At 37.2% G+C, this 124,288-nt stretch overlaps 1 pseudogene; it reads right to left on the bottom strand.

Annotated features, from left to right (window-relative positions):
* Window positions 1–4,536: 4,536 nt before the first annotated feature.
* LOC109257995 (eukaryotic translation initiation factor 3 subunit E-like) lies at window positions 4,537–103,463 on the bottom strand (annotated as a pseudogene).
* Window positions 103,464–124,288: the final 20,825 nt, after the last annotated feature.

The raw sequence follows: 124,288 nt of genomic DNA, 5'->3' as shown, positions 1-124,288 counted from the left end.
AATCACCTTATTTTTATAACAATGTAGAATAAATCTTGATTGCTGGTGAAGAATTTCAAAGGAGAAGGACCAGCAGGTAACAACTTTATAAGAGCTTTAGAGAGCATAGTTTATTTGAGAGAATGTCTAGTTGATTTGGGTGGCTAGATCACAGGTTACAAGAAGGCTGGGAGTAGAGAGGAGGATTATGGCAGAAAATATGTGTGGCTAATTCTTTCCTGTGTTGCCTTAAGTCTATATATCACAAGATATTACATTCCGTTAAGTTCTACAACATTTCCATTAAAAATACAATCTGAATCCTAAGAGGAAAATAGTGACTACCAGAAACATAAGATTCTCGGAAGGCTCAGCAAACTGTATGCTAAATTGCAGACAGACATGTTAGTTTCCTTTGAATCAGTAATTTAAATCTTTCCCCTTATTTTTCCATCTAATTTTCAGTAGGTCACTCTCAAGTCAAAATTTAATTTTATGTGGTTGAAGTGGTAAAGCCAAAATGAAATTGCATGCTGTAGGGGGAAAACTTTAACCTACTTTTAATAGCCCCTTTGAAAGATACTTTGAAGACATGACTTACTCTCATAGTATGTTGACTATCTGAAGAATGAATTATTATATCCTTGTCAAATTTTAAATAGCATGCTGTTAAAAATATTAGTCACACAGGGGGCTGTTTGACAGTAATGTCACAGAAAAGCTCTGGTCTATACGCACAGGCAGAGTCTGCAACTTAATATCATGGTTCCATGGAGCTCTGTCTTCCACGGGCGGGCATCCATGGAGGGGTGGGGGTGGGAACCCGCTTCAGATTTCCTTGGAACATTGGCAGGATTCTGCCAACTGATGCATTTTGCTTGCTGTTCCAGCCAGCTGAGAGGGCCTGTGTCTTTCTCCCTTCCGTCCATTCCTGGCAGAGCTTAGACGAGAGCCTAAAAGAAATGGAAAAAGCTATCATTTCAAGCGAGGAAGAGTTTTTTTTTTTTTTTTTCTTAATACATCCAAGAAATGTGAGTTGAGATCTAGACTAGGGGTTATAAAGAAAATGATCCAAAGAATTTCTTTTAAAAGATAGGTTTCTTTTTTTTTTTTTTAAGCCTAAAAAAATAAGATTAGAAACTGGCTTGGATAAGCCCAACTGTGATTAAAAAAATAAATTCTTTATAGTTAAGTCAAGAATTTTTCCCCTTTTTGTTCTTTGACTTTTCCTGCAGGGAAAGGGGCAATCTTTACCTAATCAGAGCAAAGCAAGAATTACTGAGGCAGCGGAAGCATCATGCAGGTGAAGGTCAGGCCAATTTTCCCCAAGTAATGCTGTTTTATCACTCATCGAACAAAGATTGGGGCCTTTCTTGCCTTGATCCTTTGTGCCTTTCCCTATTACTTTAACAGATCTGAACAAACCAGAGGCCCTTCATCCAAAAGTTCCATTTAGCTACATTTATTTCAAAACCTCCAAATTTCACGTTTCAATATTAGAGCAACTTAAGGATGATACAAAATCCACGTGTCAGGCAGGAAGGCAAAGTTACCTAGAAACAGAATTGACACGGGACACGGTGATTGTTTTCATTGGTCCTTTGCCGTTTACTGCTGGCTGCATGTCAGCTCCATTAATTCAGGCACCTTTTGGTTTCAAAGATTTCTGTCTTCTGTGTGTCTACAAGACACGAACGTTGTTGGTGAAACATTGAATTACAAATTGAATGATGTTACTCTTGGCAACCCGGATAGGGGTCAGGCGGAGAAGCCAAGACTATAAAACAAACACTCACCCTAGGGATGTGTGGTGTCCTAAATAAATGTATTCTGCAGTTGCCTCTGAGTAACTGCTACAGAACTGTTAACACTCCTGGTCACATGCTGGTCACGTGCTGGTCACATGCTATGCCCCTTTACCCTCATTAGTAGATGTGGTGTTTTCACAGGGGGCATCAAGATGAGGACATGGGAAGAATGTCATTATGCAAAGACGAAATTAGGAATTAGTTTAATGTTTTTTTTTTAATCATCTCATTTTAAAAAGATAGCATTTTGATTTAAACGTAGCCCCGTGGCTCTTCTTCTTCATCCTTCGAACTTTGACTCTGTTTTCCCAAATCTAAGGGATTTTAGGTAATCCTGGCTTGTTTATCCAGTCCTCTCCCTATTTTTCTCCTTTCATTGATCTTTCTTTTTCTCATATCTTTACATGCCAATTACTTCTCCCTCCTTTTTTTTTTTTTCTCCCTTCCTTTGCAGGAGCCCAGCTAAGGGGATGGTTGCTTTCAAGTTGAGGGATCCATCTGGATACTTTTCCCCCTCCCAAAGTGGCTTAAAGTACCTTTTTAAAGCTAAAAATGTCACAGCCTCACAGGAATACTGAAAATGTTACTTTGAGGGTACTCCAATGAATCTCTAAATACTAGTGATCTGAATTCTTTACAGATGAACAGACTAGAGACCCTGAGATTAACATTCATATTTAATCTTAAATACTTTTTAGTCATTAGGAAAGATCCAGAATTACTTGGTGGCATTTTACCAGCAAGTTAGTTCCTACTGCTCTCTCTCTCTCTCTCGCTCTCGCTCTCACTCTCTCTCTCTCTCTCTGGAAAGAAAAAAGAATTTAAAAGACCCCCAGTTTTTCCCTGATTTGGGGATATATACTTTCTACCACCCATTTCAAATCATGAACTTTCACAATATATTTGCTTCCCATTCTCCAGAGTTTCATTTATCTTCAAACGGAACAATTTCAAACCACAAGTTTTTTTTTTTTTTTTCTAATTATCATTAAAAGAATTCAGTGACTTCTATCACAAACATGGCTAAAATAAAAATGCTTACTTGGTAGGTTTTTAGTTGATTCAAGGGGTTTTCAGAAACCAATAATGTATGATTCTCTGGCACAGTGAGCAACATGACTTTTTTTTTTTTATCCGCTCACCCGATGTTTGTATGCTCAGTTAACCAGCCCTTGCATGCTCTGTCTGTTCTAAGGGTTGTGGAAATTTAAATACAGTAAATGCTCTATGACAGTGCTGATGTCGTGGAGCCAATTCATTTCCTTGAGTACAAGATCAGTTCACAATTACTGCGGGGCAGTCCATACAGGGCCTCTTAGTTGGCCATTAATTAGGCAATAGGACATGACAGGCAGTATATTTCTGGGCCATTAAACATATCTCTTGAGAGATTTTTTTAAAGCAGGAGGCTAAAGGTCAAGTGACTTCAACCACTTGAGAAGTTCACTGCCAGGACTTTTTTATGACTACCAGAAAATTTAAATAGGAATTATTGAAACTAAGACAAACATGAGGATTTTTTTAGCGTATACTTAGGAAATGAGGCCAAAACAAAACTTTAAGAAATGAGTTTATACAATGCCGTGTATTGTACTATGGTTTCCCATACATCATGTCATTTAATTTTCCCAATGACCTTGTGATGTGTCCATTATCTCTATTATACTGCTGAGGCATGTGAGGCTCAGAGCAATTTTATGGCTAAAATGCTCTGTGTTATGTTTTGGAATTCTGAAATTAAATATTATTGGATTATAAACTCTTGAATTATCCAGTCTTAAAGCATTGTTCTCCCCAAACCAAACTCCACCTTCTTTTGATGAGAGCAAAGATCTTTTTAGAAAACATGGCTATCCCATGGGCTAGTAGAAAACCACTTCTTTAGACTTCAAGGCTCCTTTTAGTGAGTCTTGCAAAAATTAATAACAGAGTTTATTAAATAACTATTAATCCAATAAGTCAAAGAATAAATATAATGGTAGACATGTTAGGCAAACCATCTGGAAGAAATTTTTGAGCTTCACTGGGCAATATTTGAAATGTGTCTAGAAACTGACCCACCATGCTGAGATTCTTTCTTGATAACATCATCCTATTCAAGTACCTTATTTCATTTCCCCTGGCCCAGACATTTGTCCACATCTGTCTCCTAGGTGTCACTCTCAACTCCACTCTTGCTGTATGTATAGACACATTCTATTGATTTCTTATTGTGAAATGAACGTGGTCAGCTCTCTTTTGGGGTCAATTGTTTAATTTTCCCTAAGTTATTCCTGACCCCTCACTCAGCACTCGGTATGCCTTGAACTTAGCCACTCAAGTCTAGCAAACTCTCTTGACTTTTTCCTACTCTACTGATTCTCACCTTTACCTGATTGTTGTTTTCAGTAGAGATACCCAGATAAGCAGGTACCTGATTTCATTTTTTATCCCAAGTGCGTATCATGGTATCAGATATAAATGCTCAATAATTGTTTTCTTTGCTAAATTGATGAATGAATTATTTTACAGATTTAAAATTTTCAAACCATAACTAAATATTAATCAGGACAGAATGTTATTTAATATCTGATTTGATTTTTTTTTTTATCCAGGATTTTTTTTTATAGCTTCCCAAACTCACTTTCACTTAAAAAACAAACAAAAGAAACAGCTTATTTTATTCAAATTTCCCCAAATGCATACTCAATATATTGTTTCTAAATGTATATCACCCTTTATATAATGGTTTTATTATTTCTTCTTTATTTTTATAGTTTTTTCATCTTGTCTTTATATAGTTCTTCAGCAGAAGCCAGAGTCCTATGTTGCCTAGTTAGGAGCCTCTGACCTACTATTCTGATTAAGTTTCTTCTCAATATTTTTGACCAACATCTGCCTTCTAAATGAAAGGCTTTTGGTCATTTCAATCACTCACTGATAGGGTGAGACTACATTGTTACCCATAACCATATGACCTAATTTAGAATCAGTCTCGGCATCCAAACTTGCATTTCTAATCAAATTTACAATCCGCCTTTGAGCTTCTTCTGGAGTCATGGTCAGTTTGCCTGTCAACATGTTAATGCCGATACACACTAGTGGATGTGAAAAAAAGTCTTAAATACGAAGAGATGAGCATTTTCAATGAAATCCTCCAGACAAGCCACCAAGAAGTCATTCACAAGTACTGAATCACATTCCCTCAGCTTTTTCTGAGCCCCATCAAAGTGGTAGTTAACATATAAGCATTCAACAAATTCTGTAATTGGGTCTGTGTCTGTATATGTGTACGACTCCTGCTGAATGACTTTAATCAGATCTTTTAGCACCTGCTGGCATTTTTGAACATTCTTGTTTGTTATGACAACTGTAGTCAAATATGTGGACAAATGGTCTGAACTGCATTAAGATAGTGTGACTGGTAAAGGAAGCGATCGATCATGTTATCACACCTTTTGGGGTGGTCGAAGGCAACAAATAAAGACCAGTGGATGAGCCATGTTCATTACTGAGGAGACCAAAATTAAGATCTCACAAAATTATCAATGATCTCTTTTAAGCATGTAAGACCTTCCATAGCCGCATCCCAATTCTGCATTAAGATTTCAGAGGCCAGTTTTCTGCCATAATGAACTCAAAGCATTTCTGTGTTTGCTGGAACCAATACTCTAAAGAAGTAAAGATGTTCTGCTGCTCCAGAGTAATTCCCACATGCATTTGGATTCTGCATGTTTAGAATGTATCTGAATATTCTTGCCATGCTTGTCCATCAGTTGGTCAAGCAGCATTTGACCATCTCTGGTTGATGGCATTTGCCTTGTAGTTTCTGGATCTTCCAACATCTTCAAAATCGGTTTAGTTTCTCCCTGAAGCTGTTTCAGCTGTGCAACAACTGTGGTCCTTTTTTTCTGTCAAAGCATGTGGAATATCATCAGAAGAAAGATTTTTGTGTACATCCATAGCAAAGTCTGTCATGTTGGTAACATTAAGAAGATCCTATTTCCTTTGTAATAATTCTTTTTCATTATTTATCTCTCCCATGGACAGAAACTTGAGCAACAGAAAGACTAGATGTGGATCCAAAAAGTGTGCAATGCAAGTAGTCAAGTTGTACTCTGCCCTCTTGCCAAGGAAAAAGCCACTTTCACTTTTAATACACCCAGAGCATTAAATATATTTTCTTTGCCTTCATGAGAAGTTTCTTCTGTCAGCTTCCATGACGCACCACTCACCTCATTTTTCTTCTGTCGAATGACTTCATTCATTCATTTATTCATGTTTATTGGGGATCGGCTATGCGTCTTCTACTTTTTATGTTATCAAGATTCTACTTTTATCAGGATTCAGTAGCTTTATGCTTGGTTAAAATTGTTTCCAGATTCTGACCCTACATTATTGCTCAGTCTGTTTTCAAAATTGTACGATTTTGTTGTGTGTATGTGTGAGTGTATGTGTGTGTGTGTGTGTGTGTGTGTATGTGTACCTCTGGATATACTCCAGGTCAGAATTTAGTGAGTCAAAAGTTGTTATGCAAAAGACATTTCAAACCAAAAGAATGTCCTTTGGTCACCCTCTTGGTCAAACTCGTAAGAAATCCACATGGTTTTCTTTTGTCTCCACTGGCTAAAATCAGAGGAAATCCCTGTACATTTTTTTTTTTCATTTAAATCTAGGCCAGTTCTATTAAACAACAAACAAGGCTTTCTTGAGTTTTCAAGAGGGGGTTGCAACATTGAAGGGAAGGGAATAGCTATTGCCATAGGATATGAGCTTGTGAAGATGTGTGCAACCTTGCAGGTGCTGACAGCCTTCCTGTGGAACCGAGAGGGGTGCTTGCCTGAGAGAGGAGCCAGCCTAAAGAGAAGACCCCATGAGAGGTAGGGAAAAGCAGGCTGACTTCTGATGTCATCCTTCAAACTTCTGGATCCAGTAATAAAACTCATGAAAACCAACAACCATTCTTTCTACATCTTTTCTTTAAATCAGTTGGGCGTTTAAATTTTGTTTCATTTTTTTTTTGTCATTTGAAGCCAGTATAATAAAGATAAGATTCATAAAATTCTGGGTGTAGGGGCTCCTGGGTGGCTCAGTCAGTTAAGCGTATGACTTCAGCCCAGGTCATGATCTCACAGTTTGTGAGTTCAAGCCCCATGTCAGGCTCTGTGCTGACAGCTCAGAGCCAAGAGCCTGTTTCAGATTCTGTGTCTCCCTCTCTCTCTGCCCCTTCCACGCTCACACTTTGTCTATCTCTCTCTCTCAAAAATAAACATTGAAAAATTAAAAAAAAAATAAATTACTTTTCCAAAGTCTATTACTTGAAATATTGACCCAGTGGTCAGGTTTATTCTGTAAGAAAGAAATCCTGTTTTTGCAAGGACTGTTCATATGTTGGGTCACTCATATTTTAGACTCTCTGCCCAAATTTGCAATTATTTCCATTCCAGTAGGTCCCAGAGAAGTACAAATAACGAAACTGGTGAGGAAGGAAGTATTTTCAAAATTCAGTATTATTCTGAATAATGATGTTGTCAGGAGAGTGATATAAATGATCACAAATATGCGGAACCAAATAAGGCTAGCTCTCCATATATAAATTTATGGTAGAAGCAGATTTCTAACCATTTCCTCAGAGTTCTTTCATAAGGTGGATTAGATAGAATGTTTACCACATGACTTTTTCATGGTTTCACTGGTAAGGAAGATTTTCAGCCGTCAAGTTATGGTGTCATGTAAAAAATTTACTCAACGAAGTCTTCTTGTGGAAATCTCAAGCAAAATAGTCTTTACTGAGGAACTGTTTGAGTGCTACTTCCTGTTGAAATGGAGTTCCGTGGAAAGCATGCATTTTGAGGTCCATCATTGAGGCCAAACTTCAAGGTGTATTTTGTTCATCTTTTCTAGGCATCTGACGTCTGCACAAATATTAAGCTTTTATCCTTAGAATGCTTTTTCAGGTCATTTCCAGGAAGACCTGATCTGCTATATTACTGCAGATGGCTGTCTCTAATACACCAATAGTTATTAAAGGCTCAAATCACGGGTTCTTAGATTTCCTCCACATTTTTTCCTTTTTTTATTTGTAAGAGGCTTCTATAGGAATTACTGTACATGCACAAAAAGGCCCCATTTAGAAAATAGTTTGTGAATCCCCATTCTGTACAGTAATGGTCCATATAACTGTATTAAGTCAGCACCTTTAATAGGCAGAGTGCCTTTTTAGTTTGTGAGAAATCTGCCCCTGCTGAGATTTGAACCAGGTACCCTTGGATCTAAAAGCATGTGCTTTACTCTTTAGATAAAGTGAAATCTTCTTAAAAGTGGGGGGAGGGGGAGGGGGAGAGAGATGGGAGTTCTCTTTGACTTTGGAGCCATTTCTTTGACAATTTTATTTTTCTTTCTGAGTTACTTTCTCAGTCTCTTCCCTCCATCCTTTGTTTTATCTGTTCTGGGGTCTTTTTTTTATTTGATCATTTGGCTGGTGTTGACCTTTAAAAATATGAATATGACCCTCTGAATCTAAGACCCACATTTAATACCTAATGAAAGCAATGTTGTTAAACCAAATAATCTTATACATGCCGGGTCTTAGACTTGGGCTACAGAATCTCTAATATTCTCCCACCTCTAAGAATTCGTGAGTGTAAGTTATTTGTGTCAAGTTAAAAATGGAAACTTTTTTTTCCCCTGTGGAAGAAAAATGATCATGTGGTCCTTTGAATTTGCTACTTTCTGTGTATTGCCTGATGGTGGTCATTTTACCAACAAGGCTTCTGGAATCCTCTTCTTACAAATATATTTTAGTAGTAAAAGAAAAGTTTGATTTTCTATATTTCCTAAGTTTCATTATATATGCAATTAGCCAAAGTCTAGTGTCATGTAACATTCCTTCATCCCTTGCAAATCTCATCATATTCAATAAGGTTTCATGAGAGCATTATAGATACTTGTGAGCTCTGAGAAGATGAGCTTGTTTTATTCTCAAAACAAAATTGTGTTCCAAGTGCTTTTTAAAGTAAAATAGAGTGCGGGGATTTCTAATAAAGAGATCAGATGGGATAATAGGCTGTAATAAAGTAACCGAAGTGATGTTTCCTCTTCCTTTGTCATAGCAGAGTTCCACTTAGATTACCATAGCCACAGGAAACCAAGGTTTAGATTCTTAGTTGCCATTGTTGCATCATTAAACACTTCTTAAATGCTCACAAAATGCCAGGTGCTTTATGGAACATATAAAGACTAGGTCTTGCATAGTTTATTCAAGGATGACATTGGACACATTGTAATTACTCCCACTGGAGCCATATGTATAACAAAAAAGGATTTGGGTACAAGAAGGAAAATTTAGCAAGGCATATTTTCTTTTTGTTGCCATGCCAGCCCTAACCGCTCACTCATAACTCTCTGAGGTCAAACTGGCAACAATCCAGATCTGGATTTGGTAATTTATTCAAGGTCAGAATATGGTAAAATTTGTTATTTAATAGGATCTTGGAAAAAAAAACAGTGAAACTTGCGTGGATTCTTTCTTGGATAGTCATCTGCAGTCCAGCCCTAAATTCTTGGATCACCTTGTATTTGTCCTAGAATAAAGTCCCAAGCAATAGCTAGGACCTTGATGTTCAAAGTTGACCCAAAATCAGGCTGAGCCCATTGGAAAGTTTTGTATTAGAGATTAGTACCATTTCTAGTACATTAGATTGGGAGACAAAATATAAAAAGAAATGTTTAATTACCCAGAGTCTTTTTAGTGTCAGACCTAGTTGACTACACAACACATATAAGAATGACAAATGGTCAGAGAAGTGCTTGCAATATAAAAATCACTCAATGAATATTTGCGAAAGAAAGGAATTTCTAAGAATTGTGGTAAGAAAATATCAGTCATGATCCCTTGCCACAAGAAAACGAAATTAAAGTTTGTAAACCAGTTAGATTGGTAATTGTGAGGTGCGGGATCTAAATTTCTAGTTTTCCGACCTCACCTTTTACATGCTATTAAATGTCAAAAATAATTTTTTCTTTCAGGGTCAACGTGGACATCATTAAGTTTTAGGGGCAATAAGAAGGTTCCACTTAACACCACCCCCCGTCCCCCACCACCAAGTGATTTCTTCCCTCTCAACTGTTTTCTAAAAGCAAAAAAAAAAAAAAAAAAAAAAAAACGGAGCGAGTTCACAATTTCAGTAATAAAAGATTTCAATGCTTTATTTCACTAATTGGAAAAGTTAAGATGAAAAGGTTTGCCAGAAAGTTTTCTTTCTTGTTTCTCTGGGACCTGGATATTAGAAAGTAGGAGGGCACTGGATACCTAAAGGAAATAAAATAAATATCATGGAAATGTTTTAAGACTATAGAAAGGAAACATTAAATTTTACACTTCTTGCTTCTGCTTGAAAAAGAAGATGTAAAAGTTGTGTATGGCTATTTCAAACAATCATGAGCACTCCAGTTAAGAATTCTGTCATTTTTTATATGAGTGCATTTGCCTCTTTTGTAGCATATCAAGGAGCACAATTTTCTCCAGGCAGTGGTTACTATTTCCCCAAATATGACTAATGTGATCAATACCTTTTTTCCCCCACCTTAAATTCTTTATTAAGGAAGCATAATTATCAGTAAACGTGGTCTATGGAAAGATACGGAGATGTGAAATTGCACTTAAAGGTGTATGAATGATTGCCTTCCACTGTATATTCCTTTGATTAATCGGCCTGTCATCACCTGCAGTGTAACTAGCACCTTGAAAGAGGGAGAATCCACAGGGTGCAGCCAGAATTCAACTCTGCCTTCCTTCTCCCTACTCCTTCCACTCCCTGCCATCGTCACCTTAATCTTTCAAACCTCTTCTCCAGCCTTGTTCTTCTCTGCTCCATGGATGAAATTTCAAGCAGGTAACATTACTTTCCCTGGACGTCCTTAGGTAGTAAGTCCTATAGTCAGTTTGGGTAAAATCAAGGACTCACAGGTATTATGAAAAGGTCCCATTCATGGTAACATTAAATATGGCATGAATTTCACATAAAATCAAAGTTCTTTCTCCTTTCCAGCTTGGTATTGCTTTAGGCATAGGGCAAGAAGAGGAAGAACATGGCCGGCTCCATCTTTGTTACTTATCCCTAACACCTCCCTCCTGTATCTGCTCCCCTTGCTAGCTGAGGTTTCTAACCCTTCTTACAGATGGAGTGAGGAAAAGGAGAAGCTAGACATAGTAAAGATCTTATTTGACAATATTAACTTAATCCAATGATGTTGTTCTTAGGAAGGACACCCTAGATTCCTAATTCTGATTCTCCCAGAGCGTAATTTTATGGATTATTTCGAGAATACCTTGTTGAGATGCTCTGGTTGCAATGATCTCATATGATGAGGTTTCCATTTGGCTAGCTGCTAACAACTGCCATCCTCAGAGCGTGGGCGGTGCATGGCACACAGGCTCTCACCGAAGAGGCTCTGCTGTCATGCCAGGCATCTCACTTGGGAAAGTCCTTTTCAGGCTGGCTTGAGTCTGACTCCCTTTCACATGGTCCACATTTGGCCCATGGGAAACTTGTGCCTTTGTTTCTGCCAAATGAAGACGGAAATTGCCATTTCTCTCAATGTCATCATTTGTCTTTGCTCACCAGCTGCACAGATATTTCCAGTCATAGGCTTTAGCTTTTTACTCTCCCATGTGCAGGTCAAATGCCATCTGATACAAGAAGACACATTGTTAGCTCTATGAAAGTGGTCCCTTCTATCCCGATCCCTTCTTTATGGGCAAGAGAAAATTCAATAATTTTCCCCAGAGAAATTCTTTCTCCAGAAACAGTCATTTTTCTTGGCCTCTCCAACCTGTAAATATCCTCAAGGACAGTGTTAAATTCAGAGTTAGAAGATGGGTTCTTCATCACCTTCTTTTGTAGGTCTTGCGTGGTCTAGTCCCCCATTCTGGAGTTCTCAGCACACATAATGTTTATTCTCTACGTCTGGGGTCTCAGCTAGAGCTAAGAAAGAAAGATTTTTACTTTAACATCCTTTTCTGATGGTTGGTAATTAACTTGCCCTTCTTTTCTTACTGGAGACATCCATCTACTACAAAACTGTAGCTCCTGCCTCTCTGAGCTTAGAAACATCTAGGGGAAAGGACGAGGCCAATTAGGTGAGGAAATGTTACCAAATATACTCCACCTCCATTTATTCATATTTATAGATGAAGACTCTCCTCCATTGAGATGATATTAAACCACATTATTTGTTCTTCATCCAATTTCACATAAATTCATAGACAAAGACCATGCCCATCTCCAGCCCTGGGTTTCTGTGTCTGATCTTTGCCCAGGCAGAGGTCATGCCTTGTGTCTGGCCTAAGTGTGAGTACAAAATACACAACAGTATATTGCCATATATTCTTAATCTCTAACTAAACCATATACTGTGGGACAGTAGTGGTGCCTCACTTCTCCTTTTGGTTAATTTAACCCAATTGGAACTTTGTTTGTTATCTCTTCTGCTTCCACCAGGGAACATTAGTTGTACAATAATTAATTGCTACAAATTCATACCTTAATCCATTCAACAATCCTTTAATTTCATTTCTGAGGAATGTTAGTGACTCATAGATAAATAAAAAGAAATAACACAACTACAAAAATTTAATGTAGTATATAACCTATAGAGTGTTTTTAATATATTCAAGGGAAAATGCTGTGAATATTAAAAGGAAAGAGATTCACCTTAGTTGAGAGTGGTGAGACCCTAGGGAGGACTTCTGAGAAGGAATTTTATTTCATTGGGGCCTTGAAAACAAAGCAGCAGATTGCAATGGATGTGTTATGCAGGATTGAGAAAACAGCATGGATACAGTTAAAATATTGGGGCCTGTTTTCAGTAAAATCTTCTCATTGTATGTCATATACAAAGGGAAAAATCTAAAAAGGAAGACTTCTGCCAGACTTGGGAGAACCATAAATGTCAACATCAGAGAGACTGGACTTTATGCAATCAGGAGAGTGTATGAAGGATGGTGTTGAAATTTCTGAGGAAGAGAATTAATTGGGGCAGCCATTTAAAAAGGTTAAATTGGTAGCAGAAAAAAACCTAATAAGCAGAATGCCTGGAAATGGAAAACAGAAAGTGAACATGAATTTATGACAAGGATCTAATCAAGAAGCAATGGATTCATGAATGAGGGAGTATGGTGGGAAGGAACGAGGGAATATGGGAGCTCTGTCCGTGGTAGAATGAACAAGACCTGACTACTGACTGGACGTGAGATTAGAAAAGAAGAGTAGTCAGTATGACTTCAGGGTTTATAGTATGACCTATAGTAATCAGTATGACTTCAGGGCTTAATTTCCAGAGGTGCAATTAAGCAAAATTCAGGAGAAAACCTTCCAGTACAAGAAACAATTGATAACAGGGGCACCTGGCTGGCTCATTCAGAAGAAGAGAATGCGACTCTTGATCTCGGGGTTGTGGGTTTGAGCCCCATGTTTTGTTTTGTTTTGTTTTTTAATTTTAGTTGGTAGCGTACAGTGCAATATAGGTTTCAGGAGTAGAATTCTGTGATTCATCCCTTTACATACAACACTCAGTGCTTATCACAAGTGCCCTCTTTAATGCCAATCACCCATTTAGCCCATCCCTTGCCCACCTCTCTCCATCAATGCTCAGTTTGTTCTCTATCAAGAATCTTTTGTGGTTTGGGGAGCCTGGGAGGCTCAGTCGGTTGGGCGTCCGACTTCGGCTCAAGTCATGATCTCACGGTCCATGAGTTCGAGCCCCGCGTCGGGCTCTGTGCTGACCACTCAAAGCCTAGAGCCTGTTTCAGATTCTGTGTCTCCCTCTCTCTCTGACCCTCTCCCATTCATGCTCTGTCTCTCTCTGTCTCAAAAATAAACAAACATTAAAAAATTTTTTTTAAAAAAATAATCTTTTGTGGTTTGTTTCCCTCTCTTTTCTTTCCCCCCTCCTTCCCATATGTTCCTCTGTTTTGTTTCATAGGTTCCACATATGAGTGAAATCATATGGTGTCTTTCTCTGACTGACTTATCTCACTTAGCATACTATCTTCTAGCTCCATCCACATTGTTGCAAATAGCAAGATTTCATTCTTTTTGATGGCTGAATAAAACTCCATCTTTTTTTATCCATTCATTAGTTGATGGCTATTTGTTGAGCCCCATGTTGGGTGTAGAGGTTACTTAAAAAAAGAACTGATGACATAAAGTCAAGTGTTATATGACTTTCAGAGAGGAGAGCAATCAGATGTTGGAATAGTTGAAGAAAGACTTCATTGGAAGCTTTGAAAATTGAACAAGAATTCCTAGTGAAAATGTGAGATAAAATGAAGAAGTGCATGAAGGACTCTGGCTCCTTCCAATTTGTCATTAGGTTTTCTAATAAAAATGTGTTATAACAGATTAGATAGTACCCAAGTTGATCAAGGATAGAAATAATAGATTTAGATTCACTTAAGATGATATTTAAGGTAGCTCAGTCTTGGAAGGAACAGACTCTTTTAATCTCATTTTTTTCTTCTTCAATTTATTTTTTAAGTTAACAAACAGTAAGTTTCACTATTTTTGGTGAACAGTTCTAAGAGAATTGAAACATTCAGAAAGTCAGGTAGCCACCACTAAAATCAATATATGGAACGTTTTCATTTATTCCAAAATATGTTCTCTTGCTGTCCCTTTGTAGCCAGCCCCTTCCCCTACATTTAACCCTTTTGCCACCACAGATCTGTTCTCTTTCCCTACAGTTTTTCCTTTTCCAGAAAGTTGTTGTAGGGAACACAATTTTAAGACGGCATTTAACCCTGACCATAACAACTCCCATAATTATGCTACATGATATGGGTGGGTCTAACATAATCACATAGGTTCTTTAAAAGCAGAGAATTTTTGCCAGCTGATAACAGAAAAGGAATCAGAGATTTGAAGCAGAGATTCGAAGCCTCCTCTGATAAAGATGGCCATATGGACAGAACCTGAACATGGCCCCTAGAAGTTGAAAGCAATCCCTGACGGACAGGCAGCAGGGAAATAAGCACCCGAGTACTACAATCATTAGGACTTGAATTCTGCCAACAATTTGAATGAGCTTGGAAGTTGCTTCTTCCCTTGAACCTCTAGGTAAGAGCCCAGCCCAACTGATACCTTGAGTATCAGCCTGATCTGACTGCTGATATACAGAAGCGTGACCTAATAAAGGGAGTCTGTTTTAAGCTGCTGAGTTTGTGGTAATTTGTTATGCAGAGATAGAAACTTAATTGTCATGTAAATGAAATAATAGAAGGTGTAGCCTTTTACAACTGGCTTCTTTCATTCAACATGTTGCATTTGAGACTCATTCATTTTGTTATAGGGATCACTGAGTTCCACTGAATGGATTATCTCAATTTGTTTATCCATTTGCAACCTGGAGGACATTCGGGTTGCTTCTAGTTTTTGAGGATCTGAGAAAGTTTGCTCCAATCATTAACACACAGGTTTTGTGTGAAAATATGTTTTCGTTTCTCTTGTGTAGCTATCTACGAATGGGATCTCTGCATTGCATCAGAAATATATGTTAAAATTTTTAGCAACAAACTTTTCTGAAATGGTTGTTCCATTTGCCTTTCAACCAGCAATATGTAGGAGTCCCAGTAGGTATTGAGGTATTTAGCCATGCTAATAGGTGTATAGGAATATATCATTTTGAATGTGATTTTAAATACTTTTACCACAAACATTAGAGGTTCTGCACAAATTATCATTTTAATAAAATTGTGATGCAAATATAATAAGGTCTTAGCATCTTCAGTGCTAAGTCGCATTCTGAAAATATGTCATCGGTAAAGACCAAAGTTTTTCAGAGAGTAGTTTTCCACTAAGAGACAGGGAAGTGACTTGACCTGAGATTATCAACATTTAGCGATATCAGCTACTATGTTCCAGGCATGATGCTAGCTGCTAGAGATAAAAGATGAGTAATACATGCCCCGCCCTCAAGAAGCCCATGCTATCTGAGGAAACAGACATATAATGTGTAATTATAATATAGTCTAGTAGTTGTCATGATTCATGTATTATTAGGTCAGTCCTACTAGGTCACAGGTGAGGGAGCAGTGAATTTCGCTTGAGGGAGCAGGCTAGTGAGGTGATAAATTTGGACTGTAGGTGTACAATGCCCGAGACTGAAGACTTATTAGCAGTCAATATTAGCAGTGAAGATTTACATGATTTACATGAAGATTTACAGTTGTGTGCAATTGGAGTCACTTTGAACAAAGTTTAAGAATTGAGAGATGTTTTCTCTCAAATTCTTTCAGATTTTTGGAATCTTCCCAAATAACTGTGTTGGATGTATAACTAAGGATACTATATAACATGATTTTGTGGATTCCCACAGGAGAGATTCTCATTCTCACAGATGCATGTTCATCTGGGCAAGTATGAAAAAATTCGGTGCTTTGGATTTTTGTTTGAGGGTCACCAGTAAACATATTAAACAGGATTTCTTGGCGGAATCTTTCTCACTTGGACGTTGTCTTTGTTTTGAAGTTAGTCAATCATTTATGCAGTGTGTGTGTGTGTGTGTGTGTGTGTGTGTGTGTATCAGTAAAACAGTTAGATGGGCATCATTAGACATAAGGCTTCACAAAGGCCAACCAGGCCAACCATGTGCTTCTAAGTGGCTACCTCTGCTAGTGATACGATCTTTGAATTTCATATTCAAGATTAATTTATCTAGCGGTGCTTGGGTGACTCAGTCGGTTGAGCGACTGACTCTTGATTTCAGCTCAGGTCATGATCCCAGGGTCATGAGATTGAGCTCCGCATCTGCTAGGCGTGGAGCTTGCTTAAGATTCTCTCTCTCTCTCTCTCTCTCTCTCTCTCTCTCTCTGCTCTTCTCCCCACTTGCACGTATGCTCTCTCTCTAAAATAAAAACTAAAAAAAGAATTAAAACAGAATAATTTACCTGTATTCTAACATGGATAGTACAGTGTATGTTAAAGGCAATAAAAGGGGCATTTGTAGTTCTGTTTTTCTAGTACAGCCAGTATCTCCCATATCCACGGCAGAAGCACATGTGGCAGGACTATACGTGTGAAGATAAACTGAGAGGAAACAAACTGGTGTCAAACAAATTAGGGATTGCACATAATTGAGTAAATGTAGGGTTAATGATCCAATCATTGTAAAATCGTTGTAAAAAACATTTCTCACACACGACGCCTGAGTTCTAAGGAAACCATTTGGACACTGTGAGTTTTATTTGATTTTACATTTCAGAAGAGTTTTCACTGAGGTAACATTTACTTTTGAGGTATGTAATCTAGGCTCAGCAGGTTGTAATGCTAGAGCCTTTGATGTTCGCCAAGTTTGTTTATGAAGTGTGTCAGAGAAGGCAATCCAATATCTTCCACAAAAATTCGGAAACAAACACAGGACCTGTTTTTCTATTCTATTCATAATAGTGTCCTTACTGCCCGAATGCGACCACAGATCTGTTAGAAATGGAAACAAGATTGTCTCTGTGCGCCAGAGAGAATGTGATTGGTGATATCAAAAGCCGGTGCATTTTAGATGATTGTAAAATGTGCTGTTACGGGTGCCATAGCCTCAAGCATCGCTAAAGCTGCCCGAAGCAACACATAGACACTGAGTCTACAGAATATGAGTGATTTGTGCGCATCGTCATATTTTGAAAACATTAAATATGTTTTCCTTTGTTTGTGTTTGACTTTTTGCAACCTGTCAGCTTGAGCTAGGGTTTGTGAGGGCTACTGAGACACCATATTGCAGATTTTGAGAGCTCTGCCTTTGATGGCTTGTAATAAACCACATAGGATATTCCCATTGGGGGGAAAGAAGTTGTAAACTGTCAGGGATATTACAATTTACATGATTTGGAGCTTGGGGATCTCTTGTTTAGATTTTTAACTCCAGCTAATCACAGATTTTTCTGTTTTGAAAACAGCGATTTGAATGTAAACCAACTCAAAAAAGCACAATAAGGCAATTTCAACAAGCTAATTAATTTCCTTAAAAAAGAAAGAAATTTCACATGTTCTGAATTTTTTTTTTTTTTGGAGGATGGCTCCAGAACATAAACTTCATTTACGGAATCATTCAACACCAGTTCTGCTGGTAAACAAACATAAGGTAGAACTCAAGTGCCTGTGTCTAAGGATAACATCTAACCAGGTAGCACTGTGAAAATATATTAACACTCATTCAGAAGAAGCAATTAGGAAGTGTCAGATAAAAACGCTAAAAATAAAAATAAATTAAAAGAAACACCTTTACTACAGACGGGAAAAGGATTTTCATTTTCATAAAACTATTAATTTAGAATTTTAAATGAAATATTTATCATCTCTCTTATGTTCAAAGCAGACAGAATAATAGCAGATCTCAAGCTTTGTTTAATTTGTTTTTCCTTCCAAACAAAAATATTCTTCTTGACTTTTCTACAAATGCCACCATCTTGTCAGAATTACTTTCAGAGGAAGACGTATGGTGAATAAACCAGATGCATAATCCATTTGGTATCTTGTAAAAGTAAATGCTACCTGTCTATAAATAAATATTCCTTGAATTTATATTAACAGAAGTAGAAATGTTTACTTGTGGACATTTAAAAAGAATATCTATTGATCTAATTTCAAAAAATCTTTGGGGGCACTTAGGTGGCTCAGTAGGTGAAGCGTCCAACTTCGGCTCAGGTCGCCATCTCAGGGTTCCTGAGTTCAAGCCCTGCATTGGGTTCCGTGATGACAATGCGGAGCCTGCTTGGGATTCCTTCTCTTTCCCCCTCTCTCTCTGCCACATCCCCGAGTACACTAGTGTGTGCATTCTCTCTCTCAAAATAAATAAATAAACTTAAAAAATGCCTATAAAAAATCTTTGTACATGTCTTTTGTTCAATTTATGAACAGGCTATATTGTGTTTAAACAAAGTGTTAGCCATCACTGTTGAGATGGGAAACCTTTTACTACTCATTAGTTTAACAAGTATTTTCAAGGACCAGAGTCAACCATTTTCCCCATCCCACTGTTACTCTTCCATTGAGCGCCGCCATCATTTCTCACCTGAGTCATTGCAGTAGGCTCTCAGTAGATCTCCCGGATTCTGCCCTTGTATTAGTGATCTCATGGCTCTTTTCTGTGTCAAATCTCCCGGTCATTTCCCATTGCACTAAGAGTAAAAGCCAAAGCCCTTGATTGGCCTCCAAGACTCTAAATTATCTGTTCCCATCTTCTACCCCCACTTTTCCTTTCTGATTGCTTCTCCCACCTCTTTCCCCCTGGCTCATGCTGTTTCAGATGCTTAACAAATTAAACCATTCCCAGAGAACTCCAGGTGAACTTCTGCTTCAGGATATTTGCCATTGCTGTTTCCTCTGCTTAGAAAGCTCTTCCCAGCTATCTACAAGACTCACTCTCTTGCTTCCTTCACGTTTTGACTCAAATGTCACTTTCTCAGTGAGGACTTCCTTGCCCATCCTGATAGTGGCACCTTCGCACTCCCCACAAATGTACACATCCCATCTGTCTTGCTCTGCTTGATTATTTATCTTCTTTAACGCTTAACCACTATCTAATAGACTATCTATTTTACTTATTAATCTTATGTATTGTGGGTGTCTCTCACTAGAATATAAAATTCATGAATATAAAATTCATTCATTGTTTTATTTATTTATTTATTTATTTATTTATTTATTTATTTATCCCTAGCATCTGGAACAGTTCCTGACACAAAATATGATACTCTGGGCAGGACGTATTGCAAGTATTAGGGTCCAAGAAGTGATAAGTTCCGCTCTCATGACAAGAACTTTCTAATAAGAAAAACAGATAATAAACAGGTAAATTAGATAGCATCAGATTAGGTATAGGTGCTACAAAGAATAAATATTGCCATTAGACAGCAAGGCTTTATTTCTCAAATGTGGTTAGTCGGCGTGTGGCTTTTAAAGAACATAAGATAGTTACTTACTATATACCTGGGGACACAACACTCACTAATATGAAGCAACACATAATAAAAGATGGCACTTCAGTAAGGAGATACAAACTACAATGTGAATCATAATAATCAGCACTGGTGAACGTGGAGGAGTGATGACTGGAAACCGTCTGAGCAAAGTGAGAATGAGCACTGTATGCAAAAAGAATAAGGAAGATTGATGACTGGGGTTTTGTAGTATGGAGAGGGGAGCTCAGGATGTAGAACGCTTGCTTTGAAGGCTGGACAAATGAGGTTAGGACCCATCTGCTGGAAACCACGGGAACCATGCTTGATTCTTCCATTTTCTTTCGTTTTTCTTTCCTTACCTTCAGTTTATCAACAAGGCATGTGAACTCTGCCTCCAAAATATATCCTGAAGCATCCACCATTCCAGCTACTACCTTACCCTGTTCACACTCCTTTCTTGCCTGGACTATGAGAATTCAAACCATTCTCTCTGTTTCCACTCTTTGACCCCCTGCATTCCATTTTCCATGCAAGGTGTGTTCAAAACATTTCAGTAACTTCATTTTGAACTTAGAATGAAATTCAAACTCCTTACCGTGTTCTAGAAGACCTGTGTAATCTAACATGACCACCTATCTTGTGCAAGAACTCCTCAGTCTCTCCATGCTCCAGTCATGTCTTCTTTATGTTCCTCATTTTCTAGATAGTATGTGGGGTTGATAGGCTTAGGACCTTAGCTTTTGATATGCTTAAATATTTTTCGCTATCTTCACATAGCTTTCTCCTTCTCATTATGTGAGATTTACCTTAAATATCAAGTCCACATGGAAGAACTCCCTGACCATCTTATCTAAGGGGTGCCTGTGTGGCTAGGTCGGTTGAGCATCCGACTTGGACTCAAGTCATGATCTCACAGGTCATGGGTTCAGGCCTGTGTCGGGCTCTGTGCTGACAGCTCGAGCCTGGAGCCCGCTTCAGATTCTGTGTTTCCCCCTCTCTCTCTCTCTGTCCTTTCCCTGCTCGAGCTCTCTCTCTCTCTCAAAAATAAATAAAAAAAAATTTTTTTTAATTTTTTTTTAACGTTTATTTTTTTTTGAGACAGAGAGAGACAGAGCCTGAATGGGGGAGGGGCAGAGAGAGAGGGAGACACAGAATCGGAAGCAGGCTCCAGGCTCTGAGCCATCAGCCCAGAGCCCGACGCGGGGCTCGAACTCACGGACTGCGAGATCGTGACCTGAGCTGAAGTCGGACGTTTAACCGACTGAGCCACCCAGGCGCCCCAAAATAAATAAAAATTTTAAAAAATTAAAAAAATATATCACCCCTTGGGTGTCAGGGGGGGCTCAGTTGGTTAACTGACTGACTTGGCTCAGGTCATAATCTCACAATTCATGAGTTCAAGCCCACATCTGACTTGCTGTCAGTGCAGAGCCTGCTTCAGATCCTCTTTCTCCCTCTGTCTTTGCTCCTCCCCCACTTGCACTCACTCTCTTGCTCTCTCAAAATAAATAAACATTTAAAAAATAAAATAAAAAATATCACCCCTATCATTCTCTATAACATTACTCATTTGCATTTTCTCCTTCCTTTTTAATCATTATGTGAAATACTTTATGTATTTGTTTACCTATTTATTATTTGTCTACCTCTACCAGGATGTAAGCTCTATGAGAACACAGATTCTGTTTGTCTTGTTCCTCGCCGTGTTTCTCGAGCCTAAAAACCATTTTTCTAGGCATTCCTGAGATGTAGAAGGTAGAAAATAAGTTCAATTGAATGAATGAAAATAATTAACCATTGAAACCTTTTAATCTATTTATATGAAATGGAAAAAAAGTGTATCAGAGTAGCCTAGCAGGAAGATCCTGAGTATCAGGACTGAAAATAAAGAGGGATTGACAGCTATGAGCTATTTCATAAAAGAAATCAATGGGGGCCCCTCACTGACAGCAGTCAGAGAATTGCAGTGAAATCAAAGGAGGATATATCAAAGATGATTCGTTCTGTAATCATCAGCAAATGAGTCAAAAATAATTTTTAGAAAGAGTCCAATGGCTAGATTATATAGTTAACACAGGATATTAATAATTAGCAAAGGGTGCTCTATGGTTGGGGAGAATTCTGTGTACAAATTTGTTCTTTTGTCGTTATCCTGGCATAGTTTTGCAATATTATTGTAGCTCTCATTATTGTGCATTTATTTGCAATTGTGGGCCCATAATGAGGTGTGAACTACTCCCCTGGAGTAAATTAGGCACTTTTGGAAAGTTCGCATCACATCTTTGAAGCCATCAGGGTGCTATTGGGTAAGCTGCTACACCCCCTGGCCCCACCCCATTTCCCCACACATGCTTTTCTCAGGATACTCTAGCCTCAAGGAAAACTCTTAATGAGGCTTGCCACTGTATTTCCCTTTCTTAGCTCCTTTGTATGAGAATACATTTTAGCCATAACATTTCCCTACCTCTGTTTTATCTGAACTAGTTTGGAGAATTGACTGATCAATATACCTCACAACAACGTTTCATTCTTAAAAATTGCTAAGACCCCCAGAGAACTTTTGTTTATATAGGTTTTATCTATCACTACTCACCAGATTAGAAATGGGAACTGTGTGCCTGCAAGAAAATGAGGATGGAAAATTAAATAATATTGCCATTAAAACAGTATTTCTCAAAAATAATTTTGACCTCTTAGGCTCCTTGAAGGGAGGTTGAAACCCTGAGGTCCCCAGACTACACTGGAGAGCCACTAGTATATAATAAGTAGCCTTTATATAGATCTACCTGGCCTGTCATCTTTCTTACATGACATAAAATCTTATACTCACAAAAGGACAGATTTTAGAGCTATTATTAATAACTCTCAATAAAAACTTTTTAGGTTTTGAAAAAAACTGACGTCTTTCATTGACTTCTGAAGTTTTCCACAATTCTAGGTTTGTGATCCATGGATGACAGTTTTATTTTTAAGAATCACATCTAAGGCCCATTTTGTTTAGTTCAAAACATGAAATAATTTGGCATATTTACCAGCAAAATTTATAATTTTTTTTTTTTTTTTTTTTTTTTGCTGAGACCACCATACTTTATGCTCTATTTTCAGAATCAAGTTGTATATTATGGTATACCAAAAATGCCAACTTACGACTTCTTCATAAATACAAAATAGCATTGTTAACGCCAAATGCAAAATTGGGAATTCAGGGGCTCCTTGGTGGCACATTCATTTGAGCGTTTGACTTCAGCTCAGGACATGATCTCACGGTTCGTGGATTTGAGCCCCGAGTCGGGTCTGTACTGACAGATCAGACCCTGGAGCCTGCTTGGGATTTTGTGTCTCCCACTCACTCTCCCCCTCCCCCGTTTGCACTTTGTCTCTGTCTCTGTTTCTCTCTCTCTCTCTCAAAAATAAGTAAACATAACTTTTTTTTAGATTGAGAATTCAATCAATTCAATTGAATATTCTTTAGAGAAAGTTTGAGGGCAAGAAGGACTAATTCTTTTAAGTTATAATATCTAAAAATTTTGTAGTGTTTTTTAGTTTACAATGCTCTCTTCACAATCATCATGTCTTTTAGTGTCTGCAACAATTCTGTGAGACTATGCGTTATTTTCTGTATCTTTGTTTTGCACAAGAAAAAAAAAGAAAAAGGTTTTGGGAGTGATGAATTTTCTATGGCTGCTGTAAGAAAATACCACAGACATAGTCACTTAAAACAACACAGATGTATTATTTTACAGTTCTGCATTTTAGAAATCTATTGTCATTGGATTAAAATCAAGGTATCAGCACGTCTGCATTCTTTCCTGGAGGCTCTAGAAGAGAATCCATTTTCTTGCTTTTTCCAGCTTCTTGAGATTTTACACATTTTTTAATTTCATGGCTTCTTTCCTCCATCTTTAAAACCAGCAACATGGGGCCAGTCCTTCACATACTGCCATCTCTCTCGGTTTGTCTTCTGATTCCCTTTTCAACTTTTAAAGACCCTTATGATGACACTGCACCCATCTGAATAATCCAGGATAGTCTTCCCACTTTAAGGTCATTTGATTAGCAAACTTAATTCCACTTAGTTCTCCTTTGCCATGTGTCCTCATATTTTCATAAGTTCCAAGGGTTAGGACATAGACATCTTTGGGGTAAGGGATCTTGTTCTGCCTATCACTTGGCCATTTACCAAGCTCACCAAGCTAGGAAGGGTGAGATTTGGACTCATATCTGGCCCGCTGACTTTATTGTTCTTACGAAGCAAACTGTTCTTGCTCTTGAAAGTCTTACCATGAAGGACAGCAGAACTGCAGAAGAAGGATTGATGGTAGAGAGAATTGGAGTATGAAATCTGAAGCCATCGTGAGGAATTTGGGGCCTTTAAGAAGAGTTGTATGTTGAAGGAAGAGTTGTTTTCTGAAGGAGACAAGAAATTAAACTTTCCTCATTTTTTCTCTATGCTTAAGAGTTTTGTCTTTACTGGTCTATACTCTTCATCTTCCTTTTATTTCCTTCAGTCATCATTACACGGAGATGACATATAACCACAATGTTGTCATGGTTTTATTTTTGAAAATATTTTTATATTCTTATTTTTAAATACATTGTTATAATACCTCTTGTTAACTTATATTTTCTTATTTTTTAAATTAAAAAAAAGTCTAAAACCAATTCTGCTCTAATTCTGTAACCCAATGTCTGCATTAGATGAGTAAACTTCTGTTTTTGGGTGTGAAAATGATTTTTATTTCTGTGAGTTGGCAAATTTTGATAGTAAAAAAGACCCAGCTATTACCTCCTTCTTTTATTTGATACAAATATATTACCTTGGAAATAAGGCACATTAAGCTAAATGATTAGGTCTGAATCTACTTCATCAATGAGTTATATGAGACACAGGGCAAATACATTTTGATAAAGGCAAGAAGACAAATGAAAAGACACAGGCCCTCAGACCATGAAAATAGTGAGGATCCTGGGAGACAACATAAGTACTGTGACAGTGGACAATTTCAGAAAATTACATAATCTTTCTGTGGCATGGTTTCCTCATCCATAAAACTGGGATTATGATACTGTCCTATTTTAAATGTTGTGAAAATTAAATGAGTTAATTTAGATAAAGTGCTCAGAACCTTACTTAGAGTTTTACATATATTAAATTTTCTTTTTCTTTTTTCTTTCTTTTTTTTTTTTTTTTTTTTAGGGAGAGAGCAAGAGAGCAGGGGAGAGGGGCAGATGGAAAGAGGGAGAGAATCTCAAGACGCCCCGTGCTCAACACATAGCCTGAGACAGGGCTTGATCCCACGACCCTGGGACTATGACCTGAGCCAAAATGAAGAGTTGGAGGCTCGAGCAACTGAGTGAGTCAATTTACTTAAATTTGCCCTTAAACTTACTTATTTTAACGTGTGCAACTATTATCATTATTTTTGCTATTTTTATTAGAGATACAGCCCTAGAAGAGAGTAAAAGGGTGAAAAGTAAAATGTTAAAAGAAAAACCACTCTTTGCCTAATTCACAATTTTCTCTATCATTGAGCAGGTTCAGACATTGAGACCCAAGATTTCTGTACTTTGTTAACATGAGACAAACCCCTTCTAAATTGTTTCTACTTTCTGTAGAGAAACATGCCTATAAATATATAGATCTCTAACCTAAATTTAAAAAGCTTTCTTTGGAACCTTGGGCCTCCTATAATCACTGTTTTCCTCCTTCTAACTTTTGATGCCAAAAAGCTCCATCCAGGGGATGGCTCTTACTTGCTTTGTGTCCTTGCCATGTATTCTCTTCTCAGTCTCCTAAAATCTAGCTTTGAAGGCCACCACATCAATATCAGTTATTTCATCACCATCAAACCCTTCTCGAAACGGTGCTGCATTCAGAAATATTGGCAGAATAAAAGCAATCCACAAAGAGGTAGGTTAGACCCTCTCAAGTTACTCAACCCAACTGGATCCTCAATATCCTTTTCTCTAAAATGGAAATAATCAAAAATAAACATCACTCACTTTAGTACGTATCACATAGTCTCTGTCAGTGAGTGGCTTTTATTGTATAGGTCACTTTATTGAAATAAGGGAATTGCAAAAGGCATGAAAATTAGTACGCTCATTTTGTACACCAGATTTGGAAAATGGTCAAGAATTGTGTAGTTTGATTTTTTTAAATGTTTATTTATTTATTTTTGAGGGTGGGGAGGGGCAGAGAGAGAAAGAGAGAGAATCCCAAGCAGGCTCCTCATGGTCAGCAAAAAGCCCGATGTGGGGCTCGAACTCACGCACTGTGAAATCATGACCTGAGATGAAATCAGGAGTCAGAAGCTTAACCAACTGAGCCACCCGGGTGCCCCAAGAATTTTGTGGGTTTAAAGGGGCAGGTGGAGTTAAATGGAAATTGTATCTGCTATTGTCACTTGCTGACAGACAGAAATACAAAATAAACGACATCATTGATCACAACGTACATGTCGCAGAAATTTTGTGAGTAATTTTGGTAATGATTATAGTATTAATTTTTGAAGTATCAATACTAAAACTGAAGTCCTACCTCTAATAATGTCGCTCGAGTTCTCCTTAAGTTGCTGTGTTAACACTTGCTGAAAAGATGAAAAACTTTGGAAAGCTGTTTAGCTGTAATAAAAAATACACTTTGAAAAGGATCTAGAATTCCCATAATTCTCTGTGCTCTTAATTTAAGAGAGGGTACTTGGGGTAGTTTTACAGAAAGTGTCAAGAAAAAGAAGGCACTTTTTGATTCGTATACGTCCTATAACTGGGAAAAAAAAATCTTTAAAAACAGGAGGGAAAAGAATATGTGACATGACATGGCTGCAAGATTTTACAAAAAGCCAGGTCAGGTGTCTCTAAGCCCCATTGGCTAGAAATTTATGCAAATCAAAAGCACAACCTTTATGTTTATTCCCATGGGAAAGTCCATCTTAAATCATGTGTACATTGAATGACGTGAGGTCTTCAGAAACACATCCCTTTCACAATATTAGACCACCCTGCATCTTTAAGTTCAAGTCTGGATTCAGTCCACTGCGCTGGTGGAGTGTTTAAACAATTTGTTTAAATAAATACTCCTTGTAAAGCTTGCATTTATAAACGGACGACTTATTTTTAAAACTACCTCTGATACGTCTTTCTAAATGAACAGAGAAATGTATCCTGCAGTGAAGAATCACATGTCCCCCTCTGCGAGCTCAGGGATGGTCTTCGGCTCTGTTCTCCTTGTCGAGCTGCAGGAAATTCCCTTACCTGTCGTTCACACGTCTGGCCTGTGTTAGAGAAGCGGTTTTGGCAGAATCCAACGGCTTGTCTGATACTTCTCAGGTATATATACGTGACAGGTCAGGGCCTTGATGTCCAGCTCAGCTGTGACACTTGTGAGACCAGGGACACTTCTTGTTTTCTAACAGAGCCTGCTAAGGGACTCCTCCTGCCCCCATCAATTCTCATGGTCTTGACCCCTAGAGACCTCCACCGGAGGTAGCAAACTCTATTTAGTGCTTCCTAGAGACACTGGGGATTTGAAAACATGCCCATGACACTACTGTCCACTTGTCTGTGGTCCTTAGCATTGTGTGGCTGCTCTGGGAATCCTCTGTTCATGGTGCCCAGAGTTAGCAGGGGTGGGGGCTCTGGGGACAGCCGAATAGGCATCCTCTGAAGTCACAGAGCCCATCAGAACCTGTACACGGCTAATTCACTCTGTCAGTGTATTTACTGATGAGGTCACTGCTCTGCCTAACATACATCTCGTCACTACGTTTGCAACAGTGACACAAAAACAACAAACAAAATAAAACAAGAAAAACCCGCCTGGACCATAATCTGCTCCTACTTTAAAAAAGAGCTACTACAATTCTTGAAAATTTGAAATGATGACTATTCCAAATGGAAGATACTTCTGCCAAATGCTACAGATAGAGTGTGTGAGAGAAAGGTTTTCTCAAATTGCACAGTCTGTATGCACAGTCTATATGTCCTTTTCTCAAGGCTGCCTATCTAACTGTTTAAATAAATGCTGGCTGGAGAGCTTATATGAATAAGAGCTTTATTATCTAAGCTGCTTATTTTACAAAGTCCATCTCTTCCATCAATCATATACCTTCTCCCCTGTTCTCCAACTCCTGCCACCAGGATTGTGAATCACATTTACAGACAGAAAACTGTAACAGTTGTGGTATGCTTATTTCTACATTTCGGTTTATCAGATTCATTTGAATCTACAAGTGAATGAAAACTATAGAAATGTGAAAAAACTTTTCTCTATACGAATTTATACACACTCTTAGAATTATACGTGTCTTCCTTATAACAACAAAGAAGCTATTTTCCCCCATATAATGCACAGAATATTTTAAGTTTACCGATTTATCTATTTTGAGAAAGAGAGACTGCCCGCACGAGTCAGCGTGAGGTGGGGTAGGGCAGAGAGAGAGAGGGAGAGAGAATTCCAAGCAGGCCCTGTTTAACCGATTGAGCCACACAGGCGGCCCCACAGAATAGTTTTTAAAACTGAAAGATTGGGGCGCCTGGGTGGCTCAGTCGGTTGAGCGTCTGACTTCGGCTCAGGTCATGATCTCGCAGTCCGTGAGTTTGAGCCCCGCATTGGGCTCTGTGCTGACAGCGTGGAGCCTGGAGCCTGCTTCGGATTCTGTGTCTCCCTCTCTCTCTGACCCTCTCCCATTCATGCTCTGTCTCTCTCTGTCTCAAAAATAAATAAACGTTACAAAAAAAAATTTAAAAAAATTAAAAAAACTGAAAGAGAACTTACTTTGTCCTACGAAACTTCTAAATAAGAACTGATTTATGACAACAACAGCTTAATGTCCTTCATATTATGAGTGATATTTAAATATGTAATAAACCCTAAGGGCATGGGTGTCAGTTGAACAGAGGGGGTAGTGACCAGTTGGAATTGTCCCTTATAAATAACTGTGATACCAGCTCTGATACAGGATGCTGGCTGCTCCTTATTGTGATTTACATGGCTCCTCTTTTCCTAGATGACAAACACAGAAAAGAAAGAGAATGACAGATAGTTTTTGCTTTCCCATCTACTCCCTGTTGGACAAAATGGGTTAGCTGTAAATTGGGACCTGCAATGCAACTGGAAAGATTCTTAAAGAATATCAATTTTAAATTAAATCAGCCGAGAAATGTTTCTTCAACTTCTTCCAGTGTATGAGACATCATTTATAAGTTATTGTGCTGGTGAGAACACAGTGACATACAAGACCAAGCTTGAAAAGTGCCAAATTGCACCAAGGAAATACTTTGTCCATAGAAATTCAGATTGTGACAGCCAGATATATTGGCTCAGTGTCCACCACCTGGATGAGTACCCCATTATTTCCCCCTGAAGGAGCAAATAACTGTGTTGATCATCTACAGTCTGTCCGGCACCGGCCAGGGGCATTTGACATACCTCACATTAACACTGCATCTTCTGTGAGTTTAGTTTCTAACGTCACCTTGTAGAGCCAAATATCAAAATTATGCCTGGAAATCTCTTACAATAACATCACCATGGAGATGGAAACTCCATCTCTTAATAAATCCAGAACGAACGCTCTTTTTTTTTTTCCCATCAGCTTTGGGACAGGATGTTCTTTCTTGCTTTAATTCATAGATTGAATAGTTAGCTTGCACCGAAACAGAAATGCTTATCTTAAAGCACTATAAAAATAACTCAAGATGGTAAGATGCTTACACCACAGGAGATGGATAGGACCTGAGACCAACTGAAGGAAGTGTGGATTGACACCGCTCAGCTAACGCTCACTCACACTGTCACATGAGTTCTTTGAATACGTAAGTAGTTGGAATCTCCTACATTTTTTTGCAAGTGCCTTTTCTCTTTCTTTTCCGTCCCACTTTTGAGACCCAAGAGTGGAAATTTGAATTTGTATTACTGCTAAGTGAATGTGTATATCCTATTACTCTACTGTATCCATAAGCTGTGCAACTATCCTGCAAGGTAGGGTAATTATTCTCATTTAAAAGATAAAACATTGAGGGGAGCCGAGATGGTTCAGTCAGTTAAGCATGTTGATTTTGACTCAGGTCATGATCTCATGGTTCCTATGGTCAAGTCCCATGTTGGGCTCTTGGGAGGGGAGGCTGCTTGGGATTCTCTCTCTCCCTGTCTCTCTGCCCCTCCTTACTTGCTCATACAAGCACATGCTCTCTCTCTCTCTCTCTCTCTCTCTCTCTCTCTCTCAAACTTTATAAAAAAAAAGATAAAACACTGAGGCTAGGAGAGGTTAAATGACACACTGCGGATCTTGCAGCTGGAAGAGCTGAGTTTGAAGGAACATTGCTCCGAAGGCACTACGTTCTCACCAATGCGGTGCGCAGAAACTTTGGAGCTAGTGCTGTGCTACTGTGTTATTTACAGAAGCTCCAACAGACCCCTTCTTTTTCAGACATCCTGACATCCTGTCCTTAAAGTCTATTTATGGACTAGACATACTGCTCAGGAATCTATCTGACCTATGGAGTGATAAATTTTTCAACTAGATGCAGGGTCTTAAAAAAAAAGAAAGAATGAAAAGTTGAATCTCAGATAATTCAGGCCCATAATAATTATGAATTTGAAATAAAGCATTAATGTAAAAACCATAGGTCTAAAGATTCTGTCTGCTATTGGTTCTCAGGGTTATCAGCTATTATGTTGAATCAAATGATATGCCATTTTTGCCATTTTTATGAATGAAAGTGTTGATTAGAAGCAATTTCATGTGGTTCAGTGTAAATTTATCAGCATGACTTTCATAGCAGAAAAAGGCCTTGAAATGACGTAAAGTATTTTCTGGTCACCTTAGGAAACACAGTCTTCTGGTGACTATTCTATCAACCTGACTTGCTTGTGTTTTGTGTTGTTTTGTTTTGTTTTGTTTTTGTTTTGTTTTCTCTCTCTCTTCAAAGCAATGATCAGAATCTGGACTTGTTTTGTCTTTTTGTTTTTTCTTCTTTATTTGCATATCCTCTGTTTCCTTTTCCACAGTAGAGTTTACTCTCATCACCTAGAAAAGTGCCTGGAACACAGGAAGCACTCAATAAACATTTGTTGAATGAAATAAACTTGATGGGTTGAAACATATGCCTAAAATGTTGAATTATTAGGTATATTTTCTATTTGGAGTGTTGCTATAAAACATACATTTCCAATTCCCCAATGTGCCTTTGAAAAAGATAAATTAATTCATTTTGTTAGTGATATTGCATTGCCTGTGGCCTGACTTCTCAGTGTGGCTACAATAGACTAATGATTGGGTAACAAGAGTTTATTTATCATAGAACCAATTTTTGCTACTGAACTGAAGTATAAATAATGGTATATCAGGATTTACATTATAAATACTGTTCTAGGGTTTGTTAGTTGGTCATAAAAATTCTCCCTAGGCTGAAACAGCTAGTGCATATACCACATATAATATATCAAAATAAGAGTGAAATGCTCCCTTTGTTAGGCAAAGAACAAACATTGCATACAAATTATTTTGGTACAGGGAGAGTGAAGCTATTGAAGAACCCCAGTTTCTTGATGACACGCACGATCTTGGAAAAATGATTAAAATAGGAGGAGATGAAGTGTATACCACACAGAAGAAATGGAGTGCTACTAGAATGTTCATTCAGAAGAGAAAATTAGATTTTTTTTGATAACATCAAGAGGCAAGAAGGTTTCATAACGGTGGCCAAAAACTGGGGGTACCAAAAAGAGTTGCCAAGAACTACACGTCAGGCTGCTGGTGGTAGTCCATCGTGCCAGCACTCTTGACGTTGAAGTGCAATCTGATCTCCTACAAGCATAAGAGATTGAGTTTTACAAACCTCCTGTATAAGTCATTACTTTTGGGGAAAATACAATTTGGCTACAAAATTCTCTCTCACGTCCAAAAAACTTACTCTGTAAAGCATAGTATTTTCGTCAATTGAGAATATTCAAAAATCCTTCCTCTCCTACATCCTCAGACCATGGAGGTGCCAAAATCAAGTGACTTCTCCAATGGGACTTCCCTGGCTAAATATGTCACCACTATAGGGCGTCTGGGGGGCTCAGTTGGCTAGGCATCCAACTTCGGCTCAGGTCATGATCTCGTGGTTCACAAGCTGGAGACCTGCCTCCAGCTCTGTGCTGACAGCTCAAAGTCTGGAGCCTGCTTCAGATTCTATGTGTCCCTCTCTCTCTGCCCCTTCTCTGCTCACACTCGTTCTCTCTCTCTCTTTCTCAAAAATAAATAAACATAAAAAAAGAAAGTTGTCACCATTACAGAACAACTTAGGGAGCAGCCTAAGGATGGAAGTCTACCCCGCAGCTTCTGGTTTTCTGGTAGCTAGGATAGGCAGATTTTGCAACAGCCAGCCACAGGAAATAATGGTGACTGCCTTGGAACCAATAAGCATTAAAAATCATTGTTCTGATGACTTACCTAAAATTCTTTAAACATTAAGAATTGTTGTTCTGGGGCGCCTGGGTGGCTCAGTCAGTTAAGCGGCCGACTTCGGCTCAGGTCATGATCTCGCGGTCCGTGAGTTCAAGCCCCGCGTCGGGCTCTGTGCTGACGGCTCAGAGCCTGGAGCCTGTTTCGGATTCTGTGTCTCCCTCTCTCTGACCCTCCCCAGTTCATGCTCTGTCTCTCTCTGTCTCAAAAATAAATAAACGTTAAAAAAAATTAAAAAAAAAAAAGAATTGTTGTTCTAATGACTTACCTAAAATATTTAAAATTTCCTCTGATGAGAGAAGCTCTTCAGAGATGTTATACATATAATTTTATCTGCCTAGATTGTTTGTCTCTCGATAACGGCCTACCTATCCTTTCGGAGTTCTGGTTGTATCTTATTTTCTCAGACAAATCTTCCCCACCAGCCCCTCAGCCCTTATCTTAACAGCCATAGCTATACACAGAGGCACACACACTCGGGCCTTCCTAGTACACATCCTCATAGCCCCTTCTACATTTCCCCCATAGCACCTTGATATGTGTGTGACCATTAGCTCTGTAAGGGCAGGCACATCTTTTCTGCTTTCTGCTGCATCCCCAGAATCTGGCAGACTACCTGGCACATAGTGGTTACTTAATAAATATTGCCGAATGCTTGACGCTTTGAAGTTGTTTTTCTTCGGTTCCTCTGTGTTTTCCTTTGAACTAGAGTTTATAATAGATACAGACGGTGCATTCCTTTGTGGGACTGCCCTGTTTTGTTTCCAGCCTCAACTGCACACTCCTGCCAAACCAACCATTTGTCATGTCTCGTCGATCGCTCCACAGCTGCCAACTGCAGCGGCTTCTCTGGGGTTGGCTCTCCGCTAACGTTCACGGCTGAGGCAAGTTTCTTTGGCGCCCAAGTTTTAGTTCTAGTCAATGAACATTTATTGAGCATCTGAAATTTGCCAGACACTGTATGAGGACCTTAGATTTAAAAATGAAGAAGATCGTGGGGCGCCCGGGTGGCTCTGTCGGTTAAGCGGGGGACTCTTGATCTCGGTTGGGGTCATGATCTCGCAGTTTCTGAGTTTGAGCCCTGCATGGGGCTCAGCACTGATGCTGCGGAGCCTGCTTGGGATTCTGTCTCTCTTTTTCTCTGACCCTCCCCTGCTTGTGCTCCCTCTCTCTCAAAATAAATAAAATTTTTTAAAAAATTGTAGAAAATCATTTTTACCTTTGAGGATCTTTGAGTCAAGGGTGAGGAGAGAAACACATTGATAGATCAATGCAGTGAAAGGTGCTAAATGTCACAGTTGGGGTCCTATAGGATTTAGCCTAAACGGAGGGAAAGGAGGTTTCCTCATTGCTGGGACTTGCTAACACTTATGGGTCCCTGGTACGTGTATATTCAGCGACTCTCTCACGAGAAGCAAGTGGTCTGTAGGTTGAATCATGAGAATATCAGATGCTGATAAAAATCCTTTTTTTTTAATTAAAAAAATTTTTAAATTTATTTTCAGAGAGTCAGAGACAACATGAGTGAGGGAGGGGCAGAGGTGGGGGGGGAGAGAGAGAGAGAGGGAGGGTGAAAGTCCCAAGCAGGCTCCCCACTGCCAGCACAGAGACCGATGTGGGACTTGAACTCACAAACTGTGAGAACATGATCTGAGTCAAAAAGAAGAGTCAGATGCTTAACTGACCGAGCCACCCAGGTGCCCCGCTGATACAAATTCTTAAATAACCACATAAAAATTTTGTCTGGGACAGAAACTTCATACATCTCACTCTTGGTGTGGGTTTCTTTTTAAATGCAGAGTTCCAAGCTCTAAACTCTAATCAGAGTTATTGCTTCAGGAGGTTTGTGTCTAAAAAAATTTTTTTAATGTTTACTTATTTTGGGGAGGGAGAGAGAGAGAGAGAGAGAGAGAGAGCTGACTGCAGAGAGCCTGATGTAGGGCTCGAACTCACAAACTGAGAGATCATGACCTGAGCCGAAACCAAGAGTCAGACGCTTAACCAACTGAACCATCTTCTCCCACCACCCCTCCCACACCCCCAGGAAATTTGTTTCTAATGAGTATTCAAGATATTTCTGATGCTGCAGGGCTACAGACCTAGCCCTTCCTTCACAAACGTCAACATCAGCCTTCTGGGTTGTAACAACTGCGTTTCACCTGGCAACCGTCTTCTCTTTTACCCTTTCCTCACTACCTTACAGAAAACTTATTTTCCCAGAAATCGTTCTCATTTTGAAGATATTCTCCCTTTAAACAACGGGAAGACATCATTATGTTTGGTGGGGAGGACAGCCTCCAAGCACAGATGTCCTTCCTCTATTGTTCCGGATAAAAGATGGAACTGCAAAGCCAACTGTAGGTGCCAGTGCATTGCATCCTGCTTCCTCACTTGTTAATGACCAATCTCTTTGAAACGCTCACACACAGTAGATTGGAGTTGTGAATGGCAATCCTAGGAAACAGTGATCACTGGTTTGGGGGCATTTATACCAGCATAAAGCAGCCCATTGTGGGAATCTGCCATTTCCATCAGGTTATGTGTTAGCTCTAATTGAGAAGCCTTCTGCTATTACCCCAGTTGGATATGGTCCTTTATTCCTCAGGGCTTTATTTATTTATTTTTGGCACTTCCTCTTATCTATTATACTTAATTCTTTCTTGAAATATATTCTGCTGGAAGATAGAATCTGAGCTCTGAAAGGGACCTTACCTTGTCTCTGAAAATACAGAGCAAGATCAAGTCAGGAATGTGAGCTAGAAACCACGGGTCCTGCCTGCCTGCCTCCGGCCAAATTATAACTAACTTTTTGTAGAGCACTTCATGCATTCAAAATGCATTTTTTTTTTACATATTATATTATTTAATTCTCATACTTCTGTGAGTTAGTTATTCATAAATATTTCACAGGTAGAAAAATAGGGCGCAGAAGTCAAATGACTGGCCAAAGATCACAGAGCAAGCAGAGGGGAAATAAAAAAAAATCAAAAGCAGACCTTCAACCGTTAAATTCTGTGATGTTCCTGTATCTTGTAAATGTACAGTGTCACCCCCTACAGCCTGTGTCAGTCCCCTGGAAACCAAAGGTTTTCTTCATCTTTACACCCGCACCCCCAATGACTCTTTCATCTGGCATAAGGGGAGTTTAATGTGTTTATTATTCGGTTGAACAGAATTTGTTTTTTGGGTAAGTGTCTGTTGAGTATTCATTTGTTTTCCTTAACAAAACATGTGTATTTTACTTTCCAAGCTGGCCTTCAAAGTTCAGAAGTAAGCAAATAACAGAAAAGCAAAGCAAACAAAACAACAAAAACGAACCAGCATTTCCTCCAAAAAAGAACGCAATGCCATTTAAGCTTCAGTTACACTTCTCGCTGCCCTGGGAGCAGCCACGCCAGGGCCCGAGGCCTCTGGCTGATCCAGGGCCCATTTTGAGTTCCCCCCATTGTTCCTGGCACCACGGCTCCTGTGTAGCAAGCAGGATATTCGACTTGACAAGGCTCTTTCTTTCTGGATCAGGGAGGGAGCAAGGTTCTTGTCAGTTTGAATCACGAGTCCACACTTGGCGGAGCCGACTGGACAGGCCCAGTGGGGGAAGGGGCCATGTGCGCGCCATCCGTGCGCGCGTCACGTGGGCCTCGCTCCCCATCTCGCAAATAACTCCACTGGCTTCAAGCTACCCTGCTCCGAGAGGGCCTGTTTACCATTTGGCCAGCTGATCCGCTTCTGAAGCTGAATCTCCTCGTTATCCAAGCAGCTAAAATTTTACTTTCAGGCTTCATCCCTCTACCGCGATTTTTCTCACAGCGGCAGCTGAGAATATCCAGTTCTGCAATTCTCAGGGTTTTACTGTTTTAAAACGCATTTCTAAGGATATATATATATATATATATATATATGCCTTTTTTGGAGTCCACGTCAAAAGGCTTTCAGAAGTCATCAAAAAAAAAAAAAAAAAAAAAATCCCCCAACTGAAAACTTAGTATATGTTGTTCTAAAAAATGTTTTGTCTTTATTATTATTTTTTGAAAAAACTGAGGTTTAGAAGAATAACATAGAATTAATGAAAGGTACAGTCTGGGAATTTTGATTGGGTAATGAAGAAAACAAAAGTGTTTACGTTATTTTATCTCTTTATCCCTAAAAGTTCGCACTTCAGTTGTGTTTGTTGGAAGAGGAAAGAAGAAAGTTTGATTGGTTGCGAATTCCCACACGTGTCTGAAAAATAAGGAATCTGGTTCCATGTTTCTTTACATGGACCTTGAGAACACTATTTTTGATTATCATATGAATGTGAAATTCTATCCTTTGCCGGGTTTTTTGTTTCCTAATAGCAAAATGGCAAGAAAGCCTTTTTTCTGAGCCCATGCAAACCACTCTTTACAATGTTTTTGTGGCAACAGAACCGGTCACTAGCTATTTGTGATTTAATTACAGAATTTTGTGATGCTGATTATCCAACCAACTTGCTAAATATGTCAACAAACCAGGTAATTAAGGGAAGGAAAAAGGAAAATGGCTGATAATGTTAAATTCAGTCAAAACAATTGTTCTGTGCTTTTTTGCATCCTTTTCAATAATGTTTTCTGCTGAAACTAAAACTCAAATAATAAAATCACACTTTGCGTAACAAACATGATTTTTTTTTGTCTAGTTTCCTGATCCTCAACGAAAATTTACCACACTTTTACAGGTATATCTGAAGCTGAACTTGCATTAAATTTTTTTCAACAGGTGATAATTATAAAAACATTGCTCTTAGGGACTTTTGGCCATGCTCTTTTTCACTTTTTCATTCCCTTGTTTTAGTTACGTTCGGCTTGTCCCCTTTGCCAGAAACTTATAGGGGCAATATACTATTATTATTCTATTACCAACTTAGCTACACTTTGGGTGTAGCTTTTTCTCATTGGGGTACCTTATGGGATTTCTCTGATGCACTAAATCATTACTGCCATAATTCACTGATAATTAGTTTTTGAGTATTTACTAACCTGGATGGTACCCAACAGGGCGCTCTGATACTGCTTCATTGTTTAGTTATCATTATAGTTCCAGCCCTAAAAGATTTTGTAGTCTAAAACCACTAATAGAACAGTCTAAACCCGTTAATATAGAGGTTAGTGATTGCTCATAAAATTGAGAAAAGAACTAAACAGATACGAATATGTAACTCATCACATAAATTTGGAGCTACATAGTATTTAGGATCAAGGTCAGATGAGAGCTGAGCCAACAGATAAAATCCAGACCAGTCAAGCAGAGATTAAAGTGCAAAGCAAAACAATGTAGAGAGCAGAATTTTTCCCCCATGGGGGTCTTCAGGATAGTGAGAATGTCTCCTGTTGTAAACAGATGTTCAGAGAAGTTGTTATGAAATTATTCAGAGTTGAGAAAGTGTCTGTGCCCACTAGATGGAGGAGGCTTTCATATTAATCCTGAAAAACAAGCATTGCTTAAAACCTCTGTTGCTCACTAACCTTGGAGTATGTAACTTGAGGATTAGAGTCTCACTCTCTCAGTTTTTGAGAGGAGATCGAGAAAGGGTACTTACTTTGCTACCGCTTGATACTACTGGAAATACGTTGGGTGACAGGAACCACCAACTTCCTAGGATGTTAGAGAAGCCCCTGAATGAGAGCAGTAGAGCCCAGCATTGGGTAGGGGAGTCAGTGATAGGGGAATGAGAGGAAGTCACAATTAGGAAAATCTCATTCTCCGATCCAGTTCATAGATTTCCCAAGTGCAAGTTGATGCAACACAAAAGTGAACGAAAATTTGTTTTGACTTGTCGTTTTGCTGTGTTTGTTTAGTTATGATATATAGCTGTGTATTCCATTAAAAATGTAAAAACAAATGTTGAAATAGTTCAGAGATGATCAGATGAACTATCTGCAGGAGAGACAATAAAGAGCATTCTAAAATGGAATATAAAATCATCTGTAAAAAGCTAGACTTTGAAACAACGGAGTACACTCACATGTGTTACGAGTTAGTGGTCTTGTGATTTTCAAATTATGCCACTGTACATAATAGAGCGTTGTTTGATAGACCTCACTAAGTGGCCTGGCACTAAACCAGATCTGTCATCTACAGGAGAAGAAGGCAATTCCAATTTCATCTAAATAAGCTCATATTAAAATAAGGAAAAACAAATGTGACACAGCTGCAGTAGTTTGGCCAAGTCAAAAATGCTTACAAATATTTTATGTCTGTAATATAAGACTGCTTACTAATGGGAGGATCTTATGTGTAAAGAGTGCCAGATTGCCTCTGATATAAGTTGGTAATAAAAACGCTATAGGGTTAGTATTTATGATCCCTGTAGGTTATAATAACATGCTTCCTGTGTTATTGCTTTAACAGACACTAAGAAAAAAAATCTATACAGTGTGGTCACTTTCCTTAAATAGCATGTATGACATGTGCACAATCAGCTAGGACATTGAATCAACATTTTATCAGAACTTGTTACACATCTTGTAAGCCACAGTTTATATAAACATGTGCCTTTTCTTTCCTGAAGAGAACGTCATGCGTGCTCTGGATCATGCTATGTTCCACTGACATACAAACAGGGAAGCATGCAAAATGAATAAATGTCATGTTTTAGTCAATACCTACAGTGTTCTTTAGTAGAAGGGGAAAAAGAATGTAGCTAAGTTAAAGCAATATAATAAATGATGAAGTTCTGGGGTTTGTTAATAAAGGCACCTTATTTATTATGCAAAGTCAAGGAATTTCCCCTGGGGAAAAGAAAATGTAACATAACTCCACTGATGTATTTGAAACAACAAAAAAAAATAGTCTCCTAAAGGGAATGGTGCAATTCCTATCACTTCAATCTGCTTGGCAACTACGAAATATGGGAATAACCTCAAGGAAAATAACCCAACCGTTCTGTAGATCATTAAGCAAAGGGGGGATTGTTGTGACATTTTGGTTTTGAAGTCAACAAAGGATTTAAGTGTGATTATTTAATGGATATTATGTTAAGAGACACGTATGTGGATGCTTGTAATGTCAATCCTGAAGTATGGAGATTACTCCTATCTCAGTTGAACACTGAGGTGTTCCTATAAGAGTGTCATCAACATTAAATTTGAATCCCCCCACCCTCAGACCAATCCCTGCCAACTCATTTACCTCTTGACTTTTAACTGGGGATATTTCTGGAGGATGAATCCCACAGAGTGGCTCTACTGAAGGTGATGTCAGGTTTTATTGCAAGCCTGGAAAGACACTTTTAGGCAGGCACGGTCATATGGCACCCCTTCAACCACATATAGGCTGACTATTCTACCTCTATGCTGGGCTGGCCCATCCACAAGTTTTCTTCTTGGGAAAATGTTCTGCAAGCATTTTTGATAGGAACAAATGGGACTTCTATCTACTCCATAGTTAGGGTGAGATTCAGCAATTAAATAGAAAGTGATATAGTTTGGAGTCAGATATGCAAAAATTGAGATTGTGTAGTAGGCAGGATTCCAAGATGGCCTCAAAGAGTCCTGGCCTTTCACATGCATAATATAGTCCTTTCCCTATTAGTGTGGGTGGGACTTGCGAATATCATGGGGTATTAATCCCATGATTCTATTATATTAAATGACAAAAGTGAAGTAATTTTACAGATGTGATTAGTTCTTAATTAGTTGATTTTGAATTAATCAAAAAAGGAATTATCCTGTGTGGGCTGAATTAATCAGGTGAGCCATTTCAAAAAAAGTCTAAAGGCAAGACACAAGGAGCAGCAACAGACTCTCTCCTGTTTGCCTTGAAGAAGCAAGTGCCAATGGCGTGGAAAGGGCCATGTGCCAGAGAAGGGAGCTTCAGTCCACACAGCTGCAAGAAACTGAATTCTTTTGTTTTTTAATTGTTTTGTTTTACATTTATTTATTTTTGAGAGACAGAGACAGAACGTGAGTAAGGGAGAGGCAGAGACAGAGAGAGACAGGATCCCAAGCAGGCTCCAGGCTCTGAGCTGTCAGCACAGAGCCCGACGCGGGGCTCGAACCCACGAGCTGTGAGATCATGACCTGAGCCGAAGTCGGACGCTTAACCGACTGAGCCACCCAGGGGCCCCAAGAAACTGAATTCTGCCTACAACCAGTGAGCTTGGAAGAGGACTCTGGGATAACACGAGATTATACCTCCCGTCAATACTCTGATGTAAATTTTGTGAGACCCTGAGCAAATTACCCAGCTAAACCGTGCTCAGACCCACAGAAATGGTAAAATAATGAATAGTGGGTGTGTGTTGTTTTAAGCGCCTAAGTTCGGGTACAGACTTCTTTGTTACACGGCCAATACCGATAGCCTACCATTCTCTTTGTCAGTGTTTAGCTGGTCTTGCTCCCAGGAAAATTTTTACTGAACTGATGTCCATATCCTTCAGTTCAGTGTGCTAAGGAGACAGAACTGTTGGAAAACCTCCTCCTTATAATAATAACTTAGTAACTTTTTTCTTCCACTCTAGTTTACACATCAAGAAATCTGGATTCCCTTAACTTTTATATGTAAAACACCTAACCTCCACATTCAAATAACATTCCTATAATACATATTTTCAGTTCTTAAGATGTTCCTTTCTGAATAGCTTCAGTTTTCCCACATATCCTGTGTTGACTTAAATGGATTTAAGATCCCATAAGGAACTTGCCACTGAGAGTGGAATAGAGGCGTGTGTCCTTGCCCTTGTACCTCATGCATCCTTGCATGCTATATATAGGAAAATATCTCATTTGTTTGGCCTTTTGTCTACTTGTTGATTTGTTACAATTTGTAATGCCAGCTGGAAATTGTTGATTCAATTTCAGTTTGGGTGTGCATTCCAACTCATGTGTCTTCTCTTTGTCATTGAAACCATTGCAGATGTTTCCCAATTTTAACTCTGTAGTTTATTTCAGATCCAGTAGAACCAGGCAGGTATTGATAGCTTGTCATTGTTTTCTGTTTTGCTTCATTTTGTTTTAATTGTGGTAAAAAACAAAACAAAACAAAACAAAACAAAACAATCTTAACCCTTCTAAGAGTACAGTTCACTGGTGCCACGTGTATTCACATTGTTGTGCAACCAATCTCTGGAACTTTGTCATTTTGCATAAATGAAATGCTACACCCATTAGACAACTGCCCATTTCCCAGTCCTCCCAGGCCCTAGCAACCACCATTCATTTTTATGTTTATATGAATTTGAATATTCTGAATACTTCATATAAATGGAGTCATATGGTATTTATCTTTGTCTTTTTGTGACTAGCTTATTTTGCTTAGCATAATGTCCTCAAATTTTATCCATTTATTGCTCAGAGTTCTATATTAGAGTTCTCCAGAGAAACAGAATCAATAGGAGATTATACATATATATGTGTATATACATATGTATATATACACATACACACACACATAGAGAGAGAGAGATAGAGAGAGAGATAGAGAGAGAGAGATGATATAGAGATAGAGATAGAGATAGAGATAGAGATAGAGATAGAGATAGAGATGAGATAGTGATAGAGATAGAGATTTTAAGGGATTATCTCATACAGTTATAGAGTCTGGAAGTCCAAAATCCACAGGAATGGCAAGCTAAAAGCCCCAGGGAAAAGTCAATGCTGTGGTTTACATCCATAGGTTGTCAGGCTAAAGACCCTTCAAAAGAGCTGTTGTTGTAGTTCATGTCCAAATGTCCTCTGCTAGTATTATTTTCTTTTTTAAAGCTGAATAACACTTCATTTTGTGCATATAACACATTTTGTTTATGCACTCATCTGTGGATGGATACTTGGAGTGTTTTCATCTCTTGGCTATTGTAAATAGTGCTGCTAGGAACCTAGGTGTGCAAATATCTCTTCAAGATTCTGCTCTCAATTCTTATGGGTATATGCACATAAGTGGAAGTGTTAAATCATACAATAGTTCTAATTTTAACTTTTTGAGGGACCATCATACTGTTTTTCATAGTGACTACACCATTTTCCATTCCCACCAACAGTGTGCCAAGATTTCCGATTTCTCCCCATCCTCATCAACACTTGTTATTCATTTGTTATTTTGTTTTGTTTTTGTTTTACCAGTAGCCATTCTCACAGGTGTGAGGTAATATTTTGTTCTAGCTCTGATTTGCATTTTTCTAATGATCAGTGATGTTGTGTATCTTTTCCTTTGCTTGTTGGCCACTTGTGTATCTCTTTGGAGAAACGTCTATTCAAGTTCTTTGTACATTTTCTCATTGGGTTATTTGTTGCTATTGTTGAGTTTTCGAAGTTCTTTGTATGGTATGGATATTGGCCCTTAGTAGATACATGACTTGCAAACATTTTGTCCTATTATGTAGGTTGCCTTTACACTGATTGGGTTCTTTTATATGCAGAAGTTTTTATGTTTGATGTGGTTCCATTAGTCTATTTTTTTGTTGTTGTTGTTCTTGCCTGTGCTTTGATGTCATATTAAAAAAAAAATACTTGCCAATCCAATGTAATGAAGGCTTTTTTCTGTGTTATTCTAGGAGTTTTATAGTTTTAGGTCTTCCATTTAAGTCTTTGATCTGGTTTGAGCTAATTTTTGTATATGATGTGAGCTCACAATCTGGCTTCATTCTTTTGCATGAGGATATCCAGTCTTCCTGATGCCATTTGTTGAAGAGACTGTTCTTTCTCTCAGTGGCACCCTTGTGGAAAATCATTTAACCATAAACGTGAGGGTTTATTTTTGGAATCTCTGTTCTATTTTATTGGCCTTTACGTCTGTCATTATGCCAGTATCATACTGTTTTGATTATTGTAGCTTTGTAATAAGTCTTGAAATCAGGAAGTATAAGATCTACAACTTTGTACCTCTTTTTCAAGATTTTCTTGGCTATTCGGTGTCTCTTGAGAATCCACATGAATTTTAAGATGGATTTTTCTGTTTCTTCAAAAATGTTATTGAGATTTTGATAGGGATTGCATTAAAACCGTAGATCACTTTGAGTGGTATTGACATCATAACATTACTAAATCTTTCAGGGGCTGTCTTTCCATTTCATTGTTTTCTGTAATTTCCTTAAGCAGCATTTCTTAATTTCCTTCAGTCTTCAGTGTACAAGTCTCTTACCTCCATGATTAAGTTTTTTCCTAAATATTTCTTCTTTCTTACGCTATTGTAAGTAAACTTGTTTTTTAAATTTCCTCTTTGAATCATTCATTGTTAACATATAGAAACACAACTGAATATTGTGTATTGATTTTGTATCCTGCAACTTTGCCAAATTCATTTATTATTAGTTCTAATGTGTATTTCTGTGGGATCTTTATAGGGTTTTCTACCCATGACATCATTTTGTCTTGAATAGAGATATTATTTTCTTTTTTTGATTTGGATGCTTTTTTTTTCTTGCCTAATTGCTCTAGATAGGACTTCCAGCATTATGTTGAATAGAAGTGACAAAAGCATACATCTTCCTCTTATTCCTGATCTTTTTTTGGGTTTAGTTCTTTTTTTTCTAGTTCTTTAAGTTATAAAATTAGGCTCTTGATTTGAAATCTTTCTTTTTTATTGTAAGCAATAACAACTATATATTGCTATTTTAGCACTGTTTTCACTGCATCCCATAGTTTGGAATGTCATATTTTTATTTTCATTTGTGTCAAAATATTTTCTAAGTTCTCTTGTGATTTCTTTTTTGACTCATTGGTTGTTTCAAAATGTCTTATTTCATTTCCACATATTTGTAGATTTTCCAGTTTTCCTTCTATTGATTTTTAGTCGTGTTCCATTTTGATCAGAAAAGATGCGTAGTGTGATTTCAATTTTATTAAATTTACTAAGACTTGTTTTGTAGCATAAAATGCACTCTGCCCTGGAGAATGTCCCCTGTATACTTGAGAAGAGTGTATATTTTGCTGTTGGTGGGTAGAGTTTTCTCTCTATGTCTGTTAGATCCAATTGGTGTAAGATGTTGCTCACGAGTTGATTTTCTCTCTGGTTATTTTGCTGTTGTTTTTTAATTGTGAAGTTTACTTCTGCACAATTTGTTTGATTACTTCTACTGTACAGTTTGTTTGATCTTTCTCTAATTCCCTAATTTGTTTCTAAGTAAGTTTTTTTTCTTTTATTTTTGGTGTTTGTGGGGGTGGATATGGGGGAAGGTATGGAGAGAGAAGAATAGCGTCACATAGACTGTTATAGAAACAAGAAAATGATTGGGCTATAGAATGGCAAACTCAGCAACTTCCTCCAGAGCTTTCTGAGTGGTTGACTCAAACATTCATCATCTGCCTAAAGCTATACATATTACTGTCTAAAGTAGGAGGGCAGATACCTGAGATTCCCAAATGAGTCCTGGGGCCAGAGAAATGGGGCAAGGATTCCATACAGCTTAAACCTTCTGTGAGGGATAAGTACTTTAGCACTTGCTGGACAATCTGCATACCTTAAAGCAGACCCTGCTCTGCTGCAGGTGCTCATTTCTCCCTCTGTGGACCCTCAACTTCTGCAATCATCGTTCCTTCATCAGACATTGTATTTATTGCCGTTGCGTAGATACCCTGATTTGGGTTAATGAAATGTAAAGAAGAAAGAAGAAGAAGAAGAAGAAGAAGAAGCATCAAGATATAAAAAGGGAAAACTAATTCAAGTGGAAGAGAATTAATATAAGAAAAAGAAAATATTAAAATAGTTATAATGGAGATTTTATTTATTTATTTTTAGGTACTCTGTATACCCTACCTGGGGCTGGAACTCACCACCCCAAGATGAAGCATCGCATGCTCTTCCTCCTGAGCCAGTCAGGTGGTCCTTCTCATGGAAATTTTAAATAATAGAATTCAAAAATCAGTAAAATAGGCAGCACTGGAGAAATTCCTGGAAGTTAGACTTAATTTTCCATGTGTCACTTTCCATCTTTCATTTATTAAGTTGATTTTCTTTTTTTTTTAATGTTTATTTATTTTTGAGAGAGAGAGAGGGACAAAGTGTGAGCAGGGGAGGGGCTGAGAGGGAGGGAGACACAGAATCTGAAGCAGGCTCCAGGTGCTGAACTGATAGCACAGAGCCCCACATGGGGCTCGAACTCACATTGGTAAGATCATGACCTGAGCCGAGGTCGGACGCTTAACCAACTGAGCCACCCAGGGGCCCGTATTAACCTGATTTTCCAAGCCAGTGATTTAGATTTCAAAGTGTGGTCCCTGGACCAGCAACAATAGTAGCAACTGAGAACTTGCTAGAAATGCAAAGTCTTGAGCCTCAATGTAGACCTACTGAATTAGAAGGTTTGGGTATGGAACCCAGAAATCTGTTTTACTGAACCCTGCAGGTGATTCTGAGGCATGCTAGAGTCTGAGACCCATGGCTTGACTACTTATTGGAATCATCTAAGGAATGTTAAGAGCTGCTGGTGACTGGCCGCTCCCCCAGGCAATTCTGACTTAATAGACTTGGGGTGCAGTTTGGGTTTCAGGAGTTTTAAAAGCTCCCCAGGTGATTCTCAGCTACAGAGGAGAACCAATGATCTATATCTACTGGGCTCAAACAATTAGATCCCTTTCCAGATCTGGTTAAAGCAGTGGTTTCCAAATACATCTGCTCGCTGGGCTCACTTGGTAAACTTCACCAATAACTGATGCAATGAAGCACCCCCAGAGACTGAGAATTAATTGGGATGTGGCCTGAGCCTGAAAAATACAAAAATCAGCTGATTCTGATGTGCAGACAAGTTTGGGAAAGAGTGGGTTAAAGACTCAATTCCCAGTTCTAAAAACTAAATTCCTAGCTTTAAAGTAGACACTAAATTTATGACCTTTATAAAAACTAATGATATATAATTATATATATGTATAACTGAAGTAAGAGTTAACTGCCTCTCAATATCCCTAAACAAAATGGAGATTAAAAAGAAAAAAAAAGGGTGATTCGTAGCCCAAGGTAAGGTAAAGGGAGCAGTGCTTCTCAACCTTGGCAACAGATTAAAATCTCATGGGAACTTTTAAAACTTCCAATACCTAGGCCTCACCTCACGCCAATTAAATCCAATTAAATCAAACCTCTGGGTGTAACTGGTATATCAGTATTGTTTAAATTAAATCAGAACGTTGCGGAGTAATCAAAGTTTCACTATTCCTTAAATCTCCTCCAAAAGGGGAACCCTGTTAGGGCACCTGGGTGGCTCAGTGGGTTAAGCGTCAGACATCGGCTCAGGTCATAATTTCAGTTTGAGCTCAAACCTTGCATCAGACTTGCTGCTGTCAGTGCAAAGCCTTCTTCGGATCCTCTGTTCCCCTCTCTCTGCTCTTCCCCTACTCTCTCAAAAAAACTAAAAACAAATACTAAACAAACAAACAATACGGGAATGCTTGAGGACTGTTGGTGGGAATGCAAACTGGTGCAGCCACTCTGAAAAACAGTATGGAGTTTCCTCAAAAAAGTTAAAAATAGAAATATCCCGTGACCCAGCAATTGCACTACCAGGCATTTACCCAAAGGATGAAAAATACTGATTTGAAAGGATACATGCATCCCAATGTTATAGCAATATTATCAACAATAGCCAAACTATGGAAAGAGGCAAAATATCCATCAACCGATGAATGGATGAAGAAGCGATACACACACACACACACACACACACACACACGCATGCACACAATGGAATATTACTCATCCATCAAAAAGAATAAAATCTTGCCATTTTCTATGACATTAATGGAACTAGAGTGTTTTATGCTAAGTGAAATAAGTCAGAGAAAGGTGAATATCATATGATATCACTTACATCTGGAATTTAAGAAGCAAAAAGGAGGAACATAGGGATGGCGAAAAAAAGAGAAGGAAGCAAACCATAGGAGACTCCTAACTATAGACAACAAACTGAGGGTTGCTGGAGGGGAGGTGAATGGGAAATGGGCTAAAGGCGTGATGGGCATTAAGGAGGGCACTTGTGTTGAGCACTGGGTGTTATATGTAAGTGATGAATCACTAAATTCCACTCCTGAAACCAATATTACACTACATGGTAACTAACTAGAATTTAAATAAAAATTTAAAAAAAATTGAAAAATGAAAAATAAATCTCAGAAGTTTCCACAGGGCACCTGAAGTTGAGAACCATGGGTTAGAGTGTAGCATCACTTCAGGAAAGAAGATTTAGTCATTCCAGTTTTCTTACAGGTCACAGATGAGCTGGACCTGCGTTGTGTGCTCAGGGAAGGAATGACAATGTCACTAGCAGGGGTTATGATGCTGGCACCAGCATAGGACTTTTCCTAATATATGTCTGTCCAGTATACTTTTGGCTTTTATTGTGAGTGATTTGGCATTTGGTGGCTGAATACTACCTACATAAGTCACCTAAAAATCTTTCAATGTTATATTACTACTAAAAGTCAAACATTTGAGCCCCATTCAGCTTATGTTAGTGCTTATGTTAGTGCTTATGTTCGTGTAGTGGTTTTCAACCAGTGGTGATTTGTCCCCGAAAGAATGTATTACAATATCTGGAGATATTTTGATTGTCACAACTGTTGGAAGGGTGGGAATCTTCCATGAACACCTCATAAGTAAAGGCCAGGGAAGCTTCTAAACATCCTATAATGTACAGGACAGCTCCAGGCCAACGAAGAATTATCTAGTCTAAAATGTCAGTAGTGCTGAGGCTGGAAAACCCTGCTTTTGTGGTAAGCCTATAGGCTTCATCTATTTCAGAAGAAAATGTAGATCACAGGTAGAAAGTACATTAAAAAGAAGAATTTGCCTGGGGAAGAGTCCAGAAAAGTCTCTAGAACTTCTTGATAGAAGCAAATACTGTGAATTCAATACCTTGTTCCTAAGGAAAAATAAATTCATCCACAGAGTGGTTTTGAATCGACAAATAATTATTATCACAATATCTATTTGAAGTTTGCTCCTATGTTTCTCAAAGTGAATTCAAACTTACAATATCAAATATATATTTAATGATAGAATCCCACATCTGTGGAAATATATTTAGACCAACCAACAAATCCCCTAGAGTATGTCTTCCATCCATGCTTTTGTTCCCAGGACCCTGAGTGTCCTTTGCTATCTTCTATCCAGCCTAGTCCAAGTACCTTTTTGAAGTCACAGTTAAGGAGTCAAATCCTCCTTTGGCCTAGGACCCTCATGCTAAAAGAGGTATTTCTTCTTCGTGTTCTCAGAATACTCTGTGCACATTTGCATTATAGTATTCATATAAACATTTTAAAATATGCATCTGTCTCCTCAAATAAATAGTTTCTTGAAGGTAGAATATTTGTTCTGTAGTTCCAGGATCTAGCAAAACACCTGGCACATTATATCTACTCAAATTTTTGTTAAATAAACAAATAAAAGATGATACATTTACATCCTTAGTTGTTCCTTATGCAATACTAGGAAAACAACTATTTTGGATGAACTCTTACGTAGGTAAGAGATCTATCATATCAAAAACAGTTTTGAAGTTCACTCAGACACAAAAGTCCACATTTATATTTAGACTCAATTATGGGTTTTGCTTCCTGCCTCTCCTAGTCACTTTCAACCCTCATTTTTAGAGTTCAAGGTCACTGAGCACAAATAATAAGTTATTTCTTTTCCCCATACAAAATGCTGTAAAAACCTAACCTAAATGGATTAGCAAAAAAGCCTTGGAGTTTAATGTGTTTTTTCTAGGCTCATTATTAAAACGATCTTCATATGAATACATTTTGATTGTCTAAAAATATTTGTATACATAAAAAAGAAAAGCTTGAAACTTTGACACTCTGAGAATATATTTTCCAGCTCTTTCTAGCTGTATCCTCCCAAGTCCTAGTTCTAGGTACTCATAAGGTATTTTTAATCATTTCTGTCTGTTCATTTTGATTAAAGGAATTGGGTTGGGGGAGGGGTGAAGAAAGTAAGTTTGCCCTTCCAGAAAGGGCTACAGAAAGTATGTCATTAACATTTTTCTACCGCCAAATTTAGTCATCAGCTTAATTGCTGGGATTTAATTGTTCTCATGAGGTTTTAACAGTGACTGCTTCATTGACCATCTTGTTCTACAAAGACAATATATGTACAGACTCTGAGATTCTATATTGTTTCTGGTAAAAGATCAGCATTTAGCTGATAGAGAAAGCAAATATACCTAGTTCAAAATATGTGTTTGTGAGAATTGTAGAGAATAGTCACTGCAAATCTAAGAATACTTCCTTTTCCATCTGTACCTGACAGCTAAAAGTCTCAATGCACCATGTACGGCATATCAAAGTGAGCAGCTAGTCAACAAACCTCTAATAAGACTCTTTCCCTTCACGTACATTTAACAAAAATAGAAAGACCATTGAAATGCAGACTAAAGAAAAAAACAAGACTGTAAACTTTACATCTGACTCACTAAGGACTTTTTATGTCTTCCTTGCTGCTGAATTTCGATTGTTTATGTACTTTTTGCTGCATTTCTGTGAGTTTTCTTCCTGTTCTCCCAGATAATTTTGTATCGAGGAGGAGGCCAGAATCGAGGCTTTTGTTCTGGAGGAAAGAGACCAGATTCCTATATATGTACTTTAACATTGCTATTCATACAATGAACATCTGCATAGCATTCTAGTCTTTGTATTTCCCATAAATCATCACCGGATATAGGTTAATTCTAAGTAAAAGACCCTTAAGTCTTATTTCATGCCATTCCACCCACCACAATTATATTTGTATATGTGTATAAATATACAGATTTTATGTGTATTGTTCCGGAAGCAAAGTTTAATGGCTCTAGAAACCACTAATTGTGTATTGTGATGTCATAGAAAGAAAAATATAAGATGCATTTCCCAAAGTTATATATACACACATACACATACACATGTGGGGGTGTGCTACTGGATATAGAAAAGTGGGAAGCATGAAGGCTTACTTGAGAGTGGCATTTGCCCACATGTTTTGGATGAGTGGCAAAGACACATACGCATGAGGAAATGCATAAATATATTTTTTAAGCCCCTCCTCCACAACGTAGGTGAATCAATTGCCTATCAATTAAGTTGTTGAACTAGATCACGTAGGTTTCGTATTTCTATAAATTTTAGGATTCTATGAATGAGATTGTTTTCTTTTTTAACGTTTATTTATTTTTGAGACAGGGAGAGACAGAGCATGAACAGGGGAGGGTCAGAGAGAGGGAGACACAGAATATGAAGCAGGCTCCAGGCTCTGAGCTGTCAGCACAGAGCCCGACGCGGGGCTAGAACTCACGGACCGCGAGATCATGACCTGAGCCGAAGTCGGCTGCCTAACCGACTGAGCCACCCAGGTGCCCCATGAGATTTTTTTTTAAGCAATGCATACGCCCACCAAATTTTTCATCTGATGGTGAAAGCTGGAATCTCTATCTTTGTGGTCCTCCCAAGTGTGTTCAGATTTTTCTAAACAGAAATTTGTACCCAGTCCATCTTTTTCATTTTCCTCATCACTCGATGGTTAGCTCTTTCTTCGAGTTCTCTATGAATCATTTTTTGAACATTAGAAGTGTTTAGAGATTCAGTAAGGGAAGAAAATTACAGGGAATGTTTCACAAAGTAAGAATATGAAAATCTAGGTGATAACTGGTCTCTTTCAAGGGACATTACTAACATTTTCTTCCAATTTTCTAATTTGCAACAAAGTAGCTTACTTTAAAACATTTCATTATTTAAAATTATTTCAGAGCTGCATAGGCTGCATGGGGAGAGTGACTAGTCCAATTATCTTAGCAGTTATTTCTAACATGTAATGCTGTTCTGGAGGCCCAGTAGCAATCAGACAGTATTGTTTGTCCCTGGAGAAACGTTACTTCATGAAAGGAGGAGTCTCTAATATTCTTTTTTCCTGGAAAATGAAATGGTAGGTCCTAATAATGTACTATTTTATTATTTTAATGTTTACTTATTTACTTTGAAAGAGAGAGCATGAGTGGAGAGGAACAGAGAGAGAGGGGGAAAGAGAGAGAATCCTAAGCAGACTCCACACTGTCGGCACAGAGCCCCAGTGTGGAGCTCAATCTCACAAACTGTGAGATCATGACCTGAGCAGAAATCAAGAGTTGGATGCTTAACTGACTGAACCACCCAGGAGTCCCTAGAGGTATTATTTTAAATTGTAATTCTCTATTCTAACATATACACTTGGTTGCAGATAATAGAATCTATTCTAGTTATTTTAAGTTGTAGAGGATTATTAAGAAATATTAGAAATATAACAGAACTTTTGGAAGCACTGAGGGAATAGATTCTAGGTTCAGCTAACAGTAATTATTCCAATCATCACACTGTAGAACTGACCTTGCCCACATCAGAACCACAGTACTTTTGCTGAAGTCAGCCATTTCCATTGCCAAGCCCAGAACCATGCTTGGTTCCATGACAAGAAAACTGCCAAGGCCACTGGAAATCTCAGATATCTCCATCTCTGCCACTCCACACCTGATGCCCTCTCCTCACATCTGTTCCAAATTAAACCTCATACAAGTGCATCTGATTAGTAGAAAATGCACTTAGCACAGAGGAGGAAAATGTAGATTTAAAAAATTCTATTTTGGAAAAGTTTCCCATGTAGGGGACTACCAAATGTGAGAATGAGATTCAGAAACTTGGAGATAACAACAGGTGACAGTTACCTACTCTACGAACTCTTTAGTAAGCACAACCTCTCAATATTGTGGTGTTACCTTTATAATGGTTTACCATTTTTTGAGGTTCCAGTTTGGGATCTAAAAGTCAGGGTAAGAAAAACCAGCAAGGTAACTGGCTGGCCAACCTTGAAATATACAGAAAACAACAACAACAACAAAAAAACAAGTCAGGACTTGGCCACCCTGTGCTTGATGATCTAACTTAGCAGATATTTAGGCTTCCCTGATACAGCATTGAATCCCATTTCAATATGGAAAACTTGAGTTATCAGGTCAGGACCATTTTAACAAAACTTATTTCTGTAGTTGCTAATGAGGTCCAGATCAAGCCAATAGAAATACAAAGGTTTCAGCTCCCCTGGCTTTTGGACTGTGGAAATTTCCAATTCACTTTTAAACAGTTCTCTACAGAGAGCACATGTTGGCATGATTAAATCATAATAACCTCCCCATAAACACAGTCTTAACTTTCTCTAGGTAATGGTTAGGTGGATATTCTCTCCAACTTCTTCTATATGAATGTGGAAGAATATGGAGTAAGATGAATATAAGAAAGATATAAATAAAATATATAAAAATATATAATGTACATAATATCTAAATATACAAGTAAACAAATGTAAATAATAATATAAAAATACACACTACAGTATTGAGTTTAAAGTAAAATTTATTTTTACACTTCACAAATAAAAAATACCATCTACATTTGTGCTTTCCAGAGAATGAAAGCATTATAATGGAATATTTGAGGACTTAACTCAATTTTACCAGCTTTCTTTCCTTTGGACCATGTATGTGTGGTAAACATTTCATATAAATAACAGCATGTGCTCAAAGTTCAGGCAAGCACATAATTGCTTAATGAAAACAATTAGTAGCATTAGAAAACACTTATCTCGACGTTTTCTTTTTCCATGCCCATGAATGGATCTATGTGAGGAGCATTCACATGCATTTACAGTTTTCTAATATTCCTTTCATAATTTATGTCTCTTGAAGTATTTTCTAGGGCTTATGCCATCTTTATCCCAAGCAAAATCTTCTCTATACTGAATCTGTTTCCCCTACTTTCATGCCAATCTCTCCCCTTTTCATGTTCCCTGGGGCTATAACCACTTCTTATGTTTTGTTCTTTGTTGTTGCTTCTGCCCAATCTCTCCCTGTGTTGCTCTCTCTTTCTTGGTTTTGCTCTATGTATTTATAAGTTTTATAAGGGTTTTCATGTACATATCAGCTCTCCCATATAAACACAATGGACTGTCACCCAGTGGGCTAACAGTAAGGCCAGTCCGTTAAGTGGCAGTGATGGTACAAAGGATAGTATCCAGGAAATGCTGGGATGATGGTCCCTACGTGCTAAAAGGAGCATGTCTTTATTTCTTCATGGGTTGGGACATTTGGTTTCAAGCATTGTTAAGAAAGTTAAGTTTTTAATCCTAAAAGTCAGACTATCATCTAATAACACTGAAGGGAAAAAAAAGAAGGAGACTATTGAGATTTAAGAAAGTTTTCAGGGGTGCCTGGGTGGCTTAGTTGGTTAAGCATCCCACTCTTGATTTTGGTTCAGGTCATGGTTTCATGGTTGTGAGATTGAGCCCCAAATCGGGGTCTGTGCTGAACATGGATCCTGCTTAAGAGTCTCTCTTCCCCTCCATCTGCCCCTCCTCTGCTCACGCACACACACACCACCTCTCTTTCTCTCAAAAAAAAAAGTTTTCAGACAAGGGAAATAAATAAATGTTTTTAATTTATTTACCAAATAAATACATGCAATATCACACTCAGACACTTCAAAGGAAAGGAAAATAGAGCTGAAGCCTGAAAGTACAGCTAAAGTAGTATTTAGGAGGTGACAGAGTACAATACATAGTGTGAAGATTGTTTTTCAGCTAGGAAAACAATGTTTGTACTCTCTAAGGACAATTTCATTTTTAATCATTTATATTCCTTTTTTACAAGACCGGGTGCTTAGTGAACAAAATGGTTTTTATTGATTGGTTGATTTTGTTGGGATGGTTTCTGATGACTACATAGCTCATCTGACACAGAATATGATATCACCTTTAGCTCCAGAGGGTTTTCTCCAATTTTCATGAGCAAGAGAGAACAAAAGAAAAAAAAAGAGGGGGGGGGCAGAGAGAGAGAGAGAGAAAAGGGGGAGGAGTGAGAGGCAGAGAAACTGTGAGTATGTGTCTGTGTGTGTGAAAGAGAGAGAAAGAGAGGGCACTTACATAGGAATTTGGCTAGGTGTTTGAGTTTGCAAAGGCAAATATAGAATGGCTGTTTTCATGGCTTTTATTCTAGCAGGGAATCAATTCTTTGGGAGTGATGTATTCTGTCTCAAGGATCAAGGAATTCTTCACAGAAGAGTTGTTTTCTGAACATGGTTTTTAAAGCAGTGTTTTCAAAGTCTAGTTCAGTGGTTCTGAGTGGTTTCTTGCTGAACATTAGAAGTCACCTAGGAAGTATTTAAGTCACACCATTGTCCAAACATCTTGTGAGTGCCACCCCACCTTTCTTCAAGACCCTGGGTTATTCTAATGTGCAGCCTGGGTGGAAAATCACCAGTGCAGGGCTCATTACCTATGTCGGAAATACCCAGGTCCTTGGGATCTCAAGGTATGGGGCCCTTGGAACAGTACTATAAATGATACTTGTAGACCTGGAAGTTTGAAGACCTTAAATGACCAACAAAATTTTCTATAAGGATTGCATCCTACGCAGCGGTAGCAACTTATCCAAACTCAAACAGGCGTGAAGCTGGATGGAGGATGATGAGGCTGAAGATTAAAAGAAGGAGCCCCATTGTGAAGAACATATGATGCCAGCCAAGGAGCTTCACTCTTGCCAGGCGGATGAGAGCCACTGAGGGTTTTAAAGGTCCAGGTGACATCTTGAGGGGTAAATTTAGAAGGACCATTCTGGTGGGGGTATGTAGGAAGTCCTGAAGCAAGGAAGGCCAATGTAGAGGCTATTGAAAAAGTCCAGGCAATGGACAGAAGAGATGAGAAAATGAAAGATCCTACATACATTTAAAAGAACAATTCACAGAACTTGGAGATGTATTGGGAAGAAGACGAGTAGAGGAAACCTTCCCATGTTTGTTTGCTTGTTTTTTCTTGAGTGGCCATGGCACCACGTGGGTTTTCTACTTGACATGTAATTAAAGGGAATGACACAAACCCAATCCGTGTTCTCTATGAACGTTAAATAAAAATACATGAAAATGCAAAGAAACACACCGTATTGGCAGGTAGAAAAATGGAAACACTATCAATCAGTAATGAACTTCCTTGAAGGGCTAACAAGAAATCTAGTTCACATGGTGAGTTTTAGGATTAATAGTCACATGCAATATCAGCTAAACATAGTTTTGAAAATCCAGAAATTGTGTAGTAAGACTGAAGGGTTATTTTCTGACCATTTTAGGTTTTCTTAAACTGACTTAGACCTAGTAGAAACATCTCTGATCCAGAAAAGGACTTCCATGGCTTTACTTGTTGTACCAGATTCTCTCTGGAGCCAGAACTAGAGACAACTTTATTTTTGAGTGCTTTTGTTCGGTTGGATTATATTTCATAATTTAATAACAATATGTGAGAAATAACTAATAAAATTGCTTTGAGGAATGCTGTGAATGTAAAATATGACCACATACTAAATAATGTGCTTAATGAACTATAACGATTAGACGGGTAGATTAATGTCCTGTGAAACTTTAGCAAGTTAATTACAATACAGTGAGAGGCAAAAGCATATGTATTGTACTTAGTGCCATGTGGGAAGGGAATTTTACATATCCCTGGTTCACAGGTGATCTCTGATACTCTGCATCACAGAAAAAAAAATGATATTTATTAAGGACAAAGTAGGGAAATAAAAATGAAGCAATTATGGCAAATGCATGTCTTGTTTTGAAGTTTCAGTCATTTATTTAATATTTTAATGGCTTCCAAGTTATACGTATTGTTTGAAATAAAGTTATCTAGAAATGAGTGAAGTCATATTTTTGGAGAGTTACAAGCAAAATGATAAAGTCACTGGATGTTGGAAAACTATGGCCCCAACAAAATAGTGTATGAAACTAAGTCAAAACATAAAAGAATTAGTTCATTCATTACTTATTCAGTTAAATAAGACTGTTTTAATGAAAATAGCCATGTCAACTTTTTCATCTTTTCTAATGGTAAGAAAAATTCATCCTCACCGACCGCAAACTTTTCAGAAAATTATGAAGAAAATAAAGATCTTCTACCCAGAGCTAATTGTTACTAATAGTTGTCATTATGCACCCTTATAAAATAGTCTTGGAGGTTATCTGCCTTCAGCTGTTTGCATAACTTTCTCTTTTTCTCTTAATAATGTGGTATATATACTTTTTAATGTCAACCATTTTAAACGGTTGTAAACCCCCACCATTGGACATTAAGTTTTTACCATTTTAAGAAATATAAACAAAACTGCAAAAAGTACCCTTATACACAAACCCTCACACACTTATCTAATTACTTTCTTAGGATAACTGTCTAAGTTAGTAACCTCAAATTATATTACTTACTTGATATCTAAAAAGATATCAGTGTTTAATTTACACTCATATTGATACTAAAAATGTTAATGTTTAAGTCCTATCCAATTTCATACCTGAAAAATATCTTCCTAAACAACTTTTCATGTGTTTTTTTTTTTTTTTTGGCCATTTATATATTCTTTTCTTCATGATCCTGCTCATTACTACATTTTCTATTGTTTTATTGTTCATTATAAGTGTTTATGTAATTCAAACTATCAGTCTTCTGCTTAGAAAGTTGTTCCCACCCTAAAATTATAAAAATAACTTCCTAAATATTCTTTTAATTTTGTGATTATTTTCTTCCCGTTAAATTGTTAATTCATTTCAGATTTTTGGCATTAATTCATTTGAGACTTTGGTATGAAGAAAGGATACAATATTTTTTTCATCAGAATCAAATTGTTGCAATGCCATGTTTTCTTTAATCCATCCTACCCCCACCACAGTAAGAAAAACCTTTATTATTACATACTAAATCCTCATATACACATAAATCTATTTCTGGAATTGTTAGTGAATTCCATTGAATTTTTTCCAGGGACAATTTCATTATATTTTTACAACAGACTTCTAATACTTGGTAGAGCAAATCTTTCTTATTTTTATTTTAAATTATTTTTCTAGTTATATTCATGCAAGTATTATTTTAATGAACTTTGAAATAATTGTAAGTTTTTTTTCCCTCCAGTTCAATTGGGCTATTAATTAGTATTCATTATAGGTTAATTTTTATTTATTTTTTAAATGTTTTTAATTCTTTCTGTTTATTGTTATTTAAAAAAAAATTTTAATGTTTATTTATTTTTGAGAGAGAGATAGAGTGAGCAAGGGAGGGCCAGAAAGAAAGGGAGACACAGAATTCCAAGCAGGCTCCAGGCTCTGAGCTCTCAGCACAGAGCCCAACACAGGGCTCGAACTCATGAACAGGGAGATTATTACCCAAGCTGAAGTGGGACACTTAACCACTGAGCCACCCAGGCACCTCATGGGTTAATTTTTAGAAAACTTATATCTCTAAGACACAGAGCAGTACCATCCAAGAATATTGCATGTGATTCTGTACTTTAAGGCAGTTTCAACTCTTTAGTGAATTTTTAAAGTTTTCCTTACACAATTTTGCCTATCTCTTGTTTTTTTTTTTTTTTATGTTTATTTATTTTTGAGAGAGAGAGACAGAGCATGAGTGGGGGAGGGGCAGAGAGAGAGGGAGACACAGAATCCAAAGCAGGCCCCGGGCTCTGAGCTGTCAGCACAGAGCCCGACGCGGGGCTCGAACTCACAAGCTGCGAGATCATGACCTGAGCTGAAGTCGGAGGCTTAAGGAGCTCAGCCCCCCAGGCGCCCCGATTGCCTATTTCTTGTTAAGTTCATTCCTGATGGATTTATTTCGAAGTGTTTTATGGTTTCTGTGTTCTTTTTTATTATCGTATTTGCTATTGTTGATAACTCTCTTTTCCTGATATATTTACATAATAATTTTGTATATTTATTTTGGGATTAATTCTTTTACTGAATTCTTATTGTTTCTGAAGAATTTCCTGGATTTTCCTTGTATTATGTAACTTATAAATTACACCGTTTTCACCATATCCTTTCCATATTTATGCCTATTATAGAGTAGGTCTTTTGAAGCAACAGTGAAAAATAGTAGTGAGTGTATGGGCGTGTGGCTGGCTCAGCAGAGCATGCTACTCTTGATCTCATGGTCGAGAGTTCAAGCCCCACATTGAATGTAATGCTTACTTAAAAAAAAAAATAGCAGTGACTGCATATAAATGTATTTGGGTTTAACTTATACAGGATTGTTTATTGTATTTAGCTATTAGGCATAAAACTTGCTCTAGGTATATACACGCACACAGATGAATTTTAATAAATGTCTTTTTTATAATCAGTTGAGATAATTATGGGTTTTTTTTTTTTTTTTGCTTTTTTACGCCTTTACTATGGTGAAAGTCGTACATATTTTATTCATACGACACCAACAGATAATTATGAATTGCTGTTCATTCTGCAAAACAGTTTTGTTTGTTGGCTGGTTGGTTGGTTACGGAAGAATGGTTGACACACAATGTGACATAAGTTTCAGGTATGCATCACAGTGACTCCACAACTCTGTCTGTTATGCTTTGCTCACCCCAAGTGTAGCCACCATTACTGCAGAATTCCCAGTGGTCTCCAAACTGTGGTGATACATTCAGGTAACTGAGAGAAAAATGTTAAAACTTCCATCTCAATAATCCATGTCCTTTGAAACAACTGCGTAGCGTATTAGTAGAACATTACAACTCTACAAATTTTAAATAAACACGTGCTGGGTTTGCAGACTCAAAATTTTATCCTGTACTGATTTCCTAGATAAGTGATAAGATATACTGAACTTTTATTGTTTTCCTGAACAAAGGACAACTTATCTTCCTTGGTGGAGTTATGCTTCTGTCTGAGGTCAGTCATCTCAAACCATAGTTGATTTTTCGTTAGAACTTTTTTCTTTCGATCACCTTGATGGCATTGATGCTATGGTATTTGGTACATGAACAACTGTTCATAAAATTAAATTTCATATGGCCCCTTATGAATAAAAAATGCTCACTGTTTTAATTCAGTGTTCTACCATTGAAAATTTTACAATATTAATACTGTACACATTACTTTGAGTTTTCATATTTTCCTGTTGTATTTCTAACCATCTATTTTTGATATATTTTTATTTGTGTTCTGCATTATGTTTCACAGAAAAATACTAAAGATAAGTGTATATACTATCACTAATATTTTAAATATTGTTTCAGAAGAGTAATTCAATAATAGAACCTATAGATCTAGAAAGGATAAGGCATAAGTAGTATTATTTACAGATTTTATTATTCACAGAGTCCGTCTTTTCAAATTTGCTTAAAGGTTCAGAGGCACATTTTATAAATGTGTATTCTATTTTTTGGAATAAGTGCTCCAAAATGTTTTCTTGACTTTTCTGTCATCTGTTATGTTGTTTTTCTCCCCTTGAGTGAAATTTTTCATTGGCCCCATCAGTGTTTTGTTTCCAGCTTCTTAAGGCTGTGGAGGAGCTCAACATTGAGCGGACCCTCCTTGAACTCTCTCCCAGTTAACCCCATTGACCATTAGACTCTTAGCTAGAGGCCTGGGCAGGTACCTGTATTGCTTATGTTCCGTTTTTCGGCTATTCCGTGTTCGTAAGGACTTTGAGGCGGTGGGTGAGGCAGCTTGAGCAGACAGCGTCAATACTGTATGCACTCTCTGACCACTTTAGCCCGGTCCTCGGCCATGGGTATATCTGCCAGCATCTTCCTGATCTCAGTAGTTTCACGGTCATGAGAACATGTCAGCCTGACTAGAAGTGGTGAGTGAAAGACTTGGGACTCAAGTGCTTTTGTTGGCTGCTTAGTCTGCCTATACATAAATGAGGTTTTTGTGTTCCCAAAAATATCCTTCAAGAAAGTAGATATTGCCTTAAACACGAATTCTGCTAAAACTTTCCCTTTTAGTGGACTATATCTCAATTATTTTATTTTTAATCTTGAAAATTGTTTTGAGGAAAGAGCTTAGCCTGAAATGACTGTAGTCACTGGTAGAAAGATCCCACATGCAGCCTCAATACCTATTTTCTGGTGGTTTGACAAACGTGGACCATATCTGAGCTTGATAATGGGGTAACATATAACTTGTATTGATACAATTAAAATATTTTGTAATGTTTTCTCCAAACTGCTCTACTCATATCAGGCTTTCACTGTCTCTTAAAATCTAAAACTATACAGTTCTTTCAATACTCCAATGCTGAAACATTCTAAAGAAAACCAAAAACAGCAGTATGTTGCTCAATTCTTTCAAATAAAATGAGATAAAAAGAGATAAAATCTTGATCTAGTGTGACCAGCAGCAACCACTCTCTATAGCGATTAAATCTTAGTAAATATTTTATGAAAATCCAATCTTAGTGTTCAGTTTCCATGTAGCTACCAATGCCAGGGATCAGTTCGTAGCCTGTTACATCTAGACCTACATTTATATAAATATAAGAAGAATGTAAGTTGTTTAACGTTGTGAAATATCCCTCAGTCCCTGTGTGTGACTGTTACAAAGTGCAGTCGGGAACTCTAAGTACCCCGGGAACTAAGCGATAGAACATGAAGAAGAGGGAGAAAATAGAAGGTCGGCACTATTGGGAAATACATATTGTACAAGAAATATTACGCTCATACTACCTGAACTGAAAGAATTTACAAGTTACTTAATTTGTCTCTTTCCCTTCCCTAGTTGCTTTGGCTACAAAAATCCTCCTTGAGCTTAAAACTGCCCCCATCCTTAGGGCACAACCTGCAGGTCACCAAGGCTTACAGATGCATTCAGCAAGAATGCTGTGAACAAGGGGCTCCTGGGTGGCTCGGTCGGTTAAGTGTCATACTCTTGATTTCGGCTCAAGTCATCATCTCACCCTTCGTGAGTTCGAGCCCCACAGCAGGCTCCATGCTGTCAGCGTGGAGCTCGCTTGGGATTCTCTCTGCTTTCACTCTGTCCCTCTCCCATCCCCCTCTCCTTCAAAATAAATAAATAAACTTAAAAAAGGAGAGAATTGTGTGAATAAGAGTTGTCCCAGAGAGTGAATGGCGTCAGCCGCGAGAGCCCATGTTTAATTGTGTGGTGCCAGGGCTGAGCATCGAACTCGCTATGACAGAGGGGCCTATACATGTATTCATGAATCTGCTTTTGCATGTTTCTGATAGACAAGACACAGGAGACTCTCTGAAGTGCCTGACCCAGGGCAGGGATTTCTTTTTCGGGGTGTCCTGCTCATTGCTGAAGGGCAGTCCTGGGGATAAGGCCCCAGGGAGCCTTCCTGCTTTCCTCCTGGCTCACTTCTCTCCCTCCCCTTTCAGGTCCTCCTTCCTCATCCTAAGTTTGCTGTAGCACCACTCAGGAATTGCCTCACTTATTATCCTCTAGAGATTAAAAACAAAAAAGGCTACATATTGAAACTCTATGTCCTCTGTTGATTTGCTTCAAATTTTGTTGTATCTGGCCCATATTCTTCAGAGGCCATGTGTGTGTGTGATTATTGCCATTTTCCGCTTATATTAAGGATAGAATACACTCTATTTTTAGTTCTTATTTCTCACTCTGGCATGTTTTTGAGAGAAAAGAGGGAAAGCGTGCAGTCTCCGCTGCCGGTTTTAAACATTCCCGATTACTTGTTAAATCTAGAAATACTTATGGCTGACTTCATAACATTCATCGTATTCAGCATGAAAAGGCAGATTCAAGCATTTCAACAGGATTATAAAAGTCACGTAATACAATTTCATGAGATGTATTTAGACCTTGTAGATAACATAAACTATTTAGAACTTCTATGCCTGTCTGTATTTTAGATTATGGCCTAAAACATTTAAATAATTATAATAAAATAATAGTAGAATAGAAAAAGTAACTGGAAATGAAAGGACATACCTTTTGTCTGACAGCTGCAAAATCTTGCTTAGTCTCCGTTCAGATGTATTAATAGCACTATTATGACAGAACACAATGGTGTCATCATATACTGGATATTTCTTCAGGCTGGGGAGCAATAGCGTGCAAGTGACACATTAACAAGAGCACATTTGTTTCATTTTGATAGTGTTAATTAGCACCTCTTCTATAATTACTGTCATCTGGTCTGGTTTTCATCTCCCTGCCTTTTGCTGATAAATCCCCTCTTCAGGGTGCCTGGGTGGCTCAGTCAGTTAAGCATCCAACTTCAGCTCAGGTCATGATCTCGAGGCTTCATGAGTTTGAGTCCCGAGTGGGGCTCTGTGCTGACAGCTCAGAGCCTGGAGCCTGTTTTGGATTCTGTGTCTCCCTCTCTCTCTGCCCCTCCCCTACTCGTTCTCTCTCTCTCTCTCTCTCTGTCTCTCAAAAATAAATAAACATTAAAAAAAAATCCCCTCTTCATTTAGGTGAGTTAGCAAAGTGGGTTGCAACCTAAAGAACTATTTAGCTAAAAAATTATATGGACTTTGATTTTAATATCAAAACGTGTTGATGGTTACTTTAAAGAAACCAAGAAACGGGGTGCCTGGGTGGCTCAGTCCGTTAAGCGGGGGACCCTTGATTTTGGCTCAGGTGATGATCTTACAGTTTGTGAGTTTGAGACCTGTTGGGCTCTGTGCTGACAGCACAGAGCTTGCTTGGGATTCTCTCTCTCTCCCTTTCTCTCCACCCCTCCCCTGATCATGCTTTCTCTCTCTCTCTCTCTTTCTCTCTCTCTCTCAAAATAAATAAATTAAATTAAGTACAAATAAAAATAATAAAGAAACTGAGAAGTGAAGAAAAGTAACCTAAGGAAAAAACAATACACCTATATTTATATCCAGTAGAATCATTGTAGACCATGAAACTGGGAGTTCAAAGAAGGTTCTGAAGAGTATATCTGTATATTCATCCTAATTCAATACAGAAAATATTATAATTTTCTTAATTGAAAACAGTGCTGAGAAAGAAGATATTTGAGTTAATGAAATTTTTGCTCTGAAACTGATCTTTGTTTCAATACATATTGGTTGGAAAGCCTTCTAAACTACTTATTGGTAGTGCCTTTTTCTAACTTAGTAAATGGCAAGCAAATATTTTGTGGAGAATGAAGATTATGCAATACCTTTGGGTCATTCTCTTCACTAAACAATTTGGTCTTGAACTAGCATATTGATAGATTAAAATTTCACCTAGGGGATTATAGCACAAACTTCAGCGGTTAATATTTTGAAAAACTCCTGCCTGTTTTACTGTCATTTTCTTTTTCATATCATATCATATTATTTCATTTCATTTGCTTTCATCTCATTTTTTGGTAAAAGTCTGCTGAGGCAGTTTAAATCTACATTTGTCTAGTAACTTGTTTTTGTTGTGGAATCTATCCTTTCATGTACTTAAGAAAATCCCTTACATTTCTTCTCCTTCTTCTTCTGATTGTATTGAGAGAAAATACAATCAGCTTTTCTCTACTAGGTCATTACCAGTAATATGCAAACGTGATATTATTTCCCTTACCTGAAAATATTTTCTTAACCTAAATTCTCTGCCAGCTGCTACTCCGATTCTCTGAAAATTTACCACAAACTCCTGGAAGTAATGCCACATATCTGCTGTCTTTAATTCCTCTCCACCTTTCCCTGTAGCCCTTTCCAATTATGCTCTTGTGTCCACCACATCACCCAGACCTTGCTTTTTAGGGTCACCTCCATGTTGCTAAATTTAGTAGTCATGATCTCTGCCCTCTTCTTACTAGACTCTTCATTGACATTTATTTACACCATTGATCATTCACCCCCTCCTTAGTATGCTTTCTTCTCTTGGTTTTTAGCTCACCACAATCTTTTGGTTTCTATCCCACCTCCGTGCTTTTTCCTTCTCAATCTTCTTGTGCCCAGTTCTTCTCTTCTTTGATCCTCTTCATGTTAGATTTTTGCCCCTATCTTCACTTATTCTCTTGATGGCCTTATCCAGACTCAGGAATGTACACATTATCTGTAAGTCAAGAACTCCCAAATTTGTATCTCCAGTCCAGACCATTCTCCTGAACTCCACATGTGTATATTCAACCACCTGCTCAATGTCTCCACTCAGAACTATCATCGATAACTCAAACTTAATGTGTCCCAAACTGGACTGCTGGCTTTCCCACAAAAATCCACTCTACTTAGAGCTTCAGGGGACTGCAATGTTTTTGTTTTGGTTGCTAGGGGGACCCACTATCCAAGTTTGCTGGGGACTGAGGGAATTCTCAGGATCAAAGGCTTTCACTGTTACAGCTGGGAAAGTCCTGAGGAAACCAGAATAAACAAACCCTATCAGTTGCTAAAGCCAAGAACCTTAAGATCATCCTTGATTCTCTCACATTGTGTATCTAATATATTTAAAAATCGTGTTGGTTCTGCCTATAAACTGACCAGTTTGTCCCACCTCAATTGCTGTCACCTGGTCAAGCCACCATCCTCTCACTGGCGTTACTGACGTGGCCTCCTAACTGGTCTTCCTGTTGCCACCTTTCCTTCTCCTATCATGCATTCTCAACACAGCTGTCGGAGTAATCTTTTTTAAAAAAATAGCTGGATCATGATATTCCTTGTTACCTAAACTCTGTAATTCCTCCCTCTTTCAGGGTGGAAGCCAAAATCATTACCATGGCATCTGAAACTAACATGATCTAACTCCAGCTTCTGTTTTATACAGCACCCCCTCTCACCAGCCTGTCAATTAGGTGAAGTCCTACAATTCTTTTCCTGGTTCGCTGTGTCTTCAGCCATGTTAGTTTCCTTACTGTTCTTTTCTGCAGATATGCTATCATCGTAGGGCTTTGGCATTGTCCATTCTTTTGGCTTAGAACATTCCCCGAGTATCTTCATGATCAGGTCTTTCATTTGCTTTAAGTCTGCCTCAAATGTCACTATTTTCATGATGATTATACTATTAAAAATTATATTCTCCTCCATTCCACATCTCTCTTTCTGTGCTCCACATGCTCTTACTCTTTTAACATTCTACATAATTTACATGTTTGTCATGTTCATTTTTCATGGTCTGCCTACTTGTGGGATAATATAAGCTCTAATAAACCAGGGTATTAAAAGAATCTTTCTTACCTAAGAAGTGTCTAGAACCTCTTAGACATAGGAAGTTCTCAATAAATATTGAATAATCAAATTTGTTTATTTTACTTCACTTCATTAAGTACCTTGTAAATTCCCCATATACCCATAGCTTCATCCCAGATAACTATAGAAGATTCCAAAGATGAATGAGACATTGTCCTCAAATTTGAGGTACTTCCCATCTATTTGCTGAGTTGAGATACAATGTAATATTGTGGAGGTGATTAAATATTACAATGTGTGGTAATAGCTATAAATCTTGTGAGCATGAGAAGATCTGAGATTTTCTTTTTTTAATCTTGAAAATTAGTTATTATTGTAGGGGTTACCTCGAGATTCTTTCAAATCTAAAATTATAATGTTCTATAATTTTACAAGTTATTAACATAAAAAAACTACAAAATATAGACGTACATGGCTAAACTAGTACAAAGACCTACACAAATCAGCAGATGTGCTGTGGGACAAGCTAAGAATGAAAAAATATTATAGCACATACCACAAACCAAGGGGAAAAGGAACATTCATGGCCTTGAGAATTAGTTAAGTATTCAGTAATCCCCTCCTCAACCTCTTCCGACTTCTGGAAGGACACAACTCACTCTGGGAAAACTGGGAAGAACAAACACACCTAATGACAGAAATAAAATTGAGCAGAAAGGACTGAAATAAATAGAGGTTGAAGTATCAGATGGTGGAAGGGATTGGAAAGGAGGACATAGTTTCCAAAGGGTACTTTGAAGCATAATATAACACCCAATACTGAAAGCACCATCCAGGTTGATAAGGCTTGTAGAGCTTATGGGCTATGTGTAGCTCTGAGGTCTGAAAATCTTCCTGAGCAGACAAATCTATATGGAAAGTCTATATTTTCAGCACCTTTGGTAACAGCAAAAGAGCAAACCCTTGAACTATTATGTCTCAGTCCATTCAGTCTGCTATAACAAGGTACCATAGACTGTGCAGCTTTAAACAACAGAAATTTATTTCTTACAGTTCTGGTAGGTGAAAGCCCAGATCAGGGTGCTAGAATGGTCAGGGGAGGGTTCTCTCTCTGGTTGTAGCTGGCATTTTATTGCTGTGTCCTCATATGGTGGAAGGTGCTAGGAATCTCTCTGGAGCCTCTTTTATAAAGCACTAATCCCATTCATGAGGGCTTTGCCCTTATGACTTCAGCACCCCCTAAAAGCTTCATGTCCCAATACAATCATCATTAGGGATTAAGCTTTTAATATATCAGTTTAAGGGGACACAAACATTTATACCACAGCACCATAATATTGGAAAAGCTACACTATTGCCTACTCCCCTTCCAAGGAGCCTCTCTCTAACAGCCTGGGAAAATCTATCCCTTTTAAAAATGTTCGGAGGGGGATGTCTGAGTGGCTCAGTCAGTTAAGCATCTGACTCTTGATTTTCACTCAGGTCATGATCTCACAGTCGTGAGTTTGAGCCCCACCTCCCTGCTATCAGTACGGAACCTGCTTGGGATTCACTTTCTCTGTTCCTCTCCTGTTTGTGCTCTCTCTCTCTTTCTCTTTCTCTCTTTCAAAATAAATATTTTTTAAGTGTGGGGGAAAAATACAATCTCACTCCAACAAAAGTTGTTGCAAAAATAGTGATGTGTTTCAACAGACAATAAGAACACATCAGGAATAAAACATGGCCTCTAAACAGATGGGAACACTAACATAATATTTCTAAGTTATATAAAGGAAATAGTAGAAATTTTGGAGGAATAGCACAATTAAGAAATTTTAAATCTCAGAACTTACATGGCTAGATGATAGGAAGATCTGAAGGAAAAATTGGCAAAAGAAAAGAAAAAATACTCAGAAATAAAACTCAAGTAAGCAGAACACTGAAGTGAATAGACACCAAACAGAACACCGTAAAGGAGGTAAGATAAATAGCTAACAAATGAAAACAGAACAAAAAGATAAAGAAAGATAATAAAAGGATTTGAAAAACCGATGGAGAAAACCTACAAAGTTAAATATTTAATTAAGTAATTAAGTAATTAAGTTGTTCTTAAAGATGGACACTAAAGTACTGAAACAGAAAAAAAATTTAAAACCACAGTTCAATAAAATTTTTCTAGAAAAAATCAAGAAGACTTTGAGTAGATGGAACCAGAGCAGTGAAAACCAAGACAGAGCCTAGTAAAATTATTAGACTTTAAAGATAAGGAAAAATTACCTTTGGAAATCCAGACACCAACACACACACATGCAAATCAACTAAAAAATAAAGGAAATAAAATGAAAGTAACATCAAATTTCTCAGCATCAACATTTTAAACTACAAAACAATAAAGTAACTTTGTTCAAGTACTCAAGGAATAAAAAAGACACGAACAGAGGTTTTTATACCCAGCCAAACATCCTTTTGATATCTAGGCTACAAAGATTTATGAACATGCAATACTTGAAAGAATGTTATTCTGATAAACCTTTCCTGAGGAATATACTACAGAAAGAGCTTCATAAAAACATAATATGTGGAGAAGCTTCTTCATATAAGGTCTTGGGGCTTGGCAGTAAGCATTTACACACTAAAAGATGGAGATAAAAATGACACAATGCAGTGTGAATACTACAAGATCTGATGTCAGAAAAATAATGCAACCAATTAAAACATGGAAGAAGAGGCATAGAGTAAATGGTAAGTGGAATAAACTTGATGATTGACTCACCGGTAATAGGAGTGAAAATATAGAACACTGATAAGAACTAGAAGCTTAAGTATATTTTGTTCAACAAACATCAACACTAAGATTATACTAACAAAGGGGAAATAAAACAGTTACTTTCTGACATTAATACTGATAATAGGAAAACACAAATAGTTTCAGCACAAAGTTGTGGATAAAAGTATTGTAGGAAGGTATCAGTATAAAACTAACGATTAAAAAAGTCCAAAACTTTCCAAATAGCAAAGGAAACAATAAAGAAAAAAAATAGCAAAGCAAACAGCTAATATAATGGCATACCTACATGCATACATTTATAAATATAATACTCTACTATAGAACTGAGGCAAACATATTAGTTGTATCAATGTATGTTAGTGAGCTTAACTTACATAATATAAGAAAAAGATTTTCAGATTAACTAAGAAAGCAGAATTCAACTTTATGTTGTATGCAAAAGACATAACTAAAATAAAGTGAATTGAAAAGGTGAATGATAAAAGTAGGAGCAAAAATATATCAAATAAAGGCAAGTAAGAAGAAAGTGGGGGCCATGATCTTGATCTAAAACAAGGTAGAATTCAGGCCAAGAAGAATTAATACAAAGTAGGACACTCTATAATGCTAAAGGCTACCATTCACAGTGAAGATATTAATATCTATTCACCAAATATCAGTACAGCTTTCATAGAGCAGAAATGATAGGACATGAAAGGAGAAACAGACACATATTAAAAATAGGAAACTTTAGCACACTTTGCTCAGATCTAAATACATCAAGAGAACAAAATGTTAGCAAGGACACAGAAGACCTGAAAACCATAAGATAGAGTCTACAGATATATAATAAGCACTTTTTCCTCAGAGTACAGGATATGCCTTGTTTTTCAAGTGTACATAAACATCTACTAAAATCATCTATATGTTAGGTTACAAATAACTCCAAAAACAAGAATACAAACAATATTATCAGACTACAATGCAATTAGTTCTCAATTACTAGTAATAATAATAAAGAGTTTCTTCCACCAGGAAATTTAAATAAGTTATCTCATATCAAAGGAAAAATACAACCCCAAATTTCTGTATTTCTAGAAAAGAATGATGAAGAAAACATAATGTATTTTATTGGAATCTAATAAAAATAAGAATGTCATAAAAGAGCTAGTACAACATCTTGTGTTTGGGAAAGCCTTTCAGCCATAAAGCATTAGAGAGAATCATATTTGCAAATCACAGTGACTGCATTGTGGAAAATGGTAGAGGGGGAAGAGAAACTCAGAGACCAGGTAGCTGAGATTAAAATGTTAGCCATGAGCATGGAGAAAACTGGGCAGATTTTACACATATATTTTTTGAAGGCATAATCTGGAGAACTTGGGAAAGGACTAAATATAAATGGTAATCGAGAGTGAGAAGCAATTGAGTCATGGTTTCACCATATAGGAGCTGAGTGGATGGAAGGGCCATTTAGTGAGATAGATTTGGGGTGTTGTGGATGTGAAAAATAATTTATAAAATAAATTACAAAACCAATAATTCATAATTAAAATATCAATAAAATATTAAGTTTAACTTTATTCTTCATCAAAGAAATAATACTAAAATAAAGATACAATTTTTAGCCTATGAAATTGACAAATTATCGATGACAGTGGTGAAATGAACACTTTGATGGTTTGCAAACTTTTAACATTTCTGATTAAAAATAAGGAAATACATGCCCTATGACTATAATTCAATTTCTAGGAATGTATTCTGAAGAACTAATTGGTTGCTTAGGCCAATATCTATGCCCAAGAATGCCAATCACAGCTATATAATAGCAAAAACTGGCATCAATCAGTAATATTCATGATGTAAATTTTAAGTAACAAGTGTTAAATTATTATAACGACATATAACCAACACCTATATAGTTATTATTAATTATGATTTGGAAGGTATACTTCAAAAAGCCTTTTTGGTTCATATCAATGGAGAATTCTTTGAAGTTGGCAAGCTCTCTACACCAAGCCTCGTTCTAAAAATACACATAAGGTAAACTCAAATAAAATAAGCAATAGAAATGTATCAAGGTAAAATACCATATAAAGTTACAAAAGGAACAAAATAAGTTCCATAATATTCCTAAAGACAGTGGAAACATGCTGTAATGACATACTTCTAAAAATAAAAGCTAGGGGCGCCTGGGTGGCTCAGTCAGTTAAGCATCCAACTTCCACTCGGGTCATGATCTCGTGGGTTGTGGGTTCGAGCCCCGTGTCAGGCTCTGTGTTGGCAGCTCAGAGCCTAGAATCTGCTCAGATTCTGTGTCTCCCTATCTCTGCTCCTTCCCCAGCTCATACTCTGTCTGTCTCTCTCTCTCAAAAATAAATAAACATTAAAAACAATAAATAAATCAAAATCGAAACTATTACATACTACTTCAAAAAAGATTAAAAACAGTTAAGAAAATTATTCAAGAAAATTTGTCAAGAACAGAAACAGGAATTAGAGAACTCAGAAATTAAATAATGTCAATTGAAAAGACATGAAGTTTATAGAGTGATTAGAATTATGGATTCTCATGTGAACAGAGAGAGCATAGACTATGAATATTGCATAATACACACATACATCCACACAGGACAAAAGACAAGAAAAGTGTTTCACAATGTTCCTGGTGACTATCCCTAAGTGGTAGAATTAAAGGTGATTTAAATTTTATCTTTCCTATGGTTTCCATTTTTTTATACAATAAACACACATTCTCTTCATAAAGTCCTCTTGTTGTGGGAGGACCTCAGGTGCAAAAGATGACGCTAATGATGCTCCTTAATTCATGGCATTATCACCCTTTGTCCACATGAGGCTTTCTTCTTTTTTTTATTTATGTGTTTATTTTCCTTATTTCCATCCCTGTTTTTATTCCTCTTCCTTCCATAAACAACCAACTTCCTATAGACAATGCATGCCACTTTGTTTATACGTCTTACAATTTTTCTTTTAATTTTTTGGGCATGCATTTTAGCTTACATGAATGGAGAACTCTTTAAAGTCAGCAAGCTATTTGCACTAAGCTCTATTCTAAAAATACAGATAAAGTAAATTCACATAAAATATGCAACATAAATATATCAATGTAAATTACCGTATAAAGTTACATTACAAGAATAAAGAGGAGTAACATAAAATTTGTAAGGGCAAGGAGAGCATGCTATAACAGCACACTTTATTCATTTTATTTATTTATTTATTTATTTATTTATTTATTTATTTATTTTTAGAGAGAGAGCTCAAGCAGGGAAGAGGGGCAGAGGGAGAGGGGGAGAGAGAGAGAGAGAGAGAGAGAGAATCTCAACACGGGTTCGATCCCATGACCGTGGGATCATGACCTGACCCTAAATCAACCCACTGAACCACTCAGGAAACCCTTTTAAAAACCCCCAAACTATTACATACTATTCCAAAATAAGTTAAAAGACATTAAAGTTAGGGTGGCTTAAAGAAAAAGACATTAAAAAAAGATTCAGGACATAAAGGAACATCAGAAACATGAATTTGAGAAACTCAGAAATCAGTGATAGAAGTTAAGGAAAAATCTAAATATAAGGAAAATGTTTAGATATGAAGACTAAGCTGGTAGAAACTCAAGAGAAAATGAAACAATATCCTTCCCTGGGACTATTACAAAGGTAAAGAAAATGAAAGGTTTTTTTAAAAAAAAAAAAAGGAAATGAAGATTAAAAAAATTTTTTTGAAAGAAAGAGACAAAGCATGGAGGTGGGCAAAGTAGACCCAACATGTGAATATAGGAGTCCCTGAAAAGCAAAACCAAAACAAGGGAGCAGAAGCAATATTAAGACCTATAACTCCATACATTGTTCTTGAAACAAACACATGGATTTGAAAATACATATTGAAAGAATTCACTTTGTACCTGATGATATTAATCCAGAAAGACCAACATCAGAACAATTTATAAAATTCCTGGACTTCAAGAAAAATAAAATACACCATGGGGAATTCAGCAAAATGATTCTGTGATTTATATGTGAAATAAAATTAGATTATCATCAGAACTTTAAAAATCTTTGTTTAATGTTTGTTTATTTTTGATATGTATATATAGAGAGACAGAGTGCAAACAGGAGAGGGGCAGAGAGAGAGGGAGGCACAGAATCCAAAGCAGGCTCCAGGCTCTGAGCTGTCAGCACAGAACCCGATGGGGGGATCAAACTCACTAACTGTGAGATCATGACCTAAGCCAAAGTCGGACGCTTAACCTAACTGAGCCACTCATCAGAACTTTTGACAGCATCTCTCTATCATCAAAGAAAATGAGTAATGTATTTAAGATATTCCAGGAAAGAAAATGTAAACCAAAGACATTTTTAGCATAGCAAAAATGATCCCCTATCATCAGAACTTTTGACAGCAACTCTCTATCATCAAAGAAAATGAGTAATGTATTTAAGATATTCCAGGAAAGGGGCGCCTGGGTGGCTCAGTCGGTTAAGCAGCCGACTTCGGCTCAGGTCATGATCTCGCGGTTCGTGAGTTCGAGCCCCACGTCCGGCTCTGTGCTGACAGCTCAGAGCCTGGAGCCTGTTTCAGATTCTGTGTCTCCCTCTCTCTGACCCTCCCCTGTTCATGCTCTGTCTCTCTCTGTCTCAAAAATAAAAATAAACGTTAAAAAAAAATTAAAAAAAAAAAAAAAAAGATATTCCAGGAAAGAAAATGTAAACCAAAGACATTTTTAGCATAGCAAAAATGATCTTCAAGTACAGAGGGCAGAAGCAAAAGGTTACCAAAATGGCAGACCTTGGAGAATATTGTTACAGTGACCTTTCCTGAAATATCTACTATAAGATCGACTTTAGGCATCAAAAGTACTAGAGAGATATTTACATGGAAACTGGTGATGAGCATTAAATACATAGTTCCTCAAGAACTAGGATTATAAAAGGGTTAAAGAAAGGCTGTAATATATAGTCAATATGATCTGTAATAGTAGCTATATTACAAACCTAAAAAAGGGGGGAGCATGGGGAGAGTACATGCAAAATTGTTTTAACTGTTTCATAATCATATTTTGTGGTGGTAATCCACATTATTCTCAGACTGTTATGTGTATAAAGTAGTTATAAAGGAAATAAATATAGAATATTCTAATTGTCTTATATCCAGTATCCTTGTGAACCAGAATTCGCAGTGTGAAAGACAGGAGATTTTGTTGTTGCATAGAAGAAATGAAGTAAAAGCTCTCAGGTCATGAATTAGCATTGGTACTCTAAAGGTATCTTATTTTTAAAAAGATGTATATGTAATGTAAATATTCTCCTTCCGACCCCCCAGAATCCTAAAAACAATGCCTGATGACTCATCTAGTAGCAATTGGTACCTAGGCCCCAAATAGTGGTCTTAAGAGTGAAACATTTTCCTTGTTGCTGTTTGTTACTATTTACAAGAATTAGAATAATACAAACCTCAACTTCCTTCTTTCTTTTCCTTCCTTCCTTCCCTCCCTCCCTCCTTTCTCTTTCTTTCTTCTTTCTTTCTCTTTCTTTCTTTCTTTCTTTCTTTCTTTCTTTCTTTCTTTCTTTCTTTCTTCTTTCTTTTCCTTTCCTTCTTTCTACCATGAAAAAAGCCTGACAGGGGCACCTGGGTGGCTCAGTTGGTTAAGCGTCCTACTTCAGCTCAGGTCATGATCTCATGGTTTGTGGGTTCAAGGCTTACATCAGGCTCTGTGCTGACAGCTCAGAGCCTGGAGCCTGCTTTGGATTCTGTGTGTCCCTCTCTCTCCACCTGTCCCTTGCTCATCTCTCTCTCTCTCTCAAAAATAAACATTTAAAGAAATTTTTAAAAAGAGATAGTTTGACAAAGTTTAAGTAGTCTAAATTTTAAAAAGACAAATTACCTTTTCTTCTCTTTACTATAGACAACTTTTGAAAAAAGTATGTCTTAAAAAAGTAATAAATGAAAAACTCTTCAAAAAATCGGTAATTAATTTTAGCCTAAAATATTGACCACCAAAATTAAAGTGTTAGAAATAATATAAACGATACACAGCTAAAGATACAAAACAGCATTTGAAGTGAATTATTTGGCCAAAGGAAAACTTATGGATACTTAAAATAATGTTAACACAATAAAAAATGAGAAACATTGCTTTGGAAGAATTTTTTTGTACAAAAAATATTCAAAAATGTGTTTTTAGCTTTATCAAATTATGGTTTTAGCACTCTGAAAAAAAAAAATTTGTTGTTCTGTTCCAGAGGTTTTCTTCAAGAATGAAAATGTCTTTTTCTGGCTTTTCGAGTGACTCCTTAACATATGTTAGATTTTCATTTTTATTCTTTACTTCATATAGTTTCTAATTCTCTTCCTGTGTTCTTTTACTTATCAACTGATTTCAACTTTCAGGTCTTGTAGTCCTCTTAATTGTTGCTCACTGCATTTATTTTATTTTTTTTTTAATTTTTTTAACGTTCTATTTATTTTTGAGACAGAGAGAGACAGAGCATGAACAGGGGAGGGTCAGAGAGAGGGAGACATAGAGTCTGAAACAGGCTCCAGGCTCTGAGCTGTCAGCACCGAGCCCGACGCGGGGCTCAAACTCACAGACCGAGAGATCATGACCTGAGCCGAAGTCAGACACTCAACCGACTGAGCCACCCAGGCGCCCCAACTCACTGCATTTAAAAGCCACCATGGAATTGTCAGAATTGCTAGATATGTCCTTGTCTTGTATCATGCTATGTTCATTCCCTACAAGTCTAAAAATGTTGAACTTTTCCTTTTTCAATATCAGTATACATGGCTGAAGAGATTAAGCTCATTCCCTAAAAAACATAGATGAGGAACTTAGGTGTTTATTTTATGAAGTAAGTCTTCAGGGGAAGACTCTTTAGACTATGTATAACCTTTCTTTACAATAAATGTAGGGGATCCTGAGTGGCTCAGTCGGTTTTAAGCATCTGAACTCATGATCTCACAGTTTATGAGATCAAGCCACGGGTCAGGCTTTGCTCTGACAGGGTGGAGTCTGCTTGGGATTCTCTCTTCCTCTCTCTCTGCCTTTCTCTCTTTCTCTCTCAAAATAGATAAATAAACTTAAAAAATAAATAAGAAACAAAAAGAAAAGAAAAAAGAAAAGAAAACATTTAAAACTACTACTCCGACAACTAATAGGGTTTCAAAGCTCTCCTATGGGTTTTATGGGTATGCATTAATAACTCCACATCTCCACTGTTTCATCTTCAGAACCGTCATTCTCTATTGCCATTCCACTGGAAAACAAGTTATCCTGTGTTGTAAAGTCCAGATTTTTACTGGGGTCCCCTAACAATTCTTTCTTTTTTTAAATGTATTTATTGTTGAGAGAAAGAGAGAGCATGAGCAGGGCAGGGCAGAGAAAGAGGGAGACACAGAATCTGAAGCAGGCTTCAGGCTCCGAACTGTCAGCACAGAGTCTGACGCGGGGCTCCAACCCATGAACCGCGAGATCATGCCCTGATCTCAGGCGCTTAACCAACTGAGCCACCCAGGTGCCCCTCAACAATTATTTCTGAGCATATGAGAGAAATGCTTGAATGTTCCACAAGTTCATGCTCGTTTTCCACTCAGCCAGTCACCTCATGTTGGCTCACTCTTGCAATTACTAGATAACCTTTCATTTCTTTACAACCGCCTCTCCATATTGTAAACAGGTGATATTCCTTAATTTTCTAAACTATAACTAATAACAGAATATAACCATTTCCATATACTACACTGAAGTCTTGGTGATTAAAAAAAAAGGAAATTATAATGTGGGGGGACACCCCTTCAAATTAGCTACTGGCATCACAGCTCCTGTACACTGAGACTGAAACCTTCCTGATCCCATCTGTCTCCTCGACATTGGGTCATCTGTCAACAGTCAGACTACCTCTCCCTAAACAAACTGCCTATGCCCCTAAATAATTTCCCTCCAGTTTTCTCTACCACAGTGAAAATTTGTCAGTCATGAAATGAATTCTGCTCTGACAGTAACCCCCCAGATAACAGTGTGAGAGAGCTCAGGAGGCAGCAGTCTAGGGCTGGGATGGAAGATGAAGACCTATGGCTTCGCAGGCATAAAGCAGGCCCCCTCCCCAATGTTTCCAAGTAGGATATTTGAATTCTAGTGATCATTTTCCTATTCTACCCAGGAGGAAAGAGGAAAAAGGTTTTGCTCTTTCACTTGGATGAAGATTTCCTTTGTAGGGCTACATAATATGTCTTTTTACATCTCATTGGCCAGATCTTATTTAAATGGCCCTTTTAGCTGCAGGACCATGTGCCTCCCTGAATAAATTTGAAATTCTGCTACTGAAGAGGAAGAAAAGGGGTGTTCAGAGACAACAACACATCTCCACCAAAGAGAGGGCAAAATCAAAATCTGTTTTCTCTTCAGCTCAAGTCTCTGGGCTACCTCACCATTATATACCCTTAAATTCAACCACGGAAGAGAGACTTATTTCTATATTGTTTTTCGGAAATTTATAGTTCCTCATAATCTCAAACTTTCAATGCCCATAGTAAGATCTTTATCTTTTAATAGCTAAGGGTTTTTTGAGAATTTTAAGACACAAAGTATTTGTATGTCCCAAAGATAAAGTCTTCTGTCCTCTCCCAAATTTAACAAGGTAAAAAAGTTGGCAGCTTGCAACATAGTCCGTGGCTGTGTATACATATGCACGGGAATATGTGAGTGTGTGTATTTGTGTCTCCATAATTGTGTGTGCACCCATCTACGTAAGGCAATGAAGATATGCAAATGTTATAACTGTTATTCTCCCTGGCTGGTGAGGTCATTTGTAGATTTTAAGTTTTTATGTTTCTCAAATTTCTCGCAAACGACTTTTCTAAATTATAATAAACATAATATTTGCAAATCTATATATTGATGCTTAATAAATAAATGCCAGTGGAATATTTCTGGTCCGGAAAAAAATTAACACATTTAAAATGTAATACCGTCTAATGTGTAAGTAGCAACTGTAAATTGCAGACTCCTGATAAACAAACGATCATAACTGTAAGTAACAGCAGGGTAGGATTCCTAAATTGTATTTAAAAGTAAAGATTTAGCCTCTTCAGTATGCTCATTTAATAAACTTGCAGTTTAGAAGCTTCTTAATTAAGTCTCTCTTGGGTGTACTGGGCTCTGTATGCTGACAAAATATGGAATTCTCCTTTTCTATATTACATGTTGTTAATGCTAATATATATGCATTGCTGTGTCTTTGTAATTTATTTTCAATTTCCCTACATTTATATTTCTGTTTATTTTTGTATTCTGTGAAAGCAACCTTTTCCTTTTGAAGATGAGGTAAAAAATGCATGTGTATATATGTGCCTATGTATGCATATTTATAATAATGCATTATTATAATATATAACTTTGTATATAAAATATATCATATGTTAATATTTACATGTATATGAATGTTTATGTGTGTATATCTGTGTGTGTGTGTGTGCTTTCATTTCTAATGTTTTCTTTCCACATATGTTTAAAGCATCATTGAGCATGTTAAGCATACTGGGATAGCCACTGATGTTACCATGACAAATACTACTTAATCAATGGCTGAGCATATAACTTTATGGAAGCTAGGAGTATGTAATTACTTGCCCCTGCCCAAGTATGACATTGCAAGCATTTAACAGTGTTCCATGACCACTGACCAATCAAAATAGACACATATTCAATCAGAACATATTTCCAACACTTGCACAACTTTGCTAAGTTTCAAACTTTCTCCTAAAACCTAATGTATCTTCCAAAAAGTTGCAATTAGTTTTTAGCAGTAAAACACATATATCTTGAAGTTTGGGGTTTTTTTGTTGTTGTTTTGGTTTTTTGGTGTTTTGTTTTGTTTTTTGTTTTTTGTTTTTTTCCAATCCCATTAATGGAAGAACCAGGGAAGAATGAATACTCAGCCTTTCTCTTCACATTCACTCACAGACTGCTCCTAGACATCAAAAAGAGCTCTGTAAGGAATGGAGAAATAGACCAGAAAATTTATAGAGTTTCCAAGGATACACAGCTGGCCCATTGCCACACAATAATTAGAAAATGTTTTCTTCCTCTTACAGCTTTCTTTACTGACTTTGGAGAACCTGGCAGGAGTAGGTTATAGAATCATTCCCAGGGACAAATGGAGGCCAAACTGCCAAATATGATTATGGTGAGCTCTGAGCTATCTCCGAAGGGGCCCTTGATCCTTTCCATCTTTTAGTTTTCTTTTGTTCAAATTTTAAGCTTTTTAGAACTGTGGCCATACTAGGAGAGAAATCGACGGTGTGGATCTCTGAATCAGTATTAACAGATATGCAGACTATGGGGTTTCATTTTTTTCCCTCCCTTAAAATTAACTGATGGTTATTTAAAATACTATAAAATACATGGGGCGTCTGGGTGGCTCAGTCGACTGAGCGTCCAACTTCGGCTCAGGTCATGATCTCCTGGTCCCTGAGTTCGAGCCCTGCGTTGGGCTCTGTGCTGACAGCTCGGAGCCTGGAGCCTGCTTCGGATTCTGTGTCTCCCTCTCTCTGTCCCTCCCCTGTTCCAGCTCTGTCTCTCTGTTTCTCAATAATAAATAAACGTTAAAAATATTAAAATACTATAAAATACATCAACATGTAAATAATGGACTTTAATACATTTATGGGTTTCTTTTTATTTCAAGTAAAGAGAAAATTAAGCAAACTGGCTTAAACAAAGAAGAAAATTTATTGGAGCATCTAATTGAAAAGTCTAGGCGAATTTTGGGCTTCTGGTAACTTGATCTAGGGTCACAAAGCGAGGTTTCTTTCCATCCCTAACTCTGTTCTCCGGAATGTTGGCTCCATTACCAGATAGTTTCCATTCTCAAGACAGCAGTCATCTTTGGTTTAAATCCCCCTAGGATGGATCTCTTTCAATAATCTCATCAAAAGTATCAGTATATCTTTTTGACATTGATAGGACACCTGCCTAATCAAGAACAATTCTCTCTGATTGGTCTGGCCTGACTCACAAGAGTGGCTGAGGACAGAGTAAAATCACAGTATGGTCAAATACAAAGTATGAGTGAATGGGTAGCAATGACAACACATTTTCTGATCCATATAGTCAGGGGGCTCTACCACGCACAGACTCTTACTGAAAGAATCAGTGCAGCATCCAAATTAGCAAGAGAAAAAGTAAGCTCAGGAGCAAGGATGGGGTGCAAGAAAAACTGGATAGCAACAGATAAAGTATTTTAGCAAGTTTAAGAAACTACGCGTGGTAGATAGAATAATGGCCCCCAAATCTCCACGTCCTAATCCCCAGAATTTGTAAATATGTTACTTTACACTTAAAAAAAAACTTTATAGGTGTAGTTAAATTAAAGGTTTTGAGATGGGAAGATTACACTGAATTATCTGGATGGGCTCAATGTTATCACAGGGTCCTTATAAGAGGGAGACAGGAGTTCAGAGATGAGAGAAGATTCTAGGTGGTAGACTGTGAGAATGGAGACAGGAGCCATGAGCAAGGAAAGTGGGCAACCTCTAGAAGGTAGAGAAGACAAGGAAATAGATTGTCCTCTGAAGCCTCCAGAAGGAACACAGCCTTGCCAAAACCTTGATTTTAGACTTTTGACCACCAGAACTGTAACAGAAGAAACTGATGTCTTAAGGACTGAGTTTGTGGTAATTTATTACTGCAGTTATAGGAAACTGACATAGTAAAAAATGTAAAAAGTAAGTTTGCTATAATTTGCAAATCAGAGCAAGACATCCAGTTAATTAATTTTCTTGGATATATGAAATTCAAATTTAACTGGGCATTCTATATGTTACCTGGCAGCAGTATTTAAACAACCTTTTCGTGATGTTGGGTATTTGTTTGTTTGCTTTATTTTTTTATGTGATTAGGAAACTAATGAAAAAAAGAATTTAAAAAACAGTAATGAACAAATTAGAGAAAGTATTTCACGGATAATATTTTTCAAATTTTATTTTCATTCCAGTTGGTTAATATACAGTGTATATTAACTACAGGTGTACAATATAGTGATACAACGCTTCCATATCCAACATCTGGTGCTCAGCATGACATGCGCACTCCTTAATCCCCATCACCTATTTAACACATCTCCCCACCCCCCGGTTCTGGTAACTATCAGTTTGTTCTTTATAATTAAGAGTCTATTTCTTAACTTGTCTTTCTCTCTTTTTTTCCCCATTTGCTTATCTGTTTCATTTCTTAAATTCCACATGAGTGAAATCCTATGGTATCTGTCTTTCTCTGACTGACTTATTTTGCTCAGCATTGTACTTTCTACCTCCATCCATGTCATTGCAAATGGCAAGATTTCATTCTTTTTTATGGCTGAATAATATTCCATTGTACGTATATACCAAATCTTTCTTATCAATTCATCAATTGATGGATATTTGGGCTACTTCCATAAGGTATCTGAGAGGTAATTTAAGTAATGACATAAATACTGATAGGATTCTCCCACTTCTTCTGGTACACTGGCAGTAGTTTTGGCAAAGGTGACTTTGTATGGACTTAAGCAGCTTTCTGTAGAATGGAAGAGATCTTTCCAGCCTACTGAAGTGACGTTTGTTCTGAATAGTGAAGTGCAAGAAGGAGTTAGACTGGCCATGAGGTGACATACTTGGGCTTTTTAAGTTTTTGTTTTCTCAATTGTAAAACAGAGAGAAAAATGATACTTAAATTTCATTTGCGTAGCCTAGGGATTAATGAGATAGAGCATGTAAAGTGTTTGAACTAGTACTGAGTAAATAATAAGCAGTAACCAAATGTTTACCTATTATTATCATGACATCTACCAACAGACAGTGACACAATTATGTATATATACACACAGTGCCTTGTCTATTTTGGGTACTGATTATTCCTTCTATATTCTAACAACTTATGTTTAATTGATTTGTATGTAGGCAATATAGGCAACTCTTCTTCTCCAACCTCACCGTTCCACACATTTTCTCTTCGGATTTCCTTCTAAGTTCATGGTATATTTTAATGCCACTTTCTATACATTTAAAATTCACTTTCATTTCATTTTCCATTTCGCCAATGAAATCTAAGTTACCTATGCCCAGGATTGACTGCAGGGCAGTTTGCTATGTACCTGAATATTAATTTTCTTCATGAGACATATTTTCTGATTTATTGATTATTAAGAATAAAAAGGCTTGGCCCAACTAAGTCGATGATAAGTGGTCATATTTGATGAGGATGTGACCATCACTCACTTTAAGCTAGAGAACTAATTTTACAAATTTTTTTTCTATCTGTGACATGTATCTTAGTTGTGTTAACATGACCACAATTATTTTAAAGGTGAAATAATTTTATGATTTTGCAAATATATTGCCAAAGAAAAAGATCAGTTATTTTTTTAAACTGGAATGAATCAGTTGATTAAGTATTGACATCGTAAACTTAGCCTTTAAGTTTTTAATTTTTCCTCATAAATTTTTCAATATTAGTTTTGAAGACCAAATTTATAAATTCAGTATAAGCAATATAGTATACATTTCAAATCATGTAATGTAATTTTTTATAAGCTGATAAGGTAACTTCACCTTAACATTCTTCCTGAGGATTATTATATTCTGCACATCTATCCTGACACCGACCTTGGTGGAAACCAAATTATTGCACCAACAATCACAGAAACACAACTCCTCATAATTTATTGTTACTTCAATAGCACTTTTAACTATGCTATGAAACCTACTTATTCCTAGAAGATTCATTAATTGATGCATCACTCTACAATAGTAGAAAATATCTGGAATGTATTCTCCCACCAGTAAAATGTAGGGATCTTTATCTATTGGAGATTAACGTTAAAATAAAAAAGAAATTAAGAGTCACTCCATCTCCTTCATTTTGCAGGTAAAGAAAGTGAGCCTCAGGGAGATGAGAAAGTTTTAATGATTTGAGAGGTGACTTTTGGTGAGTCATACTTAAAGAGATAGAATTTTGACCTACATTATTTCCACATGGAATTGGCCTTTCAGTTCTTTGGATGATTAATTTTATTTAACAAATTTCAACACGTTGAAATATCCAGCAAACACTGTTGCTGTTGTTGTACTTCCCAATCTGTCCCATATACCAGTCACACCCCACTTCTCCAGTGCAGATGTAAAAACCAAGAGGTACTCTCCAAGATATACATCAGTGTTACTATTGTCCTCTGTTTTGAGTGTCTTGATACTTTCTTCCTTTTAAAAATAACTAGAATGTAAACTTCAAAGGAAAAAAGATACAGCGATTGTATATATTTTTATATAGATTTTATCGTCAAAAGAACATTTCTATAGTTCTGGCTTTAACTTAACTCTTTTGTATTTAAAACACTGGCAGATTCTGGAATCAGAAAACTGTGTTTAATATAAGTGAATATGATCCTTTGACAAGTTAGTAATGAGACGCTAACATCTGAGCCCCACAGGAAATGTCTATGTAATCAATCAACAAACTTAAAGTATATATGCACAAACACAACACATGTGCACGCACGCACACGCATATTATAATGTAATGGTCCTGTAGAGCCAAACCAAGGAAGCTAGACTTACTTAATACTAATCCATGTTTTCTAGCTTCATGGGGGCTTAGATTATTTTCTATTGAGCTTTCTTGTCCACTGCATTAAAAGAGAAAACCAGGGACTGATTTGCTAAGCTACAAAGCCTAGCCCTACTCAAACCATTTTAATCTGTAGATGTGCTGAATATGAAAGAAAGACATGAATGAAAATGTGAACAGGCGCTTTGGGTCATAAAATTCCTAATAAAATGTGCGTTCTTTTCTTGAAATGAATACTCTTATGTGTATAGGTGTGTGAACATTACATGCATTAACATTTCTGTATAATACTTGAATAGACAATGCGTGCATTTTAAAATGTATTTTTGATATGGTCTGGCAGCAATTCTTTTTATCATAAACTGTTATTAGATTTGAAATCATTATGTGTCTCGAGCACCTGGTTAATCTTTTGCTTAAATTCTGTATCAGCCAGGTGTCCTCTTATGGATCACATAAAGATTGGACCTCTTTAAGTATGAAATAATCCTGTTGCTTCTGAGAGTGAATGAGCCCAGGATTAGATCAGATAAAACACACTCAAGCTAAAGTGCACAAGGTGGATTATGCAAGAAAAGAGGATTTAGTGAAGAACGGATCCACAACTTTTTGTTAACACAGAGAATGGTGGCTTTTGTAAGCAACATTTGTGGAAATGCAACCGGAGCTTTAAAAGCTATGTCTTTTGTTGTACATTTCTCTGCATACATTTGCTTTGTAGTTGGGAGTGCTAACTTTGGAAGCCATGCTGGGCCAGGACTCATGCTCATTTTGCCTAATGAAAGGCTAAGGATGTACTTTTACTCATACATTCTTGTTTTGTCTTCTTTGAAGTTTATTAAGCTCTCCTGAAAGATGTGAAGTTCATTAGGCTGTTATTATCAGGGCCACAAATTAAATATCTGTTCCCTGGGGAGTGGTAAGCTTCCAGTATAAGTTATACTTACTATAATATTTACTTAATTACTAACATACTGCTTCTCATTCTTAATATAAAAAAGTAACACACCTATAAAGGTCTATTAGGATATATCCTGAATTTAATGCTATGCTTAATTATTAATGTTCTAATGTATCTTCTCAAAGTTATACATTATACATACAGCTGACAGGTATGTAGGCAAGAGATGCTTTAAGCATTTCCAGTGTAAGGTTTTGTATTAGAACTCCTACATATCATATCTCTATGCAACTCTCTGGGCATTTTTCCAATTTTCACACATGTTCCTTCATCTCTGAAGTTTCAGTATTTCTATTTTAGCATATGAGTCTTTTAATTGGCGAGGGAAGTAGACATTTCATTGCATCTATTGGTTTTAGTTTGTGATAGAACAGATCAGTGGTACCTCTAACTTAGATATTAAATGATTATCAAGTCCTTTCCATTTGATTGTTTCTACTCTATTATAATTACCTATGTGTTCTCTGATCAACCAAATGATTAACTGTTGGATGTCAGCGAGTGCTTCTCACACTTGTTTTCACCCGTAACACAGCATCATGTGTTAAACTTTCTGAGTGTTTTTGTTAACGTTGTACTTAAAAGTGATGATGAAGTAGATACGGCCAGGAGCCAGGTAATTCTTGAGGTCTGGATGTAGAATTGTTACCTGATCAATATTTGGATTGAAAGGCTATCTTAATCCAACTGAGTTTTTGAAAATGAACCTAACAATCATAACTTTTTTAGAATTTTGTTTTGCTCTAATTTGTTCCTAATGCAGAAGTATTTAAGCATATTTACTAGTCTATGGAAATATCACATAGTTACACATAGGAAAAGAAATATCTTTACTTTTAAGTAAATTGGGATATGATTAAAGAGGAAAAGAAAGTCTGGCTACTTCCAAAATACCTTTCCCATCAATCTATCACACATGTAATTTTTACCAAGGCAATCTTTTATTAGATAGGTACTTTGTGTGGCTTATCTTAAAATGTCTTAAAACTTGAGTAATAACTTTAAAAATGAACACATTAAAGCAGTAGAAGGTGATAACAGATGAGTGACTCATTCAACACTTGTCATTTATTATATATAATATATTAGGCAATGAATGAATATAAGAATAGCTCCACTACCGTAGGAAGGTTTGTGTTTTTTTGTTTTTTTTAATTTTTTTTTTAACGTTTATTTATTTTTGAGACAGAGAGACAGAGCATGAACAGGGAAGGGGCAGAGAAAGAGGGAGACACAGAATCTGAAATGGGCTCCAGGCTCTGCGCTGTCAGCACAGAGCCCGACGCAGGGCTCAAACTCACGAACCGTGAGATCATGACCTGAGCCGAAGTTGGACGCTTAACCGACTGAGCCACCCAGGCGCCCCTAGGAAGGTTTTGTCAGTAGGGCCTCAATAAGAGAGAGATTTCTGGCATCCTCATTTGGGTATTGGATAATCCAATAGTAATTCTTTCAGATAAATAATGCCATGATTTTGTTTTTAGCTACCAGAAAAATTGAACCAAATTCAAAACCCAGTACTCTTAATTCTATAAAAATACTTAGCATAAGGGGGGAGAAAAGACTTTTTTTCCTTAATGACGTTTTCCCGCTCATCAGATTCCTTTGGTTATTAATATCAGCCTCTTGTACCACCAGTATTTATTTAGGCCTCTTTAAGCCCTCGATGGAATGGAACAGGAAAAAAACATATAGACAGCGCTTTAAATGATCATTCTATCCATTTGTTTACTTGTATTTACTCTTTACTTTAATTTTTTTATAATAGTTTTCCTGTCTCCTTCAGGGTTTGAGTTTAGGGAGCTTGTGTGTACCGTCTGGTGAAAGAAACTGCTTTGTAGTTGTGTGATGGGCCCAGGGCAGGGTGAGGCAAAGGCTGTCACCTGTGAAGTGGCTTGGACAATTGCTGCAGGGGAAAGTTCCTCCAATTTTTCCTGAAGTGTTGATATTTAAGGGTGTTGAACAAAGTGCCTCAGGGCGGAAACAGTTTTCAAACCATAAAGAGCGTTATTTTCACGTCTTTGGGAATACACAGGCACCCTCTAGAAGTAGTCGTCCTTTTTAGGACCAGTGTTTCTGCTCTTAGTTCACCAGAAGTAATGAAGATTTTGTCAGCTTTTGTGAGGCAACTGTAAAAAATACATTAAATGCTGTAGTGTGGAGTAGCAAGAGACCTTTCTCTGTTTCTTACTGAGGAGATAGCTCATGATCATTGCTTAAATACGAACCACATAGGGCACCTGGGTGGCTCAGTCGGTTGAGTGGCCGACTTCGGCTCAGGTCATGATCTCACGGTCGGTGGGTTCGAGCCCCGCGTCGGGCTCTGGGCTGAAGGCTCAGAGTCTGAAGCCTGTTTCGGATTCTGTGTCTCCCTCTCTCTGACCCTCCCCCGTTCATGCTCTGTCTCTCTCTGTCTCAAAAATAAATAAATGTTAAAAAAAAAAATTAAAAAAAAAAATACGAACCACATACCATGTGCTGATGGATATTTGCTCTGCTCCAGCCACTGGGCTACCTTCTGTTCCTTGATTATGGCAATCCCCCTCCCATCTCCGGGTCTTGGGTTTGGCTGTTCCTTCTGCATGGAGTCCTAATAGCTGCCTATTTTCCTGGGCAAGCTTTCTAACCACCTTAACTAAAATGAAACTGAAAATTACATTTTGGAAATCATCCGGGTCGCCTGGGTGGCTTTGTTGGTCAAGCGTCTGACTCTGGCTCAGGTCACGATCTCATGGTTCATGAGTTGGAGCCCCGCGTCGGGCTTTATGCTGGCAGCTCAGAGCCTGGAGCCTGCTTCAAATTCTGTTTCTCCTTCTCTCTGCCCTTCCCTCGCTCATGTTGTCTCTCTTTCTCTCTCAAAAATAAACATTAAAAAATTAAAGAAAAATAAAGGGGATTAAGATTGTAAGTATGTTCTAATATCTAGAATAAACAAAAATTTAGTTTCACGTTGACTTTTTAGCAGCATTTCCTCGAGAAAAAATGCAGAATAGGGCAAAACCGCATCCTCCATTTCATCTGAAGTTTTGTGGCACCATCATACAGGATTCTTTTTGCAAGAACATTGGAGGGGGTCATTCATTTTCCCTAGGACCTTTCTTAACTTCAGCCGTGCCACCATCATCCCTTACCTGCCCTCTTCTGCTTGCCTTCTAACTGAAATCTATCCCAGTTTCCACCTTTATCAGCCTTAAGCAGTTTTTTCCCCACTGCAGCAAGAGTGATCTTAAAATGGAAATCCTGTCATTCACTTGTCTACAACGTTTCAAGCGCTACAATTTAGTGATGTCCTATTGCTCTTAAAATAAAATCCAGTTCCTCGTCATGGTCTACAGACTCACCATGACCCACTCATTTGCCCCTTTCACTATAACCTCTGCAATAGTCCCCACCCAAATTATGCTCTTTAGGTTTTTCTTTTCCCTTCGGTTCCTTGAACACCTCAAGTTCTTTCATGCCCCCAGGATTCTGCACATGGAACACTCTGGACCTGGCCTCTTGCAAATCCAGCTCCTTTCATTCTTTAGATCTCAGCTTAACTGCCACCACTTCCAAGTGCCCTTCCCTGGTCACTCATCTCCATGATTATTTTCTTTATAGTCGTTATCACAATGTGAGATCGTTTTGTTTATCTATTCGTTTTTGTCTCTCTTAAGGAAATGTAAGATCTAAGAGGCCAGGAACCCTACCTGACTTACTCTCTTCTGTATCTTCAGGGTCAATCACATTCCTTGGCAGGTAGTAGGTATGCAAGATATTTGTTAGTTGAGGGTAAGAGAGAGAAATCTCTTTCTAAAAGGTCCCTTAAAAAACTCCCTAATCTCCAAAGGAGGAAAGGAGCTAATATTGGGATCTCCTGGGTACCAGACACTGCTAGGCTCTCTCTTCTGTGCATACTTCTATCTAGATCGTTTCCTGAGATTTGACGTGATAATTTCCTAAGGAACTCCTTCTAGCCTCTCTCACTGTTTCATGCTGTACTCAGCTGTCTGTTTAATCTGACTTTGTCCCTTTCTTGCTCACAACCTTGGTTTCTCCCTACCACCTGGCAAATAACACCCAGTCGGCTTGGTCTGGCTTGAGGGCTTGACTGATATATTTTCTTAGGTTTATCTCCCTGACTTCTAATTTCCTAATAAACCCCTGTTTTCCTTCCTTGTTGCTTCTGCCCGTGGGTTTCCCCTTGGTGGGAATTTTAGCCACCTCTTAAAATCTAACCCAATTCTCAAGGCAAGGTATATTCCTATCAAATGAGGTAACCAGTGTGAAAAGACTTTACAAAGTGAAAGAAATTATATAATTAGTAGCAACATGGGGTGGGGACAAAGATAACATTTCCTCTCTTTCCCTAATTTTCTTTAATGTAAAACCACATGTAGCTGTTGAGCAGCTAAAATGTGGCTAGTTTGAGTTGAAATATGCTGTATATGCAAAATAAACACTAGGTTACAAAGATTTAGAATGAAAAGAGAATGTCAAATATCTCATTTTTGAAATTCATTGCATATTGAAATGATAATATTTTGGATATTGGATTCAAATATTTTATTAAAAGTTTAAAAAAATTATTATACTCCCCTACATGTGATTCGTATACAATTTCTCACTTAATTTTGAAATATATGGCAGATTAGCCACAGAGTTGAATAAACTTTTTGAATAGCTTTTATACATTACTTATTACTTAGTATTAACCAATTAACTTAATTAACTTAAGTAATACTTAAGTATTAACCAAAATTTATAATTTGGAATTTCACAAAATGGTCAATTGATCAAGTGGTTCACAGAGAGTTAGGTAGTTTGGATGTAAAAACCAACCACAATTTTTTTTTTTCCACAGGCATTTCAGTAGTTTAAAAAAGGAAACTGATTAAGATTATCATACAAAATCCCATCACTTGCTTAATAATAATCTTTACAATATTGTTCAATATTATTCAATATTATTCAATATTAGGGGTTGTGAAGGTACAGCAAAGAAAGTGTTTATCAGTTTATCTCAGCTGTTCTTATTTATCAGGACACAGCTCACCTGGATTTTTTTCCTGCTGTTATATATTTCCCATATGCTAAATCTGTTTTTTTTTTTTAATTTTAACTAATAGATTATAAGTCCGTAATTTTGAAAATTATAAATGGCTCCAGAGTTGTTCATTGAGGAGCAAAGGACTCGAAAATCAAATAGCAGTATTCAGAATAATGCCGTAGTTTTAAAGATTGAACAATGCTCCAGTGAGATTATAAGCTGTAAATCTGTATGTGTAGAAATCAGGGAATGTATCACAATGTCTTTAAAGAAAATGATAAGGAACCCTAGAAATACAAATGTAGCATGTAATACCTCCAAATTGGTTTTTATTCAGATAGCCAGAGACCATTCTGCTCTTCAGGGCATTGTCTGTTATAAAGTACGTTCAAATGGTGACATAAAACTGTGAAGACTTGTATGCCAGTTTTAAAAGCAAAATGACCTTACTGGTAAAACAATCAGATTTCTCCAGAACAATCCTCAAATCATGCTTTTCAGCACGAAATTGAGTTTTTCTGCTAAAATAGAAAATGGTCAAGATTTACCCTTTCCTTCACAGTAGAGCAATTTGCAAGTCACGCGTTGCCAAGAAACATATAAAACCATCTGTAAAGTGCCAAGTATGCTCAGAAGAAAACAAGGCAAGCTGTTGGCCCAATTCCTGATCCATTGGCACCGTTTGGCTTCATAATTCAACAGCACACAATCAGAAAGAGAATGACTACGTTAGGTGAGTGTCAAAAGATTTTGACCTAGAGTTGGATGAGACCTGCAGAGGAGGAACCCATTCTTAGTATAGGCAGAGGGACGACATATACTCAATAGCTTATTCTATTAATTTCTGAACACCTAAACTATGGAAGAAGAATACTTATTTTATGAGCCATGATGTAGATTGGAGAAGGTGCTTCAGGCTCATTTCTGAGGGAGCACAAGCACTGCGTGCATCAAGAAAGGCATTGCTGAATGAACAAAGCAACACTGCCAATCCACACATTGCTTTGCCCACATACTGCTTTATTCGCAGAGACCAGTTGGTGGTTAACAAAATGCCTCCTGGTTTTGATTTAGTGCTGAAGGAAATGGTGAAAATCGTGGTCCAATGATGCTCAACATTTGAGCAACCCTGCTAAATGTCAGGCTCTTATAGTGCCTCATTAAAATTATTGCTAGAACCTTTCTAATTAGTTTGTGAAATCATTCTTGACTCACTCTAATCCATGGGTCGGCAAACTTTTTCTATAAAGTCTTCAATTGTAAATACTTTCAGCTTTGCAGGACATATGGTCTCTGTTGTAACTACTCAACTCTATCATTGTAACACAACATGTAAACAAATAAGCATGGCTGTGTTCCAATAACACTTTATTCACAAAAAGCAAGTAGTGGGATGGAATTGGCCCATGGACTATAATTTTTTGATTCCTGCTAACTCATCTGACACTTCTTCCAGGGAGATTAATGTAATGTGAAATTTTGATCACAGCACACCTCTATTTAGACTTCAAGATTCTTTTATTTGTTCATAATTAAGGATTGGATTCTTTAGAATGATATTTAAGATCCTTCTTTATTTTATTTATCTCTCCCTTTGGAATTCCATCTTACACTTTTCTTCAACATATTCCTTGTATTAAAGCAGTGGAGTTTCTAGATCTTTAATAATTCTGTTTAACTTTTTATAGAACCACTAAACTCACTCGGATATTGAAAGATAATTCCAGTCGGTAAAGATGCTAGGTTAATAGTTTTGTTTGCTATAGTATTAAACACCTATGTTAGAAAATAAGAAAGGTCTTAAATCAATAACCTCAGTTTCTACCTTACAAAATAGAAAAGGACAAACGAAACTCAGAGAAAGCCCAGGAAAGAAAATAATACAGTTCAAAGAGGAAATCAATGAAATAGATAACAGAAAATCAATAGTGAAAATAAAGGAAACCAAAAGCTACCTCTCTGAGAAGATCATTTAAATTTATAAACTTCTAGTCACCTGATCAGAAAAAAATAACAGGACACAAATAAACTATATCAGGAATAGAAAAGGAGACCATTATTAAAGATTCTAAAAGTATTAAAATGATAAGGGGATATTATGAACAACTTCTGACAAAAAAATTGACAGTTTAGATTAAGTGAATACATTCCTTGAAAGAGATAAACTTTCAAAGGTCACTCAGAAATTGGATAACCTGAGAGCCTTATCTTTATTAAAGAAACTAAAGAAATTGAATTTAGAATTGATAATCTTTCCACAAAGAAAACTCTAGGCCCAGATGGCTTCCTTGGAAAATTCTACCAAACATTTAATAGAAGGAATAGAAGAAATAACATCAATTTTACATACACTCTTCCAGAAAATTGAAAATCAGGGAATATTTCCCAACTCATTTTATGAGGCCAAAATCACTCTCACGCTAAAGCTAGAAAAAGACATTATAAGAAAACGACATGCCGATATTCTCCATGAATATAAATTTTTAAAAATCTCAACACAGTTTTAGCAAATGGCCTCCAACAATGTATAAAACAGTTTACATCATTAGCAAACGGGATTTGCCTATGGAATAAGGTTTAACATTCAAAATGCAGTCCACACAGTTTACCGTATCAACTGACAAAATAAGAAAAACCACACATCATCTCAATAGGGGCAGAGAAATATTTCACATAATGCAACATCAATTCTTGATTAAAAAATTATGACCATCAGCAAACTAAAACCAGAAGGAAACTTCCTCAACCTGATGAAGGACAGCTACAAAACCTACAGTCAACATCATGCTTACTGGTAAAACCCTAATCGAGAGCAAGACATGAATATCCACTTTTACCCATTCTATTCACCAATTGTACTAGATGTTGGACCTAATGCAATAAGTCAAGAAAAGACCAGGCATCCAAAATCAAAAGGAAGAAATGCAAGTCTTTACTCACATATTACATGATTATATATGTAACAGATCTGATGGAATCTATAATAAAAGCGACTAGAAGTAATGAGTGAGTTTAGAAAGGTGAAAAGTATAAAATCAACATAAAATTACATTATATTTCTACATGCTAAAAACAAAAAATCAAAAATAAAATTGAAGTAATTATGCCATGTATAACAGCAACAAAAATATAAAGTACTTAGGAAGGAATCTGATATAAGGCACACAAAAATTAAGTTCACTAGAAATTACAAAATATTGCTGAAGATAATTAAAGACCAAAATAAGTGAAAAGACATACTGTGCTCATGGATCAGAATAGTTAATACTTGTTATAACGTCAGTTCTTTCCAAATCAATTTTTAGATTTAATACAGTCTCCGAGCATGGCTATTTTGTAAAATTTGACAAACTGATTCTAAGTTGGAATACCGACAGTACCTAAGTTTGAGATTTGTTTTAAAGCTACAAAAATCAAGTGCCTATATCAACATCAAGATAGACAAATTGATTTATGAAACAAAAGGGTCCAGAGACAGCCCCACACATATGAAGCCAATTGACTTTTGATGCTGTTGCAAAAGCAACCCTGTGAAGACAAGATGGTCTTTTTAAATAATTAAGCTGATAACACTGGACTTCCAAAAAACAAAAAAGAACCTAAAATCATACTTCCTACCATTGGAAATGTTCCACTCAAAATGAATAACGGAACTTAATGTATAACCTAAAATTATAAAACCTCTAGAAGAAAACATAAAATAAAAACATCTTATCTAAAACACCAAAATCATGATCCAAAAAGAAAATACCAAAAAATTGGATTTATCAAAATTAAGAGCATCTCTTCAAAATACACTGCTAGGAGGATAAAACAAGACAAGCCATACACTGAGAGAAAATGTTTGTAAATCATTTGTTTGATAATGGACTTGTGTCTAGATATATAAAGAAATCTCAAAACCCAGTAAGAAGAAAACAAACAACCCAATTATAAACATGGTCAAAATATTTTCATAAGCACTACACCAAGCAGATATACAGATAGTAAAAAACCACATGAAAAAATGCTCAGCATCATTATTCATTAGGGAAATTCATATTAAAACCATAATGAAATAACATTATACACCTATTAGGATGGCTACAATTTTTAAAAAGTAACCACATCAAAGTGTTGGTGCGAATGTAGAGTAACGGAACTCTCCTTCACTGCTAATATGAGTATAAAAAGGCGCAACCACTTTGGAAGAAATCTTGGCAGTTTCCTAGAAGTTAAACATATACCTACCATATGACTCAGACATTCCACTCCTAGATATTCACTCAAGGAAAATGGGTATATGAATATGCATATCAGTTTTATCTGGAGTAACCCCAAACTGAAAACAACCCAAATTTTTACCAAGAGGTAAATGGATAAACAAATTGTGGTTTATCCACGCAATGAAATAATACTCAGTAATAAAAAGGAATAAATATTATTGGTACACATAACAACATGGTTCAATCTAGAAATAATGAAAAAGGACATGTGTATGATTCTGTTTAAGTGAAGTTCTAGAAAATGCAAGCGAGTTGATAGTGACAGGAAGCTGTTCAATGGTCACCTGTGTGTGGTGGAAACATGGAAGGAGAAGAGATGGCAAGGGGAAATTTTAGGGGATGATGGATAAATTCACTATCTTGATTGTGGTCCCAGAATCATGCGCATGTGCACATAAAATATATAAAAGGGTGCTTTTAAAACATACACACATGGGGTTTCTGGCTGGCTCAGTCAGTAGAGCCTGGGGCCCTTGATTTCAGGGTCATGAGTTCAAGCTCCACATCGGGTAAGGTAAAAAAAAAAAAGGGACGCTTGGGTGGCTCAGTCACTTGTGTCCCACTCTTGATTTTGATTTAGATCATGATCTCATTGTTCATGAGATGGGGCTCCCTGTAGGGCTCTGCACGGGCAGCATGGAGCCTGCTTGAGATTCTCTCTCTCTCTCTCTCTCTCTCTCTCTCTCTCTCTCCCTCTGCCTCTCCCCACTCTCTCTCTTTCTCTCAAAATCAATAAACATTTAAAAAACAAACAAGCAAATACATAAATAGAGTGAATGCTCTCTTTAAAAAATAAATAAATATTCACGTTTTTGTATGTTTTTTTATATATTTTACAAAAAAAGTTACAAGAAAAGTAAAGGCAAACAACAGTCTTTATACTCTCAAGGAGGTTTAATCAGCCTTGAATCTTCTGGGGAGGGGTTATGTGGCTCTGCAGTGTTTTTGAACAAAGATATTCAAATTTAAATAGTATCTCATTCTTTTAAGGGCAAATAAAAGCATTTGTCAGTTTCACAGATAAAGATCCCTTTTCATTTACTTATGTACACAGCCTGCCAATGCTTCTTATGTGTTTGGTGTTCCTAATGAAAACATGGTTGGCCTTCTAAGAAGATAAATACGTACAAACATGATGTCTATGAAATAATACCCTGAGGCAGACTCTGACCTTTCTCCATAGGTAAAGTTCTGTATTGCTCATCTCCTATGAATTTCACAGCAAGTATAAGAATTAGCCAATTGGGAATTTCCTACAGAATCAAATATAACAACTTTGTGTGTTTAAATCAAGGAATAGTTTGTTTTTCAATTGTATACGTCTTTCCGGGGAGAGGCAATTTGTATGCTATCTAGAAAGTTCAAAGTTAACTCCCTGAAGGATAGCAATTTACTTATTTCACTTATTTTTTCTATTCACACTTTTACTCATTTATTCCCTTAACAAACCCACTGAAAATGTTGTTCTTCCAATGCTCCCATCTCCCTTTGCTGATTTTGCTCTTCCTGTACCTTCTTTTTCTGCCTATCATGTGCTCTTTGCTATTTCTTCTCTTTTCTTAATTTTTCTCCAATTTCCCCCAACTCCCACTTCCCACTGCCCACTGACCTCACAACTACCCTACTTAGGGATGTTTGGGAGAAAACCCACTCACACAAAGCAATAGTGGTTATAATACATGTGTTGAACAAATACAATTTGTGATATAATCCAAGTACAACTTTATCTTCCTATCTCACCATCAGTTCAAAATAGTTTTAATAAGACAAATGTTTCTCTCCCTGGATAGAAATTTGGGCAGATCCCGTGAATTTTATGCTCACTTTTAGATACACTCTTGGTTCAGTAATTAGGAAGTGTCCAGGAGAAGATAATTAATAACTAAATTTTCTTCCCGAGTTAAATCTTTGTTTCCCTTTCCACAAGCTAGTTAGTGGTTGTCTGCAACATCCTAAAAGGATTACAGTTCAATTCCCTTCCTTACCTTCTACTTCACTTGGTAGCTGCTGTGTTAAGTCATTTCAAGTTCAAAAGAGAAGGTGGGAAGGTGAGAGACAGGGATTTTCTGTTAGGCTGAGTGGCCTTCTACTTTCTGGGTCTGATAGATGATAAAAGACAACCATCAGTGGGAATTTAAGGGTTCTTGGAGACTCCTATCAATGGGATATTCCTCTGCCTCCCAATGGACACTACTCTATACTGAGGGGTCCATTATAATTTATTCTGCAGGTTCTAGAATCCAAATTTGGCATTAGCTTCCTGCTGCAATCCTTAGGTCCTTTCTTTGAATAGAACAGAACCCAAACAGTATTATTCTCCTTAGTAGCCCATTTAAAGTAAGAATTCTCATGCATCCCTTGCACTCACAAAGCAAGTGTTCCCTTGTAAATCTTCTTATAGACACTTTTTCTCATAGCTCACTTTAGAATTTAACATGTCATATTGACTTTTGAGTCAAAACTTTGATTTTGAACCTTATTATACTAATTAGGTTTAAAGTCTTATGTATCTTATGATCATTTGTACCTTAAAAGAAATCACTCCTTAAGACATCCAAAGTAATATCTAGCTGCAGAATTCCAGGTATTATCAAATGAGAATAAACATTTTATACATGCACACATGCAAGATATTCAGAGAGATAAAAATTCTTCCCAGCAGTCTGGAAATCATTCCACAAAGACAGCTACTGTGTTAGCCATAATGCTTATCCCAAAGAGATTCAAACTACCAAAAAAGGGAAGTGTTCATTGCTTTACAGGATTGAAAAGTCCATCTCCTTCCTTCTCTTTCCCCTATAGATTTCCTATACTTGCCCATAGGAACCATGCTTCAGCATCCACTAAGATGGTGGCAAGCTTCTTCAGAGAAAAGATGATTGCAGAGCAGAAGTGTCTCAAGTAAAAGGATAACTCCAATGCACAAGCAAAAGATGAACTCTGCCTAATGGGATTCTAACAGAGCTTCACTTACTCAGCTATGACTTCAGCTACCCAAGACGCCTGGACCGAGACAGAAGCCATATTTCAGCCGTCTGGTGGGTACTGATCATGGCTCTGGCTGGGCAGGTTCCAGGTGGCTAGTCAGAAGTCAGAAGAATCATGGAGGACTTGATCTAGACAGGGTATGGTGGCCTATTCACTGTTCTCCACCTGGAAGGTGGAATGTAGTAGCTGGAAATGAATCTTTAAAAAGGGTTAGTTCTAGGTGAAGGCAGACCATTGAGAGAGTGCTGGTAAAACATGACAGGAAATGGAAGATTATAGATGTTACTCAGTGGTCAAATTTTCTACTTAAACCAAAGAATACTGAGAAACTAGAAAAAGACATGCTGAAAGCAGTGCTTGTAATGCTGGATTTGCCACATTTCTTCTGATCGAGAGAAAGCTTTTAAAATTTCCATCGTTGCTTTGGACCAGGAAATGAGTTTAACGATTTCTTAATGATAAATTCGGGAAAGACTATTTTATTGCATTCTTTGTAAGAATTTACTTGTTTAACCTTCCTTTCCATTTCTACTAATTCAAATGTATTTTTATCAAATATTGTTGAAAATGAGAAGGGCTTTTTTGCCCTGTGCAAGACTGATAAGATACTGGCACAAATCTACAGGTCTAAACTGTAATGGGTAAGTCAGTAATTATATTCGAATTCATATACAGGTTAATATGAATCAATTATTATGTTTAAATCCTCAATATATCAATAAAACATGTGTGTAGAGGCATTGCAAAATAACGTGTCTACATAGAAGTAACTGATTATTTTTCTCTAATTAGCCTAAACAAGGGGAGTTCTAATGATTAATGCTATTTTGCAGGAATTGACTCTATTTTGGGGAGGGGAGACTAAGATGGAGGAGAATACACAAGAAATAAGATTTTTATCTTGCAATACTCAGACCCCACTTGCCTAGAAAGCACTCGTGGAACATCTTGCCAAAGCTTTAGTTTGTTCTCTTTTGTTTTGGCTACAATCTGACTGTCCTGGGCAACTGGATAAAGCACTGTGCTTCCTTATCTCTTTTCTTCTTGCTCTTGAACCTAGGACTAGGTTTGCTATTGAGACAGAGTTTGCTAAGTGCTTTGAGAAGTTCAGGACAAAAGGTCTTATACTACAAATATAATTACTCCTAATACATTATGCTGACATCAACTTCGGATTTGTGGTTCCCTTTTTCTTCTGTTGCCCCCACCCACGTCTACCATTTACTTCCTCATAGTATTTCAAACAAAGATCAGCCAGTCATTTTAGGGGAGTCATGGAAAGGTTTTGAGCCAAAGCTGATTTCTAAGACTTCTGTACGTGTTATCTTTTTCCTCCAAAATATGCAAGTCAGATCCTTTGGCATACATATTGTATATTTGATGTGATGGATAAAAATATAAAGGCTGGGCTGATATAATAACGCAGTGCAAAATTACTTTAATGATTCCAAGTTACTGATTTGTATTTTCCGTACAGCATTAGATCTTTTTCTTCTAATTTTTAAAAAATGTTTATTTATTTTTGAGAGAGAGAGAGAGAGAGCTGAGGAGGGGCAGAGAGACAGGGGGACACAGAATCTGAAGCAGCCTCCATCCAGGCTCTTAGCTGTCAGCACAGAGCCCGACACGGGGCTTGAACTCACAAACCATGAGATCATGACCCGAGCTGAAGTCGGAGGCCCAGCCAACTGAGCCACCCAGGTGCCCCTATACTGCATTAGATCTTAATGGGCCATCCTAGTATATGTGCATCTATTTCTAAATGTATGGCAAATATGCATCTGTGTATTTCTTCTCAGGTTTAAAACTTTTTGAGAAGCTTTTTTCTATAACACCAGTTTTTAGTCAGATCTGACACTATACGTTGATTGTAAATATTTCCATAAAATGAATATAATATTTAAAAGGTGATTTTTAAAGGTTAAAATCAAGCCACTGGGTATTGAGTAACATATCTGAAATGATCTTAAGAATACATATACTTAGGCACCACATTTTAATTTAAACTCCTGTTATTACAGTAACTAGTCACAAAATGGCTCCCTATTTATGCAATATGTTAGCTGCAATGTTACTTAAATTGAACAGATGAGTGCCTTCTAATAATGTATGTTTACTTCATGAACTTGTGGGCAATTACATTGTAATTATGTCTTTGTAGGTGCTTTTTACTGACATATAGAGCACCAGTGCATTTTAAATGTAATTGCAGTTCTCTGTACCATTTAGCAAAGCTGAAAATTGTTAAAGGTTTGTAAATTACCTACATTTAGACCATAGGCAACTAGGCAAATTAAGTGACACTGTCAGTAATGTTACAACATAAATTGGTACCAAGTATAAATTCAAGGTAGACTTTCTTTTCTAAATCAGAATGTTGTTTATAGAGTGCCTTCTAAAAAAAAGATAAGCTTAAAAAAAAAGAAGGAGAAAGAAAGAAAGAAAGAAAGAAAGAAAGAAAGAAAGAAAGAAAGAAAGAAAAGTGCACACTGCTCCACTGACAGAATAGATCAGCCTTTAAATACATGTGAAAAACAATGACCTGCCTGCAATAATGTTTTAAACTGTAAACCTGTTTAAAATTGGGAAATTGGATTGGTTTCCAATTGAATCATTTCCAAAATGACTACATGATGGCTCCAGAGAAGACACTTCTGTGTAGTTTCTGTGAAACTATGCGGCAAAGAGGGGAAGACCTGGCATTCAGAGTGTATCAGAATTCTGTCACTTTTTATCTCTATGGCCTTATTTCAGTTACTTAATTCTTGAGCCTCAACTTTTTAATCTAAAAAATGAGAAGTATAATAGCTGGCTTCAAAGGGCTATTGTGGAGACTAAGATGGAATATTGTATTTAGGCTGTCAATAAAATGGGAGTTTTCTTAGTTATCTTATCTTCTCCTGACAGGTGATTTGGCTGCTCTATAAAAAAAAAAAAAAAAAAAAAAAAAAAAGTGTCTTTAGATTTGGTGGAGAATAGACTTCTCTGAGTCTGTGTTGAATCAGCCACAGAACTGCAAAGCTTACACAGATTTACTTCACCTCATGGGATTAAAGAAACGGAGCGACAACTGTATGCTGAAAAATGTTCACTTTTCCTTCTAAGCAATGTCCCATAGAGGAGACCCGTCTCCAAAGACCAGCAACGCCAGTTAAGGAAATTAATTGTGAAAGTATTACTCTGTCACTTCATGCCTTCAGGCCAGTCGCTTATTGATGGCAGGGGTTTAGGTTCGGATAAAACCATTTCACCCATGCAAGCCCTCTCCATTAAGCGGGAAACAAGCATTTGAGCTTGACAGCTCAGAGGGCTCCGCTGTGCAGAAAGCCATTCTTACAGGGTCATTGTATTTAAGTGCAAGATTAGAGAGACAGTTGGTGCGAGGCCATGTTCCTAAAGTACAAATAATGAATTAATTATATGATAAAATTACATGCATTTTTTTAAAACCCGTATTCATATGACATACAAATTATTAAAATTCATGCTGTAAGCTGGGAAATCCTGGAGTTCCATAGAAGGGTTCTGAACAAGCAGTAGGCAACAGATGTCTAATGGGGAGTTCTTTCTCGCTTACCAGGTGACTTCGAGTACGTCACTTACCACTTGGAATCACAATTTCCTCCTTAAAAGAGGAACAGTGATGAAGAGCTGTCCTTCCCCCTGGCAATTTTAAGTTTTAAATGCGACAGTGCATGAGTAAAGACTTTATCAAGTATTTACATAAGAGAGTACTTTATGATGTACTGATTTTTTTGTAGACACGGTAGTTCTCTTTCCCATATTCTTTTTTCTTTTTAACATTTTGTTTAATTTATTATTATTTTTTTAAATTTATATCCAAGTTGGTTAGCAAATAGTGCAACAACGATTTCAGGAGTAGATTCCTTGATGGCCCTTCCCCATTTAGCCCATCCTCCCACCCACAACCCCTCCAGTAACCCTCTGTTTCCTTTCCATATTTAAGAATCTCATGTTTTGTCCCCCTCCCTGTTTTTATGTGATTTTTGCTTCCCTTCCCTTATATTCATCTGTTTTGTCTCTTAAAGTCCTCATATGAGCAAAGTCATATGATTTTTGTCTTTCTCTGACTGACTAGTTTTGCTTAGCATTATACCCTCTAGTTCCATCCACGCAGTTGCCAATGGCAAGATTTCATTCTTTTTCATTCCCGAATAATACTCCGTTGTGTATGTGTGTGTGTGTGTGTGTGTGTGTGTATGTATATGTATATATATATATATATATATATATATATATATATATATATACCACATCTTCTTTATCCTTTTATCCATCGATGGACACTTGGGCTCTTTCCATACTTTGGCTATTGTTGATGGTGCTGCTATAAACATTGGGGTGCATGTGCCCCTTTGAAACAGCATACCTGTATCCCTTGGATAAATACCTACTAGTGCAATTGCTGGGTTGTAGAGTGGTTCTATTTTTAATCTTTTGAGGAACCTCCACACTGTTTTCCAGAGTGGCTGCACTAGTTTATATTCCCACCCTTTCCCATATTCTTATAATTACCTTTTTTTTTTTTGTCTTGTTTAGAGAGGTATTTGAATATCGGTTTTTGTAGGAGGAAGGTCCAAGACAAAGCCACCACTACATTCATACAAGCAAAAAATTGGCACATGAGCCCCATCAGGCACTGTTTTCTCCACAGTTGAAGCCAGTAGAAGTCTATCAACATGTAGAAATAAGCCAACTTCAAGTGTCCACTCAAAGGTAGTTTGCTTTGGAGGGAAGCAAATTTGACTTAAGTTTGGAAATGAAGGGAATTTCTCAGGAAGGAGAGGTGCTGTTTACAGTGGATTTGGGATTTCACAGGGCTCAGAAGAAGGAGGCTATCAGGTCTGGGAGCACACAGTTACACAGTGCTGAGAAAATGCCAGCAGAATTCTTACCCCAGAGCCAGAGGGCTAAGCATGACAGGGATTGGCAGCTCCATGAAACTAACTGGCCTCCAGATTACTAGCCGGTGAGAAGACCTTAGGCATTGTCAGAGACCCAGAAAGGCCAGAAGTATATGTTCTGATCTGAAGCGTTTGATCTAACTCAAAATGGAATACTGGCACAGTGTGTATCAGAATCTCTGGAAACCTTTGTCCAGTCACTTGAGGGAGAGATTTAATTTCTCTGAAAATGGAATGGAAAATTTCCTTGGGGGTCTGATTTTAATGGAAAGCCACTGATGCTGGAGAAGCAACACATAATGGAAGGCGAGAAGCAGGCTACCAAGAAGGGGTATCAAGCGTAGGTAAGAAAGGGAATTCAGAGAGCGAACTTTCCAACACACATATTACCCAGTTCCCATTTCCCCCCAGGGTTGGCTTTACTAGAAAAACTCCTAAAATGAAAGTGATTTTGTTGTCAGTTAATTGTGCTGGATGTGAAGGGTAGACAATGGAGAATATGGTGTTACTGATGAAAATAAAGTTCATTTGAACAGTATTTAGTCTCTACAAAGCACTTTTAAATACATCTGTTCCTATGAACTTCTTGATAATAAGTGGGATAGGTTCAGCATATATCTGAACCCACATTTTACAGAAGGAAAATCAAGATCAAGAAAAGATGAATAACTTGAAAACATGTTGGTGGAACACTGAGAGAGATCACCTCTCAATGCTTCCATGTTTCCAAGCTGAGTAACCTGAACACTGTCCAGTGGTGATAATGAAGCTGGTGGGTGGTGAACAGAAGCTGAGATACTGAGATGACGCTGAAGATCTGGGGACCAGAAACCGGAAAAAATTGAACTTTTTGAGGAAACAGCTATGTTAAAAACTTGGAGATAGGGTTTCCTTCATTTTCCTTTTCTTATTTTCCTTAAAAATTAATAATTATTTCTCCAAAATAGATAGCATGTCATATTAGCGTTATTTATTAAATAACACATTACTTCCTCATTGAGCCAGATGGAAACCAGCTAACCTCAAAATAATTATAATACTAACATCTACTGAACACTGTATTCCAGGGCATTCTAAATCCCTTATGTGCATTAAAGTAGACTTTTAACACTCAAATGAAGAAAGCGTTCTTGTTTTGTAAACGAGGAAGCTAAGCTTTGTCCAAGGTCATAGAATTGGGACAGGACTCAAAGACCCAAGTGGTCCAATTCTGGAGCCCATTCTTAACCACAACATGATAAAAATCAGAACAACAGAAAATAACAATACATTTAATAAGAAAATTCTAATTTTATATCAATAAAGCTAGAAAATCTTATTCATGGACCTAAAGACTATCTAAGTGGTTAGAAAAACACACCATTCTCTTAGAGAGGTTTTCTCAGTGAAGGCTTCCTTTATCCTCAAGGCCAGTGGAAAGCTGTGACAGCCTTTTGCCCTGAGCAGTAATATGACTGTGGGCTACAGTATTGGTCACAATTGGTTCCTGTCTTTTTTTATTAAGGACGCGGGTAAAATTTACTCACTAGTTGAAAGATGGAAGTATCTTTTGACTCCATGCCTTCCCACTCCTCCTCACTGGCACAATATGAGTCTGCCTTTTAGCACTTGGCCTCTCAGTTACTGGGTTGTTATCTCTTGGCCGATCTCTTCATGTCTTGGCTTCTGTCAAATTCATCCCAGGCTGCACCCAGGCTCTTGAAAGTCACTTGGATTGCGTTCACTGTCAGGGGCTCCCTACCTTCTCTCACATTAAATCCACCCTTCCCTGTGTGACTTACCAGCCTCCCTCCATTCTCTGTTACTGTATTAGCCAACCTACTGTATTTCTGACTGTATTCTATGCAGCGTGCCATCTTCTTTCCCAACTTGGCGATTTTACTCATAATCCCTGCCATCTTTTTTGTGTGTGTGCAAATCTATCCATTCCTCATGGCTTAATTCATGTCTTCCCTTCATAGTGAAGCCTGCTCTGGTGACCAAGATCCCACTAGTTTCGCCCTCCTTTCAGCTCCTATATAATATATCTTTTGTAGTATGAAATTAAATAGGTGCTTCATTATCATTATATATCATATTTAATATTATTTCAGGTAGAAGTCCTGTCTTCCTAACTCAATAGTAGCCCCTTTGAGGGCAAAGACAGATGATAATAGATAGATAGATAGATAATTTTTTTTTTTACTCTCTCCCAATGCCTAGGCTAATTGTAAGTCCTGTCTCCTGCCAAAACTTTCGTTATCATACAGGTTTTACTTTTCATTGTGCCACTCCTTCCTACTTCTGAGTCTACCTGTTCCCAAAGGTTCTCTTACCCAAAGCTATGACCCCTTCCTAGGGCAACCCACACCCAATAACGGAAGTGAGGTTATAAAGGCCTGGCCTCCTAGCCCCAAATCGGGACAGCTCTAAAAGACTGTTCCACCTCACATCAGCTGCTGGTTTTAAATTCTGGAACTGGCTGCAGGCTCTCCTCTCACATTAAACACTTTCAGGTTGATAATCTGGGGATTATGTTCCATCCTGCTACTATCTTTATGAGTACCTAGAGCTCAACAGACCCACAGATTTTTTTCCTTACATCTCTGAATTGTATTCCTTTAAGTCAATAAAGATGTTTATCTTGAGTCTTGCAAAAAAAAAAAAAAAAAAAAAGACTGTTCCACCTGCAGGGCTCCTAACCAGGTAGGCTGAGCCTTCCACATTGAGACTGTTACTTCTCAGCCTCTGGTCATTTCTCCCTCTGCCCCTTCTTGCTTCCTTGCCATCTCTTTTCCAGGTGCTGATTCCAAACCCATCCTTTGGAAAGCCTTTGGTACATGAATCTCCTTCTCAGATTCTGCTTCCTAGGGAACCCGACTTGCATGCGCAACCCTTCTCTTCCTGCCCCTCTTAAGAACTTCCATTTCCACTGTTCGCATATCTACCCCCTGAGAAGCCCCCGACAAGGGCTGAGTGAAGCTCCATCTCTCCCATAACGATGTTTCTGCCGCTTCAGTTTACACAGTTTTCTCCCACCCTGCAGCCTTCGTGTCTCTACTGTGATGATGCTGAAGAGGATGATAAGGAAAAAGAGGAGGTAATTGAAAGTTTCAGCACCACACAACTTAGCAGCTCTTTGGTTCATAATTACTAACATTGGCAACTTTAGCTTTAAAAAACACTTGTAAGTTGATGAATATGTTATAGAGTAAGCACAGGAAAACAGAAGAGCAGGGAATATGACATTTCTTTTTTCTTTTCCTTTTTTTTTTCCTGTGGTAAATAATACACTATCCACACGGTAGGAAAGGCACTTGTTGATTAATAGCTAAAACTTAAAAACCTTTGGTTGTTAAGTTTCAGATCTGAAACATTCTACATATAGCAGGCTTCTGTACAGGAGGAGCAGTGGTCCCTGAAATGTTCATAAGGAGGTGAGATTCTCCATGCTTGATGAACTACTCGATCCCATTGCCGTCCTTCTTTCTCCTTAATCCATCTGTCTCCCTTCCCCAACCTTTGTCCTCCCGGCTCTTCCAAATGTATAAACTCAATTCTCTCTACTAAGCCATTCTTTCAAGGATTTGCTAGAGTGGCTTCTGTTTGTTTGTTTGTTTGTTTTCTGGACTGTACCCTGGCCAAAAATACAGCAGGTAAACAACCAGCGCCCACTGTAATTACCTTAGTGGTTGTCTTTTCCATACAGAAATTTGCCATCCCTTGTCTATTTCCTTTACGTCTGTTACTATTTCAACTTTGGCAAACAATTCCAATCAATAACCAGTAAAAAAGAAGAGGAAGACTCAGGAACCCAGAGTTCAGAACACACTTTTCAGAAAACATTACTTGAAAAAATGTGTTTATGAATGCTACGAAACAGAAAACTCAAGGCAAAAAAAATGTAAATGTGGAGATCCACTTCTTCTTGTAGATACAGAACAAAGAATAACCCACATTATGACTGCTCATAAAAAAAATGCTGTGCAGCAACACGGGTTTCCAACAAATTTGATAACCTGTTTCTGTCTCCCCCTTTCTCCATTAAATTGAACTCTCTGAATTATTCATGAGGGCTATTTTAATGGGATAATTTTTTCTTGCAAACGCTGACACTAATACTAAGGAATACCTCTAGGTATTCATCTTGGATAAATAAGGCTCCTGGTAACTAGTTTTCTTGATGCTTCACCTTATTCAAATGAACATATATGGAAGTAACTAATGTAGACCATTTTTTTAAACACTTAATGTTTTCAATATGTTCCTCTCCATATATGTATAGTCAAACGTATGTTTACTCAAGAATTAGCCAGGATGTTGAATTAAATGAAAGTAGAGCTGAAAGTTAAGCAATTCTCAGGCGAACTGGGGCAGGGCATTAGGAAGAAATTTAAAGTCCACATTTTCCAGCTGTGAAGACAGCTCTGAATGACTTTGGGAATCGCCCATCCCTCCATAGTGCTTTGACCACATTCAGAACCAATCATTCACTTCAATGTGTACATTAGGAGTTCTTAACTCAGGATAGGAGGATTTTAGGGGGTTGGTGAATTCCCTGAAACTGTATACCAAATATTCTGTGTGTGATTTTTTTTTTCCCCTGAAAAGGAAGCTCGATGCGCTCATCAAATTCTCAGAGGGGCTCTTGTCTACTCCACTGCCAAACCCCTCTAATGTTAAGAATTTTCATTTTACAAAGAAGTAAGACTTCAAAAGTCAGGATTCTTTAGATTTCTGTGTGATGTAGGGGTGCGTGGGGAGAGTGGATGGCTATTTATCTTTTGATAAATTGAGTATTATGAAGAGTCACATGCAAGATTTCCAGGACTTGGGGAAAATTATACTTTGTGGGTGAGCTACATTTCGTTGCTTAATAAAGGTTTAATTTTTACCAACATCTGACCATTGTTTTCCAGGCGTCCCTGTAGGTCGGCTCATGTCTGTCCATAAATATTAACCCAAATCATTTGGGTTTTTTTTTTCCTACTGACACACATTAATTAAAAAAATAAGTTAAATATCCGGATGATCCTCTCTAACCTATTCTATCAGATAGCAGGTGCTAAAACACGAAGTAGTCAGATAGCTTACGCTCTAGTACAAAAAAAGAATGCTGTCATTTAATAATGTTGTAGATACCAAAGCTTCTAGGGTAATAAAGTTATTTTTATTTCAGTCGCAGTGTTAATTAAGAGCTTAAAGAAATAAAATTGTAAAGGAAATACTCATTCTCCGCCCGCCCCCCCATGCAGCTTTCTAACATTTCTAACAGTTCTGTGCTAAATGTAACAAGATTTTTAAGACACAGAGGTGACTGTCACTGCTGGAATGTGTCCTGGAGGCTTTTTCTGTCAGAGGAGATGACAGTGACTCTTCCCATGCAGATTAAGCTGGTGTTTACAGATTTGCCCTGGGTGTGCATTTTTATCCTGCTGTGATCAAGTAACACAACCTGACGAGTGCCAGACAGATCTCTCGATAAGAAAGGTTTGAATGTGCCCCCACTTTGCACAGGGCACAGCCCTGATCGGACGCCCTTGGCAAGGATCCTTTTCCTGTTCTCCTTTGCAATGAACAGTTATGTACAATTTACCTTGTCCCCTTTCCCTTTGGGTGAAGCATTGGGAATGAATGTGCAAAAGATTCAACAGCAAATTCTGTGCTGAAACTCAGATTGTTAAGTGTTGACTTTAAGAAAAAAAAAAAATCAGTATTAACATTCAATTTTTGGAGATGTCAAAGGAGGCCTGTGTGACCATGTGAGACATCTAAAAATACTTGAGTCATTTATGGTAATTTAAAAAATTTTGTTAATTTTCACACTGCGGAGTTTTCACAGACAAAATCACTGAGATAAGAAATCTTATTCTGGGCAAAAGCTAATCGGGCTCCAGATGCTGTGAGTGTAAAACCAGGAGCTGCCTGCAAGGGCACATCACTGAACCTTTCCCCCATCCCTCAGCCCTCCCACCTCCTGCCATTTCATTTTAAAGCCAGCATTTTTAATATCCATGGAAGAAAACTAGCTGTTGTCATCAAATAGTGAAACTCAGCTCTCTACATTTTGATTTCTTACTTCATTTCAGTAAGAGAAGTCCATAAAGAAATTTGTTAGGTTTTGAAAGGGATCGCATTTTTGTTTGTTTTTTATTTTTTTTCATAAGGATTGTTTAGTTCGCTGAATTAAAAACTAAACAGAAGAGCATTGCTAAAGAAGAAAATGTATTAGAGTGAAGACTCAAGTTCACAGTTCTGCCACTGTTAAGCTTTGAGATCTTGGAAAAGTCACATCCTGTCTGAGTCTGATTTGCCTTATCTGTGAAACAGGAACAAGACCTTTCTGTCCTGGGTGTCCAACCCGCTCTAGGCAACCTGTAGAATAACAAACAAAGAGCAACAGTAAAAAAGAGTTATGTAGCATTCTAGACCATCTAGCACATGTCTCTCTTTCCTACAATGCAATCAATCAATATTTGCTGATTTAATTATTAACTTTCAAAAGTATGTAAATTTAGTATTGTTAGATCCTTATCTAGACTTTGGAAAAGAGGTAAGATTTCTCATTACAACCAAATACTGGTAGCAAAAACTTTTTATTCTCAACAAATAGTGCTGGAAAAGCAGAATATTTTTTAGCACCTCCTCTTTCAAATGAAGCTTTTGGTTTGCATTTTGAAAAGAATTATTTTTAGAATAACGAATGTCATATACATGGGAGATACAGGAGAAGTACACAGAATCTTTAGAGAGTGTTTCATAATATTTTCTTTTAGTCATTACTAAATACAACTAAAAACGGAGTGCCCGTGTGGCTCAATGGGTTAAGCGTCCTACTTTGGCTCAGGTTACAATCCCAGGGTTCATGGGTTGGAGCCCAGCATCAGGCTCTGTGCTGATAACTCAGAGCCTGAAGCCTGCTTTGAATTCTGTGTCTCCCTCTGTCTCTGCCCCTCCCCCCTCAGAAATAAATAAACATTAAAAAATAAATAAATAGAGATAACTAAAACAGCCATTAACGATATTTTTCAGTTTCCAATAAATTTGATAAATTTCTGTGACTCCCAACTATTAAAAAAATTCTAAGAAACTATGATGCCTGAGAATACCTTGAGTACAATGTCATCTCTGAAGGTCTGGTAGTTTAGGCATTTATCCAGTTTTTGTTTGAGACCCATCAACTTCTAAAAAGGAGTCTAGTCCACAGCACAAATACAACAAATTAAGCTGAAGGAAAGGGAGTTGATGATTATTGCACCCTATCAGTGTGGCCATAGCTGTCTCCACCCTTCTCTTTCTTTACATGGTCTCCATTTTAGGTGAGCTGGTTTCAGGTCCCACAGCGGGTGAAGGAGGCAGGGGTCAGCTTGATTCCAAAGCCGGTAAACTTCCTTCATTATTTCCATCCCTAAAAGACAGGCCAAAAGATTACAATATTTCTCTTCATATGTGTTACTTTTTAAAGTAACATTTATTTTCATAATTTTGTCCAAAATATGTGTGTGTGTATAAGAATTAAGTTATTTGTTTTATTGACTCGAATTTTTTTTTTTCCAAAATAAGTGATGGACTGGTTAATTTATTCTTTAACTTTCTCCTACCTTTTTTTTTTTCTTTTCTGAAAATTTAGGCACTATCTTGCATTGGGTTCCTCCAGATGCTATCCTTATTGCAAGGATCTGAGCAAGCAGTTTACTTGGAAAGAGATTTCAGAAAACAACTGTGAGGTTGTAGGGATGTAGGATGGGTAAAGGAAGGGGGTCATACAGGGTGTATTAATGAACACATTGTGAGTCCCTGGCAAACTCTGTGGGACAGAATAGAACACACCTGTGAGTTAGTTTTTCCACCAGAATGAGAAGAAAGCTAGGCTATTTGTCTACCAACTCTTAAACCTTATCACTGACTGCTGCTCCCGGAAGCTATTAACCCCCAGGGATTCTGCCGGCTTCTGACACAGGTGCGCATGCTCCTGCCACCAGAGAGTCCCAGGGGAGAGTTGCAGGTGAAGAAGCCGCAGGTAGGTGCAGGAAAAGTGACCTTCCGGGGGATCTGGGCAGAGCACCTACAAATGACTGCTACCGATTCTATTCTGTGGTGAGAGGATTCCATTATCTATTCTATGATGTTTCAACAGATTTAGTTTAACAATTAAAATGAACAACAAATACACCGCAGTCAGAGAACATCTGACCCTTTTCTGTAGAGAAAAATAAATGCCAGTAGGCAGACAGAGAATAATGGGTCTAGCCTGACCTAGATTGGGAGGAATTTAGAAGTCTGTCCCCTGGGAAAGAAGGTTTTACAGTGCTCAGAGTAGCTAGGATGAGCTGAGAAAGCTTTTCAGCCCTTCACTTTAAAGAACATTATAAAATGGACGGTAGGCTTTAAAAAGTACCTATGAGGCCAGAGTTAGCAAGACTGCAAAAAGAGCCATGATATGCTGTCATTAGCTAACTAGAGCTTATAACAGTTAGTGAGAATAGAATTCAACTTGTACTTAGATTTTTATTTTGCATTAAGCTCTTGCTCTGTCTAGGGTTTTGAGCTATAAAGAAAGCAAAACATAAGTTTATAGGTATTCAGTTATAGAGAATTATTTCATTGAGGGAACGGTGAAAAAGTCCCTTGATCTTAAAATTACTTTCTCAAAAATATGAATTATATTACAGCTTCTTGGAGAAAACTATTAGAGATTTTTGAATAATGACTTTTTCCTCTGAGGGGAATTGTGCCTTCTCTTCAAGAAAAAACGCAGTATCAGGTTTTTGAAGTAAACATATTATGTTTTACACTGCCAATCATATTTAGTTAAGATGTAAGCCTTAGAGATTTGAAACTTCAAGAAACAAAATACACGTTAATGAGAAAGAAGTTGAGTGTCAGATCCTCAAATAGCAAGGTAATGCAATTTTCTCTGAGTTTGAATTTTTTGATTACTTTTTCAGAATACAATAGCATACCAAAAAAATACTTGGTATTTTTAATACCAATTTACCATTTAAATTAATAAATCAATTTATTGCTCACTGAAGAGATTTTAGGTTCTTTTAGGCATCTTTGATAAAGAAAGTCTTAGTGAAAGTTTTGGAATTAAAAAGAAATGAGGGGCACCTGGGTGGCTCAGTCAGTTAAGGGTCAGGTTGTGAGATCTCCTGGGATCTCATGGTTGTGAGATCAAGTCCTGTGTTGAGCTCTGTGCTGGCAGTGTACTTGGGATTCTCTCTCCCTCTCTCTTTGCCTCTCCCTGACTTGTACTCTTCTCTGTCTCTCTCAGATTAAATAAATAAACAGGAAAGAAAGAAAGAAAGAAAGAAAGAAAGAAAGAAAGAAAGAAAGAAAGGGAAATGAGACAAAGAGGGAAATTTAGTTGGCTTGAATTTTTGGAGGTGTGTTCTGATTATTTTTATAAAATACTTAGAAAATAAGAGAGTGGTTTTACAGAAGATATACATGCATAGAGGTGTGTGTGTGTGTGTGTGTGTGTGTGTGTGTTCTAATTATAACAGGATTCCTTTCACATTGAAAAACAATGTATAAAATGCAGAAAATAAGTTGCAAACAGTATGTGATCTCACCCCTGCCTACCTCTTCCCTGTGATTTTTGTGCTTCTCTTCTTCTCATCCACAATGCTCCAGCCATACTTGTCTCCATTCAGTTCTAGAAGCATCTTTATGCATGCCATTCTTCTGGCTAGGAGGCCCCTCTGACCGTTTCTCCCATGGCTGATATTAGGGTTCAGATTAAAAGTCCTTGTTTCTAGAAGGCCATTCATAAATACTTTGTGCAAAGTGGTTCAGCTATCTACCCCGTATTTGCTTCCTTTATGGCACTTAACACCATTTGTGATTAAATATTATCACATGTATTTGTTTATTTCTAGAGTGGGAGCTCCACAAAGGCAAAAATACTGTTTCATTGGCAAACCTCTCTGAGATCCACCGCCTGAATTAGTCTTTCATTCTTTTTCCTTGGAACGAATGAAGAAAGTGTCCGTGCAGAGGGCTTTTCACCCCTCCTCCTACTCTGGTCATGCAAAGTCCCTTTAGGACTTAACTGTCTTCTATGCCTTTGGTCCCCTTCTTGTTCCCAACGAAAGGAAGTGTCACCGTAATGAAACGATGTAAAATTATCTTAACAACAAGGATGCTACCTGACATTATAAGGAAGTTCCAGTGTGGATGAATGGAGCAGCTTCACATCATGACACACACGACTTTTTGCACTCTGGCCCAGCCCCACCTCCCACCACTCAGTCGTCTAGAGCCTAAGCTGCCACTGACGTATTTTATTCCTTTACACACTCCATTCCCTCCCTCGGGAGCAATAATAATTTAGCTCATATTTGTTGAACATTTACCTTGCCAGGCACTATACCAATTGCTTTCCCTTCATTATTACATTTAATTCTCACACAATCTGATGAAGTAATGTGATTGATCTGGTTTTACTGAGGAGTCAAATAGCATAGCCAAAGTCACACAGCTGGAATGTGGAGAAGCCAGGAGGTAAACTCAGTTCATGTGACCCTAACACCTTTGCTTCATCAACTCATCATCTGACTCACTTCTATGGAAATCACCTCAAACATTTCGCCAACAACTCCCTGTATGTAGAAAGAGCTTTCTCTCTATGTATCCTCCCAAATTCTAATCTTCCAAAAATGCACTTTGTACTAAACTCTGTTAGCCCTTAGCTCACTAGATAATTTTGCATTGAGCATCCCAGAGATAGTCTATGTAAGGCAGGAATCACAATTTTATTTTCATTTTTCATCCTGAGAACCCCTTGAGGTTCCTGGTTTACAATACACGTTCGATAAAGGTCCATTCAATGAATGAGTGAATTATTGTTCTGATTTAAACGCTCATCCGAAACAAGTCAAAAGGATCCCGTTAAGATGGATTGTTGAATGTGATGATGAACCTTGGGCAAAAAATTGCTGTGTCTGCGCTGAACAACCAGCATCTGATCAAATAAACAATCACTATATTGCCTTTGAAAACAAACCTTCTTTCCTTAAAAAAAATCGCAGCACGTGGCATTGCTCCTCAGTAAAAGTTAAATAAAATAGTTAGTTCAGCTGGTTAGAAAATGTGCTTCAAGTTTAACACCACATATCATTGTTTATACAGATGATTACTTGGGACGAACTTCAATAGAATCATGCTTTGCTCGCAAAGAAGGCGGCTTTGGCAGCACATAATGATCAGTTAGGGTGACTCATATTTTCCAGCTGAGATCAATGGACCTTAATCCATTAACACAGACTTAAATATCACCAGATAGCAAGGTATGACAGTAGAGGTAGGAGTAAGAAAGGTATGGAGTATTGAGATTGAAGAGATTTTGTTTTTCATGTTCTAATCCCTTTTCATACGCTATAGGAAAGCAGTATAATTTTAGATTTTCAATTAGTTTACCCTAGGTATTAAATGAAAACTATCTTTGTGAGTAATGTAAATTATTTTTGTTCACCTACTTCAAGCTGCTCTTTGCAGAATTTGATTTTTAAAAGTCCTTGGCAACATATTAGTAATAAGCCATTGGAAAATGTCAACAAACAGTTTCATTTTGGGGGAGGATTATAATCATCCCAGTCAATCAGATGCCTGTTAGATATTTAAATTTTAAAGGGTAAGCCAGTGAATTCACCACAAAGCAATCCACAATCAACTATTTTAAACTAAAAATAAACAATTCAGATACCTGATTAAAAAAAAAAGGTATTTGGTGGCAAAACATGATAGTGTCCTTTAGTTTAAGAATAAGATTCAGAATTTACTCTTCCTTAGTTTATCACAGTATTTGAAGTATGCATTTGCTAACAGAATTATTTTATCTACATATTTAAATTTGTTGTGTAGCTTTTCATGAATGATATGTGACATCGCATAGGTATAGACTGAGAAAGGAATCTAGGAGTTGTTTGTGAACCCATGACATATAGTCTGTGGTTTCCTTTTCATTTTTCCTCCTTTTCTCTTTCTTTCCTTCTTGGGTATATTTTTCTTATATTTTCTTGTCTACTTTGTGGATCTATGAATTTCTTCTTTTTCCATACTCTAAGAGTTATAAGCCTCTTGAGGGTGAAAACCATAGTTTATTTTTCTTGATATCCCAGGGCTTAGTCAGAGTGTGAATCATGTCCCAAATGAACATGTATTAAATGAATGAATGAATGATAATGAATGAAAGACTGACCTCCATAAGGATAACTTCACAGTGAACTTGCCTGAAAAAGCTGGATGAGCCCATTCAGAACATCGTTAGTCGAAGCAACAGAGTAAAGTAGATTGCCATATTATACTTTTAACTACTAGCAGTTTTTATATCAAATATTTTCTTCTAGACAGCACAATGATGATATGAAGACAATTATACAACTTTGCCGACAATGTTAAAGTGGACCCAAATAAATGCAGAGGTATACTCTTCCTGGATAGATTCAAAGTTGTAGAAAATGTCAATTTTCCACAAGTTAATCTCTAAATCTAAAGCATTTCTCAAAGTTTATAACAAGGTGTCTGATTTTTACAACTTGAAGGGCAAATTTTAGAGTTGAAATGGAAAATATAATTGGTAAGAATATTTTAAGAGAAAAAAAATAGAACATTGAGAACACTTTACCTCTTGGATAGCATAACACATCGTACAGATTCAGTAAGCTGAATAATATAATCTTGCCACAAAGTAGGCAACAGGGGAAGCAGGAAGACCAGTTAGGGGATTATTGCAATAACCCATGTTAACAATCCCCTGAGACTCCATGTCTTTACTAATTTGCTTGGTCAGCTTTTGCTAAATGTGCTAAAATAATCCACTGTGAGTGTAGATTAGTCCATTTCCCTTTATTTGTCAGTTATTGCTTGATAGATTTTGAAGCTATTTGCCTACGTTTGTGATCATTATTTTTTCTTTGTATCAATATGCAGTTGCTATTTCTCTTAATTAATGCTCTTTCATTTAAATTCTATTCGATTGAGATTAATATTGCCGTACTACTTTGTGGTTAATAATTTACATGGCATATCTTTTCCCATCACTTGATACTCAGCTGTTCGTGCAGTTTTACTTTAGGAGTGTTCCTGACGACCACACCTTGGTTAATTTTATTTTCTTTGTTTTCTTTACAAATTGCTAATCTCTTTAGTGGGATAGTTTTACCTATTTAATTTTAATGTGATGACTGACAGATTTAGAGTTATTTCTGCCCTGTTATTTTGTGTTATCTTGTTAGATACATAAATATTAAATATATGAATATATCATATACTATATAATATATATTCCTTTTTTTCTATACTGGTTGGGAAACTATAGATTTTTATTTATATTCTTTTGGGGATTTTCTTTTAGGTTTTTTAAGATACATGTGTATCTCTCTTAAATAGTTTCTGTCCGTCCAACCACAATAAGAGTTTTAGCATGGCTTACATTCCCATTTAACAACCTCTACTTCCATCACATTATTGTTGTTCACAGTTGTAATTTTGCCTTCTTTTAATCAAACAAAAAATGGTGTAATGTTTGTCTCAATAGTTGATATTTAATTAGTTTTGGACAGATTTTACCAATGTCGGCACACACTATCATTTCATACGCTCAACACTTTCTTCTGCATTCGTTTTTATTTTACCACAATTCCATTCTTTAATAACCACTTGAGTGATAGCTTTATTTACTTTTAAATGTTTGCAAATATCTTTTTTTCCTTACCCTCAAAGAAGAACTTGGCAGGGAATAAAATCCTATGTTGACAGATATATTTCCTCTCTGTGAGAAGATAGAATTCTACTCACTTCTGGCATGAATCAATGCCAAATAATTCTGGCAAAAAAAAAAAAAATTTGTTGCTGTTAGTTTAAATGTCACTTATTTGTAAGAAAAATATATTTTTTCTCTGGAAGTTTTTTAGATGATCTGTTTATAATTGATGATCTGGGGTATAGTTAGGTATCTAGGTGTGGATTTACTCTTTTTCTTTATTGTGCTTCTTTTTGGAGAATAATTTCAATTCTAAAAGTTGTCAATAATTACCTCTCCAAATGTTGATTTTCTGCCACTTTCTCCAATCTGTTCTGGAATTCTTATTAGATCAATATTGGAGCATTTCAATTTAATCCACAATATTTCTTAACTGCTTTTCACATCTTTATATCTTTAACTCAGTATGGTACTGTATTCCAGTTTGTTCATGTCCCTTGTGACCATAATCAGTCTTAAGGGTATCCCATATATTACATTATTTTTCATTTTAATAATTATACCTTTTATTTTCAAGAATTTAAACTTCTTTTTCGTTTTATGATTCCTTTTGACTGCTTTGTTTCATACATTGTCATTTTTTTAAAGAAACAATGTGTAGTTGCATTTCTTTGGAAATCCACAACATATTTTATTTTATTTTATTTTGAGAGAGAGAAAGAGAGCATGAGTGAGGAGGGGCAGAGAGAGAGGGAGATAGAGAATCCCAAACTGGCTCTGCACTGTCAGCTCAGGGCCCATGTGGGGGTTGAACCCACAAATTGTGAGATCGTGAGCCGAAATCGTGAGTCAGATGCTTAACCGACTGAGCCACCCAGGTGCCCCCACAGCAAATTTATTTTGAAATTGTCAGACTGTTCTCAAGGAATGAATGAATGGATTTTGAATTGTTCATTCTTTGGCATTTTTAGCATTAGTTTTTTCACATTCTAAAATTTGCATTTGCAGGTTAATTTCAATTTGGACAGATCTTACGTTTTTTCCTCTCTGTCACCTCCCCTCTTTGCCTACCTCTCCCTGCCCTTGCAGGTTTTGCACTTGCCTCTACCCAACTCCCCGGACGCTCAGCTGGGACAGTGGTTTTAAAGGCAGTTCAGAGTGCACAGCGACATTGACGGTTTGCCGATCTGGCCTCTGATTCAGCAATAGTTTGCCTTAGCTCCAGACTGGAGGCTGTGCCTGTTCCCTTTGCAGCCTGCAGCACTCCTGAAACCAAAACTCCATACAAAACATAGTAATTGGGAGGGGTTAAGGCAGCGCTTATATCTTTGTTGGCCCTGTAGGGGCCAATTCCTGACCACCTTTGTTGCTTCTGGACTCTGAGCCCAGAGAGCCCACCTACAGCCTTGGACTCTAGATTATGTCCCATTTATGTCCCAGTTTTAGTCTGAAAGAATGTTTACCTTTATTTGAAATAAACATTTCCCCCCCTCTCATCAGTGCTCTGTTTTGGGAAAAGAAAACTTTTAACCTAAAAGCTGTCAGTCTTTCTTTAAAAGGTCCCGGTTAGGTAAATAGGCAGGGCTGGGAAAGTCTGAGATCATTAGGGGCCTTATTTTATTCATTTTTTACAGGTAAGATATTACAGAAATCTAAGTAGTTTCCCACTATTTCAGAGTAAGCTGAATGAAGAAGCAAGGGTAGGGCTCAGGTCTTTATATTCCCATTTCAAACCCTGTTTTGCTACAGAATCTTTTTGTTTGTTTTGTTTTGTTTTTGTTTTTAATGTTTTATTTATTTTTGAGAGAGAAGGAGAGAGAGAGAGAGACAGAGTGCGAGTAGGGGAGGGGCAGAGAGAGAGGGAGACACACAGAATCTGAAGCAGGCTCCAGGCTCCAAGCTGTCAGCACACAGCCTGACGCGGGGCTTGAACTCACAGACCATGAGAGTATGACCTGAGCAGACGTTGAACGCTTAACCGAATGAGCCACCCAGGTGCTCCTGTTTTGTTTTTGTTTTGATCTCACTTTATTTCTAAAAAGAAAAGAAAAGAAAATAAAGTAAATATTTATTTGAAAATAAATCTAGGGGCGCCTGGGCAGCTCAGTCGGTTAAGCGGCCGACTTCGGCTCAGGTCATGATCTCGCGGTCCGTGAGTTCGAGCCCCGTGTCGGGCTCTGTGCTGACAGCTCAGAGCCTGGAGCCTGTTTCAGATTCTGTGTCTCCCTCTCTCTCTGCCCCTCCCCTGTTCATGCTCTGTCTCTCTCTGTCTCAAAAATAAATAAACGTTAAAAAAAAATTTAAAAAAAAAGAAAAGAAATCTAATGTTTCTACTTTGAGAATATATTGAATTATTACATACTAAGACACCTTGTGCTAGTGTCTGATGGCTTTAAATGGTTACAAAATCTATTTCTTCAGTGTCAAGGCCAGGCCTTATAAAAAACTGACATTTATCACCTCAATACTTCTGTCCATTGGATTGCCATATGAAACAACTCTAGTGATTTCCTGACCTTTGTCCATGGCACCCCTCAGAACAAGAATATGATGAGCGAGAGTCTTGCTCATCTAATCATTCTTTCAATGAATAATTTTTAAAAAATTTATAAATTTATAAATTTGAACTCACAAACCATAAGATCATGACCTGAGCCGAAATCTGACGATTAACCGACTGAGGCACCCAGCCCCCCCCAAATGAATAATTAATGAATACCTATTACGTGGCTCTCTCCAGTTTGCCAAGGAGGACTCAGTGCCTGTCTGGTTTAGCATGTTTCTCAGACAGAAGTGTCCCAGTCTGTATGATAAATGGTACAGTTCTCCTAAGTAGGTGCCAGCACTGATCCAGGGCAGTGACTGCCTGAGTGACTCAAACAAGCAACACCACCTGCCTCTCTCTTTAGTGTCCAGCCACTTTCACTCTATCATGAAAGCTCACTCACTCTCAATGGAGAGGTCAAGAGTTTTTTAGATAAGAGATGGTTCCTGCTTTCTCTACTCAAAGAGTGTGATGGGCATTCAGAGACTAATAAATAGTATACAAAAGCAGAAACCATAACCCGCCAAGAAAATAAAGAAATCAAGGGTGCTGAATGACGGGGCTGTTGTCATCGGTGATGCCAGCTTTACAGGACTGCCTCCAAGTCCTTTTCTTGGTCTCTTGTCTCTTTTACTAGGTCCATTAAAGGGGAAAAACCCTAAAACAAACACGCAGCGATCATTTGTCTGGTGGGTTTGTGGACTCTGGGAGAGATATAATTTCTGTATCAAAGTATAGAGAATCAGGCATTCCGTATTTCAGATGCAACAAATACACCCATAATTCAAGGGTTTCAGAGTAAGGTAAGTACCAGGGCTCTTATATGTTCAAAGGCCCCCAGAAAGGTAAAAAGCAAAGAAATGCCCAAATTTTTTGATCTCTAAAATGCAAAAATTGAGTATTTGGTCTTGAATTCCATATATTTATATTTCTTTGAATAGTTTGCTAATATCAGGAGTCTAAATGTGAATCACCTCTGGGGCTTGGGATTTCTATGCACACACACACACACACACACACACACACACAAAGCCTCTGCTTTCAATGGCACATTTTAGGATAAAAGCGATAAAGTATTTTTTTCCATTCTCTCCTTTTTTGGAGCAAATCATTGTTTTTAGCAATTATTTACTTAGGCATGAAGGCTGATTCATAGCACAAAAATACTCATACATGAATATCCATATATAAAGAAAGATGTGTTGCTTTATGGACAAAGTTGCCCATTGACCACAGGATTTTGGTATTCAAATTTCAACCAAAGAGGGAGGAAAAGGTGTATTACCTTGGCTAGGGAGCATAAAGATATCTTAGGAAAATAAGAAGCTAGGCAAAGCTAGTTGCAAAAGTGCAAAAGGTTCTCTGCAGGGAACAATGCTTCCTCAGATGGGTACAGACACGGGCAGAATGTGTTTTCTCTCACTGAGCACCCCAACCCTTCATTAAAGGACAAAGTCAGGTTCATTGCCATGGGGAGTCATTTCCAAGTACAAGTGCATCCGTACCACTTAATTCCCCAGGACAATCTCGTGAAGAGGTATTGCCTGAAAAATAGTTTACACGTGTGCCTACTGACTTTGTAATCTTAACCAGATTAACAGACTTTGAAAATGATTCAGAATTGCCTCTGGTGTTAGTCATACTCATTTTATCAGTTTATGTCCTCTCGTACTGTGTGTTTATGATACATGCCAAAAATTTGGCAGAAAATCTTGACCATATAAGCTGCAAGCTGCTTTTTATTGTAGATTTCACAAACCTACTTGAGTGGATTCTAATGAAACGGATGGAGAAGGAATAAATCCAAGAAATGTTGCATCTGTATCTACTTCTTGAGGATAAACTGGTAGTAAGTGAAATAGACATGCTGCTTTATGAGGAAACCAGGCCTGCCCTTGATTCTCATCAAGGTCCAGGCATTTAGGGTCTAGGCTGTTCACTACTTTAAAAGCATATCACCAAAATCCAGTTATGCTCTTTTATTTTAAATAAAACTTTAAAACAGCTGCATTAGCCACCTTTACAATCAGGACCTATAGATAGCAACTATTTTAGGGTAGTATTAAAAGTTTCACTAAAACATGGCATGGGGTAGAAACTCACATGGGAAGATCTTAGGGACCTCTTAAAAGACACCTTTCACTATGATTCCACCTGGAAGACATCTGTTCCCTGTGCTTGACCACCATTACACATTGTGTCCACCGTTCCAAATTGCACATATATTGTTAGTTACCTTCTCACACATGTGTCTCATATTACTAATCAGATCATGAGCCTGGAGGCTATAACACAAAGTCCCAAACAAGAAAATTGTCTATGTATGAGTTTAATGTTTGTTACTATTTTACTTCCAGAATAGAGGCAACTCCGACCCTAGATGATCAAAGAAGTTTAGATCTTGTTGAAACCTTGGATATCGTGTGCAGTCAGGTGCCCTTCAAACTCTTTAAGTGTCTGAACTTGAACAATTTAAATTAGGTGTGTAATGTACAAAAGAGACGTAAAAAGGAGCTAGAAGGGCAGAGCCCAGTAGACTGGATTTCCGTGAACCTCCCATTGCCCACATTTTCCTCATTCTAACCACTTTCAAAGAACCTCTAGGACCCCATGAAGTAGTCTCTAAAAAAACACTGATTTCTTTAATTTAAAAATGAAAGATTTATAAGTGTGGTAGTCTTCAAAATCTTCAGATCACACATTCTTATCACTAACACATTTGCACATATGCCCCAGAGTATATTTATATACTACTATAGGATGCTTCTTATAAAACATACACACAAGGGGCGCCTGAGTCGTTCAGTCAGTGGAGCTCAGGTCATGATCCCAAGGTTGTGGGATCATGCCTTGTATTGGGCTCCACATGAGCATGGAGCCTGCTTGAGATTCTCTCTCTCCATTCCCCTGGAATTCTGGATTCTGCTCCTCTCCCCTACTCACTTTCTCTCTCTAAAAATAAGACAAAAAATTTAAAACATACATACATACAAAATAAAAATGTATAAATAATGACGTGAAAACATAGACGTTATATTTTCTTCTCATACCCAACAGATCATCTTGTGTGTCATATATTCCCCATATGAAGAACACAGCCTAGAGATGCCAGGGCTGACATTTACAAACCTTATGAGCAATTGTAACAAGACAAGGATTCAAAATCTGGTTAACTTAGTGGTCCAGTGTTCTATTCATTCTTCAAATATTCACCCCATTTCAGAGTTTGTCACTCCAGAACTGTGTTTTTTGAGTAATGTACAACTTTCTTTAAAACAACAAAATCCTCATCTTTCTAGCTATTGTGCAACAACTAAAAAAGTTATACACCAAATGTGATCCAAACTACAGAATCAATAACCACTGAAGATGCTAGCATGACTTGATTGTGATAGGTTTTGGTGCTTTAATGCAATTAAATTATCGATTGTATCAACTAGGAATGATTTCACATGTATATGACAGCAAACAAGATTTGCAAAGGTTTAGAGAAATAGGAGTTTATTTTTCTTGCACAGTCTATAGACAGGCAGTTATTGCATTGATTTGGGGGGTTCAACAATGTCAAGGATGCTGTATCTGGAAGTCCTATTTTTCCTTCATGGTTATAAGATAACTACTGTAGTTACTTTTTTTTTTTTAATGTTTATTTATTTTTGAGACAGAGAGAGACAGAGCATGAACGGGGGAGGGTCAGAGAGAGGGAGACACAGAATCTGAAACAGGCTCCAGGCTATGAGCTGTCAGCACAGAGCCCGACGCGGGGCTCGAACTCACAGACCGTGAGATCATGACCTGAGCCGAAGTCGGCCGCTTAACCGACTGAGCCACCCAGGCGCCCCCGTAGTTACTTTTATTTTTAATAACATTTCAACCACTGACTGATGAATTAGCTTACTCATAATAGTGCACAATATACAAAACCAAAAATATCAATTGTTTTTAAAAAGTTATTTTCTATGGATTTACAACTTTACCTTTGCTAAATAGTTGATTTAAGTTGATGCATACCAGACAGATCCCACTGACATTTTTCACTATTTCAAAAGATTCGTCAAATTTATTATTAAGACTGAAGAGCCTAAGAAATGGGACTGTTGAGATAAAGAGTATAGTTCACAATATGCTGTTTGGAGTACTCCAGAATAGAATGCTTTAAAAAAAAAAAAACTATTTTTAGGGTCTATAGACACTTGATGCTACTTTCAGATGTTAGTAGGAAATGAAATATTTAGGAACCAATGCATGATTGTACTGGATATGTAAGATAGTAATTGGCAAGAAGGGAAGGTTGGAGAACGCATGAGGTCCCCTGAGTGGCACCTCCATAGACAGGAAGTGAGAAGGGGAAGGTCACAGAGATAATCAGAGACCAGATCATGTGAAACCCATGAGCAAATTTAAAAGAACTTGTACTTTATTCTCAGTGGAATAAGGAGCCTTCGAAGGGTTTTAAACATAGTAGTAACATGACCTGAAATACACTTGTAGAAGCTAAGTAAATTCTCCAAGATCACACTGCTGATGAATTGGTGAACTTGTGATTCAAACCCAGGTCTGTTCTACTCAAAAGGCTGAGCTTTTAACAATCCATACTACAGGGTGTGGCTTTACTTTTGATATCATTATCCAAATCAAATCTTCAACACAAGGCTTGGGTTTGTGTCAAAGTTCATTTTAACTTAAAGAGTCTGTTACATCAGCAGCAACATATTTTGACTCTCTGAAATATATCATGAAATAGGAAGATACAGAGAAAAAAGATAAAATGGAAAACAACCCTCTGTTGGAAAAAAGATAAAAAACTTTACAACATTGAAAACATTTAAGCACAATGACACCCATGAGTAATTCATTGACTTGTTAGTTGTACTTATACACTAAGAATTAGAATGTGAATTATTACACCAAAATAATTTTGATTTTTCTTTCAAAATTTTGTATAAAATAAAAATTGAGCTGGACATGCTATGCATATAATTTCTTTATGAATTTTTCATATATCTTCACTTCTAGATTGCTTCGAGGTATATGATTAGTTGTATTGAAATCCATGAGAAAGCCTCATGTTGTATTTTGCTCCTGATTGGAAGAAAACTCATGAGATAAATTATTCCCCGTTCCTTGCACAATTTGCAGTCTCAAGAAGGTTGGATAGTTCAAAGCAAAGCTTCACACTGTTCTGAAATTCTTCCATTATTTACTTATTTATTTATTTATTCTGAAGTCATATTACTGTATTTTTCTTTTTCCCTTTCTTCTTGAGGAAGGTAAGATAAAATAGTTTTATGAAGGAAAGTAACTATCCTGGAAAAAAGTTGCACATTTATTTATTCAGTCAAATGATGTATTGATGATCCCTAATTTCCTGTGCCTCTTTATTTTTCTGTGAAGCAAAAAAATAAATAAATAAAACTTCCCAAGTGGATCAGATCATACATCAAGGCTACATAGGCTATTGTTTTATGTTCCCATAAAAAAAGCAACAAATTTGCTTGCTAACGGCTGAATTTATTCTTTCCTCCTATCTCAACCTTCATTTGGCCAATACTCTATGTGAGTGGTTATATTTTGTCCTGAGGACCATGCCAGTCTGAGGTAAGAATAGAGATATTTTATTGTCATGTGAGTCTTCGTTTAGTATATTGGGGACAATTCTTCATGCCAATAAGTACAGTTCTACAGTATTATAATTTTGAACAACTTCAAAATATTTCATTGTATGAATGCACTAAAGTTCATTTAAAGAAACCCCCATTGTTGTACATTTCAGCTGTTTTCCATTTTTCATTATGATTAAAAATGCTGTAAAGAACACAATTATAAGTAACTTCATTACTTTAACAAATATTCAACAATCTATTTTCTCACAGAGTTGAAGCAGTCTTTCCCCAAAACAGTTCTACCTACGTTTGAAACTCTTTAAAGCTATGAAAGGAAACCTTAGTTTTTTGAGAAAAAGAACAAAACCTTGAGAAAAAGAGAAAATGTTGGCGTTTTCTTGTCCCTTCCTGCCTTATTGACCACATTTCCCCTATTCTCAACATTCTCCCCACAAACCACAACGGTGTCCTTTCAGTACTTTATATTCACCGAGTCCCTTTCTACCACAGGAACTTTGCACTTCTCTGATTACTTCTCCGATTACTTCTCTGAATTACTTCTCTGATTGAAACCTGCTCTCTCCCCTCTTCTGGTTAACATGTGTTCACCATTCAGCTTTCAGCCTAAAGGGCCCTTCCTGAGAGAAGCCATTGTTGATCCCTTTATATTAAATACCTCTGTTAAATGCACTCATATCTCCCTTATATGGCACTTGCCACCATTGCTGCATGTTTGTGCGATTTTTAATATGTCTCCACTACTAAACTGTAGCTGCTTGAGGGCAGGGACTATTGAATACCTAGCACCTAGCAAACTGACTGACACAAGTACATGTGTTGTATGTGTGTATGTGTGTGTGTGCATATAATATATTTATCAAATATATACTATGTGCCAAGTACTATGTTAATTGATGTATCTATGTGAATTTCTTAAGCATGTTCTTATAATGCATTTGTAGAAGTAGAAGCTATTTAGTCAAGGCACATTTTTATATTTATACACATTGTCAATTAGCTTTCAAGAAATGTACCCAATTGAAATCCTAAGAGCAGTGTTTCCCTGAACCCCCAAACTACTGATAATTGACATCTGCTGTAGTTTTCATTTTTTTACAGTAAGAAAGAGTATTTATTTATGTTTACTAATCATTTGTACCTATTGTGCAAATTTTTAGACTTAAACCCTTAAGCAGTATATTATAAATAGAAATTTATATGTTCCTGTGGTTCCACAAATTTCTTTTTGGAGATCTGCAATACTATTTCATATTTTGTGTTTTCATCTGGATAAAATTATAAAAGAAATTATATAGGTATATTCTAGCCAACTGGAGAACCACCATATAATCAATCTTACCAAATAATTTTAGTAGCAATGTTTGCATTATGATTAAAAAAAAGAACCACTTAACACAAATTTACTTATAAATAGTGAGAAAAGAACAAAGGTAGACTTAATAATGAAGTGATGTTTTCATACCAAATGAAGACCAAATGATGCCATGCTGTGCTCTATGAATAATAATGCGACAGTTATTTCAAAAGAGAAAATTTCTGGAAAAACTCAAAAACTTGCATAAGTACTGTAGCATATTCTAAGAGGATGTTTAGTTTCTGCAAAACATCATCTTTCATATTTAATTATTATTGTTGGCTTGAATTTTAAGGTTTTTATAGAGATTTCATTGTCATTTAATTTAAAAATCCAGCTTTGTTACATAGTATAATAAGATTTCTACATTGAATTTTAGATTTGCTGTTATTTGCCGATATATAATTAATTTAAATTAACATCAGGAGTCTTTAAGGATATTTTCCTTTTAGGGATGCCTGGGTGGCTCAATCAGTAAGTGTCTGACTTGATTTAGGCTCAGGTCATGATCTCACAGTTGTGGGATGAAACCCCATGGTCAGTGTGGAGCCTGCTTGGGATTCTCTCTCCCTCTCTCTCTGC

This window comes from Panthera pardus, unplaced genomic scaffold (assembly GCF_024362965.1).
Source record: "Panthera pardus isolate Hobbes unplaced genomic scaffold, ASM2436296v1 HiC_scaffold_16, whole genome shotgun sequence".
Lineage (NCBI taxonomy): Eukaryota > Metazoa > Chordata > Mammalia > Carnivora > Felidae > Panthera > Panthera pardus.
This window is presented reverse-complemented; position numbering and strand designations above follow the sequence as displayed.